The sequence below is a fragment of the Amyelois transitella genome, chromosome 15 (genome assembly GCF_032362555.1).
Source record: "Amyelois transitella isolate CPQ chromosome 15, ilAmyTran1.1, whole genome shotgun sequence".
Classification (NCBI taxonomy): domain Eukaryota; kingdom Metazoa; phylum Arthropoda; class Insecta; order Lepidoptera; family Pyralidae; genus Amyelois; species Amyelois transitella.
Window position 1 is genome coordinate 5597800 of NC_083518.1, and position 144179 is coordinate 5741978.

The 144179-nt window shown below is 33.0% G+C and overlaps 1 protein-coding gene across 3 annotated transcripts; it reads left to right on the forward strand.

The window, feature by feature from the left end:
* Nucleotides 1-23364: 23364 nt before the first annotated feature.
* Nucleotides 23365-115604, forward strand: LOC106138372 (fasciclin-2). Of its 3 annotated transcripts, none has more exons than XM_013339504.2 (16): nucleotides 23365-23797; nucleotides 104285-104447; nucleotides 104700-104860; nucleotides 105181-105305; nucleotides 105513-105653; nucleotides 105813-105947; nucleotides 106142-106449; nucleotides 106569-106690; nucleotides 106868-107018; nucleotides 107255-107447; nucleotides 107628-107902; nucleotides 108011-108158; nucleotides 108335-108527; nucleotides 111659-111854; nucleotides 112076-112180; nucleotides 113349-115604. In XM_013339504.2, the coding sequence occupies exons 1-16, from the start codon at nucleotides 23731-23733 to the stop codon at nucleotides 113473-113475; spliced, it is 2610 nt and encodes an 869-aa protein (XP_013194958.1). In that variant the 5' UTR covers nucleotides 23365-23730; the 3' UTR covers nucleotides 113476-115604. The 3 variants fall into 3 exon arrangements, with proteins under 3 accessions (XP_013194958.1, XP_013194959.1, XP_013194960.1); XM_013339505.2 differs by having other exon boundaries at nucleotides 112112-112180; XM_013339506.2 differs by lacking the exon at nucleotides 112076-112180.
* Nucleotides 115605-144179: the final 28575 nt, after the last annotated feature.

Genomic DNA, 144179 nt, shown 5'->3' on the forward strand with positions numbered 1-144179 from the left:
ATATTGAAGTAAGTTTATTTTTATTTTTTTGAGCCAACCAAAGGGATAAATCGGCTCGGAAGTATACAAGGGATCCTTACAAGCAGAAGCGTGATTTTATGTATGTATTACGTCAGTCAATATGCTGCAAAAACATGTTTACTTGATATTATAATGTAATAATGTTTGTGAATATGTTATTTTACGTAAACTTAGGGTTTTTGAAATACTTGCTGTATTTACTTCTATATGATTTTCAGGAGATATACAAAGCTTTTCTGCAAATTTAATGTAGATTAAATTATGTTAAATATTATGTTAGTAACTTTCTTAAAATAAAGTCAGAATAATTCTAAAATACATTCAGAAGTTAACGTCAAAACTGCGATATGAAACCGTATAAATTTACTTCATTTCTGTTTAATTAATGAACTGGGTAACGGACAGTGAAATATGAAAACAAAACGTGGATACAGAATACGTTCTACAGAAAAAGTACAAATGGATTACTAGATAGAAGTATTTTATGATATGAGATATACACAAGATGTGTTTCAATGTTTATTATATTTTATTATAGGTAAGTATTACTCGTATTTTGATTTGAAGTTCTTTACGTATTTATTATTTTTTAATTAAGTTTTTATCACCTAAAAGAATGACGATTTTCATGGTACACGAACTATATTATTTTTTAATCATTTCATTTATAGCATGGCATATAAGTAGACATTTTCTTATAAAAAAGTCTTATGCGCAGCGTCCATAGAGTATAGTTTTGTTCAACTTACGTGTCAGTGCTTTGGGAATTAAACATCTGTGGTTAGGCTGCAGTCACGTTTAATCTTTTAAAAAAATATTTAAATTTAAATTACTAAAGTTCCTACGGATGCGAACCACTGAGGCATTTTTTTAACAAAGGTTCAGAACCTTCATTCAACAAAATGATTCAAAGACCACTTATTCAGGTTAGTTCCAATATTTCATCTCGTGGGTTCGCTACAAATCGGTGTTAACTTTTTGTCTGTCCTCGATGCGAGAGCTGCCTAATGTACCGGAAATCACATTTTCCGTGACAAAAACTACGAAATGGACTCATGGATTTGTCAGATTGAAGATGTTTTACAATATCACTACATAACGACGTTATTGATATTTGTAGGTATTCTGTTTTGAAATTCTTAATGCCACTTGGGCTATATATAAAAATTTGCTCGTCGATTATGGGGCTGTATGTAAATCTCCTTTTTGCAATGATGCCCAATTATTTATACAATGAGTTTATATTCTTTTAATCTCTTTGAATCTTTGTCATTTGAGGATTGGCTGAACTAGAGAATATCATTGTACAGTTTGATCCACCTATCGATCCCTCCAATGAAGTATTTAAAATCAATATTACCCTTAACATGTTAAGGGTAATATTGAGTTGAATTGTCCATGGACAATTCAAAGGCCAATCCTTTAAATTACAAACTATTTCGTCAGGCATTTTGTTTAAACTGAAAACATCAAAAGGCACATTAAATGAGAAACAACCTAATTGAATCGATACTATAAATACGTCATCCCATTTGAGCTTGTATGTGTGTGTAGTTCATAAACAATTTATACGAACCCGGATTACCTCGAAAGAGTGGTACACTCCAGGAAAATTAAGGACCGTTAGGAGAAAACTGTTCCGTTCACAATTCACAATGCTTTAGTTCAAAACTTTTGTTGGAAAGTGTACCACAGACAAATTTAATACAGCCGCTGTTCCTACCCGTGATTTGTTTAATCAATAACGAACAAACACATGCGAATTGGGTAAATTCGCGAAATGTTTTTAATTTAATTGTTTTGGTAGAATTGGATATAAAGTTGTTTTGATGTGGGAATGTGATTTTGAAGCCTGGTGTACGAAATTTTTATTCGCTATTTGGAAAATGTCGATTTCAAATTAATGTTAGTACATTTATTTCAATTCTGGAAACGTAAAATTATTTATGTCATATTATATGACATAGGTATAGAGGGATCTTAATTATTAAAGGTTAAAGGCATACTTTGAGACTGAAGTCCCGGATTCGAATCTCGGCCAGAGCATAATGACATGCGAAATATTATGATTGGTTCGGGTCTTGGGTGTGACATTTTAGCCCATTACACATGAGATATAGACATAGACGTTAGTCATAAGACTGAAAGGTTACGTTTTGCTGGATGGCGTAATAGCGTTGAGATTCAGAGCTTTTCCCTTGATTGGCTTTAACGAATGCACAGGAAGAGAACCAGTCGGTACATTTTGCTTTTTCTTCGCTACCAGACCAGCGTGAGAGTAATTTTGAATTCAAGCTATAAATAACACAAGTAACCGACTGGAATCTATCGTATTCATGTGAATAGTTACGTATAAGTTTGCTGGTTTGTGGGAGTTCTGGAATTATAACGAATGGGGCTATAGATCAGAGCCCTAAGCTGCCCGGGGCAGGTGTCCCGGTAAGCCATGATGCCCTATAATTTTACTTTGCTCCGGTTTAACATATATTATTCCCATAATTTTAGGTGTCAACAGCGTGGCGTTTTAGGTAAAACTTTGGAATTTATTGGATATATTAAATTGAAAATATCTTACTTGTTGATTCTTTGTTTTTTTTTAAGAAATTAGGTTTCTGATATTTATCTTAAAGTGAATTATTTCATGTAAAAACGGCATTTAGGAATTTATTCACTTGTTTTGTTTCTTTTTTGAACTTAGACCAACTAATAATTATATCAGTAAATATTGGAATACCACATTAAACAAATGAATTGATACTAGTCAAGTTTATATGGAGCAATATAATATGAAGTTCTATCACCGACAAGAGCTAGCCTTTAAATATTGGTCAAAAAGTTTAAAAATTAAAAATTAAAAAAAAATCCATTGCTAAATTAGTAAAATTTCAAATTTTCCTCCAAGCTAGCTGTGGGCGACAACGCTGAGTAAATAATTTCGTCGAAGTGACTCACCAGACCGAAGCGAAGTTCCACGTTTTTCATATGTCGTCGCTTGCTCGCAATAAAACCATGAGAGAATGTGTGGCGAAAACTTCATATTCAATTCAAGGAACTCTAGTGATTCCAGTCTTTGTTAAATTTCATTTGAACGTTATAATTAAAAATTAATTAATATGAACCAATTTAAAAATTTGATAATTAATTTGCCATATAATTTTGTACTTATCCTTGAAATGCTAATATATGTACTCGTACAAGTCGTTCGCGTTTTTGACAGACTTTAAAAAGTAAGAGGTTCTCAATTCGACCGTATTTTTCTGTGATTTTATTTCTGTTTGGTTAAATAAAAATGATTCATTTAACTTTGTTTATACTTGTACAAAGTTTATTCAAAATAAAAATTGTTTATAAATTATTTAAATTTGTTAGTTCTATGTTTCATAAATCTAATGTACTGTTGGATAATTCATTCACCATTTAGTCCATCTCTAGCACCATTCAAATTGTTTTTGTACAATAAATAAGAACAATACGAAGAAACTTAGCAAGACCGCAAGGCGCAACAATATTGAAACGTCCCGAAATCCACTTAGTTTTATGACTTGGAAAATGCGATACGACGCGGGGTACAGCCGCGTGAGATTATGTGCGACATGATTTCCTCACACGTTGCCAAGGAAACCGCTTCGAAATGGACCACAAAATATGAAAAATACAGAATCAACGTTATAAATACTACTTCATTGTAAGCTTTTATCTCCGTACTGTCTTTGTTTCCAATAAGTAATCGCGTAATGTAAAAGGAAACATCTTATTTTAGTATTTCTTATAAAACAGACTCCAGAATTCAGAATTTTATAATTATCCTACTCAATGATAAAAATCATCTTAGACTGAATAGTATTAAGAAAAATTCTAAATATAGAAAAAGATTTTGACATTATTTGAATCACAATCCAGTTGAACGTAGCCTTTCAGTCTCTGTTGGCTCTCTCTACCCGGGAAGGGATAAAGATGTGAAATATGCATGTTTAAATTGTATTAAATGGTGATCAATTATTCCCATCAGGTCAAAAATTTTATAGCATATTTGTTTGCAAGGGATTAAGAAATATGGTTTTTAACTTTCTGTTCTCTCCTTCTTGCGTGTCTGGATGCTGTTATGATTTCGAGTGAATTTACATAATCACTTGCATATTCTGAGCAGGTAATGGATGTTTATTTACTTTGAAGATTATTTGATGCGATTGGCTTATTATTTTACCATAAAAGTCGAGAGTTTCCTGTTGACAGTTTTGAATATTATATAATGATTGTTAATAATATTCAATCAATAGATAAGGTTAGATGAATACATGACACTTAGTGCTTGTAAACCTAGTCCTCAAAAAGTACCACGATTACAAGTCCTTTGTAACATGTACTTACATATCATTTTCGTTTTTTTCTTTTTTTATCTTATTATAATAAATTTTGTAATCTTTGTCAACATATTAATAATATTAATGTTAAATATGGCTATGATGAGATGCATAATACAAAATGAGGATGATTTGAGCTTGCGAGTATGGTAAAGCACAAAGTATAGAAATTATATGCATTCTAGGTTATTATTATATTCTAGTCATAACATATAATTTAAGAATACTCATGCCATATAAGCTACTTACAAAAAACATTTATTATAACAATACCAAGTTGCAACAGCTATTTGGCAAACATTCTGCTCTTCGCAATTAAGTTCTTAAGCAAGACACATATAAGTTAATCAAGTTAAGTACGCCTCAAAGTTCGTACAACACAATTAGAGTTTTATGAAACTTAATTTTATCAAAGAAATCGTATCCTTTTAATTATAAATGTTGAATGTTATAAATGGCAGTCTATCCTATTAGTCCATTATGGATGTTTGTTATTTTTTAATTCTACTACTTATTAGGCATACGATTTGGAAAAAAGTATAAATGACAAGTTTTAGTTGACGTATAGTAACATGCTCCATTTCATCCCAATAGCTATTCAAATGTTTTCATGAAAAGGAAAAATTTAGATGAAAAATTTAGATTTCGTACAATTCAGTACGTAAATCATTCATTGACTACCTACTTCGAATTAAGGTTTAATATTTGAAAACGAAACGCTTTTGAATATCTTCAAGATAAAAAGCAATATTCCTTTTTCAATAATATGCAAATTCAGGTTGAAATCACTAAAGGTATTAAAATTGGTATCAACGTTTGCAAAACTGTAGTAAAATTGATTTTTTTACCGGGCAATTATTGAATTGCACTAACATTATATAATTTCTTTCTAAATGCTCCAGTTTCATACTCCAAGTTAAAGAAATTAAGTAGCAACAGTTAGGTAAATCGTAGCTTAGGTGAGCAGTGGAATTTGACAAGAGTAAAAAAAAAAATCTTTACGAGTTAGGTACCTATGTAGAATCATAGTAGTATCCATTTTGTCTGAAATCTAGCGTTAATGGATTGTTATATGACAAACTGGATATATTATTCAAGTTTAACATTTTACACATACATACATAAGGCAACATTAAAGCTTTAGTGTAAAAATATTTAAGTTTAACTTGACCTATATTTCTCAGCAAATTTCTTGCGTAGGTAGGAGCCTTACCGTTCAAGCCACATGTTCAAAACTTTATGTGGTGCGGAGAAATGCAGAGGCATCTTACCGTGTTCCCGCGTGTTAGTGCAAGCTGCACAGTTCTACAGGTCCGACGTTCTAAATGTTTAATGAAAGGATATTCAGTCTGAGAGATAGAGGTGTGAAAAATTTGTGCATTATGTTAATGTTCATTGTAAAATTTGAAACTATTCGATTTTAGATTTTGTTTATAAACTCTCGGCGAAATTGAATGTGAATAGGCTCGTAGCTCGTAGCAATGCTACGTAAGTGCTACGAGATACGTACGAGTAGTTTCAAATAACAATTAAGCAGTCTGCGGCTGTACTATATGGAGCTATGGACGTTTGTTTCTATGGCTATGAAAGACAATAAATAATAAAATCATTATTTTATTACAATTTATGTAAAATGGTTACCGGTTAGCGGTAAGCGTATAAAAGACAATAACTACATGTATTTTGTTTCCAACCAGTAAAGGTGGAAATCTTAAAGAGGTTTACTCCGGATTTATGTGTCTGCAAAGATTATAAACTGCTAAATCAGCAAAGAAAAAAGATTTAAATGCGGAGCTCTTTTCAAAAGATATTTCACATAGCATATCTTAGCTTTCGCCAATAACTAATAGACATTGAGGTAGGTTCAAAGGTTTCTCTCTATATATATATATGTATATATATACTCCAACACACTATAAACTATAAAACTGATCAGAACAATGGAACTAATCGCCGTCCCCAAACTGCATCAATCCAGCTTAGCAATCCATTAGGATATCGAGACGGCATCAGCAGATTTAATTTGACGACGATAATGGATACAAATGTCCGCGGAGCCCCATGCAAGTGCACATTTGATTTACGGCCATTGTTTTAAAGCGGTTCTACAAATGCCTGTTTCGCCAGACAAGGGTCGTGTTCATGTTCATTTTGCGATGGAATTCTCGTTTGGATATTTCGTAAAGGTTACAATACTATATGTTTGAGGAAATCATAGATAAATATCAAAATAGAAAACTGTTAAATACAACGGCTTTTGAATATATGGGATTCTTGTTCAGTTATTTATTATTGATGTGTATTAAAATAGATAACTTTTAATCATGTATCTGATTGAAGTGGTTCAATAAATGCTTGATTTGTCGTCGTCGGGGGTCATGTTCATATTGCGATGGATTTTTTTTTTGGATATTTCGTAAAGATACTTTCTATGGGTTTGTGGAAATCATTGACATATAAAAATTGATTAATTCATGACTCAGTTCCTTATTGATGTGGCAATTGCTTTTGATTAAGTCCGTAGTCGACAATTGGCTTATGAATTTTGAAATTATCAATGTTCACAATGGTTTAAAAATGCTTGTTTTAATAAAAGAGGCGAATACTTAATTTGCAATGGATTCGTAAAGTAACTATATATTTTTTGGATTGACAAAGATCAAAATAAATAAGTGAACATCACAGATCTTAATTGTAGTGGTTCAACGGATGCCTGTTTCGACAGACGAGGGAAATATTCAATTTGCAATGGAATTCTCGTTTGGATATCATATGACCTGTTTGTGCTTTAAACTCGTGGATACCATAGACAAAGAACATAATATGAAGCAAGAATATACCACAGATGAAAGTTTAGGTAAAAAAATGTTAATATATTTTTATATGTACTAAATAGTACGCGATGTAAGCGTATACCTGTAGTTGTAAGCGTATGTTGTCTATTTTAATTAATGTCTATGGCAGAAACAGAAATTCTGAAATTAATGAAATATTTAAACCTTTGTTTGTATTTGTTGTGTTTACTTTTTAAACTCGTTTTAATTTGTTGCACCCGTCATGTGTATTTTTTATTTGTGCGAGTACGTTTTTATTCATCCCTTCATTAACTTATATTTCTTTATAATATTGTTATACTGTAGTTATTTCATTTAAGATTTATGCTTTTTAAAGAAATCCATTTTTATTTTAGTTTTGAGATAAGCTTGTGTTTTACATACAAAAACAGATTCTACATACAGTCAGTTTTCAAGCTTAGTACCCAGCGGACTGTTTTATTACTTCCTTCTGAAAAAGTTATGTGAGTGTCTGAATAATTTTGTTTCTGTATAATTACGTTTTCATTTTTGGCTGTATAGTTTTATGATGGAAGTGAGCTTTAAGTAGTGGCAGGTTACATACTCACGTATTTATTCCGTAATGGGGTAGACAGAGCGAGAAAAATTTGTCGTAAATTGTAATGACTGAAAATTGGAATGAGATTCAAATAGTGACAGGTTGCTAGCCCATCATCAAGAAACCCAAGTTTATAACTCGGGATTGGCAACAATGTTGACGCGTTTCGCGAATTTTATGCAAATCTACAGAAATTATGTACATCTATGTTTAATTCAAGGACAATGGGACCATTTATATAGGGTATAATAACCGTAATATATCGACAAATGGTAGAATTAGGGCAGAAACTACGAACATTAAGGTTTCATAACTAGATGAGGCATGGCTGGCGCCCGAGGCCCAAGGACGGCGGAATTATTCATTGCTTGCGTTTGCATATCCCACTCACCTGGGGCCTCAAATACTACCTTATACTGTACATGGTATATGTATATATAAATTTGTGTATATATATATAAAACTTTTCCATTTCTGACTGACTGACGGACAACGCACAGCCTAAACCGCTGGGTTTCGACAGGAAATTTATCATGCATGTAGGTTCCTTACTTCGTCATGAGATGGTCTTTATTCGCGATCGGAGCCTCAGGCGTTTTCTAGTCTAAAATATTGCTACTCAGCAATATGATTTGAAGAATTTTAAAAGAAAAGAAAATCCTTAAAATCTTATTGCAATAATGGGATTCCGATGCTCCAGTGTCCTTTTCAGCTAAACCGAAATAAAAACCACTTACTACAACCTCGAACTATGAACATTTTGGCACTAATATCTTATCACGTTAACGAATTAATTTTGGATTATGTGTGTGGGATACCTGTATCACAAAAGGAAATATATTGGGAATGCTTTCTTTCTTTCTTTCTAAGCAGATATACAAGGAGAGTGTGGAGGGAAAGGTCGGAGTGGGAAGACCTAGACGAACGTATCTTGATCAAATTAAGGACGTCCTAGTAAAGGGTCAGGTCAAAAGTACCCGAAACCGCCGAGCTTGTATGAAGAGAGTTATGAATGTGGACGAAGCGAAAGAAGTATGCAGAGATCGTGGCAAGTGGAAAGAGGTAGTCTCTGCCTACCCCTCCGGGAAAGAGGCGTGATTTTATGTATGTATGTATGTATGTATGCTTTCTACAAACGTTAACGCTTATAACGAAAGCACTTGTTAGGCCCCAGTTTTATTTAATAACAGCTAAAGTTCCATTAAACACATAACGACATGAGCCAAACGGCAAGTTATAAACCAATTTCAGAGATTGCGAGTCGGAGCAGTTGACAACTTCGTCTGCTCTCATGAATATGCAGCTACAGCAATACTGGACTTGTTGGGTTCCCACTTGTACCATTCGGTCGGGAGTACCCACTGTTTGATACACAGATAATTTAAAAAGTTTATTCCTTGTGTTTAGTCTTAAGTAATAAATTGGAAAAAAGACTTTGATTTTTATGAGTTTGTTGATTTTCTTATTCATACATGGGTAAACTACTGTAACAAATATCACGTCTAATAACCCTTATGGCCGATAGTCACAATTCATCATAACCCTTTCAATTCTCGTAGGCTGTTTATGATTAAGTCGTGCCAAACAATACATTCTATTGTTGTAAGCTGTTTTCACAGAGCGTCTCGCGCTGAGTTTTCTTATAACTTTAGATAACATTCCCTAGGATCACCAGTTGATTTTTTTTTGTAGCTATTTCATCTTGGCAAATTAAAATAAAAGAAATCTGCTTAACATTGCATTTAATAAAAAAAAACTTTTATAAAATAAATATATTGTAAAAGTTCCTTTTGGATCCATTGACATGAGGTCAAAAGGAACACATTTGACTAGAGCTCTGCAAACTTATATTGCACGTGACAACATACACAAGGGAACTAATGGCTTGCCAGTGTCTTCCACCTTCTACGATTCTGTTCTTATATGCTGTAAAATTGGAACCTATCTTTAAAACAGGCAATTCGTGTTCAAGTGCTTAAGCAAAATATACTGGGGTTTCAATGGTAAAAAAGATAAAAAGGCGAATATTCTTAGCTAACATATTTTGATGATGTTCCATAATTGTATAATAAACACTTTAGAAAACAAAACACAATACTGTTCCTAAGTTCTTTTGTCGAGGCTACATTTAGCTCAAGTTGATATATACAAATATCTATTTCATGGTCAAATTTCTCTGTTAATATGCAGAATCGAACTTACTTATTGGCGTGTGTTATTGTTGTCTATGAGCCACAGTGCATCAAAATATATACCTACCTAAAAGTAATTGAATTCGAGCACACCACAAAGCAAAAAGGTAAATCGCAAAAGTCGTTCAGTGCTCTGTGCGGCACGCTAACTTTCCTGACTCCTAACAATATATCAATCGTGTTACGTAACTTTTTGGGCCGGGAAATATTAAAGATGGAGTAGACCTGGTCCTATTGTATTTTGATCACGGAGATGGTAATAAATCTTACTCTGTCAGTCTTATTTGGAAAGAGCGTGTAGTCTATAAAGTAATTTGACGTTTGGGATAAAGAACCGTACCTTATTCTGTTTTTTTTCTGAGGATAAGGTAGATTAGCAGGCGGTTATGCGAGAAGAGTAAATAAGAAGTAAGCAGGGATTAATGCAAGTGGAAACATGTAGTCTCTATCTATTATTTCAGGAATATATGAAGACGGTTTTACACGATAGCCAAGTAATTTCTAATTCTATTAGAACAGTCAATATAATATGAGTAAAAATATAAATTCAAATGTACAAAATCAGGTCAAAAGGATAATTGACAACATTTGAAAGATATTTCACGTCTCGATTAACAAAGATAATCGATTTCATCTGTCAGTGCCTGTATAGGGGGCATCAAAAGCTAAGGGTGTACTTCCACAGTAGTGAACAAACATTATTTTACATCTACTTGAAAATCTCTGTCTACATTAATAGGCTATTGAAGTGAAAAAATATTCTATTAAGAATGTACAAAATTTAAATATTATATACTTAAATTTTGTACTTATAAATCAATCGTTACAATTTGATCGTGTTAACTCCACAGTAGTAGTTGAAAAAACCCTTAAAATGTGACAGGGTGTTCTGATTCTCCACGCGTATGATACAGCTATCGGATTATTGTACCCGAGGGTTTACTCCCGTTGACACATTTGCTTGATTCCCGTTGAAAGAAGCGATAAACTAAGTGATTGGCTGTTGCAGATTTGAGCTATTGAATTAATTGTAACGATGGTATCACTTTCTTTTTCATTGATCCTGTTAAAACTGGTTTAACTCTTGCCAAATAAGGTATTTTTTAGGTAAAATTATTTGAAATCCGATAAATATGCGTGATGTTTTTCATCTTTTGTGTCTATAAGCTATAGCTTTTTAGCAATACTGTAGTGTTTTGCTGTTGATTCATTGCAAAGAGTTATTCTTTGTAAAATATTTAATGCACATAAATATAAGATATTATAAAACAGTCATTGGATTTAGAAGAATAAGTACAATGGCGAACTTATCCCAATCGGGATGAATCTTCAAATATGTAAATACATATTTTATCAAGTTTATTTTACTCCACTAGATTTATACATACAATGTAACAGGCGCAAAGGGAGCGATACTAACCGATACCCCATACTTGTCTGATATGAAACGGTTATACTATTGTAACTCTCGTTTATATGTTAAAAGCGATGTCACGAATTTGACACGTGTTTAGCATTCGACCTAACTGCCATTGTCCAAAGCCATTTAGGGGGAAACTCCGTTTATTGTGCCATAACAAAAGCGTTACGTTTCCAATGTAGTTGGATTTCCATGCGAAATCATTTCATGGTACGGTTATGGTGTGGATATTAATTTGTCGACAGAAAATTTTTATTTCGTTATAAATAAATTTTAAATATGTAAGAAGACAAATATAGTAAATCTTAATTCATAATTTGGTAAAGTAAGAAGAGTTGTAGTTATAGTATGTTTTCATTCGAATTAGATTAAAATTTGAATTAATTTTGCTTAATTGAAATGACCGCAATAAAGTGTACATTATGTAAAAATTATAGATAAACACATATTAAAGTAAATTATAACTATTTTCATTAGTGGAGAAAAAGTGTAGGGATCATTCCGCTTTATAGAAAACCTGAAGATAAATGGAAAATATATAGAAATAGTAGGTACTTTTATTTTCTTCACGGTGAGTGATCATGGTCATTAGCGGATTCCGGGTTCTATCTATACGCAATCGGGAAAAACTTAATAGGTATAGTATGTTGGACAAATAGTCTTTGTCATATCAAGTACGCATTCTTGTAACTACTCAGCAAATAACTCAAAAAGGGCAATAAGTAGTCGCGGGCGCATTCCCTCATGTTAATCCTTATGTTTTTTATTTAATTCTAAATCCGATATGACAACACCACGTGCTCGCCGTCAGCGGATGTCACATGTTGACATGTGAATGACAACGCAAGCCGGGCGGCGTGCATTGTTCATATTAGGGAAGTTTCGGCATTGTTGCATGAAGGGGGCGTTGAAAAAGAGTTTATCAAATTTTTTGCCTGTTTATTTGAATTATTGAATTGTTTAATTAATTTGCTTAAAACATTCTGGAATTATATTGGCCCACCTCGGGTAGAACGGGTTCACCGGGCCGAGAAGAATAGCATGGAATATATGAGGGTTTTACACAGACATACACCGAAATAATTTTATAGGTATCATGGTTTCACTTCAGCTGATCTTTTGCGATCCTGAGCAAACTGTAATCATGCTACAGTTATAGGGTATGAAGTTAGTAATTTTTTACGATGGGCTATATTTCATGTTATCCGTCCTTTTATCGCACTACCATTTGCAGTTTTCTGTTTTAGTCCTTATTATTCTTAAGTTCGAGAAAATGTAGTCCTACGTAATCAATACTATACATCTAATTCTGTTTGAAGCTAAAACAAGAGCGGTTTGATTGCAGTCTCCATCGGAGCGTTCATGTGTCCTCTATCCTGCAACCCATTTCATTCCTACCCGCTGACTGGGATTAATTCCACTCATCATATCTTCTTTGCAAACGTTTTATCAATGATTCGCTGTCTTTGTTTCAATACGTTGCCATTTATAAATGGTTTATTAATAAACAAAGTGGCCTACATATGCACGTTTGAATTTATAAAAAGGCTTTTGACTTTATTTCATGTTGACTTTATTTCATGTTTTCATGACGATTTGGTAGTGAAGAAAACATATTAAGTGCCGGTTGCAGCGGTTCACAAAAGTCAAGAAACACTAACTTTTATTTTTCTTGAATAAAACATGTGACTATTGGTTCTGCTGTCTAATCTGTAGAATGAAGACGAGATAATTCGTGTGTGGGTGCTTAAAAGGAAGCCGTACGCCTCTTAAAAATTTTGTTTTTAGTTCCTTTAACGATTTAAACTTAAAAGATATACAATCTACATGTTATAGATTGCTACACTACCCACAGATAATATAAAAAAGATCGTCATCGCTACAGCAGTGCAAACATTATTGGCGACAATAACGTTAGTATGCACGATTCTTGATTGCACAGAACACAAAGGCAGATTCAAAGTCTAGTGTAGTCATGACGTTCAGACTGCTAACCAAATTCTTTGGCCTATTCTGAGGAACTAACGATCGAGTACATAGTTTCACAAACGATTGTACGTTCGACAAACGGACATCTTTGAATGCCATTCACGTGGAACGATCGAATTGAAATAAGGGACCATCTGGTGGAATTATATACATATAAGGTATATGTATAGTATATCTGTTATTTGTCGTGTGGTTCCCGGCACTCTAGAGGATGATTCCATCTCATTCTCACTTATATCATAAGAAGCGATAAGGAAATAGGCCGATTTATCGAGTGCAGATTTTACCATAATCCAATATGGGTTAGGTTCCCCTGCACAGGTTGCAGAAGTAAGAAGGGAGTTGATTGGTGTAAGCACCTGACATTACTAATCCTAGATTTGATCTACCTAGGGAGTTGATTCTTGGATCATGGTCAAAAGGCGCATTTGAGGTATTTCTCCTTTGTAGGTTTATAACCACGATCCTGGATTCGGCAAGTCAGGTTTCTCATCTCTCTCTTTGTCTATTATTATATTTAAGTTTGTTAAAAGTTTTATTTATGTATTTGTGACACGGTCGGGGAAACAATCTATTGTATTTAAATTTACAGTGGCGCATGAAAGCACCTGAAACAACCTCTTAGCAATAGCTTTTTTAGCAGTGAACTGTGGATTGCTTGTGTTATTTTTACTACACAGATGAATAGAAATTGGATAAAATAGCTACCTACATTTTTTTAAAGAAGAGATTTTTATTTAATGTCAAAATAACTATAAAATGTACTTACTTGACCATGAATTGTATGCGTTTAATTTTTTATAACAATAAAAAAACTGAGCAAAGACACGTGGTAGTGATTTTGTTAAAGTAGGAGAAAGCCGCAGAGAAGAAAAAAAGAAAATAAACTATTTTTTAGAGGAATAAATGAAATTCGTCCAGGTGTTAACGATACGTTAAGGTGAAAGTCGTATTTCAAAGTTTCAATAAACTAAATTGCCATGCAAAATAATACGTTGCTATGTTCGTTGGGCACTATTTGTCACCAAGTCGGTTTGAGTGATTTACGTTTCTCCAACCCCATTTTCTTAAAGCCGTGAACAAACTCTTGAAATTGTTCGAAAAAAAACAAAATTTTACATTTTGGCAGTCCCGTAGTTTGCAGTCTAACTAGACAACATTACAACGCACATTGGAAGGCTGATCGTAACAAAAGTTTAAAATCGTTTATTTAAGAACATTTATGCTTAAAAAAAAGTATTCTTATAAATGATTTTTTTTTTTAAATTTCAAAATCATAGCTTTGAACTTTACAAATTATTAATGTTCGCAAGCCCAAAGAGAATGTAATCACTACGTTTTATGTCATGTCTGCACGTGGTCTAAGTTGAAAATTAAATGTGAATTATGGAGTGTGAACGCAAGTCTCGTAATCGATAATGTGTTGGTCACGTGGGATATCGAATCATTCTGCTTGCAATGAAAGCGTAACTTATGTATTATATGTTATGATCTTGAGTGTAACTACTACTTTCCTTTTGAATTTACTTGTGATTTTATTCGAAGATAGTACAATAGTTTGCACATAAAGTTTAAAAAAAGAAAAAAATTGATCTTCTATTACGTCCTGTGGGTTGAGGAGGAGAAGGATGGCGCTTAGTGGGTCCTATTAAAAAAACACAAATATAATGTCAAAAGAAGAAATTATTTATTAGTTACACACACACGATTTTGGATATAAAAAAATAAACAAAAGACACGGACCGATCTTAAGGAAGAGTTGCGATTGACTGACAATAGAAAATGGTTTTATATAAATTTAAAATGCTTATGCATCAATAGTTACATACTCGTATTAATTATGAATATAAAAGTCCGTAATACCTAAGTATGTTTTTAGATCCAGTGATTTGGCCTGTGTCTTGATTTAACAGTGAGTAGGTGTCCTATTATTGAGATTCGAAAATATTGAGTAAGACACAAGTGAACGTTGTTTCAATATTTTAAAATAGCTAAGATTTATTATAGAAATAAGGTTTTTAAGAGTCCACAGCAGATGCAGCAAAAATTAGCACGTCAAACTTATGAGACCTCTTTCTGTATCGAAAATGGCAAATCGCTATCTTGTTATTTAAATAAGATATCTAGATCTAAAAATATACCAGAATACCGTTTCAAGTACCTATCGTGTTAAACTTTGCTCAATCTGTCAGCACTTATTCGCTTGTTCGATTCAGTGGAGCGAGCTATATTTAGCTTATCGATTATCCCTAATTTTTAAAATTGAGATGTTTTTCACATAATTCTTGTTTAATTTAAGTAATTTTTACAATGATCTTATGTTTGTTAGAATAAAGCTTGTAGAGCAAGAGCTAGGCTGTTGAAAAGTTTTTGAAGTGTCAGAGCCAACAGTATAGAAAAGACCGAAAGACTACATTTGTACTACTACCACAGCTGTATGACTTATCGATGGAATTGAAATCTTTTTTTTAAATAACAAAACTAATTTTTTTATATGAACTGAACCAATTTGATGATAAGGTTTTTTATTTACTTATTGTAAACCAGCAAAAAAGCAATAATAACCCCAATATGTAATTTTTTGTCCTTGAGATATAGCTGACTCAGAGAAGTTTAAGTTCGTCGCCCTCAAGACAAAGAATAACAAAAAGCCTGTAGGGGTGGTTTTGTAATAAATCAAGGACACGTCATAAATACCATCTCCCCTGAAGAATCGTATTTTCCGTCTCATAGACGTCGTTCACATTTGACGAGTTGGAAGCGAGTCGAGGGCAAGTGCCCGAAAAACCGTTCAATGCGAGTTCATTAAACGTTATCCGCTTAGCTGTTTGACGATAATTTGTGTAAGTATTATTATTGTATTTTTAGTCATAAATGCCAAAGTTTTCAGGTTTTCTAGTTGTTTTATGTGTTTTTTAAGTAGTTTTATACTTTTTATTTTTAAACTTAATTGCTAAAGTTTGCACTTACTGGTAGACAGAGCCAGTAGTCACGAGACTATGAGACTATATTTAGCTGGGTGGCAAATGGAATTGAAATTCTAAGATCCAATTTTTCTATTTTGTCATTAATTTTTTTATCATTTGTTTATTCGCAACTGGTAAATCTATATTTTACAATAAACTAATGGTTCAACATGTCTATATCAGCAAGCTGCCTCGTCAAAAGCAATATATAACAAAATGTATACTTGCATCATATTCCACTTAACTAGCGGGTCACAATCGACCAATGTGAACTAAGAATAATGCATCTCCCCCAGAAAATTGTCGCGTTTTCCGACTCAAGCATAGTTCTCTAAATGTAGTCTTAGGAATGCTGGGGTGGATCTCTTATAGTGCTCAATTAAGTTGGGAAGTCGTATATTCTAATAAATGGAGTTTTTGATTTCAGACTGAATAGATGTGAGTATAATTAAATCTGTTTGTTTATAAATGTTTACTACACAGATTGCGGTCGTAGTTAATGTGTGTGTGTGGACATTTAGAAAAACCTCTTCTCTAACCTAGTACATCTAACTCACCTTGGTGAAATTTCACATCTCTAGATCTGGCGGTTTGTGTTGCACGTTTACAAGTCGGTTTGTCAGTTAATCATTTCCTTTATTTTTTAAATAGACCAAGCCCAAAAAAAAAATCGAAGAAAAATAGAACGACGCCATCATTAGTCACACCGAAGTATCTGCATAAACGAATTTCATGCATCAACAGCGGGCGTATTGCTTTATTTAGAATTTCGTAATAACATTTTGCGCACCTTAGTACGTCGCCAGATAAGTTCGGTGGACTGTACATAATCTGTCGGGACTGAGGCAGGGGCGCAGAATTCATCCCTCGGATGCCATGGAGACCGCCTCAGTATTGGGATAAGTAATCGCTTCATCGATTTTAGGCAGTCAAAATACGATGTAGTACAAAAATATGTTTTTTTATGGAAATTCGCTCGAAGTAACGATTCGAAAGTATTGATTGAAAAACTTGGAGATGACGCAACCGGTAATAATGCGAAGAGACTTAAATATTATGAAAAAAATTTTTTCATTATTGACATAGAGGTCCCTTTTTGATCTTAGGAAAGTGATCAAACTGTGCAATTAAGATACTTATAACAAACAAACAAGCTATAAATTGATTTATCAATTTCTATGATAGTTGTAAGATCTTTGTTTTGATCCTTCAAATTGTCAAATATACTTAAAGTTTTCAAGAAAAAAGATGTGTTTTGCCGATGACCTTATTCAAGTATTTCTGTGGTATGCACTAATAAGACTGTTGAAAAATATTCCACTGAAAACTTTTCAATTTTATCCCGTGTGCTAGGTGGCTGAACTTTTCTTACAAATCTGGATTATTGGAAGGTGACTGCGAACGTTTTCATTTCTGCACTAGTATTTTAAAAGTTGGAAATTGTAAAGTAAACTTTGTTGAAACTAGTAATGTTCTGGATTAACTCGTAATGTATTTTGTTATTTATGTTGTTTCATTGTCGTAAATAATAAAGAAATACGTGCAAGTATTAATAAACTGCAATAACTGAGTAGGTACTATATTAACAACCATGTAATTTTACTATTTAATATCTAGTGGTTTCATTTACTATACATACTACTCGTACTTTTCAATGACCATTTGCGTAGCCGAATAAAACATTCAGCGACCATAAGTAATGTTCATACAATTGATAAATTAATTCGCATGCATATAAAGTTTCCATACGAGTCATTTGGATAAAGTGCTATTGATTTATTTGGCTTGGCTAATAGAGCGTTATTATTGGGATATGGGGAGTTTTAATTCTATTTGTGCAGGCAAAACAAGGGCTGGCCGGTCCCTTTCAATTAATTCAGCCAAAATTCTGTGTTCGCTTTTTACTCTATTTTGCGACTGGTAGGTACATGAGTATTATTAAAAGCATCTTTTTTCGTTATATTGAGTAATTATGTTTTCATATATTTTAACATAAAAAGCTACAAAAGCAAAATTCATGAGATACAAAATAATTTAAAAATTCGTTTTCAGTATTGAAAAATGGAAATTAATAATAAATATAAGGTTATGGCACCGGTAAAGGTGAAACTGAGAACAAATAAAAATAAAGAAAATTTCATTATACTTCAACGGTAATTTTATTGGGACTATAATATCGAAAACTGAAGTAAGTTCAATAAATTGATCGGTAAGTGTAAATTTACACCAATCATAAAATCTATAAAGCTTCTAAGTAAGATTATAATAGTTGAAAGTATAATCTCGAGGAACAATCAAATATAATTGTATAAGAAGCTTTTATTTTAAAGTACTTTCACTCGCATTTAATCGAGTATGGGTTGGTGATATATTAAGTCTCATTTCCTTGCTTCTTTATAAATAATTACGAGTAATTCTGTCTTAGTTGAGAATTGAAAACAGGTATATGTAGCTTTGTCGTGTAGTGCTGTGTGGTTTCCGGTACTTTAGAATAGAACCACTCCATATCTTATTATGGAAGTTGTAAAAGACGATTAAGGGATAGGTATTTAAAATTGGGATTCCTCTTGTAGGCGATTGGCTACCTATTGTTTCTGTCTACGCAAGGGATATAGACGTGACTTTATTTATGTATGTGTATGTATAAGTAGTTTTATTTCTTTGTCGCTTCAAATTATCTTAATTTAGGATAACTGCTAAAGCTTAGTTCCTAAAAACTGTTTCTTTTCCTTCTACTAATCAAACTTTTGTTTTTCTGTGTTATGAATGTAAATGTGTACAATAGATACTTTTGCCAATTTTTGTTCGTCTGCAGAAAGTAAGTCAAAATATCTAAAAATTAAAAATATAATCATATGTCCTTTTTTATTTTATACCTTATTAGCAAATCTTTCAAAACTGTGACTACAATACAATTTAGGTACATAGCAGTTCATACCAAATTCAATACAATTTACATAGCAGTTCATACCAAATTCAATACAATTTACATAGCAGTACGATACAATTTACATTTGTAATCGTATATTAATTTTAAGGTTCATCGGTACAAATCGATTACTTATTACTAACTCACATCGATACCGAACAATCCCAGATCTGTGGGGTTTTGCGTCACGATTCCCATATTTGGCGGCAATCCAGCAGTTTCATAAAACCTAGGCATATGAATAGCCTGGTAAGTGCTTTTTCTGCTCCAAATGAATTCGCCTGAACGAGAAAAGGTTTTATTCTTTTGTTACGTGACGGAAGGATTTACATTCATTGTTTAGTTTTGGTTTATTTACAGTAGCAGAAATTTCCGTAGTGATATTTTATGACATGTTATAAAACATGTTAATTACTAAGAAACTATTAAACGTTTATAAAAACACATAAATCCGCAAAACTTGACTTGCGGGTCTTATGACAATTCTCTCTATCTACCCCAAGGGATAAAGATGGTATGTGTGTATGACTGATAGCTATTTCATCCTTATATTTTTATGACAGCTACTGCAAGATATAATCGGAACACATCCAAATTATGGGCATTTTGAAGCGAGGGTCCAGCCAGCGGGTGGTCTTTGGGAACTCGACCGAGAAGTAATTCTATCAATCCTATTACATACCAATAGTAACAGTGCTGCCCTCTGTGACCTGTTACGGTAGGAAACTTGCTAGATTATCCATGGCGATGTTCGTGCCGGTTGAAAAATGCCTCTTTGAATGTCACGATTACAGAGGAGATGACTATCCTGAGATACCGATATGATATAATCAAGTTTTATTTACAGTAATGTGTATATAGTGAATGTGGAAGAAGTATGAATGAAGTATGTGGGACTCGTGGCACATGAAAAATGTAATCACTGCCTACCCCTCCGGGAGAGAGGTTCGATTTTTGGTTAATGCTACGTTCATGATAGAACACGTGAGGATGTAGGTTTGTGAGACGAAAAATAATATCAAGTTGCAAGCCCATGGTCTTTTATTGAGATTAAATAAAATAGACTAAGATTAAATATTTATTAACAGTGTCTCTCGTTAAGAGCGTCAGTGATCGAATATTGTAGTCGAATCGGTAAGGCGCACAGTTGAAAATCGGATAAAAGATCATCGTCCATGTACCAAGGACTAATTTCGAAGTTATGTAAGTATTAAAACTTATGTTTAAATACCGACCAATGCTCTTACGGTTAGGAAAAACATCGCTGAGGAAACCTGCACATTCAGGCAACTGATGTTCCAATACGCGTTAAGTTTCCACTGCAAAGGTTGCGGGGGTCAGATGGCTCGTGTTGTTTCGTGTAAAAACCTAACTCACCCAATCCAGGATCCATGGTAAAAGGCGTAACCCGAACTCCTCTCCATATAAGTGGTGAGAATGTAACTGGGCTTATAGCCAGGAGGAAGAAGATTTAACAGTGCCTCTGGTATTCTTGGGTCTCTGGATATTTGCTCAAAATGTATTTTTTTTCATAAATTTTTCTGTTTAGTTAATAAAAAAGATACTGCATAATAATTATTAGGTAATACCCCCTAACATATTATTGAAAGAAATTTGGACAACAAGAAATAAATACCTTTTGTAAGTTAGTAATAAAGTGTGTGTTTTATTTTGACTGAGAATTTTCTATTGTTACGTGAATGTCATAAAGGACGAGGGTATTTCGCATTTCTTGCAAAATACCGCACGCAATAAGAGCATTTTCAGACATCGTGGCGTGACCACTTTAGGTAAGCGGGTTAATTTTTTTGCAATCCAATTTCTTGTTCAAAACATGTATTTTTGGGATTTTACTAAGAGTTGTACAAAACAGAATGTATTGCAACTTCTATCAAGAATTGAAACGGTAAAAAGGAATGGTCTCATGCGGAATAGAATAGAATCTTTATTTGCTTATGATTAGGGTTTACAAAAGGCGTAGAATAAAATATATTTCCTCCTGAATAGCCATTAATTATAGCATGCAAATTATTATAAATTTACACATAAGTCACTTAAGTCAAATTAATTAACTTTTAATAAAATGATGATATTATTATGCCAATTAATCTGTAAATAATTTATGTCAATATTTGATTACAATAAAATAAAATAATTATGAATAAATTTAATTATTATCCAAAATTGAGGAATTCATGGACTGTGTAAAAAGAATGTTCAATAAGCCAGCAAAATAATTTATTTTTGAATAATTATAATTCAAATATTTTATGATTTCCGGTATTTTGTTAAGTATGGATATGCACATAAAGTAGCAATTCGGACTACTGCTTATTTCATCTGGTATATCTAAGTACCCTCGCAAATACTTATAAAAACCAGGATTCAATATTAGGTTCTCAATTACCTAATCCAAGATCATGGTCAAAAGACGAGTTTCTCTCCGAGAGGTGAGGATATAACCGGGACAGACGCCGGGAGGAACAAGTATTACAAACGGCTATGATTTATCTAACAGGGCGGGGGTAATTGTGAGTCGTGACGGAGGCCTGCGATATTATCGAGTACCGAATATCCCACCGGCAGATATGAATAATTCATATCGCCAATCACCACGTGATCGTAACTGTCAATTATTCAACGTGGTGCCTTAGAGATCCCGGCATTTAAAATCACTCCATCTCTTTCCGATGGATGTCGTAAAAGGCGAGTAAGGCAATAGGTACATTCATCTTGTGCAGATTTTACTATCGTAAAATATGAGTTAGATTTCTAAGCAAAGGTTGTGGACGTCAGACGGGACGGGAGTCACGTTGTGTAAACCTCGACTTATTCAATCCAGCACCACGATTAAAAACCCTGGGCTCTCCTCTAGAGAGGTGAGGATATACCTAACTAGGATCAATGAGATAGTGATAGCGAAAAATTTAGGCGACGATATCTGCATACTTCCTTCGCTTTATCCACTTTCATAACTCTCGCTATGCAAGCTCAGCGGTTTCGGGTAGGTAGGTACTCTTGACCTGACCCTTTTTGTCCGTTCGTCTAAGCCTTCCCTTGTCGACCTTTCCCTCCACACTCTCCTTGTATATTTGCTTAGTCAACCTGCAAGTTATCAAGTGGATATTTAAGAAGTATCCACTTCATAAAGACTGGAATTAGGTAATGACTTTAAAATATTTAATTAATGAACCCGTGTAATAGTACGATCAGCATTAACTTCGAATTATTTTTAGTCACATTTATATTGTATACTTCTTTTTTAAATTACAATCATATAATGTATGATCATGTGACTATTTTGTTTAATAGGTATTTGCCGTTTGATCAGTTTTACGAGCAACTTCAATTTCAGGCTGTGTGGGAACCATGACATTCATTTGTTATTTCACACAAAGCTACAACTTTGGTCAAATTGTTCATTAAAAAACAATTGACTTTCCTATGAATTAATAAATGTTAAGTAGATAATTTATCTACTTACCATATATACCTACATATCCCTCGTCTTTCCTTGCATGAATTTACTTGTAATTAATTACGGATAAATACAATTTTTTTATGCCGTGCCGTGTGTTTCCCGGCACCAATACAAAAAAGAATAGGACCACTCCATCTCTTTCCTATGAATGTCGTAAAAAGCGACTAAGGGATAGGCTTACAAACTTGGAATTCTCTTTTTTGGCGATGGGCTAGCAACCTGTCACTATTTGAATCTCAATTCTGTCATTAAACCAAATAGCTGAACGTGGCCATTCAGTCTTTTCAAGCCTGTTGGCTCTGTCTACCCCGCAAGGGATATAGACGTGACCATATGTAGGTATATAAAAAAATTCATACAAACATAGGTACTTATGTATGTATGTATTTTTTTTTTATATGTCGATATAATCTTGGTAGTTTTAAAAATGAATATCTTAGCATGGACGATAAAAACTATTTTACTCCATAAATGTATAAAAACAACGCGATACTAATCTTGATCCTTGCATTGCTACTCACAGTACGTAAGTACTTGCAACGCCGACGCTTCCTAGTTCCATCTATGTCCGCTGTGGGATTGTGTCGCGATCATCGCGACAGTACCGCCTTGCGCCTCGTTAGGGTTGGACGTGTGTAGCTCGCGTCGCGCACCGGTGCATACTACACGAAACAAGTTTATTCTTTCACATTCCGGTGATTTCTTTCCAATGAGAATAATATAAACATACATCACAATGTGTCTGGCTGGTTCACTAATAAAAACATTTTTGGTGCAAAATTCTTTGCACTAAGGACAATTCTTGTGCAATTTGTGATTACTTTATTATCTTTATCAGACGATAGAGTACGCGAAGGTGTGACAAATACGCGAGTGAATTTGTTTGTTTTTAAACAAGAGACACGTTCGTTGAAGTAGCTAAGTTTGAAAGGTTGTTTTTATTTCAAAAGGACGCATTGCGTGTTGAACAGAGACAAGATGAGGTCTCAACGGGGAAGAGCGACAGGTGTGGCGGCGTTGGTGGTTTTGTTGGCGACTGTTACAGGTAATAATAACAACTTGTCGTACGAGTACGTTTTATCAAGAAACCTTTTATACATATATTTAAAAGTTAATGAATTTTGTATATTGAAGTAGGTATGGTTTTTGATTTTATTGGCTGTGAAATTCCGTTAGGATTATAAGGTTGGTAACACACATGCCCTTATGATTCATACAAGATCCTTATAGGTTATGTTGATATATTTTAAACGATTATTTTTTCACTGCGAGAAGTATTCGATTACTTAGATTATAAAAACATTTTAAATGTTAAAATTTAACATTTCTTATTTGCTTGTAAAAGTTAATAAGTTTTTTTTAATAAAATTTTTATAAAAAAAATACTTAGATGAATTAATTTTGTATTTCTTTAGATATCATTTTATGTACATAAATGTTAAATACATAGGTATGTTATTATTAGTGCAATACTGTACGTAAAGTATTTTTTTAAAAACTATGTAGCAAAACTGTAATTAGAAAATTAGCAAACACAAAAGATGACCCTCATTGAAACTTCACCTACTTTTACAACTTGAACAATTAAAAGATTAAGCAGATCGCCTCAAACGTGACGACCACAAGCAGAGACCTAGTTGTGCAAAACCGTTGTTAGCCGTTACACAGACAAACAGGTGGTATTGTCTGCCACGGAAACCCGCCTACCTGGAACAATTGCAGATTCTGCCACATTTATTCTAGACTCATCCGTGCGTTACTTTCTCGACTGAATGCCATCGAATTAATCAGTCGGAAATCTGTATCCATTTTCATTATGTTGAAATCTGTAGAAAAATTAATATCCTTTTACATACTCGTGAAAACGTTGCTTTCAAATTATAGAACATGATAATAAAAATGGATGCATATTTTAATTAACAAAAAATGAATTGAAATAAAAGGAAATATGTACTTGCAAAATTAAAAATTATTATTAATAAAAGATGCAGAAAATATAATTTAGGGCAACGTTTTAAAAAATAATTTTATTACATAGGTAGGTAGGTTAACCTACTAATAGAGCGTCGATTTTGCCGAATGGATAAGGTGCAGGCTAAAATGCGCAAGTGATGCATGTAGGAACAGGTTCAAATCCTTTGGCCATGTATCAATGACTCTTTTCTAAGTTATGTTCATTAGTAAGAGTGCAAAACAATGCTCTTACAGTGAGGGAAAATATCACAAGGAACCCTATAAATTCAGGCAACTGAATGTTTCACCGTGATCCGAAGATCCATGAACCCATGATGTGATGTTACCGGGACTAACGCCAGGAGGAAGAAGAATACCATCCTAAATATGTTTACAAATCTGATAAAATCAATGAATATTGTTGATTAATTACGTATAAAATAATTAATGGGATAAGAAGAAGCAAATACCTACTACACAGATGCGATTTATAGTAGACTAGCTGACCCGCGCAACTTCGTTTGCGTGTATCCCGCTACTTCGACAAATACAGTCAACGCACCAACACATATTGGATACTAATTTTCAATTCACAATAACTTCTCTTTCCCTTAACCGCGTTTAAAATACCGCCGCGGCCGGCCCGTACCGTGCCGCAATACTAATATCGTGATATCTCCTAAACTATATGTCTAAATAACACACTGTAACTGCAAAAATAATCTAAATTAAATGCTCGTGATGATGAACTTACTTATTTTGATAAGGATATATGTATTATTGGTTATATCACCAGTTAAACATCACCCAACGAATTAAATGTTTTTTTAATACATAAAAGTAGTTTTTGTGACTTAAATAAAAAAGCTGGATGTATGTCATCGCGGACTTTTTTGTAGAACTAATAAAGACCAATGTTTTTGCTATACATTGTTCTTACTTGTATCCAACGGTATAAGCGGCGCACGCACAAATGCAATCTTCAATTAGATTTTTTTTCTGACTTCTTGGACATAAATCGCTATAACTCAGCTAATATAGTTTCAATGTATTTCAATTATATATAAAAACCTGTCGGAGAAAATACTCTTTCTATTAGTGAAAACCGCATCAAAATCCGTTGCGTAGTTTTAAAGTTTTATGCATACGAAGGGACTACAGACAAAATGGGCGACTTTGTTATATACTATGTATATAGTAGATATAGACATTGACAAGAATCGAACCATGTAGTTCGGTAATGCTGTCATCATAATAATATACGTTAAGCGTATTACATTATTATAATACACTGCTGAACTAAAGCCATTGAAAGCATTATCTCTTGATCTTCATGTGTGCTAAGATACAATTTACATGAATTCGTACCATCTGCCGTGTCATTAACCTTAGTAATTTAAGCCTGTTAACGTTCTGAGACTTCTGTAATAGCATGTTGACGGCTTTCCATGGTCATGTTATGATCATCTGCTGTAGGTAATGACTTTTGCTCAGAAATAGCGCGATCATATTATTAATTTGAAATACACACTTAAGATTTTATCTTAATATCATCGCTTACAAGCTATTGATTGGTGAATTCTTCGATAATCATAATAAATAAACCACATAGTGAATAAGTTTTTACATGCATCGTTAAAATTTTAATTACGATTCCTAGAGCGGTAAATATTAATAAATAGGTACACTAGTATAAATAAAACTGGGTAGATAAATTTTCAGAAATTTGAAATAGGACATGTATTAAGGAAATGTATTCTAGTTCCTGGTAATAATTATTGCTATAGTTCTAGCATCAGAAATTACCAAGAGTATTGGTAACAGTAGCTTCCTGTTCGCAATAAACCGAACGGCGTCAAATGCTTATAAGTCGAATACAAACAGAATTTTAGGGCTAGTGTTGCAAATTTGTTTGTAGTAAATGATTAAAAAAAACGAATTCTTAATGGCTTCGAAATCAAGTTTCCTTTAAATATAATGACAGTTATAAAATTAAATGTATGTATTTTTAAATATAACCTAAATATCAACATATACTTATCAGGGACATTTTACTACCAGACATATTAGTAGGGTTTTTTGATTACTTGCATTGTATGTTTTAACGCTATAACATATATAACACGATATAACATGATCACAGACAGTAATGCACTTTAAATGCGCATCAAAATTAATCAAATTGCTCATTCTTTCCAACAGTATAAAATGATGTTAGTTGTGATGTGGGCAGTGATGAATCACACATGAGCACGTACCTAACTAGTTTTTATTTTACGTGACAGCATAATCTACTGTTAAGTCCGGTAGTTACATGGCCAGTGCAGTGGTTATCTGACTTAAAATAGCAACTTGAACTTAAATGATAAAATATTTATGATGTGAGCTCATTATGTTGTCGTTGGTTGAGATTTTTATCGTATAAGAAAGAACTGGTGATGTTCGTGGAGAAAAACATCACGAAATATAATTATGTATAGAGGAAAGAGGAATTATCTCTTTTGTACTTACGTCGTCAAACTACTACTTTCCTTTTACGGCTCTGACATTTAAAAAGATTCATATTCTACATTAAAAATATATTGAAACTCTAAGAGTTCATTAATTTAGGCGTGATACATAAATATTTGAAATATTACTTGTTATTGATAGTAAGATAACATGATTGAGATTCTTATTATCTAGGCTATGTCATCAATGATAAAACGCTTATCTTATCAAAGGTAGTCCCCAAACACCCACAAAACGTTCAATACATTTTGCTTTTAATCAGTGAAAAATCAATAGGTTTAGATTCGTGTTCTTTTTAATTATTTTAAAAATACGAGATATTTTTGTTCCGCTATTCAAGTATCAAAACGAGTCGCACCAAAATAACAGAAAATAGAGTAACTATAAAATTAAAAAAGTAAAATAACGAATTAAATGTTCGTTTTTCGTTTAAGAATGATGATTGGACAATAAAAATATTCTGAAAAAGTTAATCCGAAATGACTCGGTGAAAGTAGGTATCAGAAATGTAAATTTAATCACAAAAAGAAACTATACAGATGTTAAAATATTCCAAAAGGATATCCTCAGCTCGTGGTAATCTGGACATACTGGTTTCAGTTTTTATGCTCAGTTTTCCAGGAAGCTTGTTTCCTACCAGCCCATCGGCTGTCAATATGGTAGTGAATTACTGATAAACCGCCGGTCGGCCACACAGAGTCATTAAACCGGTTCAGCTATAAGCCACTGTATCGAGGCGAGGGTTTCGTGTAAAAGTGAATTTTCTGCCACATAATATAATATCCTCTTGCCTTTATTAAGTATATAAAAATAAAATTATTAACCATATAAAAGCAAATGCTTTTCTTTTTGTTTATACATCTACAAACTAAAAGTCCTGTCGTACTATTAAAATGAACTTAAAACTTAAACTTCAGTTCGGTGCAAAATTGTCTTCATCTACTAGTATAATGTAGTCCATATAACATTTACTAGTCAAACATTATATTGTAAAATGAAATGCAGTGAACTCAATCGATTTCATTGTTAAATCGTGTCAGGTCACTTAAACTCATTATAAGTTAAGTTCTTTAAGTTATTCCACAAAGTACCGTTACACATCTTCACAGCTCTCACGGAAATTTTAACCCCGTTAACAACTGCGACTTACGAAAAGCCTAATATTAGTCACGAGTCACGGTCTTGACTCCAGAATGAGTAATTTGTAACACTTACGTAATGGTAATAGCGTATAAGAATGGCCATCTACATAATTTAGCGAAAGCTTGATTTTTAAAATAGGTATAGCAGGCCAATCTCGTGGGCATCCATTTTTTTCTTTTTTATGGTACACTGGCTCGCCTTTGACGCCAGCGCCGTAACCGTATCGGCAAATTTAACGTGATAATTATGTTCTTTCCCTGCACAATTGGACAAAGATCCGATTATCTGATCCATTGTTTCACGTTCGTGCAAAATTCTAGCTTTATTGTTACGGGAATCACGATCGTGGACTTTGTGCCTGTGCAGTGCAGCACCAATTAATTTAGATTTATTCGACAATGAAACCTAAATTTAATGGGAAGATATACTATGACTAGACGCTTTGTCAGATATACTACTATCAAGCTGGCTATTGCAATAAATTGGAGCTTAACAATTCTCATTTAGAAATTAGACCAGATTGGATGAATTCATAGAATTTGAAACTCATTCAAACAGTCTATAAATCCCTCTATTTGTCGCAATAACAACAAATTGCAATGATTGGAAAATATTTCGATGACCTATCCGACCCATCACACCATTGCAAAAAGCATCACTTAAAGCGTAAAGAAACTCGGCGAAATAGATTGGCATTGGAAAGTCAATTATATTTCTAGTCTTGCGATTGGATTGGAGTCAGGCACGAGATGCGTGAGCGTAGATTGTTCTCAATGATCAATAGAATTTTGTATACTTTATTATTGGGTCAAAATTTATCAACTGAATCAATCATCAACATTGTAAGTTATCCTATCCATTCGTAAATATCGCGTATTTTTAAAGAAATTATTTAAGACATTCAAAAACAGGTTTATGACCACCTAAAACATACGAAATTCCCGATCAAAATTTTTGTTACAACTTGTTAGATTTTATTAATAAAAATAATTTATCTTTATAATTTTCTTTAGCTATTTGTAAAGGATGAAATAAGCACGTCTGCGTTCTTACTCTCTCATCTTAAGTTTTCCTAGTTTTAAAATCAGCTGTGGAGGTCTACTATGAAAACATCCACTTCTCATCAAAACAGAGAGTAGCATGGACATACAAAAAAACTGAATCGGTTGTGAACTGAGCAGTTGCAGTGAACTGGTGCCCTTAAAAGAGAGCCCTCGATTTGAAACCTAGCCACTTGCAGCTCTTCTTCATAGAATTTATCTTCGTTTTTATATTTGAAGAGTTGATTTCATAGCTAGTATAGCAACAATGCCTCCTGTAATGTAAGCCTATTTATCAATATAGATCCAAATGCATATTTTATTGTTACGTTAGTTTATGACGAATTTGGCCTCTGGCCTCCAAACAAAACTGGACAATTCATGCGTCGGCCATAAAAACGTCACGCACATTTATGTGTTATGGCTCCATAAATTGAAGTGATTGATACAAAGCACGAAATAAAATTTCTCTCTAAATTACGCACAATTCACAAATGAATTTTATTATTCATTTGGGAATTACGGTTAAAACTGGTACGACTTCATGTTTTGGTATTTTTTTCTCATATTGTTAAAAAATTAGTTTAAGTGCAACGTGACATTTTATTGGCGAATAATGTAAGCTTGTATTTGAATCATACCAAGGTGTTTCATATTTAGACAAAGTTGACAAAATTTGATATCTGCAAGGTGATCAACTGAAAATATCATTTCTTGAAATTAGTTAATGTAATAACGTTATATTTGGTGGGCTTAAAGTTTCAATTTGTTGGTGATGGTTTCATTCCTACACTTCGCAGTGAATCCCAAGTTCGAGCGACGTTTCCAACGGGTGTACAGGTCCGGTGTGTGGCAAACAGAGTGTAGCGTCCGACCGGCCGGTCGTCACCAGACCTTGACGACTTTACTCTTTGTGTCGTCCATATTACGGAGTTTTATTAAACTCACTTCAAAACCTTCTTCTTGGCCATTCGGAACTTTTAGACGAATATTATAGTAAGCTTCATCTAGCATCGATTTTAAATTATGTGGCCCTTCAGTCGTCCTTTACTACAAAACTGAAATGGCGATGTAAAACTAATCAAGTTTTGAGATAATAGAACTGAACATTCTTATTATAATGTTTAGTAACTTTTACATTATATCTACAATTAGAAAATGTGCAATTCATCATACGTTTTATATGACCATGAAATCTAACATGATTCATATATCTGCCCATATCTTTTTGAACATCATTAATTCATTAGTAAGATTATGCCAAATCTAAAAGTGAAACTAGTGTCACGAAAATATTAAATAATAGGTACTGTTGGACATTCATTGTAGTGAAAGATCCAAGAGGTTAATTTTTATTTGAATACGTATAAGTACATTTTAATATTGTTTAAAGTAGAATTTCCTCAACTAATGACGTTGTTCCAATTTAGGCTATTACTACCATGTTTGTAACATTTGACGTAGCTGCATTAGAATCAAATGCTAATTTTGCCAATTTTAGCCAATTGTAATGTGACATATTTTTATTGGACTTGCTAGCGTCATGAGCCAAAATTAATTGAACACTAGTAGGTATCTTAAGTGTCTTGTAGATATTAATGGAATTGGTGATAATAGTTTGATTCTAAAAGTAACTGTCTTGTCTCTAAGTTCCTACATTAAAAGCAATTCGTTTGATTTGCTTGCATTGATATTGCAGTGTATTTAAAACATTTTATCAAAACTGTGAAATTAAAAAAAAAAAAAAAAAAAAAAAAAAAAAAAAAAAAAAAAAAAAAAACTTTCCTAAGGCGTTATCGACTTTATTGCTAAAACGTTATCGGGGATCATTTTCTAAGGCGGATTATGTGCGTGTGAAGTATACAAATGTGTAACTGTCGTACTACATGACAAATGGGCTGGTCGGATTTGGCTGAAACAATTCTTGTGTGTTCTCACCATAAATCTCCATAATACATGCCGAAGTTGGGCAAAATTGCGGTGACTTGAAATTTACTATCCATTTCCCATGTCTTCATATGTTGTGTTAGTATCTTGAAACCCTTATATTATATGGGTATAGCTTCTTTGCAGATTTGAATTTCACTTACAAAAAACTATTCAATGTATTAGTCACTAACGTCTGCCCACGGCTTGCATGCCTAAGCTTAAGTTTTTATTTTTCTATTTAAGCTGTATTCCTCATAAATATCATCCAACTACATTCAATCAATATTGTATCAAAACGATATTTACATTTATATACATACATAAAGTATTTATGAGCACTAGAAACAACATAATATATTTTTAACATTATACGGATTCATCAATCATTATTGCATAGGTACTGCAAAGTACATCAGTTAAATTACAGTTACTGCTTAAAAGTTACTACCTGCTTATATTTTTAACTGGAACAGCAGGCAGATTTCTGTTATGATAAACATAACATTTTTTGTCGTAATTTATTTGTCATAACATATTTATATGTCATAATTAAAAAGTAATTTTAAATACGGATACTACCTATAAGCAACTTTATACAGGTTAGGCTGGAGAATATTTAATTCTCCGTTGACATAAAAATGTAAACGATAAATTTTCTGCAAACAGTGATATTTAATTTTACATACATACATACATAAAATCACGCCTCTTTCCCGGAGGGGTAGGCAGAGACTACCTCTTTCCACTTGCCACGATCTCTGCATACTTCTTTCGCTTCGTCCACATTCATAACTCTCTTCATACAAGCTCGGCGGTTTCGGGTACTTTTGACCTGACCCTTTACCAGGACGTCCTTAATTTGATCAAGATACGTTCGTCTAGGTCTTCCCACTCCGACCTTTCCCTCCACACTCTCCTTGTATATCTGCTTAGTCAACCTGCTTTCATTCATCCTCTCCACATGACCGAACCATCTTAACATACCCTTTTCTATTCCTGTAACTACATCTTCTTTCACATCACAACATTCCCTTATCACGCTGTTCCTTATCCTGTCACTCAATTTCACACCCATCATACTCCTTAACGCTCTCATTTCCACTGCATTTATTCTGCTTTCATGCTTCTTTTGCCATACCCAACTTTCACTCCCATACATTAATGTCGGGACCAACACGCCCCTGTGCACAGCCAGTCGAGCCTTTTTGGATAGTTTCTGACTGCTCATAAAGGCATGCAAAGCTCCATTCACCATGTTCCCTGCGTTCACTCTCCTTTCAATATCACTATCATACTTGCCATCTGATGTAAACTTTGATCCTAGATATACAAACTCTTTCACTTGCTCCACTTTTTCTCCTCCAATCAAAATATTACATGCTGTCATTTCTTTCTCCATTTCAAAAACCAGTGTTTTAGTTTTACTTACGTTCACTTTCATTCCTTTCTCTTTTAAAGCTTCATGCATACAGTTTACCATCTCCTGTAACTCCTCCGCTGATGACGCCAGTATAACCTGATCGTCGGCATAGAGCAGACATTTGACGAGTAACTCATTCATCCTTAATCCACTTTTAGACTCTTTCAAATCTGTCAAACAGCTATCCATAAATAGGTTGAACAGCCACGGTGACGCAACACATCCTTGCCTAACGCCTTTCTCAATCTTAAACCACTCAGTGTGCGCTCCGTTTATCCTGACACAAGCACTCGAATCCTCATATAAGGATTTCAGTGCTCGTATTAAGAGACTGCTCACCCCATGCATAGAAAGTGCTGACCACAATTCATTCCTCTCAACTCTGTCATAGGCCTTTTCCAGATCTACGAATGTGCAATAGACTTTTTGACTCTTGGCCAAAAACTTTTCGGCTATGCACCGCAAGGAAAAGACCTGATCAGTACATCCCATTCCCTTTCGAAATCCCGCTTGAGCATCCCATATTTTGTCATCAGTTTCATTCCTGACTCTATTAATCAATACCTTAGCATACAATTTGCCGACGACGCTAAGCAAGCTTATACCACGATAATTTTTGCAGTCCAGCTGTGACCCTTTTCCTTTGTAAAGTGGCACAGCCTTACACCAATCTTTTGGTACTCGGCCGCTTCTCCAACACAAATTGAAAAGGCAGTACAACTGACTAGCTACTACGCCTTTTCCTGCTTTAAGCATCTCGACCGACACTCTATCACACCCAGCAGCCTTTCCCGCTTTCATACTCTTAAGTGCTTCCACAATTTCGAACATTTCAATTTCGCCTTCCATCTCATTCTCTTTTTCTTCGCTATAGCAGAAATCTTTCTTATTTCCTTCCTTTTTTTCAAATAAACTTTCAAAATAGTCCTTCCATATCTTTAGTACACATTCTTCTCCTTTCACAACGCTACCATCCTGGCATCTGATCCTAGTCAGCTCTCTGGTTATAGTATTTCCTCGGGCTGACCTTACGGATTTCCAGAATACTTTCAGATTTGACTGAAAGTCTTCTGATAGCCTTTTATCAAAATCCTCTTTATACTCTTCTTTCTTTCTAATCACAGCTTTCTTAACCAAATCTTTCATTTTCTTATATTCCTTACGTGCTTCATTCACATCTTCATCTATAACCTCTTGCATTCTTAAGTTAGCTTTTGCTGCTAACAAATCCAGCCATGCTTTCTTCTTTAATCGCACAAGTTCTTGCACATCTTTACTCATCCACGCATTTTTGTGATTTTTTCCTTTCCTTCTTCTACTTACACCACACACTTCAACAGCTACTTTCACAATTCTTTCTTTAAATTCCTTCCATCCATCTTCAATATCGCTCATTTCCTCTAAATCTTCAAATTCATCCTTCAGTCTATTAATATACTTCTTACCTACATCCATATCTTGCAAATTTTCTACTTTTACTCTTTCCAAAGCGCTGGTTTGCTCCCTTACCCTGTGCCGCCAGCGATTGAAGATACCCCTTATCCGGGATATCACCAGTAAATGGTCCGAGTCAATGCCAGCACCGCGATATGCACGGGTATCCAGCACTTTGTTCTTCAATCTTTCATCTACAATCACAAAGTCTATCATACTTTTTAAAATACCTTCCACTCTTGTGTAGGTGTGGATCTCTTTATGTTGAAACATTGAGTTCGACACAAAAAGATCCCACTCTAGACAAATTTCTAATACACTTCTTCCATTATCATTCACCTTTTCGTCACCAAACGCACCAAGCACCTTTTCATATCCATCACGCTTTACACCCACCCATCCATTAAAATCACCTAACATAATAATCTTCTCATTTGGCTTGGTAACTTTCAATACTTCTCTTACACTATTCCAGAACTCCTCGTTTTCGCTTTTTGCTGATGTTGTACCCCTCGAACCCACATCCCAAGGTGCATAAACACCTAGAACGAAGATCCGAGTGATTCCAACTTTCAGCCTAATCCATAGAAGACGAGGGCTGACACACTCATACTCATTCACGCACTCAGCCATTCGTGCAGAAAGAATTAGACCGACCCCTTGACAGCCTCGGCTGGTACTGGAAATTCCAGACCAATACGCCGTGTAAGGGCCGTGCTGCGTCGCGTCGCATCCTTTCCGCTTCGTTTCATTCACGCACAACACATCCAAACGTCTTTCATCCATCATCTGGCATACTTCCTCAATCTTATCCTTCATTCCTCCTCTTACATTCATCGTCGCAAAGCGGCTTTCAGCAGACCGCATACCGCTCCCGCCGGGAACGAGACGTGATGGGGTGCGGACACCATCGCCGCCATTTATATGCTTTTTAAGGTTCATAATGCGATTCCCACGAGACGCTAGGGAAAAATTTGGTCCGCCCCAGCAGAGCCCCGCATGCCAGGGTAAGGCTAGCCATTACCTGGGGGTCGCCCAACCCCATGGCGGAAGTGGCACGCTCGAGACTAGGCTCGCCCCTAGCCATGCATCCATCGGCGCGGCAGACCTTAGATTGGCAGGGATTTACATTAAAGAGGAATCCCAAGTCTATCCCTTAGTCGGCTCTTACGACATCCGTGGGAAAGAGATGGAGTGGTCCTATTCTTTTGTAATGGTGCCGGGAACCACACGGCAATTTTGTTATCGGTTAATTCTTTTTCAGACAATATATCCAACTAGATAGCAACACATGTTCGCAAAACACATAACAGGAGAAATGCAATTTGCATTAATTCTCTCACGAAGGCACAAATTTTATTTCTCGAAGCTTCTCACTATTGTTCCCATATAATTGTACTCGGTTAACGTTTTTCTCTGATATTCTATCTAGATTGTTCCGCGATGCGTCCGTTACATCAGATTTTATTATTATTGTTTCTGTATCCTTCTACAAAATTGTAGTTGGTAATTTTTAGTAGATAAGTAAATAAAGTTGTAATAACTTCTTATAAGGACACACTCTAGTGTGTTCTCAGTGTAGACTTCTAAGTCTTCAGATGTGAGTGGTCTTCAAATGTGTTATTAATTTGAATACAATGAAACGCATTAAATGTTTAAAAAAATGATTTAAAATACTTTTCTTATTCGTTACATTCACAGTATATATTTTTTTGACAAACTATGTATTTAAAAAAATACGGATCAAGATTTCTATTGAAATGTGTCTACTATAGACTAATGCTTTATATTTGTTAATTTAAGATGTTTTATCGAAAAATCCGTGAATCAGTTACTATATTAAGTTATGGTTATATAAAATGAAATTCGTTTCGGAGTGGCTCCAATATTGCGGTTTGCCATCTTCAGGTAAGTTATTGTTTAAAATATAGCTTTCAGAATTAAATAATATAACATACCCATATAGCTTATCGAATTATTGCTCTAAATATATCTAATTAAATAATTATGAACGCAATGCAAATCACACAGGTTGAGTTCGATGAATCGTTCCTATCATATCGTAACTTGTGTTACCTACGGATTATTTACTTAACGATATTATATGAAGGTACTGAACTGATTTAAAGATTAATTATGAGTTATTCATGTTAGATTTTTTTAAAATTTTTACCAATTTTCACATAAATACTGGTATACCCATTGAGAAGCAGTAACGTACCTATACAAATATCATAAATACAGTCAAATAATCCCAGACATTATGTGATTAATCGTTAGTGGTCTGATAAATCCATCAAGTACATATACAAATCAAGTAACGCTAACAGCAATTGACTTCAAATTAATTCATCAACGATAAAGAGATTGGTGAACACAGATTGTTTGGTCATTCAAGATTGTAATAATGAAATTTCCGGAAGAAATTTTAATAACATGATAAAACCGTTACGATCTTAAATTAATTTTTTTGGACACGCGTTAAATGTTCACTGAAAAGTAACTGTTTATTACAAAAAGTGAACAAATTTCTTGAGATCGGTGAAATTTCATTTATAATTGGTTAGATTTTGTTGCAAAAAATATCGTTGTCATGGCACAATTGATTAAAATGTTATGCCAGGGACAGCTTAGAGCTAATTTTAGATCTTCAAGCTTATTAAGTGATGGTAAAATAACGAGTTACTCATCTTTCTTATGAATACAAAAGCTGTTTCAATTACTGAAATTCAAATATCAGCCGTACTGCTTTATTCAGCAGTTCAGCAGACACGAAGAGAATCGATAAAACATTCAACACAATCATTTCAACGGGTGGATTAAGGTCAAAGGGACAAGAAAGTATAATGGCTGACTTGTCAAACAATCACATCATCGAGGTCGGCTGATCGTGTCAAAGACTGAACTAAGCAAAACACGCAATACGTCTTATAATTGGCTCACGTGAGAAACAAAAGATGGTCTTTTGTCTGAGGCGTAAAGGTATTTCCAAACAAGTTTCCTCTAGAATAGGTGTCAGGGAGAATAATATGCAAGTTGGGCTGCCAAATTTGGAGCAAAAATGGTCTCAAAAGTTCGTAGATTCAGACGACCATTGTTTGCGTTGGCGATAAGTCTTTAAAATATTGTTGAACATGAAACCTTTAATAGAACCACTCTTCCAGCATTTTCAAGTTTATTTTTGTGTGATTTCCACAAAATCAGAAATATAAAATGACATTTCGATTTAGGTTTTAGTAAAGAATAGCAATATTAGTCCAAGGAAAACGTGGGTAGAGAAAAGTCTAAAAATCAGTTAAGCTTTATGTGGCTTTGATCTTTAGAGACAAAAGCTCTACTAAATTAAATTTATGCATGAACGTGAACGGCTATAAAACTTATCATTTGAATTAACTTAATTTATTTTTAAAACAATAAACTTTACAAGGAATATCTTACATGAGCAATGCAAGTTGGAGTATCAATTTATCTGTCTGAAAATATACATAGTTTTCACTCGGAATCCTAAATCGCTTTTCTACGTCACTGCTTGGCCATCCGCCAGCTGATAGCCACTCAACCCCGGCTTACCCTGGCTTAATGTAAGGCTAATGACCTCCCAAGTTTCCATTATCCAGAAGTTTTGCTTTTAAATTGTTTTCTACCTAAAAGTCTTGTCTATAGTTTATGCGCTTACTGTAAAGCATAAATCTATTTATCTCATTATATTGTTTCCCACTAACTAATTCGCTTTAAGTTTAGAACTATGGAGAAGATGAAAGACAATGGCTCCTGGACTATGGCTGTTCACTTTTTTATCTGCTTCCAGTGAAATAGCGGAATAGCATAAACTCGCATGTTTGGTTTTATTACTCAGAATGATAACACATAAGGAGATATTTTTTCTCAAAGTAACCTTGCTTTCCCACGATAATTCTTTTCATTAGTTTGCCTGAGATCTTATAATTAACTCTTTAGAAATTAAGTTTAATAATGTTATTTTTGTTTTTACATTGTTGGAAGTCTACTCACTCGTGCAAGATTTAACTTTTATAGTGTTTGTTCCGGCAGTAGTTTGTCGTAACGAAGTAACTAGCGATTAAGTAAGAAGATAAAAAGATTCTGACAGTGTTATTTCCCAGATAATGTTACTTGCTTTGGTCAGCCATTGCCATCTTCCTTGTCACCTAAATATTACCAGCCGAATGTTGTAAAAAAGGCGAATCTTCCGAACCTTACGAATTTTCTCCATAATACTTTTTCTTGAAACAAACTACTCGTGTGTAAATTTTACACTATATACATAATACTGCAAATACTCCCTTTTCAGAAAGGATTTTGCGTGATAGCCAAGTAAAAAGGTGCAGTATAACAACAATTAAGGTTATATTCAAAGTAGCAATGTTAAGCCAGTTCCATGGTTGTCAGGTTTTTATAAATATTAATGGGCTCTTTGGTATTAAAATTAATGTGTTCAATTGGACAACCCGCTCCACGTCTCGTTGCAATGAAGTTACGCGTGTATTTTTGTACAGTCATGTCCTCATTTTTCAAAATTGAAAAAGCTTTAGTAAACAGACGGATTTAGTTTCAAACAAATTCGGTATTTTTAATGTTGTTGATTAGTTGTTTTCATGTTTCACCTAAAACGAATGAATACGAGTAAAATCACTCTGGTTAATTTCACATGTGATGATATTCGTATTGCATGATTATTTGACAAAGCTTGTTTCGGGAGGTGCTTGTTTGACTATATATTTTTATAATAATATTCTAACTACTGTGATTATTTTGAAATGACTTGTCTTCTTTAAATAAATAACTTATATTATCTTATTTTTGCATAAATTAAATTCAAAAGTTGCGATATCTTCTTCAAATTGATGAAGTCTATAAAATAATGAACTTGCAAATTTAATAGTTTGCCAATAACATTACAAACGAGAAAAATGTGTCTTCTACTAAACTGTGCGCCTTTACGATTTCATAAAATTTTACAAGGGTTAATTTTATGATAAGGTATAACTTTGTGGCATGAAAAATAAAAAAAAATTAAATGAATTAGAAAAAAATGTATTCTTGTCACCAAAATTGACTAAAAGTATAAAACCAAGCAAACACTCACAAAGGTTTTGCATAAGAATACTTGAGATTTAGAGATTACTAGTTTTACAGTAATTGTGTACTTACATACGGAAAGTGATTGTGCTATTCTTGCTATACTTTTGTTTAAAAATGTTTAACTGAGATCTTTGTCGGGTTCGACATAATTTTAGGTTTCTATTCAATGCGTAAAGAGGGTAACGGGTTTATAATGACTAATGTCGCATTCGCATTTTTTAGTCACTTGTCTTGAATTAATTGTGAAGAAATTTTTGCATTTAATTATATCAATTGGCCGACCTAATTTACAACATTTCAAAAAAGTTCGGAAATATATCGGAAATTAATTAACTGTAATGTAATGAAACAATGATCTGCTAGCTAGATTGTGAAGTACGAAATCCAAATGAAGAAAAATACAGAAGTCATACTTAGAATAGACAAATTAACGAAATTGTACTCCAAGATGCAAACGTTTATTTACCACATTAAAATAACCGATGTGCTGTAATAATGGTAATGTTTCGGCTCGACAAATTTGATCTGTCGACGGGATTAAAAGACGCCGTCTTTAGGCGGCCGTATGCTGAGATCAAAGAAAAGTATTTACGCTAACTGTAAATTGGTGGTAATAAATTCATGATGTCTTGTTTTGGAGTAATACTATTTATTTGAAAAAAATAATTGTTTATTAGTAGCTTTAAAATATAACTTATTTTTAAAATTATTGCTGCATTTCTTTTAAACAAACAAAAATATTGTATTATATATCGACATATAAGTATCTAACTCGTAGAAAATTCACGCCGGCAAATACGGGGCAAAAGCTTGTTGTTGATATCTTAATAACCTTGAAATTAATTGTAATTATGGCGCCCTATCATGTCATTATTTTCTCACGCTGTTCACTAGTAACAGTGTACTATTTCTGATCAACTGATCTCTGATCGTCATTATCATATAATCATCATGTATTGTGTAATTAAAGTTATTAGGTCCCCGAGTGGCTGACAACACCGTTAGACTTCTAAATTAATATTCTAGGCGTAAAAATCCGAAATTTGGCTTGGATGTAGCATGTTTTAAATAATTGTATGAGCGATAATAATTTTTCTTCCGCTAAATGAAATTTATTCACAAAAGCTTTGGGTAAGGCATTAAATAGGTAGTTCTATTAACTGTGAGTATGACAGCAAGTGAAAACAAAACTACTAACTCAAGCTGGAACTAATACTAGATTAAGCACACTAGAGAGATAGTTTCAGTTATGATTTCTAGTCTCGAATTGAGTTGAGAGCTCGAGTTATCTAGTTAATTTTGTGTTTGGCCTCAGATAGTTTTCAATCTTAATGGGTAACTGGAAAGTTTAAACAGAGTTAGAACGAATTGTTGTTCTAAAATTAAATGTTGGTGGTGGAGGATGGTATATCCTACTATCCTACTAATACGAGTATTATAAAAGCGAAAGTTTGTATGTCAGTATGGATATGATAAAATAAATAAATATATACGGGACAAATTACACAGATTGAGTAAGCCTCGAAGTAAGTTCGAAACTTGTGTTACGAGATACTAACTCAACGATACTATATTTTATAATAAATACGTATATAGATAAACATCCAAGACCCAGGCCAATCAGAGAAAGTTCGTTTCGCATCATGCCCTGGCCGGGATTCGAACCCGGGATTTCCGGTGACACAGACAAGCGCACTACCGCTGCGCCACAGAGGCCGTCCAAGATGAATGAAGATCCGATGAAGAGTAACAACTCTTTCACGCAAAAACTTCTGAACCGATTACGATGAAATTTGGTATGTAGGTAGCTGAAGACCCAGAATAACATATAGGCTATTTTTTCTCTCGGAGTTCCCGCGGGATTGATAGGGTTTCCATGCGGACGAAGTCGCGGGCGGCGTTTAGTTAAATATATGTATATCAGCGTCATAATCTCAGGTGTATGGTAGCAATCAAGATCAAGATAAACAACGTTTTAACATTAATTTGCCAAATGTTTTTTTGTTTTTATATTTCTAAAAGCAGAATATCACTTTAACAAATCGCCAATTTTAATTCAGTCATTTTCGCAAACGAACATCCACGCCTCAACTTTAGCGCCGTGTTTTAAATTTCTCTTTGGTTAGCAGTAAACATGCAATTTTTTAAATTGGTCACGAATTTGCCGCAGTAGTATGTTCTATTTTAAGTCGCGCCCCTGACCCGATCTCGGGCGTTAACGTTTCGTTAAACAAAAGGCCACTAGGATACTGACCGGTCTTTGAACATCTAACAGTATTATGAGTAAAAAGGAAGGAAGTTTTCATGTAGTGATTAGTTTGGTAAATGGTGACTCAGCTACTGACGATTTGATAGCGTACCGGAACAAACACCTTGAGATATCAATATATAATATTATGCTTTAAGGTATAATATACATTCTAACATGATTATAGTTACTTATTTTTCTTTTCATAAACATAGTTTTTTATTCTAACATATATTTAAAATTACACCGCTTTCTCGAAGGGATAGTTTAGGGGTAGTTTGTGATAAAAAAGATAAAAACGATAGGTTACAATATTATGATTGGAGACACCAATACAAAATGTATCATGGTCATTGTTGAACATACTTCTGGGGTATCACAAGATAATTTTATAAGGAGATGCCTGTCGCTTTGTAAATAATCTAGTTTAGCTTGGTACCAAATGCAGAAGCTTTTCCACTTTCTAGACACATGCACAGAAGTTTTTATAAGTAGGCTTATACCTTAGGTAAGCTGATTAAGAAGTTTATAATTTGCCTCGTGACGTGACAAGCAATAACTTTGAAGAATAATATTGTTCATTCAAAGTGTAAATTACATCACATCTTTTTATAAAACTAAGTGCTACGTTACAGCATCAGCGTGTCCGTTGACAATTTTCATGCTACTTGTAACATAAAAAGGGCATGGAAACTTTTTAATGACGTAATCGATTTTAGATCGATTTTAGATTTACTTTTAAAATCGATTACATATTTTAATATGTATTCGGATTACACAACTCCATTAAATTACCGTGATCAGTTCCCATAAGCTCATTCACCAACACAGCTGTCTCCATTAAAGTCGGGACAATCAACATTCGACTTCCCGGACCAAGTTCGGTGTCCTAATTGTACCCTTTGTTTATAAGGCAATACGATATGACACCCACACCGGATGCTATACTTGTTAGTGTCAATAATGCCCAAAGTACCCAGTATTATTAACATGAGTCATTGCGTAAGTGTTAAATTGTGAATACATATGTGTACGGCTAGTGACGAAAATTTTCAGGGATATCTGTGTAAGAGATGTTAGTAGAAACTACAATATATGATATGTATGCCTACATTATGTATATATATGATATGTAGGCCTGAAATCGTAACGTTAAAAAGATAGCTTGCCAATCAATGATCCTAAAACTGAGACGCTAAAGACAAGACAAAACAGAAAGAAAAATTTCGGAAAGCAACCACAGATCCGTTGATGATGAAAAATATCTTAACATTGATACCTATCAAGTTGAAGCGCATAAAGAATAAGAAACCACAAATCATATATATAAATATACATATATACATATCATATATAAACACAATACATTATATCAAAAATTTACGTCAGGCCATTGAAATTTATAACCGTACAAATAAATTGCTATGGTTGAAAAAAAAAATAAGTTTAATGCCTGTAGACACAAAAGTAAAATTATACTTCCCATCAACCTAAAAGTTTTCGTAATTAGTAGGCGAGTAAATTTAAAATAAGAACACTTTTTATCTCAAAAGGCGTTCCCATTACGATTCATGAGAACAGATGTGCTAATATATACAAAATAGTCATGAAGCATATAGCGTAATAAAAACACATCAAGTGTTAAATAAAAAATAGTTGTATTTTAACACCGCTCGATTTTAATTACTCTAAGGGCTTCTATAGACTTACTTAACAGTTAAAAAGGAAACGCTCTGTGATATGAAATTATTCAAATTGAATGTTATGGACAAGGAAATAGAAAACTAATATTATATCCTGATTTTTTTTCAGAAAATTCTAAGTACCCAAATGGATAATGTTTAGAAAGAAAGGAAGACCACGGAATTGTGAGATAAAAATCTGTTTTCGGTCTAAACATGAATCTCGTTTTCTATTAACGATTAGCTCCAAAGAGGATTAATCACTACGTTGTGAGCTCTTAGCGACTAGTTGTAAATGTGACGCCGTCCTTATATTACGAGTTTCCCCTCTCCAGGACGCGACTAATTGCGGGATCTTGTTGAAACGTCGTAAACACGTTGACGACACGTTAACGTTCTCAGTTTTACTTAAAAACATATAAACCGCTAATGGAGATATGCCCTTTTATTAGCTACAGTCTTGAAGTCAAGCTGTGAATGGTAAAGTTGGAGACCAAAGTTTTGTTAACGACGACAAAACTGACAAATTAAAGAGGAAGTTTTGAGTTAATCTGTCCGCAGGGTGCAATTGCAAGTCAAAGAGAATAAGATAAACTAAAAATTGTCCAGTGTCTTTATTTGAGAGTTAAATGAATTTGACATACGTAAAACAAAGATTTAAGAAGGAGTCTTACAAGGCATAACATTGTTTCTATCTACATTTTTATTTACATACACAAAATCACGCCTCTTTTCCGGAAGGCCCAGTCAGAGACTTCACCTTATCCAATCTTAAAAAAATGAGAGGCATTTTTATACACAAAATGTTATTATTGCCTTCTAATATCTTAAAAAGATATTATCTTGATTACATATCTTTAAACATCTTTCGAATGAGAGCTCTTCGTTAAATATTTGATAAATGTTGATTATAGTCTACGGACAAAAGTTAATTTGGTTGAACAATTATAATGAGCAACATATTAATGCTTCTTATAAATAGGGAAAGAGGCGTGATTTTATGTATGTATTTATTCTTTTTATATTTCTTTGTAAGTAGCTTATTATGTCTCACTGCTGAGCAAAATCCTTTTCTTTCAATATAAAATATATAAATTTGTCTCAGTAGTTACTAAACAGTTATTTGCTTATTTAAGTTTTATGCTGAGTTACCTTTTCATTTTTCAAAACAGTTATGTTTTGAACTTAATCGAAGGATTTAAGCGCAAAGTTAAAAAATAAAATATTAAAACTGTAAAACGTTTATTATTATATAAAAGTATTTGATCAATCGGCAAACAGTAAATACTCTAATGCAATCTAGTATTAAAAAAGTTTTTGATCAATCTAATATGGCGCGCTCAACGCCAAAGTGAAAAAATAGTGACGTGTCACAATGAGTCAATTAAAGTAAGTTACGGCTGAGCCTCGGGCATATTCTATGATACTATAATAATTACAGGTCCTTTATGTATGTGCCTATCTAACTGTCTAATTATAGGAACAGTTCCTTTAATTGGCGGAATTAGGAATGCGTCACGGCCGCATTCCAGCTTTGTTTAAACTATGTCTAAATGAGAGTTTATCATCTAACTGCAGGCTGAGTATGTGGGGCGGAAATTATTTTGTCTCTTTTGTACTGCACTGCTTCATTGTGGATGTTTGCAAATTGTTGTGCGAATTTTTGGATGGCTTTGTCCAAATTACTTGTTTCTAACGGTTTTTATTTTGTTGTTGTTTTGTTTCAGCATTTTCTATTATAGGGTTGTCATTTTTGCACCTTAATTGGTATTTAAGATTGCTTATTTTTATATGCAACAATATGTTATTACAATATGTATGCAGTTTTTGGGAACTAGAAAAAACTTTTGTTGTTACTGTTACTTTATTGAATAAATCAAAATATAAAATGACACATACAAATAGAAAGTATTGCATCGTAAATCTTATCCCATGAAGAAATTTCTACCAGTCTCCTTTAGGTAATGCAGTAAATTAAAAGCAGTTTCAACGAAACGGAATTTGAAAAACAGTGATTAAACTTATGACACATTTACAAACATTCTTTCCACACAGTTAACTTGATTCACCACAAAAACTTTTCAAACGAGCATTTCAAGTACCCTTTACTGGCCGTATCTTTATTACATAAAGCTTCAGCCGAGACTGGCCCCGGTACAAAGGCTGTAAACAGTGAACCAGCACAATAGACCACCTATCTCTTTTGAGGACAGCAACATTGTGCCAGTAATGGACAGCGTGAAATCTGACGACTCATTTAACTTGATGACATTTTACTTCGTGGTTTTACGATATTTTATTCCGAGGAGACAAAAGATTGATAACTAAGTAGTAAAAAAGGGAGTAGTAAGTGTTTGTTTTTAGTTTTATACAAAAGATCTCTTTAGATTGCAGCAACATTGTGCCAGTAAAGGACAGCTTTAAATGTGATTCGTGGTTTTCCGACCTTTTTTTTAAATTCGACAAATGCTGCTTAGTTAAATGATGCTGAATGATATGTTTTATTCCTGCTATATATTAGGTATACTTTACTTACGTATGAGAATAAGCACCATTATACATCAATATTTGGGATTATTCGATTGTTTGATTACTAAGTTCATATATCAATTCGTTGTTTATATCATGAACTATGTCGCAGCTTCATACATATCCAACTTCGTCTTGTTCTTGTGTTTCTTATCTTAAGATACCATTCATTGCTTTTTTTAAGGCACACGATTTGTTTTTCACAAGGCTTATATATTTTAAATCGTTGATTCATTACGCTATAAAGATACTACTTTAATATAATTGGCTGTATTTACTCTACCTAGTCTTCGGAATCACGAGTCAGTAGTCACGATAGTACAATAACCATATTTTCTATTCCGAAAATAGATTGGAGTCGGATACTCTCACTGTATTATTAGCGAGAAACGAAATCACGCTTAAACCCTTCTATTGCTTTGTTCATTATCTTCAGTATCTTTATATTTTCCAACTAGATATTTTATTTGACATTTGCTGAGTTAGTTAAATTTCTTCATAAAGAAGTCTTGTGAATTACTGTTATCTATATTAGATTTTGTTGTAATTCTGTGTCACTCATATTATCACGCACTTGCAAGATACATTGTTAATATTTTTCTTGTACACTAAATATAGTCATGAAAGTATAGTATTTTGGATGTTTCTTCTGACACTAAAACAGTGACATGAATTTGCTTATGTTTTCTTCCTAAACAGACCTCTAATCTGTAGCCAATTTTTTTTATCTCATCTCTAAAACTTACTGAGATCTTCTGACGAGCAAGTTCCCATTTCATGTTGCATTTTTCTGGATTGAAGGTGTTTGCGTAAGGTGGTACTAATTTTATCAGTCTTTCGAATAGAATCGATTTGTCTTCAGTGCATAACATGCATTACTTTACGCTATCTCGTTTTCCTGCGTGTGAAATTTTTGAGCGAATATCTTGTTTTCGAATTTAAATAACATTTCACATTTTGATGTTATCTTTTAACATTCTATTTAATTGATTAAAGAATTCTAAATAACAACTTCCAAATACTTATGACAATAACTTACTTGGTCTTCGTATCCATGTCATAAACTTCACTTTTTCAGTAATGAATTGTGACTTGGCAGGATTTGCTATAAGTAGTTTGTTCTATTACTAATTGCGGAGCAATTAAAGTTTTGAAAACTACTATAATTCAATTCATATAGATCATAAATTTCAATCAAGTATTTGCAGTGGGATTCATTAATAAAATCAAGTTTAAGATCCACAAAATATTATGAGTAGAGTGCTCCAGAGTTTCAACCAACAAGAATTTTAACATCCATATTCGACAGGTCACAGTGCAATAAAATTGAAATCCCAGCCTTTACCGAGAGATGACAATGAACATTTTTCCATTCGATGCAACCTAAAAAAAAAACCATGTTACCTACTGACGCGTGCTCCATCTTTTTTTTTCAACAAGAAATCACCCTGTTCCGGGTTATTTGCCCTTTTGTGCGTTCACAAATGTTACTCGACTGCTAATGCATCGTGGGGTGCGGTGCATTCAATATTCTTATTACGTGCTTGATATTATCGTGGATGTTATTGTGTCACGTTTTTAAATTAATCACCCGTTGCATAATTTATGTAGGTAGAAAACATATTGAAATAAATATTTTTTTGCAGTATCAGGTGGAGTTGGATTATTAAGATGTTTAACATTCCATAACTTATTAAAGCCATCCATTTAACCATTCCTTGCATTAAAGATTTGGATATATATGTGTTTAACCGTATGGACAATGCGACAGTGTAACAATTGAATTCATCGTTTTGAGCTGAAATAACCGTTCGCAATAGCGTAGCTTTATTTCTGAACATTTCACTTGTACTATTACATAAAATTGCAGCTTTATAAATCCTATTTCAGGGGATAAAGTTAAGAAAATATTGTTCTTTTCGACTTTTGTATTTTCAATGGAACTACACGGATTTTCGAGTTCATGTATCGCAATATTTTCCAAGTTCGCTGCCGTCTGCGGCCGATCTTTGCATGAATACAAAGTGAGAAGTTAGCATAGAGACAGATGCGGTTCGTCTTCAATTCCTTGCTTCAAATATTCAAAAAATTTGACACGATAAATGTTGCAATCTCATGGAAAATCTGAAAGATTATGTTTTTGTTTTATTTAAAAGCTTGTATTGAAATTTATTGTTTGATTGATTGAATTTAAAGTATAGTATAGATATGTCTTTAGGTTGTAGTTATACTATTTTCCTTCATTCGGGTTTTTATACTGGACATATTTAGCACCTAATCCATCATAAATATTCCTCTTCATCTGCATAAAGATCTGCTAAATGAATGCCATTTGTCATAATGAATTGACTATTACATGGTGTTTCGACCCGCACGCAGCCACCAAATTACACCACAAAGAAAAAAAAAACAAAAGATCATAAACAATAGCGCATGATGTAGAGGGAGTCTCGGGAACGATCGACACTCGGGAGAGCATTGTTCTGTCCTCGGTCTGAAGGAAAGTTGAAATTCGGCTCAGCATGGGGTATGGCCGCAGAAATAGCGTAGAAAAAGAAGGGTCTATACGGTGTATACGAGTATTAAACAATGTTCTTATATATTTTAAATAAATTGAAAAAAAAAAACGTTAAGGTAACGTTACAAATTTGATTGGATTCGTTAAAAGGGATGGGAAGCCAAAAAGTTTTATCAATAGAGTGCTTTATGTAACTTGATTAACTCGCCTTTTTTTAATCATGATTTTTTTCCTGACTCGGCTGGATTACATTTTTTAACTCTAAATTTTACTTAGTTTACCTAAGATATACATATAGTATAATTTGTAAAGTGTACAAAAATATTTACGTAAAATGGGCTCCAAATTACTTACCTTGCTATACCTAAAGAGAATTGAATAGTCTGATATAATTGTACCGCTATAAGTGACACCTTAAAGTAAAGAACATCACTTTATTTTTTCCACCGACCGTTTAGAGCGTACGCCATGAATTATGTGCATTAATTTAATCTTTGTTTTTATTTTTATTCCGATCGAGACCACTCGATCACGGGGAGATGCGCCATTGAAATTCATCATTTAGGGCAGGAATAGATGGATGTTTCCTTGAGGAAACATTTTGACTTTAAAAACTGTAGATAATACCTATAAATAAATTCTTAAACTAAGCCAAAAAATATGAATCTATTAAGTAACTTATTAGACATTTTATTTACTTTTGCCCTTTTTAATTCAGATAGCTTGTCTGTAGATTCTTTTTATAAATGCCCAGTGTTAAATTTTAATAACCAAATTTTATCACAGTCACTGTATGCCATTTTTTTTTCATAGTGTATAAAATACTAAACGCCATAAGCATTGCCAACAATTATCAGAAATACACTCTGAAAAACGAAAGAGTAAGAACTATTCACACTTAGTAACCAGTTTTGCAAAAGAGCGAGTACGAAACACTTGCCTTTTCATTTACATAACTTACGTTACTTAAGTTTAAGTATAAATTATTTCATCAGTGAAATTGCACGGCTGCTTGCATTTCAAGACCGCCTTAAAATGTCCAGATTGTTATTGATGCAGTTCATATCTTACAGAATATGCAAGTACTAATGAACGCCTTGATTGTTCTGTTCTTCTGGGAAGACTCAAACGGTCAATTAAGTCGGCAGCGTGCTTGTCTGATTTCATACTCGGGTTTCAATGGTATGTGAAGAATGGCGATCGTACAATCTTAAAGGTTGAAACTTCAGTCTATTTTTAGCGAAGGCGTAGGCTGGCTTCTAGTTGGGAAAAATAAAATGAGATCCTTTAGTCGGTCTTGTCGAGAGAAATATGTGGTGCCCTATTGCATGTACACATATTTGTTAATAATACACTGTTTTTTTAAGGACTCTTAATAGTCTACTTATAAAAGATATTTTAAATTTTTCGTCGCCGTCCATATACAACGAAATATATTCATTATATACGTTTTCATTGCTATTTGTATTTTGTTCAAAGCCTCCTACATGCCTCAGATGAAAGAATCAGTTGAAATAGTTTATAGTGAAAGAATTTGTGACAGGGGGTCGTGCAGCGACCCTGCGCTAATCGGAACGTGAGCAGGAAACAAAGAATGCCCAATTCTCAATTCTTGATGCCGATGAGTCAGCCCGAGGAAACTTGTTTCGATTGGGGAAAAAAGAAAACAAGTATAGCAATGGACCGAAATGGGCACAATGCATTGTTTATCATTGTGCGTGCAAGAGTGCTTGAGATAGAGGCCTATACATAGCAATGTAATAGTAATGTATAGGCTTTTTTAGGTAAAAAATAAAATCAAAGACAGATTATTTGTAAAAGAAATGTTTCGCAAGAACGAACCGCAAAAATGTATGAAACCATCAGATTTTATGAATAAGCAGTGTTTGAATATAGTCTGTCTATTAATTCCTAAAATATGTATTTACGGTGTTGGCGAAATATTTTTTTTTTACTATTATCAAACTGATACTTTTTAGTGTGTTCAAATAAAATGATTTAAATAGGTTTGTATGCTTATTTCACTATCCAACCAACAGACTGTAAAATTCTTACAACAAGATTTGAAGCCACATTACCGTATCGAATTAATTTACAATCGACTTAAGAAACACTGTGTTTTACAATAAAATTAATAATATCAGAAAACAGAAGTTTAAGACTAAAAGATTTTTGTGAATTGAATCCAAAAGATGACTAACTTTTGGAAATCTTGAATTTACGTTCAAAGTTTTATACTAGATCAAATCCTGGGTGATAAACTATGCTAACTAACTAGCTATGATAAAAAATATCCAAAAAGTTATAATACAAAAGAGAAATGTAGCATACCCACAGCAGGTTTGATTTATATTAAAACATAATATTCTACATATTTTAAAATACTCTTGAGTTTAGTTAGGCGTTTATTTCAATGTTTCTCCTAGGGGAGGTTGGCCCTGGGGCATAGTGCGTTTTTGTTTTTGTAGTCATATTCATACTTCACAAAGCCACCCGAGAGACTCAAGTGGCTTTTTTATTTTGGGCTCCTTCCTTGGGTTGATTTTTACTGATTTGATACAAGTATTATGTAATCTATATATATGTATTATGTAATATGTAATCAGATTAAAAACATTTGTATAAGAAAAACAAAATAAAGATATCATCATTTTTTTAAATCTATTTTAGATATTTACATTAAGTTCGTATAGAGTTACAAATATGTTGAGTTGTAAGCAAGGCTATTGCAACTTCTTTAAGCTTATTTAATTGAATTTTTAAAATAGTAATGATAGTTCTGCTATTAGTCTAGTATAGTTTTACTCAACAAACAGCTCTCATTTATTCATTAAAATTAGTTTCTATTGCGTCTTTACGATGTAATGACATAAATTATACTCGTGCATCATCTTTAATTTTAGTATCGCTATATGGACCAGCATCTAAATTTAAATTAACTGTCCCGGTTAACTAAGCGTTAAGTAAGACACCCACAGTGGTCATAAATTAATACAATTACTCGTACAATGTAAGAATATTGTCGTAAAAAGAAATGTTCGAGGGATGCTTTCATATACGAATGTATGAAGTTTAGCCGTCGCGTGACGGGACACGTGTGTGTAGTGGTATAGAATATAATAAAAAGAAATAAAATGCGATCTTTAAAACGATTTACTTGTGTCGTTAATGTCGCACAAATTTAATATATTTCTTAAGTTCCGAAGTAAAAGTAAAATTATTAAACCCACATTTAAATTAATAAAAATGTATAAAACAATATATATGACAGGTTATGGAGTATGTATAGAGCTTAATAAAGAGCGAAACATCCTGGCACATGGATCCATAAGATAATTATTAATATTTTATAAATCAATTATTAATGCGTACCTACTTTTTATAAGTCGAATGGCAGAAAAGTAACATAAAGTCCACCTACTGTAGCTTTAAAATATTTCCAATACGTACATTTTCAAATTGTATATCTTATTAACGAATTTCCACAAATTATGTTAAAAATGTTATTATTATTGGTTATGGTACAGAATTTAACGTAATGTAAAAAAATACCCATGTGAAAGGGCCTTTACTCTTTTAACATCCTTTGCTGTATTAATTAACGTAGCAGCTTCAATAGCTTTTATTTTTAGACTCATTCGGTAACTTATCTTTATGGATGAAGCAATATTGCTTCCGAAAGTTCAGGTGCAGAACCAAAATGCTAAGTAAACTTCTATCATTAAATTAATTTTGAACAAATTGAAGAAATTTTGTTTTTAAAAATTTGTCATTGGCTTTATGTTGAGAAACCTCTGCCTCTCTGAACAAATACTATTAAATAAAAGTTAAGTGTATTTATGGTAATTAAACTAATAGTTTACAAAACACGCTGATCAAACAGGCACACAAGGAGGACACATGTCTAATAAAAGTTTACTTTACTTTTATTAGCCAAATTCTGTAGTATTTTTTATGATTATATCTTCCCTAACATCCTCTAATATGAGTTTGACATAATTTCAGAGTATAATATGATATTTTTTATTTGTTTCAGGTACTTATGTTTTACAATGAGAAAGTCAACAAATTGCTGGATATACTAATGGTATGAAATTTTTTGATGTTATATATTGTCAGTTGTAATCAGCCATGAAAATAAATAATAATCCAGGTTAAGTGACAAAATACCAATAAATTAAACTTGCAACTTATGTTAAACAAATCTTGCATATTTAAATTTTTTGATAGCATTTTTAGTAAGTTGTTTCTTGACATCAAATAGTGTGCTTTCTAAAACAAAACCAATTTTCTAATTAACACAATACTCCGTTTCCTGTTTGCCTGTCCACTTATACTCTTTAGCTTGGGTATGACAGGGATATGTCAACAAATAATTTAACAAAAAGACTGGACACAAGGTGGAAGTAGTGATACGATAAAAGCATTGGACGCAAACTAAATATCAATATCACTCCCCTAGCTGTTAGAGAGTAGGTGTGAACAAAAGGCAACGTTTCTGCTGTTTTGTTATAAAAGGTGGTGCGTGTCTAAGGGCCTTTAGGTGGAAAAACGTCTCGGTAATATAACCGTGTTTATTTACTTCCAATCTTGTATAGAATCTTTACAAAAGCAGTAAAATATTGAATTTCAGTTAGACATAGTATCACCCTGGTCTGATATGAAATGTCTAATCAGTGACCTACTTGTAGACCCAAGTAGAAAAATTTATTTAAAAAGGTGCATACATATGACTATTTTTAACGTTTTCTAGGTAATATTACTAATTTTATACATTAGCGTACAAACTGAATGTCTTCTTTATATTTATATCATGCTATACTATTACTTAGCAAACAGTTCTTACTACTCTAAAATCAACTAGAAATGATCACTTTAAAACTATATGCACTATTTATGCAACAAGTAAAAAAAAACAAACCGCTTTTATGAAGCAAAAAATCATTATCGAACAATAAAAAGGGTTGAAAATAATATAAAACGTACAATGTTGTCTAATAAAAGTCAAATATCCAGATATCGATCTTTACGACTACCCGAAAATATCCGACTTGCCAGTCGAAATGTGAGGAATTTTTATCACGAGCGTCAGTACGCTTTCAGCTATGAATTATGTGCATGAAACATTACACTCGGCATTGTCTTGTTTTGTGGGACAAGGGTCCTTGACGCAGGCATTTTTATGAGACATTTTGGTATAAATCACTTGCGTTGACCAGTTAATATTACGATACGAATATAAGCAGTGACTCCTTGATTCAGAAAAAAAAAAATGTTTTTTAACGTAAAAATTTTACAAAATGAAGCTGAAATTATGTTAAAAAGGTAAAAAGAAAAGAGTTTTCTTTCACCGTTATCACAGAAATATCTTTTTAAATGGCTGATAAATCAGTAATTTATGAAGTATAAAACCAAAGTAGAACAGGTCATTTCGCAGAGAGCATTCTGATTCGACAATACTATGTACCTATTAAGAAAATCCGAATTTCTTGTTCACTTTTTGCCCATTTCATTTTTGCTGGCTTATCTACATTAAATAAGTTTTCTTACAAAGTCATGATATCTTCCGTGTCGGGCTTACCTACATTTTTATTGTTCGTAGAAGGAATATGTATGAGCGTTTTCGGGTTATATTTACGGCTTCGTAGTAGCATTTGTATACGACACCCGATAAAACTTTTATTGGTGGGTTAAAATGTTTTACGATTCGAATCAGATTATATCGGGTTGTTGTTTAACTACATATTTGAGACACTTTTTTTATTTACTTGTTACTCATCAAATATACTTATGTTTTATGTGTTTATTGAAATAAAGGACAAAAATTAAGTAGTTTGAGTATGTTATATTTTAAAGCGATGTGAAAATATTATATAGGATAAAAACATAAAATAAACTAATAGTTCAACATTTTTATGCAACAAACAATTGTCTGTATTCAACAAACTTACCATGTTATTTTTTTTAAAAGGATAACCGTATGCAAATCAATCTAATCGCCAATCCTAAAGCCATTCAACATAAAAATACAATTAGGAAATGAAAAACGCCAGCGGGCCTAAAATTCACCCTTGTGGCGGGCCACCCATCCTAGATCTCATAGCCATTCCCTGTAATGTTTTACAAAGCCGTGCAAACACGCCCAAGCCTTTTAGCGTTTCGCGCCAATCCATTCAGTGATCCCTAATCCAATCCAAGTACTGACCACATCATTAATTTTCTACAATATAGCACCCTCGAAAGCTTTAGATATTTCAGCTAGAACTATTTATATTTCTCGAGGCAACAATAGCGGGTACTATAAATAAAGGTCCTGCACTCTACTCCCCTGGGGTTAGCGCCTTACTGCCTTTGATACAGCCCCTTTCTTATTTTGATGCGGTCTGATGTAACTGACTCCTCGGTATCACTTTCTTTGTGCTTCATAAATCATTACCCGTTTTCTGGAGCTTTGACATAAAAAAATGGTGTTATCATCTTATAAGCAATTTGTCGTTGGTTTTATTTGACAATTGCTTTATGAAATCTTAAATTATATATAATTTATTAATTTTTCATAGAAAAATCTTAATTGACTTAATTATGCATTCCAGACCCAGACTGCGCATTACTATACATGTATATGCTCCTCGTTCCTCGACATGTCTAAGTTCCAGACGTCGGTAACTCAGAGGAACTAATTTAAGTACAATTTGCTGCATGGAACTTGATATTGATGGAAGCCATACTCATGTTTATGGTTGAGAACTCTTACTAGTGCAACTATTAATCTCATTGGATTTATGTCCCATTACATTTTACCTGTGGGTTTTGAATTAGACTTTTTGTCATTAATATAAGCTGTGAATGAAGTTTTTAAAATAGAAGTATACCTAGTGAACTACGCAATAAAATTTGTAAATCAATGTGGTAGAGATATTCAGAGACGGCTATTATAGATTACTTTTCAGAAAACAAATATTCTTCATAGACTTTAAGAAAAAAAAAAACAGCTTACTATCTAAAGATTATTTACTTCTGGGTTTAGTAAACCAGACGCTGTTTGATCCTTCACATTTGGGGCACTTAGCTCTGAAGAAGCAATCCAGATAAGCCGCTTTAAAAATAGGTAGGGCTTAAGTTACTTTCGAGTGTTTCAGTATTACGAGATATATGAATATGAGATTATTTATAAATCTTTATACTGATAATATACCTATCATCAATGTATATGTACGTCAAAAACATGAATTAACTTTTTATTACTTCCAATAATATTTTTTATATTTAACATAATGTAATTTTTGGATTGCATTCACACGATTTTTATTCACCTTCAAAATATACGCGTATACATATTGTATTTTTTACATAACATTTTCCTTCTTCTCTTAATGTTATCCTGAATTCTAAATTAGATGTATTCAGTTTAATAACAATCTAAAAAGAAAGTTCCTACTTCCGAAAATTCTTCGTACAAAGTTAATGAAATGGTTCTTATTCGTTATGAATTTCTAAACACTTGCAATAAATTATTGTTGAGAACTTTGTTCGTAGTCGAATGAACAACGGCAACTTCAGTTAATACATTGTGCTTGGGTCGGCAGCGTTGAAACAAATAGGCGAATCGCTTAACTTTATTTTGTTGCACTATTGGAACTATGTTCATTAGCACTTCATCACAGACTATTGTTCGACTCGCTTAGTTAAGTATTTTGTAATTATTTTTCAAGTTGTAGTTGTATTTAAAATTCGATTATGCCTAGAAGCTATATCAGGTATTTTTTCTCTATTAACTAAATTATGCAGAAATATTATAAATGTGAATTAATCTTTATTGAAAATTGTTAGTTTTTGTTATTTGTTAGTGATGTTATTATTCTCATAACGAAAAGTATATTGTTCTATCTTTACTTAGATATCTCAGCTTGCTTTCATTAACTCAACGAATTTCTCCTTTCATTAGTAAAAGTTGGCTAATCAGTTCAAATTTAAACAATACTAATTCCTTATGGAATTTCCATAATAAGTACTTGAGCCGTGAATCACTGTTTGTTCAAATTATCCCGTGATAGCTCAAATGTAACAACAGTTAATTATGAATTTGGAAGTACTCGAAACTTAATTTATGATTTATCTTAGGAAGTTCGTGTCAGCTCATTTTGATTTAATGCTGAAACATTTGGGTTAATATTGTAAGATGTTTGTTAAACACAGTGTATTGTTTAATTATATTGTGATCGAATTATTTGTACCGTAGTAATAAAATGTGACTTCCAAAATATTTATTTCACAATAGAGGTTAATAGGTACTCTATTAAAATGACATATTATAAGAAAAATAACTAAAAACGTTTTACTTCCGTTAACCATGACGAAAACATAGTAAACTTTTAACGATTTCCATTCAAAAACTTATCTGCCTATTAAAAATTCTGTACACAAAATAGGTCTACAGTAAAATTGTACCTTTTCAAGTGGTCAATTAAGTCTATAATTACAAACCAACGGTTATTCACTTCAAGCAACTTTATTTCCTATTCGACAGCTACTTTGACACTCAGGCATAATTGCATAGAGGAGCCATTTACTGAAAGTAAAGACATGGTATTTCCACTCACGCTCGTTATATCGTTTGTGTGAATACATCAATAGACTGAAAACGTTGCATGTAGGTTTGACGTTTGTTAGCTACATTATTATTATTCTCTTTAATAATTAAAATTGATTAGGTTCATGTCATTAAATTCCGCAAAACATTTAGTTATGTTAAGTGTTTAAAATTTTTGTGACAATTTTGCGCTTAAGTCTAGGATTTAAATTACACGACAATGATTAAAAGATTAAAAAAGATATAACAAAAGTTGAAACAATAATAAGGTATCAACGTTAAATAAACGTACGAGTAGGATAACATTCTGCGAATATGCCGTGAAATTTTTCTGTAAGCTGACCAACGGGTGTTGCAAAAACTTGTAAACGAAGCAATTTGGCATCGAAAAAATGACGTAGCAAAATAAATATCTCCAAAATTATTTTTGAACTTTTTTCTTTTGCACACATAACGGAATTTAAGACCACCCAAAATCGTTTGTCATCAGTGTTACAAAATGCTAAAAGAAACATGGATTACACAAAGTGCATTCTGGTAATGCATACATATGTATTTTTTGGAATTTCAGTTGATTTCAAAAAGTATTTTCTCTTAGTAGATGATAAAGTCACTTTGTTCCTTTATATTTAATTATTAAAGGCTGAATTATCCATCCAGCCAGATTTAAAAATAATAGCCAGCCTTTTTCTGACATTGACTGAAAAGTATTGACCATTTTCTAAGAACAGAAAATATATGCCGATGCTGACTAAACCTTTGAAATTATTATTAAGGAAATTATTAATTTATGTTACTGTGCCGTGTGATTCCCGGCACCAATACAAAAAAGAACAGGACCACTCCATCTCTTTCCCATGGATGTCGTAAAAGGCGACTAAGGGATAGGCTTACAAACTTGAGATTCTTTTTTTAGGCTATGGGCTACCAACCTGTCACTATCAGTCTTTTCAAGATTGTTGGCTCTGTCTACCCCACAAGGGATATAGACGTCGTGACCATATGTATGTATTACTGTTCCGTGCATATTGTAAGCGTCATTTACATCTGCCTTAATTTATATTCAATTAAAAATTGATAACAGGGTTTCAAATGGTGTATCTTATTTATAAATTCCATTTGTTTATGTGTGTTTCAAATAAGGACAATATAATATGAAATCCTTTTTTTTTTTTTTTTTAATCATAAATGACAAATTTAACGAGATTGCAATTTTTTATGACCAGAAATGTGGGGAATAAAGGATGGCATTGGTTTATCATAACATATATTTCTTAAGTATATATTCGTAGAGATTAAGTTGTACTTACAATAGTGTGAACAGTTTCCTACCCTAAGATACGAGTAGATTGGACGAAAAAATGTGAATATCCAAAATAACATTGCCTTTTTTCCTTTGTTCACATCGTTTAATTAAATTGCAGCGTTTCTGTAAATGCTGCCGAGGGAATGTTGAAAAGGGACTTGCTTGGCATGGGTTGTGTATTTTTTTTATTAATTCTTGTGGTGAACTACTTGAGTGGGCTAGTCAAGTAGGCGTAGAGTCAGGTAGATGTTTTTTTGTGCAAATATCTCGACGTTGAGAAACATGTGGTTGTAATAATGGATGTATTCAGTTGAAGTGACTTGGAACATCTGTTTTTGTGACGATAGTTGATGACTGATAAGGGATTGGTTATAGTAATACAAGACAATCCGAAATGTCTTTTATTTTTGGATAATTCTAGACCCATCGAAAACAACAGTATTCTAGTTGTAAAGGACGATAATCTTCCAGTATTAAGTAGATTTTTATATACGAAAAATAAAAAAAAATAACAAAATAATGAATAATATTTAACCCATTGCCTCACGTGTGATTGCGATATGCAACCTGTACTAGAATAGTTTGTTATTATAACAATATTTCCTGAAGCTAATAAACAAACGGCCGATGATAAATGGAAGCATTTCCATCAGCTTTCAACGTGTATACAACCGAAGTAGTACAAATATATTTGTTATAGCAATTATATCACCCCTGGTGTTGTTGTAATGTGCTGCGTCTATAAATATTGATGTTTCTTTCTTTTTGGTGGAGGAATAAGGTTGGGTGGCAAAAATGCTGCGTTACTTATTTTGAAAGTTACGAAAAGAATGAATTAAATAAAAGAAAGATCGTATAATAGCATACCTACTTACTGTAAAGTTAATTTAAAAAAATGTCAAAGTTTTCATAAAATAATATTTTGAGCCAAGCGTATAATTATTAAAAATGAAAAAAATGCCTATTAGGTACACATTTGCTCTGCATATCGAATAACTTCCTTAAAAATACTTAAATCTTGTTTCTCAGTATTGTCATACGTTGTTCATATGAGTTTATATTCCACACCAAACAATCGCCTTCAAAACCTCTATTTCCTATGAAACCAGCAACAATGACCATAAACGTGACAAGCTTTTGCACAATGCTTATTATTTAGTGTACTCACCTCAGGTACCAACGTTCTTACAGGCAATTTATAAATCACAACTTTACGATCCAAAGCAGGTAAATCGCGAATCCAACAATGAGCTCTTAATCCTTATTCAGCTGAACTTGTCACGTCAATACCCAATCAGGGGCCCCCTTACGACGATTGGGCACGTATGAGTTCTCTATATTCCCTGCAACCAGGTCTATACCCTTGTTTGTTATTGTAAGAAATGCCCAAACATTCGTTTGTTTTGGCTCCAAGAACAAAGCAGTCTTTTTGTTCGCACGCGCGACTTTTCTTCTGAAGTTTTAGTACACTTGCTCGAAGTAGTGTTTGGGCATCGAAGGGGTCAGATGATTGACGACCTCTTTGCTGTAATAGATATAACGCCAGTACGCTGCTCTTGTCCCTGTATTAAATTTTCGCAGATGTTGTACTTACATCCTAGTGTAAAATTTAAATTTCATCGGACCGATAGTAAAAGCTAAGAATTTAAAGTTGGTTGTTAAGTTTTGTTAAGAACAGCAATATTTAGTTACCCAAACTCATTGTCAACTACTATTGTAGTTGACAATGAGTTTGGGTAACTAAAAGCTATTGCTTTACCAAGAATCGTGTGGGGTAATTTGATATGCTCTTGTTAGCGCATAATTAATAGCAATATCAGTTTAATGGGGTTTCCTGAATGATAGTGTTGTAATAATACCAATTACATGTTTAGTAATATGGTCTATACTCAGAAGGATGTCTGTAGTACTGCATATTTCTACTACTTTTTTCTGGTATAAATTCGTCTTTAGTTACTATTTCTACTGGTCTAGCTCTACTTCTACTAATACGTTCCATAAGTAAAAAGTACTTTTTCGAGATTTTTGCATAGGCAAGTAGTAGTATTGGATACTTTTTAAATCGAGTATCTAAATGTTTACAACTGAACTAGAACTTAAATAGAAACACTGTATTTTGATCAAACTATCAGAGTAAAAATTTACGACGTTTACAATAGATTGCACTTTTTATCTGAGTGTTTAGTACATAAGCAATCTTTAAGAATTTAAAGATAAGCTTTCTACTATTGGTTAAGGACATCAATTCGAATATAACTAGCAGAAACCTTGTTATTGCAAATAAGTAACGCAAATCGTAATTTTATTTTTTAATTCACTCCAGTAGTTTTCTTAAGGTTTTTGTATGGTTTGCATGACTTTTAATTGGTTTCTTCTAAATAATTAGTGGGAAGAAGATGACAAAAATGCTTTCATACATTGGTACATATCTACATTAGGTAGGTATTTTATAAAATGTTTTTCACAATGCTTTTCATTAATAAGTAAAAACCAGCAATTTATTCCATTGCAATAAACTTGCACACAATACAAGTGAAAGTTTTTTTTTACTTTTCAATTCGATGTAAATATATCATGCGAACTTTATGAATAATGAGCTTGCGTGAGAACGAAGACATTGCCAGTAATGTGTGACTATCAGGGCCACTTCCATTCAACATAATACTAAAGTATTCGTTGTACAAAGTACTTAAATCATATAAACATGTTTCAACTTACTTCAGAAAGGGTAAGTCAATACTATGTTACTGCATAATTGGACACCATTTATAAATCGATTTATTGGTATATATATACAATACAGTATGATACAGTTAATTAATAACAAGAGGAGGGTAAAATATCCAATTATAATCCACTTTTTGATATGGTAAACGATATAGAGTTGTAGAAAAGGAATTAAAAATAGGAGTTTCCTTTATTACCTTTAATTAAAAGGATGATTTCTATAATAATGGATTAATTTGTCTTTAAATGGAATCTATCATTTATGGCTGTTATTGATAAAGTCTAAACTTATAACATTCTTTGTTGACTAACTTTAACAAAAATCTTGGATTCTCGTCTTTTATTTTTTATTTACTTGAATTATCAGTTCAAATATTTAAAAAGCTCAATTTTCCCCTTGTAAAAGTTCATGGCTTTTGCCTTAAGAAAGATTTTTTCTACTCTAACATCCTTCATTATGCATCATTAAACTTTATTCCCTGCGTTTAAAAATATTTGCGGTTGTTTAATATTGGACCTCAAAAATAATGAAGTCATCGATACAAAGAAAACAAAGCAACTTTTGGTAGATTGAAAGCGACATCCTCCCAAACTTGGAATGCTGTCCAAAGTTATGATTTATGCGCATTTTGATTATCCCGTAGCGGTTAAGGGAACCGCGTTTTGTTTAACTTAGCAAATCTATTGAAAAGTGACCTTACGCACTTTGTTCGACAGTTAAATAAATCACACACACATATCCCTTACGAGTCTTTTTAAAAGATATCTTCTAAGGTGACTTCACTTGACTTTAAGGTCAATGATGGATTTGAGTTTCAGATATAGTGACAAGTTGCTAGCCCTTCGCCTAAAATATAGATCTCTAGTTTTATAATCTGAATAGGAAAATCTTGTAAAACTTGCTTAGACCATAGAGGAAGCAAGATAGATCTGTAGCAAGAGGAAATAGTTTCTGTCAATGCCAAAAGGAAACAGACGTAATCAGTACACTGTGTGAATCCGTAGGGCTTCTTTTACATATTCTTTATATGATATATGGTCTATATGATTGACAGTCAATTCTTAAGCCAAAATAAAAAATTTTGTGGTAGAATAAATTTTGGAATACATGTACGTTTTCGAAATGCCTCGTGATTTATGACGTACTTACTCAAACAAAAGTTTTGTATGAGATTAACAAAATTAAAGAAAAATATGTTGTTTGAAACTGGAAGCATTGTATTTAATTAACGTTTCCGTTCACAAATATAATGAAATTCTTGGATCCTTCTCCCTCATTTTACGTAAAACAATTCATTAAATTCAATGAAAAAATTTGTTCACATACGAGTATGATAATACAAATGAAGGACATAATCATTTTTTACCTTTATCTCTTTTTAATTTTAGACCTATAAAACGGTTTTATTTTTTAAGATTTAGCTGGTTTTTAATTTAATAGAAATATACACAAATTGCTAAGTATAATATCTATACACACATATATACACCAAGAACCATAAAATATATAAAAGTAAATAAAACTCGCGTAAAATAAAAAAACTTGTTTATTATACGTGCCTGTGGGCATATCCAAAATCGTATTAATTATGTTCAATGTGCATTTGTTTTCTACAAATTTCTGGAATAATTATTACATCTGGTTGTATCTCTCTATGGCCTTCAAGCCGGTAGTCTGACCACTTGGTATGTTGGTAGGTGGATGTCCTTGTCTGTTCCTATTTGCTTGTTTTCCTGCCCCAGTGCTATTTCTGTTCAGAACGTGGAGCGTGAGAGCTATTTACACAAATCTTGTATTAATATCATATTTTACAACCATAACAATATCGAAATTATTAACATGTAATGTAACAATTTTGCCTACCCATTCGGACGTTTTTCTTCCTATAATAATAAAGGTCGATTATCCATACTAAAATTTTGTATAATCATTGAAAAGCCACTTACTGAATTACGTATGGCGTTTCTTCCAAAAGGTCCTAATTTCAAAATTTTGAAAAGCTATCAGAAAATCTTGGTTTTATTATTAGCGTACCTACGTTTAAAAAAGCTCTTTGATTTTGCTAATCACACCCTTATAGCTTCTTTTACTCAATCAACTTTTGACGCAGGCAGTGAAGCCATATTCTCACCTATTAATCTCATAAACATATGGTTTCCTATTGATGAGTTTGCTCTCATTTCTTGATTGAAAAAGTCACCCTTTTTAATTTAGAAGGAATAAGTATTAATATATTCAATTCTTTTCAGAATATGTATTGGATCATAAGCCGAAAATAATAACTGCTAAAAATCGTAATGAAAGTACTACAGAATCATAAATTGTACAATATATGATTCTGAAAATTTAATTAAAAATAAGAATGTAAAACCCATTTTACAGATGTTTATAAAAATCAATTAAATGTATATGAACATGTTACTGATATTATTTACAAATTAATATTTCAGTATACAGATCCTAAACCTTACACCAGATATAAGTGCCAATATTTTAAACTAAAGCAATGTTTCTCAGTTTGTGGATAAGCTAAACCTTTCACTAAGAAGTTAATGCACTTTCTCTTAAAAAATCAATTTGTTTCGTCCGAGGGGGGCCCAGCAGAGTACAATACAAAATAATAGATTAAAAATGGTACAAGGCTATAACTTCGTGCTGGTGATTTTTTATAAGAACTTAAAATTTTTTATAGGTTTATACTTACCTATGTATACATAACTACTTATGTGGATTAAATAAAAGCACAGACAAATTGATCTTTAACATAAGTATGTAGAAGCAAGTGCTTCTCCTTATTTTGGGAGTCATTTTTAATTATGTCATAATTCTACTGGTATTTTTTTTATTCATTAAGAAAAAATTTCGCATAATATTTAATATTTACATACAAAAAATTCCTATACTTGAATGTTATCTATGTAGTATCCATTCTACACTTTCCTTATTTTCAGGTAAAGGTTTTACTCGATCACGCCGTCCTCTCTTCCATCTAGATAAGTAAATTTATTGAAGACCAAGTTAGAAAGTAGGTGTTTTGTTTTGATGGCGATTGATAGTCATGATTACACTCCCTTTGTTGCACGATTTTAAATTAACAGGAAAAAGTTCGCACAAAGCTTTGGATTTCCCTTTCAGATCTGTTAAAGATTATTTGTAAAGAAATTAGATACAGATAATGTGTTAAATTATTTGTGTATGAAATCATAATATTTGATCTGTTCAATATAAAAATTGAGTAGGTATAATGGACTGTACTTAATTCGTCAAAAAAAAAAAATATACAGATTTATTACAAAAATAAGTAAAGGTGATTTTTGGAACTGGCAATTCCAACAATATTTGTAACAAAATGTTATGAAACCGTTCGACCGCCGATGCTCAATGCTATAATATCGAGCAAATGGTAATTTTATTTCGCATATCCTATCAACTGGGTGCAAGGAGGTAACACGCGACTGATAGTTTCCAAATTGCGCGTAGTTTTGGTCACGAATCCCAATGTCGCATGACAAAAGCGGCGCTGTCAAGAGGAAATTGCATCTCTGGAGCCCTATTTCATTTCGACATTCGGTTTTACTAAAAATATTATGAGCCAATTTAATTCATCATAATATGAGGTTTTCAAAAAAGTCAAACATTTCATTATCTTAATAAAAAATCGTGTCATATTTCTAAAGCGAATTGTATTTGTAAAGTCATCACATCAAATGGAAGCATGCTGCCAGTAGGTGTCTCGTTAGTGTCTTTTGGTTTTCGGTTGCGTAAAATAGCTGATCTCCTTTCTGTGGGTGTGTTAGTATACTAAATACATCTTAAATTCCTAGGGTATTATGGCGTAAAGCGTAGTCGGCCGTGTAACCATTGGAAAATTATCAAAATATATTTCACAGCTTAGTAGTTTATCGCTTTTATTGAATTTATTGCATCTAGATTTATGTTTCAACAGCAAATTCCAATAAGTGAATCGAATATGACAAAGGATGAGAGACAAAGTAAATTTGAAATTGATTTACATGAATTTGACGGCAATAATTGCCTTTTTTATAAATTATTCCGAAACCAATACAATGTTAACAGGTCTGTAAATTTTGGAATCTCTGTAACAATTCTCGATTATTTCCGAAACTGAACGTGATTCACGTAACAATGCTGTCACAAAGGCTGGCTAGGAAATTGCGACTGGGGAATCCTATTCGTTCCACTGTTGTCGTCGACTGGTATAGTTCATTGGAGATTTGGTTAAACTCAGTTAAATTTAAGTGAATAGAAAGCTATGTGTGTGTAAAGGAAGTATTTTAAAGAGTGTATTTCAAAAGTTCACTTCATATGATATAAGGACAATAATGTGTCTATAACTTTTTATTTAAAAAAAAATACCTGCGAAAGGGGTTAGGTACCTTAATTTTACTCTTCGTATGTATATTTATTGATTATCTATGTATTTTATTACCTCTAAAATCAATAAGCATTACCAAATTTAAGCTTTACACTACAACTTTAAGCTTTGCGGCATCTTAAAGAAATATCAACTTGCCTCAATTCGTGCAAATCACTTATTTCTGTTTTATTCACAGAACTAGATAAATCAATTTGAATTCTGATGCACTAATCCATTGAGTTTCTATTGAAATGAAATTAACTTTTATACCGTAATACCAAACAGCTTCTATGTGATATCGTGAGTTGAATAGGTACATAATATCGTAATTAATTAATGAAAAATTTGTAGTTAGTAACTTTTTAGTGTTATATACTAAAATACTAATGATAGATGTATTACTTACACAATATCACGCCTCTCTCCTGGAGAGATAGGCAGAGACATCTTTTTACTTGTCATATAAATTTTATAAATTCTTGTATTTCTTTAACCCCAAAGTAGTATAAAATAATGAAACTTGTACAGACAAGTGCAGTTCTTGGGTGGCGGATCTATTTCGATATGCAGATTGGTTCCGCAAAAGGGTCTTCCTGTCCCCTTTGATGATCCCCTAGGACACACGCGGAATTTTGATCGACAAAGACAACTTGATAAAACCTTATTCAAGTTGAAAAAAAACCGCATTGCTTAGATATGGTGTATTTACCGCACTACGAAACTAATTTATATTTATAGTCTTAAAACTTTTTGAAAGTCTGGAGTTTGAACAAATCCTTTAGAAAATAATAATGACCTTAAATTCTATGCAAACTATATGGAAATATATCCAGTGATGTAGCTGTGCGTAAATATATTGCTAGACTTATCACATTTCTGGATGTCAGGATGGTCTTAATTTAAGTAAAATATTGTTTAGTGTTTGAAAAACCAATAGTAGGTATATCTTTAAAACAATCGATTGTATGTAATAATGTCAACATTTTATTCTAAATGGTTGACAGATCCAAAAGTCTCGAAAAGACTTGAAACCACGTTTAATGACTAAATGGTGGATTTGAGATACGGATAGTGACAGGTAATTTTTTTTACTTTCTAAATTGCCAATTCTAAGTTCAAAGTTTAGCTTCCTACTATAAATACTCCTGACAGCGTGAGAGTCAGTGTAATAGCCGCATGTGTCAAATTGTCAGTCAAGAACGTGTTGATTTCTCCACAGTCACTTTTGAATTACTGAATTTAATCATTAATTCTCAATAAATGATATAAGCATAAGAAAAATATTTCGAATTTAGTTGTAGATCCAGTAAACTCAAAGGCCACATTCAGCTGGAGGGCCTTATGGTAGAATTGAGATTGTGATAATGTCATATTGCCCATCGACTTTAAAAGAATTTTACTTAAGTTGATAATTAATACTTTCTCTTCCATATAATATTAAAGAAACATTGTAATTACAGTTAAAATAAAGGCATAATATGTTTGTGATAAAATTCATTTGTAAATAAATTTGACGTGAAGTTTCAACATAAATTTAAAATTAACTATACTTTCAAAAGTAACAATTATTATGTTAACTCTTGAATGCACGTGTGACGCTAAACCTTCTTACAACCCCGAGAGCCTACTAAATTCTAATTAAATTAACATCAATTTAATTAAAATTGTCGACAAAATATGCAAAATAAAGCTGTGCAAATATGAACGCATACGTGTTATTTATAGGTAAGAGGAATGGTTGTAAATAACAATAACAATATATTGAGGGAGGGTGGAAGAGTGATCTATATGCAAATTTTATAACCCGCTTATTATTATATTTTCCGACCGATAGAATGTTATACAGTTTTTGAGTATGTTACGCTTTAACAAGTGCGATGATATTTTGTTTTTTTTTCGGGACTTCGATCCCTGGTAACTTCAAGGTAAAAGTAGCTTCTGATTGACTTTAAATAAATAAATAAATATATACGGGACAAATTACACAGATTGAGTTAGCCTCGAAGTAAGTTCGAAACTTGTGTTACGAGATACTAACTCAACTATACTATATTTTATAATAAATACGTATATAGATAAACATCCAAGACCCAGGCCAATCGGAGCAAGTTCGTTTCTCATCATGCCCTGGCCGGGATTCGAACCCGGGACCCCCGGTTTCACAGACAAGCGGACTGCCGCTGCGCCACAGAGGCCGTTAAAAGTTCGGATAATTAAATATGCACATAATTTCTAAATTTAATACCACCGCCACACCGAGAAAGAGGCTCGTTTATATGTATGTATGTGTTGTTCACTCATTACAATGATGAAATGTAACTTTGCATAGAAACGCAAATACGAGTATGTTGAGTGGTATGAAATTAATGCAAGTACATTAACTAATTCTAATACTCATTTTGCTAAATTCATGAGCGATTTATTTATTCAAACATACATAAAATCACGCCTCTTTGCCGGAGGGGTAGGCAGAGTCTACCTCTTTCCACTTGCCACGATCTCTGCATAATTAATAACATAATATTACATATTTATTAGTTATTAATTATTATATAACGGTTAAACCGACAAAAATCCTCAAAAGTGAGTACTTACCTTACCTGCTCTGCAAAAAATAGGCAAAACTTTACAACCTCAAACGGAGAGTAAGGACAAAGAAGATTATCAAATTAACGAAGAAACCTGCCTATTTTTATTTCCCTCAGTGAAAGCGTCTTAACGAATTAATTCGGCCATATCCGCTGCGTTCCGATTCACTTTGACTTTTTCCGGCCCTCCCTAGTTCTACCCTCCCGGAATTCCGTATTCGTTTGCGGCATTACATTAGGCGTATTGTCCTTAAATGAGACGTTGAAAGAAAATACAAATGGCTTTTATTGAGTTTGTGGAATGTTAGGCGATAAAATTTATTTTGGATGGAGATTAAAGAATAGAGGTCTTAATAGTTTACGCGCCTCAAATGGAAAAGACAATTGACAACATACATAAAAATTTAGGTTTGGCTTGGATAATTTTAGCGCGTTAAAACAATTTTCAACTTAATAATTATTTAAACTTTTTAGCAGGGAGCAATTTACGGTTTATTTTTTACCAAATAAATTAAAATTGAGGTACACTTCAAACTATTGCTTCAAGATTTTTCATATTTTCCTTTTCAATGGATGTTAACGTAGTTGTTGGAAAGTTTCATTTTCTCAATATCTCCCGTTGATATTGTTCGCTGACGTCTTTTTCCACAATGCGTTCGATTTATCATTTTGTTGCATTGTGCTCGCTCGCTGTTATTGAATTTTATTCCACGTCGGAAAGTTATATTTCTGAATTAAAAACGGGAAATATAAAGTATATTTGAATGACAAATTGTGGTTGATTTGATGTAGCATATCACTATTGTTACAAAAAAATACTATTCTTTGATATATATATATATTATATATATACGATTATATCCATTATAAAAACATGAGAAATTATTTATACGGATATTGATTTATTAAATGCACAGTTTCATATGAAATCATAGTAAATGGTAATGCTTTCACCATAACATGAAAAATACTGATATTTCCGGAAGGTACAGAATTCAATAAGATCATTCATTTCACTTAGAAGGTGGCGTCCAATTTCATAACGTAGATACAATACTCATATTTTACGTTCATCAGGTAAGGCTTTTCCTTTTTTGTCTGATTTATAAACTTTTATTATCATCAGGACAAAAGGCTGAAGTTGATTGCATACTTTTTAAACATGAATTCATTTTCTGATTAAGAGAGGTGACAGACGAATAGAGAATCTGTTTAATGTTTGAAATCACTGAATGATATAATTAAGTAATTTGTTTTACAAATTTATACCAAGATATTGGTTGTTGGCTCAGTCTAACCTGTATGGAATAAAGACGTGATTATATGTATGAATGTGCCAAGAAACAATTAATTAAATCTATAAATGTAAATGATTTTATTATCACAATGAAAATAATTGACTCGGAAAATTGAATCCGTTCTATTATATTGTTCACAATCAGAAAGCCGACCTGATTAATATGTCTTCTGAATGATTTAATAAAATCCTACCCTCGCTCTGATTCCCTCCGAGGAATAGCGAAAACGTTTTGGAAATTCCTGGGTGCTATGAAAGTACGCGTATTTTAGCAATCACATTTTATTTGAACGTCGTATTATATTGTAGAAATATAAATTGACCTAAATAGCGACGATCTGTGACGGTACTATCTCTTGATGTAGGTAGCAACCTTTATGTTAAGGAGAATTTTAACTTGTATAAAATAGAAGTTCATTCAGTTATCACTAAACTAGATGAGACTTATGTCGGTGAGGGTGTAGTGGATAATACCTATTTGTTTCAAAAATTATAATAAACATACTTTGTTATATAGTATTGCCAACCCCACCGGGAAAGAAGCGAGAGTTTATATATGTATGTATACTTTTTACATTGTACGAATTAATTTAATTTTACCATCAGTAAGAGGTCAAGTTTATAATTACGAAAGCGCAATAACATATTCCTACGATATAGCGTGAAATCTGATCGGGTTTCCAAAAGGTATGTTTTGTAAGTTATAATTGGGTTTTGTTGAAAATTTCCACCATTATTTTACGCAACTTGACGAAACTGTATGAACTCGACTGTTGTGAAGAAATATATGTAGGAGATATTTTAAGATTGTGGTCTTTTTTATAATTATGATTTAAAATGATAGATATTAGTTTGGATTGTTATAAAAAATGAATAAATACATAATACATAATAAGATATAAACGGGACATATTACACAGATTGAGTACCTAAGTCTCGACGTAAGTTCGAGACTTGTGTTACGAGACACTAACTCAACGATAGTATATTTTAATTTTTTAATTATAAAATATAGGAGGTAATACATTGAAATATTTTTTGAATGTTTCTTTCACTTCGAAGCAAGCATCTTCTTCTTCTCTTCAAGCATCGTCTTACAATGTCTGTGATGCAGTATAAGAGAGTAAACTAAACAGTTGGTTGGTCAGGTAGAAAGAACAAAGGAACATTGTTAAGGATATTAATTTAGCTTTATATAATGCAATATTTTACATATGAAACACATTTTAAATACTTGTTTGACCGCTATGTGCACTACTCTTACAGTTATATTCGTCAACGTATAGATCTGGATGACCCCAGGACTCTGGTTTAGCCTATAACCAACGTTTTTCTGCAATCTTAATAAGATTTTCTCTGTCTCTCATTTTATCCCCAGTTGCAACCTCAGTCGTTACGTTTTAGAGCCCGAGGTTTGCTATCTGGTCATTAAGAGTTATCGGATGAATTTTTAACAACATAATAAAATTGTAAGATATAAAAATTTCACATTTATAACAAAAAGGTGCCACGTGGTTCTCGGCACTAATAGAATAAAGTCTCTTTACTCTCTTTTCCATGGGTGTGGTAAAAGGCGACTAAGGTATAGGCTTTTATAAACTGAGGATTCTTCTTTTGGGCGATTGGGCGATGGGCTAGCAACCTGCCACTATTTGATCTCAATTCTATCACTAAGCTAAATAGCTGAACGTGGCCTATCAGGCTTTTCAAGACTGTTGGATCTATCTTCCCCGCAGGGGATATAGATGTGTTTAAATGTATGTATGTAAAACAAACTGGTTTTATCAGCACATACAATCCTCATCTCGTTCCTATTTAAATAATCCCCAAATAAATCAAGTGGAAAATTGAAAAGCAACCCCTGGCGGAGGATACCAAAAACCAAGAGCCAAGTTTGATTAACTAGACTCGTTCACCTGATTAAAATTTCGAGCTACAAATAAAATCGAATAGAACATTCCTTACAGAGTTACTTTGTAGCTACGCAATCGGTCTTGCCGGAAGATAAACGAAATCATCGGGCTTGAAATTTAATTATCGATAGGATTTTCGATTGGAAATATAAATTGGATTCGGTTGTTGTATCTTGTTTTGTTTTTTCATCATTATTACGAGATTCGAAGAAAGTTAATGAAATTGGACAATTTTAATATCTCTCGTACGCGATTTCTAATGTATTTTAATAAACTACTTCGTATAGGTTACAAGTGACCCGTGCCCCGGCTTCGCACGGGTATCATTTTCATATATAAACAATCCTCTCGTCTCTCTATCTATTAAAAAAATTCGTTGTAGTTATAAAGCTCGAAGCATAAATAAAAACATAGGGACAACACGGAAAGCGACATTTCCTTATATAATGCTTTGTAGTGGTGATTTAATGATCTACATATATAAACTAGATGGATACACACTAGACTTTTTTTCCCTATTAAATGCTAGACAAAATTACCTACCTTTATAGGTTTATTCTAAAAAAATAACATCACATTTTAATTATTGAAATCTGTGGTCGCCTAAAATAAAAATGGATGATTCATATCTATGTAGGTCTAGAATAAAGTCAATTTACTTCTTAAGGGTCATTACACACGGTGCGACAATCATATCTCTCAATAAATCGCGTTAAGATTGAATAGAAGAATACAATCGTAAATCAGCGTCGTCGACAATAGTCTCACAAGAGAATCTATTCTTAAGATAAAATCTGCCCTATCTTGTTTATAAGCGACGATACGACGATATAAAATCGAATCGTCTCACAAGTGCTCTTTATCTTAATCTTGAAGACTGGGTCTTCTTTTTGATGGAATTTAGATAATGTTACGTGCGTAAGTAATTGGCATGGGCTAGGGTTGCTCTTATCGATACGATGCGACGAGTAATCGAAATAAAATCAAATCGATCTCAATGCATCGTGTCGGGTGGATTAGATTTGTCAGATAATATTTCATGTGGCAATATTGAATTTATGTATTGGGTTTATAATAAGCTGAAAACTCAAGGTACAATTTTTAAGTATTCTCAAAAAAAAAAAAAAAGATAAATTCATTTATTTCTTCATAACAAAGTACCTACTTAGTGCTTTTGATAGAAATAATGTACTTATTTTTTTTCTATTGTTTCAGGTTTGTGTTTGGTTAAGAAGGAATTAAAGATGCAGTGAGTACTATTTATTGTGAATAAAGTGTCTGTTCTAGATTGAAAAATCTAATATAAATTTACTTTTAAATATTTTATTGGAGAAAAAAAAATTCCATGAAGAAAAGAATTTGACGTGTTTTTAAACTCATCATAGCTTTTCATAAAAGTTAGAATGTAGTTAGCATTATTTTTAAATTAAATAACACATCTTTATATATGTATACTACATGCGTTCGTATAAATCACACAAATTTAACAAGCTAATTATAAAGACACCCTAATAAACCCCATAAAGTCGACCGCATACTTGCGATAACTCGACCGATTTAGCTGTACATAAATAAGGAGCAATAAATATGTCGTTACGTGTCTACAGGAAATTGTCGGTTGCTCACACTACGCAATGATGAACATGCAGAAGTGAAACTTACCGTGATTAATTAGCTATGTAATTTTTATTCTTGTAATCATTTTTATTTTTCTCTTAATACACCAGACGTGTATCAAAGAATGGTAAAGATAACATAAATATTAAGTAGTGGTGTACAACATACATAAGAAAATTAACGAATTATAGGTATTATTGTATCCTACTAGAATTACATGAGCGTTAAATTTATGAAACAATGTTAATAATATGAAGATAATGTCATTAAAAAAAGTTAATAGGTTAAAGTAACCTTTCTGTACACTATTTATTTAATACTTGTGGTATCCCTTATATTTTTTTCCAAATTGATTGCTCACTTAAATGAATATTTCCTAATGAAGTCAACTAAAATTAAGTGCGAGTACGGATGTGGGCGGATACTAACTATTTAATGTGTGATTGATGGTCTATCTGTTTGTTTTATCATCCGTATATGATAAATTTTAGTTTTATTTTGTTCTGAATTCATATTTACTATAGTTATATCATTTCTGGAATACATATAATTCGTTTGTTATCATGAAATATTTCAGCCTCGATCAACAAATGTGTTTGTGTAAAACATCTGACGTTTTATTATTTGTATCACTGCCTATAAATGTGTTAATTTTGAATGACATAGTATGTAAGTACAATTATTGATTTCATACACTACACTAAAACACACCAACTTTAAACGACAAAGAGAAAGAAACAAAGAACTACTGTTTCATCCAGTCGATAAAATTTAATTTGACTCCCCTCAAATTATTAGTTACGAGCTTAGTTTAGTTTCGCTCAGCAATTCCAAATCAATCCCTCTTTGTTTCGTACTCATATTCGGAATAGGGAACTATTAACGGCTTTTTTCCAAATTCGAACAAAGACGTTCTATTTTTAATTTTGGGCATTCGATTACGTCACACTCACACAAAGCGTTTTGTTCGGGAGTCGTAATCGTAAATGTATGTAATGAAATACGGGTTTTAACGCATGTGTTTATTTTCATGTCTGGGGATCAATTAGTAGTTTGACGCAATACTCTCTCTCACGGTTCCATTGTGACACTTTAAATTAGCAGCGTTAATTATCTGCTCAAAAATAAGTTGTGTAGACGTTGTAGTATTCACGGCTAGAAATTTGATTAGGCAATCATCACAGTATTTTATTATATTAGGATGAATCTAATTCATGCTCTTTTTATATTTCAGAAAAGTTAAAAACGATTCAAATTAATTTATTATCCATCTATCAAATTGGTGAATATATCCAAATCCATATTTGTTTGTGATTTCTGAAGTGGCAATAATGTTTTAACTCCTTTCCCGTGGAGAAATGACGTGATATCAAACAGATGCATCATTTTATAATAGAGGATTAAGTATTATTAAGCTATAAAGAGGATAACGTTGCCGATGAATAAAAGGGATTGTTAGGAGTTACAATACAATAACTCTTTATTGCACTACAAATAATCGAATAAAATTACGGAGTTATAGGTATTGTGGGTTAAGATTATTGGGAATTTATCAAAAAACATACATAATACTTATTAAAAAACATACATTATACTTGTTTCATATATTTATCAAATGTTGTTATTGATTTTTATAGCCCTTTAATATGTACTAGCTGTGCCCGCGACTTCGTCCGCGTGGAATAGTTATTTTGGGCATCATATTTATTTTTGCAAACATCCTCCTCGGCTTTATCAATTATAGCTGCTAATTGTTATGCGACTTGGCGACGACTTGGCCCACATCATTACCCGCGACCGAACGGAGACCGTATATATGAGTTTAGGGTGAGAGGTTGTGCGTTTGTGTGTTTGTTTGTGCAAACCAATGTTAGCATATATCTCCAAAACTACTGGTCCGATTTTTGACAGGCGGTCACTCGTATTAGAAAGAACGCTGGTTCGCCGTATTAAATGTTTCGCTGCAAATTGCTTATAACGACTATATCTCAAAACCTATTCGTCTGATTTATATACTGTAAATGGCAATTTTAGTCTACATGAAAAGCCGAAAGTAATAAACATATTTATTTGGATAAGGATTAAAGAAAAGTGGTTTTAAAATAACTTATATTTATAATGAAAAAATAATCTTAAAAAATGAACATAAAAGTGGTTATTGTAGGTAAACCTTAAGAGATAGATATATGCTCTCGCGGACTTTTTTGTGGCAAAAAATGAGTACTTCACATCTTTAGTACATTGTTTTACTATATCTTTGTTGGTTTGCGCAGCGTACGCGTGGAAAGCTCGCAGATGGCCGGCTCATTCAACTTTCACCTGCATTGTTGACGTTTCCCGTAGGAAATCCGGGATAAAATGTAGCCTATAGCCTTCTTCGATAAATAGACTATCTAACAGTGAAAGAATTATTCAAATCGGTTCAGTAGTTTCTGATATTAGCGCGTTTAAACAAACAAACAAACAAACAAACAAAACAAACTCTTCAGCTTTATAATATTAGTATAGATGAGAAAGACAGAAAAAATAACTGATCATTAACTATAGTTTCAAATCTAAACGTTACCTAGATAGTTGCTAATTGGATTGGTACTAAAGTATAGAATATTTCATCTACTACATATTAAAAATAATAGTGTAGTTAGTTGATGTACTTACATCTCGGAATATAATAATATCAAAATGATTTATTTATCTCCTGGTTACTGGTGGTGTAGGTAATACGATTTTTTGTTCTCGCAAAACCTACAATTTACATGCAAGCGAAATCGTGGACGGATGGAATATTATTTATAAAAACGAACCTTTGAACATCAAAAACCGCAAAAAATAATTAGCTCGGACGTCCGTTTCGCTGGCTGGCCACCCTGCTATGGCTTGGGGTTGTATTGGGTTGACAAGGGTTGTTAATTTGCAAAATACTAGGTATAAGTGCAGTGATGCGCAGAAATTGTCCCGGCGAGGCAGACATGGGGATATCACATGTTTGCAGGTGGTATTCCAAATGGAACTTGTGATTAGACTGTGGCCACGAGGGATATTTTTCAATCTCTTTTGGAAGCAATATTTGGTATGTGAATTGGTTTTACTGGAATCTGTTCGGTAAATGGAATGTTTGTTATGCTCAGTTTTGAGATATAAAATGAAAGAAATATTATTGAATAATGATCTGCAATCTTGGATCTGAATTGCGAAAAATCGCGCAAACAAAGATTTCACGGATTAATGCATAAATACAACCTCCGACTTAACATCGTCGGAGCCGCGGTTCCCCAGGCATAACACCTAGCCTGGCGCTCCCGCTACGATCAAGGGAACCAAGGACAACTATTAGCTCCAGAGCTCGAGGTTTCAGAAAGCATTATTTTCTGCATGAATTTTTAGGGTAGATTTCAGTCTTAACGAACCCGGTTCGAGAAGCTGGAATTAAAAATGTTATACTGTAATTTAAAATAAAAAACGAATAACACAACATCAACCTGACAAATCTACAAAAAATACCTACAGAGAAAGTATAACACAAAGCCTTATTTACAACCACATTTACGCATAAAGTTCGAATCGGCTGGAATCCGACAACCATTTTTCATAAAAGCCACAAGTAATAAAAAGTCCTTTGACGCATAACGTTTAAGTCTTGCTTTCACATTGTCGCTTTAAAAAGTGGTTTACGCTTTGAATGAAACCACATGATTATATTTAAGCTGTCGGCGTCTCCATTTATGTGATTTATATGAGATATTTAACATGTGTGTTAGAAAAAATAGATTTATTACGTCATGAGTGCAAGAGCATTGTAAGTATAAGTACCTACAACTCACAATATGCAGTCAGTAATGAAGTACCGAATCAATTTGCCATGTCCCATAAGCGGATATTATACAATGTATTAATATTCTTTTTATTTTAAATAATGACAGAAAATATGTATCTAGAGATAAATACCGAAGAACTAAAACAAATCAGCACCGATAAAGTTTTGCTAAGTTTTTGAGGTAAACGTTATTGCAAAAAAAAAGAATATCGTGAAATATTATGACATTTAGTTGTATGTCATAATTATGAGCAGAGACATACTTATGTTTTACATTTTAAAAAAAACCATATTTAGTGCCGTATGGTATGGTGCCTCCACATCTCTTCCATGGATTTTGTATAAGGCTTCTAAGAGGATAGCTAATAAATTTGACATTCTTCTTATTGGCGATATGCTAGCAACCTGTCACTAATTGAATCTCAATTTAACATACAGATAAACGTGGCCTTTTAAAGACTGTTGGCTCTGTCTACCCCGCAAGGGATATACTCTATATTAAATTATGTATGTTTATTTTTTTGGCAAATTAAAATGTGGAAAATATCTCTACTAGGATTCTAGTATTCTAATATAGATATTATGTATGAAAAAAATTAAGGGTACTCTAAAAAAGGGTATTTTTTTGTTATTTAAGTAAGATATTTATGAATTTGGTTTAAAGGCCCAAATATTATATATAAAAAAGCGAACGACAGTAGTTCAGCTTATCCCTTAAAATACAATACTTGGACGAAAATAATAAATAACAATGTGTCACGGAGGCAGCCACCAGGGGGCGTCGTTACTCCACAGGGACCCTACTCATGCAGGGTTAGAGTACTTTTCTATCTCGTGTTAATGCACTTAGTACTCTATGAATTGTTATGTGTCACTCTGAAGGGCTTGGCCGTTTACGAGCAAGAACTTATAGAGGAAAAGGTCGTAAATAAAAATAATGTCAATATTTCATTATATATGAGGAATGAAGAAAAGTGCATGTTGAAAGAAATAAAGCGTAAATTAAAAACAGGCTATAAATTAAAAACTAATGTGAATAAGTCCTAGTTTTGTGAAAAAGACTTTTGGTAATCCCGTAATACAATAAACGTGTGCCTAGAAAGCATATCTATTCAGGAATCAGCTCCTTTTCAAAACTCACTTATTTCCATACGCCGTGCGCATGATGTTATTGAAGAGTGGTTCTTTGAATTGCTAATGGGCTGGTCTGAGCCGGGTCCCATTGAAATGTCAATTTGTTTTCTATTGGGGTTCAATGTTTGGTTACCTCGCGACATATCGCCTTACATTTGTGAGACTTTAAGTATTGTCGAAACTTAAACTTTCCCTCTCGTGAATTCAGGCTTTGTTTTCGCAACATTGCTCTCCTTTCCAGTGTCACAGCCATAATTTTTATAGTCTATTAACGTTCATTTAAACCTTTCTCTTAAGGCGGTGAAAGGTATTGAATCTTTAAGCCGTAAATACGCCTTTATCTGGCTTTAAAAAAAAAGTGTAATTGCGATTTTATCAACCAAATTCTTTTCATGTAATTCATAAAAGTTATGACCACAATAAAAACTCCTTTGGGTGTCTATAGAGAATAGAACGTCAAAATAAAGTCGTTAAGAAGTTTAAATCGCGAACTGTGTTTGACAAAGTGGGCTTGAAATTATGGGGATTCGTTTTTTTTTATCGAGTGGTTTTTTTATAGTAAGGGTGTGGAGTTTGCGGTGATCGCATCCGGGTTGTATCCGGTTTTTATTAGAGCCGGTATCGAGTGGCTTCCGAGGGCTTTTGTGATTTTGGAATTCTGCTCCATTGTGAGCAAGATGTCGCCGGCTGGTGTAATTTATAGCAAAAAAGGTTAGCTCGTGTGTATTGCATAAAGGTTTTTAAATCTTTTGGAGCGTTTGAAGATTAAATGATAGTTTTTTGTTCGACGGTCATGTTTGAGGGAAGTGAAATTTTTGAGTACACATTTTTGATATCAATTTTTTTTTGCTTCAGAAAAAGCATGGCTCTTTTTCCTTAAATCAACGGAGAACTAAAAATAGCTTGTCTATAACAAACACTTAAGTATTACGAACACAAACTAAGAAAAGATGGTTAAGCTTCAAAATTACTTTCGGGGACTGTAAACAAAATAAAGCAGAAAATCTTATCCTTTAAGCGTAACCCGATTACTGCCTTAATCTTTGTTATTCAGATCTGAACATTGACATTCAAGCAATGTTTTGTTGTAGAAGATGAAATAATTGACATTCTTGGCAGAATTTAACGTGAAAATATCTTGCAAAATGGCAGCTGCTATTAGAAGGGATTCGTATTGTGTGGTCTGTGGTTAATTAGAACGAGTAAACACGGCTTTTGATATCTCCATAGAACGTTTATATAAATTAACAAACTCAAGTAAGATTTTGGAAATCGAAATTAAGAGCGGGACACATTTACGACTGAGCACGACTCGACGCGAAGCGATTTATTGTTGAATTATAAGATTGGAATAATACAAAATTATTAATTATAAACGGGGCATTTTTCAATAAGGACTATAATTTAGCGGCAAAACTGATAGAATTTTCTATTCCTCCTTTACAAAACTAGCTATGGACTGTGGATCTTGAAATATCGATTATAAACATCGAAATCTCATTAATATTGGTCCAGTAGTTCAGAAACAGATAGGCAGACATTTATAATTATAACATAATAAATGTGGTTGGATAAATAGGTACTAAACTAAATATTATCAACAATGGCTTTGTAAATATTTTTTCTTATTTTGACCTCACAAGGTTAAGAGGATCCAAAACCAGTATAGCATCAGTATTGTATTTCCTTACTAGCATTACTATTTGTGTAGGTAATATCTGCATAATTCGACAATGGCGTCAAGGTCAATGTTTACATTATCATATTTGTTAAGAAGTTGTTTGTATGTACATACATAGGTGCTTATTGACAACTTTACAATATCGTAAAATGTCAACATATTTTTCAATTATAGCTGTTGAAATTCTTTCAGAGATGGGTTGCTGGCATTAACTTCGTTACTTGTTATATTGGTAAATACGTCCTTCGTATGGCGTTTTTCCAGACCCCCCGTAGCATGGCCCGCGAGATGCTGTTTTAATTGCGCGAATAACTATAGTTGTTCCGCTTTTTATTATGACGTGAAACAGGGCAGCGATTGTTCTGTGCGCGATAAAAACGCTACGGTGGCAGGAAGGATATAAAAATATATGCCTATCATTCCTATTATTGCGTAAAGAAGTTTTATGAAATTAAAAACAGATTGTCTTTCTCGTGGCGTTAATCCCGGTTAAACCGTCACCCCTTCGGGAGAGGAGCTCGGCTGGGCATTAACCATTAAGTAGAAATAAATAGTCTTGCAACAAAATATACTTACAAGTACTAAAATTCTTAAAATGCATCAGGTAAAATTCAGAAAGGGCTTCTTAATTTATGACATATTAAAATGAAGCAACCTACTTTATTTATCTATACATATAATAAATTTATAATATATTTTTTTGTAATAGCTGTATGTTATTAATGCTGCTGTTTATTATTAATATAAACAATCAACTTTTTGAAAATATATTTATCAAAAAAGTTGCTTCCACATATTAAGCCAAATCTCATGTTCCCATATGCGCATACCATAACAGCATCACGGAACGCAGTTTAAAATAACTTAGCACCGAGTTACCGATTCACAAATGTTTGGAGAAACTCAGTGTGTTTACATTCGCAAGCTGCAATCCTGAGTCTATACTATGTGTTTCTGTTTAGACTTTGTTTTGCCAGTATCAAATGGTAAACTGTTGCAAGGTGAATGACCGGATCTGAACACCATCCATTTTCTGAATGTGTCAAAAAATGCGATCCTTTGAATTGTTGTAAGCTACTTTCTTTTTCAATTCCAATATTTCAGCCATACAGTTGAACGTGGTCTTTCAGTCTTTGCGAGACTGTGGCCTCTGTCTAACGGATAAAGACCTTATTATGTATGTTCTTTTTTTTCTTGTTCTGGTTACATCCTCTTCTCTCAAGATAAGAGCCTGGATTTGGCAAGTCAGGTTTTACATGAAGCTACTCCCGTCTGAGCTCCTCTACCTTTGCAATATTACACCTATCCCATATTACATCATGGTTATACACCAACTTGACTGAACGTGCAGGTTCCCTCACAATGTTTTCTCCTGCCGTATGTATCAATATACTACTTCATGTTTCGACTTTCTTGTTTCAAATCGTAAACTGTTGCAAGGTGAATGACCGGATCTAAACACCATCCATTTTCCATTCAGGATGTGTCAAAAAGAATGCGATCCATTATACTGGGGTAAGTTTATGCCCTTAAATCATATTTAGGGTAGAGCAAGAGAAATTGCGGTTTTACCAACCGACGCATATTCTAAGTTTAAACGTTTTATTTGTTTTCAACAAAACAATTTTGTTTTTCATATTTTCGTTCTTTTTTTTATTGATAAATGTAATGATGGAATCTTTTTACAAGTTATCTTTGGTTTTATTCATATGTTCAAATATTTTTAGTATATTTTCAATACGGAATTCTTTTTGAAAAATTTTAAATTGTTATGTCACTTCAATAAGGGTTTTTTAATGTTCACTATGAACAATTTTCGTTAAAACGTTTAAACAGTAAGACGGGCGAGAGCTTAAATAATAATGGATATAACAATCATTCACTTTACCAAATGAACTCGTCAAACTGTAGACAGAAGTGAACCGTGCGATCAACACTTTCTAAACAAATTATTTCCCATAATTTCTCAGCGAAGCGGTCACCTGCGTCCATCAACGATTAATCATATTAGCGTGAGGTCATTCCTAATGGAAGGTTGCGATCTTTAGGGTTGTCAGTATTAAGGATAATTTTTGGGTCAGGTAATTTATTCTATTACTTATAACTACTTGCCTTTTACCAATACCTTTACTTTAAAGACCATTTTTGGGTAGTGTATTGTATAATTTATTTATTGATTTTTGAATCCAAATTCTGTTAATAAGCCATTCAGCTAAATGTGTCAATTAAGTCTCATGACTATACTTGCTTTTACCCGCGGCTTATTAAGAAATAATGAAAAGAAAAAATATCAAAATGGACACATAAATAATAATAATATATTTTTGTGTGCAATTTATTAAAATGACATTTTAATTCATTTTTGTCAGCCCTATATGCGCAATCAGGGGTGAGAGAAACCTTAGTTAGATTGCGGTGTGCTTCTAAGGCAGGCAATTTAAGTTAACCCACGTATATAATAGTTTGGTTCAAACAGCCAAACATATTTGCACCTCGGGGAGGTAAGTTGGACTTCAGTTATTGACTTTGATGTTTGATTTCATAGGTTTCGGTGTGATATAATTATAATACTTATACATCCATCGACTTGGTAATAATTTCAGGAATAACGATGGTTTATACTATGGATGTGATGATTAAAGACTGAATGGCATTAAGTCAATCTAACGTGGCATTCGAGTCTTGCATCAGTGTTTTTCATCATTGATGTCATCTTTCCCTATTTTATAATACAATAAAGAAAACAACATATACTATTATAATTTAATTATACCTTATTATTTTATTGATAATCTGGCTCTTATTAAAATATTTATTTTTAAAAATTATTATAAGTACCTGATTTAGAAGGGAATGCAAAGTGAAACAAATTGTCCTCACAGAGTGGGCTGCTTCAACAGTAGGTATCACAATGGGTATGATTTATAAGATTTCATCTTTATTGCGTTCAAATAAAGTATAATTTAATCCTTTCTGCTTTTGATGTTAGTTCTACCAAAGCTTTCCATCTGATGACAATTGGACGGATGTACCAATTGCTATATTAATAAATCTTTTATCTTAATGAAACTAGCACTTTGGTATAATACAATGCTTTGTTGCATAAAATTTTCTTATTTTCAGGTTTCTCAGAGTAATTTGATAGAGTATTTGTGCGATCTAGTTGAACGTGCCTTTTCTAGTGTCTTTTGACTCTTTCTCCGTAAACTAGATAAAAATGTAATTTTTGTGTGTGTATGTGATAGAGAGAAAATCGCGAAAAGGATCTAAAATTAAAAACTATAACTGATCATAAAAAATATCGAGGATGAAAAGGATTAATTTAATCATAGTATACCTAGTTAAGAGTGCTAACAAAATATTACCGTAGTGATTTAACTTTTATAGTTTTGGAACGGATACTATGCGGATTTAGATAGGTTGTTCCATATTGGTAACCTAACCATAATCTAAAAAATATGTTTTGCCACGGCTAATTACATTTTCATACTATTGATATAGCTATAGTCTAATTTGACCTAAAATATAGCAAAAACTGGCTGTTACACATTCACTTATACAAAGGCTTTGACAGAAGGCTATACATGCATCTCGTGACTCTATTATTCAGTCCATAAATGGCAAAACACAAAAGGCAACTTTTAAAAAATGAAATTCATGCTTCATTCAAATGACCTGTAAGAGAAAACAGAGTAACAATATGCCTAATGTAGTAGAGTGCTTTTGAGTTAAACTCCCCCGACTGACTGACTCACTCGTTCACCCACTTAGTAATGGCGAAGAACGATTGCATATAGGGGATTTTGTCAAATGATTCGGATGCCCCTTCGTGATAAATGGAAATGAGAAATTATTGCTCGTCATCTTGATATTCTCTATACTAAGACACGTCTCATTAGATACTATATAAATATTTTCTTTTAAATACCAAATTAATTTATATTTATATTTTCCATATATTGTTACGTTATTTAGAAAACCCATACATATTGCAAATAAAAAATCTGATATAAAAATAAGTTGGTCTGATGATTCTGCACTCTAGATTGAATATGTTTTTGCATGATGAAAAGAAGTATTGGAACATGTAGCGATTATATGATTATTATTAATTATAGCTTTAAAGAGTGTTTTTTTCTTCTTTTTACCTGCCATGACGCTGGTGCCATGATATAATAGTTTATACATCTTTTGCTTCACTCACATTCTTCAATTCGTCGGTTTAAGGTACTATTCATATCGTCAATCAACATAAATATTTTAAAATAATTATGTATTTAAACATCAGAGAAACTTAAGACTTGTACATTTACAGTACCTACATGAAATAAATTGTGCGTGACTACATAAAATTAGTTTTTGTTCCCCTTGCAATTCGCTGATTGACCTGAAGATTCGTCGATTGCTCTCCGAAGTTGTGTCATTAAAAGATTGAAAGATTACTTGTTCACTCGCTTGGGGTAAAAATTCTCCCCAATAGGGGTATTACCTCGTTAGTTAAATGATGCGACTGTAGCAGAAAGTACGTTATATTCGAATGTTTTTTTCTGTAGAAAATAGTGGCTACAGAAACAATCCTAAATAAAAGAAACCTAAAATAAAAGTTTAACATGTAAACATAATTTTCTATAATACGAGTAAGTAAATTAAAGTTTTCATCAAATGGTTTTCGCCATCTTTAAAGTTACTTAATTACTTAACTTTTGTATTCAAATCTTAATTGGGAAAACTATGTGTAGGAATCCATTATAATTCGAATTTCTGTTACATCTGGCATTCATTGACATAAAGAAATGAATCCAAGAAAATTCGTCACCACATCATCAGTCCAATTACTGTAAATTACCAGCGACATATCTTTTACGACGTATAGTACAGGGCTGCATCAAGGGGAGGCATATTGGGAAAGTTTTAACTGGATTAGATTTGCTTAGAGTCAACTTTGTACGAGCTGCTTTATGGCCAGACTAACTTGGGTGTGTTAATCTAGAGTTTTGATTACACGTTTTTATTAGAAGTTAGGCAATATAAAGTTGAGATATGAATAAAACTTTTGCTTGGTACCTGTACATGAGTATCTTTTTTTTTTCGTTTTATTCACACCATTCGTTTTAATTACACGAGAGAAGTAAATAGCCTTTTTGTATTAGAAGGCAACAAATTATAGCTTATTATCTGTTTTGCAATTTGTAAAAAAACACATAAATATAAATGGTCTATTTAGCTAGCTAGCAATTTTTATATATTATTTATTGCTTAGTAGATACTGGTATACTTATTTCTCACGTTTGGTTTTTATTTATTATAAATAAGGATAAATTATAGTTACCATCTTCGTTCCTATATAAACATATGAAATTAAATAATAATAGTTTAGGTTATAACTTACAACGGATGTGTCATATTAGATATAGTTGAGTAAATATACAAATAGTTAATCAGATTGTCAGTATACTTGACGGACAATATAATGAGGTCTTATAAAAAAATGAACTTAAAAGTCGTCACTTTTATTTTTAGTGAACTTTTAACAGTTCAATTTACTAAAAGGGTAAGTAAAATGAATTATTATGTTTTTATCTTCGAATAATATTTGTCCCCTTAAAGTTTTGAATTTAACATTTCAACGAAACGTTGAAATTGTTGTGTCAAGGAAATATCATGAGACTTAAAGTTTAAGAAAAGCTAGTAAACATGAAACGAAACGAAAATGTGCTTGTAATTTATATTTTTCAGAAGTAGTCAAGGACTGCAAACATTTCTCGTACAAATAACAATAATAGGTAGTAAAAGTGTTTAGTCCACCTCTGCTTTTACTTAGGTTTATGGAGCTGGTATTAAGCAAAAGCGGAATCGAGTACAAACAATACGCACTATGTAAATCGACTGAAACCGGTATTTTTTCTGATCTATTAGAAAAAAACCTTTACAGAAAGGCTTTTAATCATGCATTTTTCCTTAAGCATTAACACAAAAATAATTGCCTCATATTCAAAAACTTGTTCTGGTGGTCGATTCATTTTTTTCTAATGATTCTTTGTTTGTATTGCTTACACTAACTATAAAATATACCTTTAGAAATGAAATGTAACTGTTTTATTCGTTTCCTTTTACTTAGACCACACGTTTACAGTATCCTCACAAACCAAAGTAAACATCGGATTGGTTTGTGTTCACACCGTATCCTACTTAAAGAGTCCAGAGTGTGTTTAGCCTTACTTCAGCTGTGGACTTTGAATTTATACTAACTTTATTCAGTTTCATCCAAAGATAAGATTCATTTTAATTTACATGTTTCCCCGCATTGGTTACAAAGTAGTACTTAATGTGAAAAGGTTTGGCAAAATTATAAGGTATTTTATTGGTCCGAGCGCTTACTTGTAAGTTGTAAGGACTTAGTGAGGTACTTTTCCGTATGCAATAAGGCGAGATAATGTGACAAATTCTATAAATTAGTTAAGTACTTTCGCAGAGTACTTAATAATATGAATCGAATGTTCAAAATATATTTTTTTTTTCAATAAAATAAGCCACGGGAAAATATCACACTATTTTATTTACTGCCATTTTGAAGATTTAACACAATGCCATGAATGCTGCATGCATGAAGTGTAAGGAGATCGTATCTCGTGTTCTTGAATAACTCTACAATGAATAACGATTTAAATAATAAATACTTAAAGGTCATGATCTATTTCAACATCCGAGTAAATGTAAGATGAGAATCAATGTGGTTTGCATTCAATACGGGTCATCCAGCATCCATTGTATTTATTGTAATTTATATGATTCAAAGGTATATTTTACACGAGGATTAAGTTTGCCGTGTAATTCCCGGCGTGTAATAGGACCACTCCATCTCTTTTTTTCATGGTTGTCTTAAAGGCGACTAAGGAATATGCTAATGAATTTGGGACTTCATGTAGGCAAAGGGCCTAGCCCTTTGCCTACAAGAAGTCCCAAATTCATTAGTCCTGCAACCTGTCACAATTTGAATCTCAATTCCATTTTTCATTTCCATATATCTTAACGTGGCCTATTAGTTTTTGCGAGACTGTTAGCTATGTCTATCTCACAAGGGATTAACACTACATTAACACTGCTTATAACAAGGCTAAACGTCAACTTGTTTGACGAAGTGGTACTTTGAATCATGGCATTGGGTTCGATTCCTGGTCAGGTCATGATGAAAAATTAACATTTACTGAGCTGGGTCTCGAATTTATCTTTATTGTATTTATTATTAAATATAGTATCGCCGAGTTATGATCACAATCTAAACTTATTTTGGGGCTAGTTCAATCTGTATAATTTGTCGCGTCTCAATTTCTATTTATTATCAATGTCTTAATTATGTGACACTGTCACTGTGTTCTTGCGTTCTTTCAGATCATTCAGTTATTTTAATACGAGTATGCTACTTGGCTGAACCCAGTATCAGATAATGAATAATATTTATGATTTAATATGTATATTAAATGTTTTACTTATCCAGGAAAGAAAAGTACTTTCGCGTTTGCTGTGTATCTCAGAATTTACTAAGCGACTGTACTCTTTCGTGTAAGTATGGCAAAATTACAAGTAAACGTGAATTAGTGCCTAAATACAAGACCATGTAGCTTTCAGAACAAATTACGTGACTGATTAATCTAATATTGCAAAATTGAAAGTTGAGTTCGCCAAAATTAAGTTCGTTGTCTCATAAACCTAATTAGAAATTAGATAGACTTTCTAAATCGTGAGATGTTTTCATTGTCTATTAATTGTTAGACCATGGTAATTCAATAGTTAATTCTTAACAATAATTATTAAAAAAAAATCAACAAAGCCCTATCCCAATTTAGTTAATGGGTTAATTTCAGAGCGGTATGTTTATGTTAAATTTAATATTCAAGCTATAGTATAATATTATTTTATTATATTGTACGTTCCGCCTCTAGACTTCGGTATTCTCAGTTTGAAGTCCAATTTGTCAGTCTCACAGTGAGTCGTTTTCTGTCCCTTCTTCTTCTTAATGCACAAAATAAAAAAGATAGACTTTATGAGTAAGTATATAAATTTAACATTCACCCAAAATTAAGGCAACATAAAAAAACTCGCTTGAAGTAATAAGGCAGTGCACGTAGCTAAATATCAAAGTACGGTATATCATAAAGTCCCTCCTTATTGAAGACATTTCGTCTCATCTCTGGACCATATTTTAGGCAAATATTACACGCAGGTGCAGAGGTTATCATTAATGGTGGATTACGTTACCCCTCTTCTTTGTCTCTTTTCCGCATTACGAATAACGTGATAGTGACCTTTCACTCGCACAGTTTATATTTCAACGGTAAAAATTTTGCTTCATATAAAAATGTTCAGAATCTATTCTCCAAACTTTAAATAAATAAACTTATTTCTATAGTTATAAAGTGAAATATAATAAACGTATCAATAAAAAAGCATGCGAATTCGCCAAAACTTGGTAAAATGACTAACCCTCCAGAAAGTTAGCCTTTGCTTACTATTGTATTTTATTTCAGGACAAAAATATTTACCAAGCCATGTCACGTACTAACTTTATCTTTTAGACGACGACGGCCGAAAACGCGGGCGACTTTTTTTTAATTTAGGGAGGTAAAATTTGGCAGAGATAATACCGTCCTACTGCTTAATTAAGTTTATTAGAATTTATTTGGCGGAACGTGCTCTCTTAATACAGCTTTTTACCCTTTTCACAGCCGGAAACCGGACAAATCTGGTTTCAGCCGGTTTAGTGCAGTAATGGGCTTAAACAATTTTGTTTAGCGTTTGTCTACGTAATAACTTGTAAATGGAATTTTGGAGTACCTTTTACGTTTTCGACTTGTTGTGACCGTAATTAAATGTTCTTCCTTTGATATTGCAGAAACAACTCGTACTAGCACTTAAATTAATTATGACTTCTTTCTTGTTATTTATGTTAAACTTATAAAAAAAGTTTTAAAATGAACTTTCTTTATCTTACTTTTCTTTACACAGTTTCACCTTAAAAATTTTAATTACCTACCAAGAATAAACAAAATCTTTGGAATTTCCCTGAGTATTGATTTAAATTTTCCCTTTTATTAAAAGCGAATCATTGGGATATTAACTGACTTTCATGTTTTACGTTCTTTGATATTATGATATTGCTGTCTTGATCGTTTAAACATTGTCCCCTTTGCAGTGGTTTTAATAGGGTAGTAAACCCTCTTTCGCAATCAAACTTCATCTGTAATGACTTTGTCCTTGTGTTCTCTTCACACAGCATATCTATAAATTTAATTGAATTTTAGTTCCTAAAAAATCATTAATTTTATAAATTATTGTATGGTTAATGGTAATTTATTATCATTCTAAAACGCTACTATTTCAGAACCTTATCATTATTCAAGGCTTTAATAGTCTCTCCTTCATCAGTTTGGACGAAGTTACAAATTAAAGATATCTACAGATATAAAACCGCACGATCATTATTTGTTTTAAGATTGCACACACTGGACGATGCGTGTGTAACGCATCCATAATAGATAATATGTACCAAATTACGTTAATGCATAACAATTGGGTTGTATTTTTCTTTTAATGTACATTAAGTTAATACATACATCCATACATACATATAATCACGTCTATATCCCTTGCGGAGTAGACAGAGGCAACAGTCTTGAAAAGACTGATAGGCCACGTTCAGCTGTTTGGCTTTATGATGGAATTGAGAATTAATCAAAAGTTAATCATTAAAATTATACACTTTTTAAGAATATAACATTTTACAATTACATTGTATTTATAGAATGAGTGATCTTATCACATAGTGATTATTCTACATAACAATTGATTAAAAGAAAATAAGGGAATACATATGTATTTGCCCGCACTTTAGATATTTTCAAACTTAGGGTTCGAGCGTTTGTTATCCAGACAGCCGAATTATTCGGCTATCATTTCGCATTCAGGACGCATCCTAAGGAAAGCCCGTTGTTTTGTTTTGGTCTGTCTGCACGTTGTTCATTTTTTTCTATAAAAAAGGATACTTTATTGCTACAAGTACTAAGTTTTTTTGTAACATAATTCCTCCCACGAATAGGTACTAAATTTTGCAATTGCTTTAATCAAAATGCGACTTTTTTGTGAAGAATTGCTATAAAGAAATTTATTGCAATAATAAAATTAATATATTATAAATAGAAGTTTATAACATAAAATATATTTTAGTATTTTTCAAAAAATAAAATTTTACTTTTGTTCAAATATTTTTTTTATTCAAACCATAATTTGAAGCGAATCGAATTTTTTTAAGCCTGGGTACTCAACTGCCTTATTTTGTTTCAGGTAATTCTACATTATCTAAGTATATCTCCATCTCCTCACTACTGAGGTGGTGCTAACAACCAAAAGGGTACGTGACAACCAACAGCGTATTTTGATTATTCTCGAATTTTGCTACGTGAATTAATTCCCATTGAAGTACCCTATGTTAAGGGGATATATATCCCACAACACAAGGCGGATTAAGAACACCCAATTTGTTATAGAATTATCTTGAATGTCTTAAACAATGTACCTATAATAATAAACAAGGAATATTCGCACTTGTATCGTGAGTGTGTTATACAAATCATTAATCAGGTTTAACTTTAATAAAACAATTCTTAGAAAGCAAAATATTCAATTTTATGTTAAAAATATAATTGTTTACTTCATACACAAATCAAATTTTAAATAAAATAACCCATGTGTTAAAAAAAATATTTACGTAAGTGACTCACCATACTACCTACTTAATAATAAATTCCATAAGTAAAATTATCGCGTTCAGAAATTTGAAATGTAAGCGCCTTGCGCTTTGTTTGTCAACGAGTGGCATGTGAATCCTCGAGAGATTTCCGGCGGGAAATGACAAAAAATGGCCCGAGAATGACGCCAGATTCTGTCAGGTGGCAATTCGGAAGCAAATGTCGCGATCTGTATGTTGTCAGTCTTGATTTTAAGTTGGTACGAAATTTAGTTATATATTCGATTAGTTTATGCGTTTTGGTTTATCCATTTTTCAATAACTTTGTAATTTCTTACAACTGCAATTTATTAAGAGAAAAAGGCGTGATTTTATGTATGTATGTATGTATGCAATTTATTATTATTATAAAATTTGACATATTTTTTTGTATTATTATTGGACCTGAAAGATTTATTTATTTACAAAACATTGCTACGTAACTTAAACCAACTTTCATTTTGTATATAACTCACCATTTTGACCATCGCCAAAGGTGTTTGCATAACAGCAAGCTACCGTCATTCCATGTCATAGCACCAGTTAACCCTAACAGCGACAAAGCTAAATGCATTTGAAACAACGCACGTAATCTCCACTAATGAATGGGCAGAGCAATGTGATGCATACGAGCCGTCAGTCCCCACGGCCCCATGTGTCCTGGCGGCCCCAGCTCAGGTGCCAGGGTACATTGCCTAATTTGTCATTTGAGAACTCTCTAGAAGGGATGAGGCACTCTAGATAAACAAAGACGTTGTGTGCGTATTACACACTGTAGCTGTATATTAAGTCAATTGTTATTACCTAGTTTTTATAACCCATTATTGTACGAAATTGGCAGTTCGTAGGAATCGTTAATGTGATCTAACTTTGTAGGTATAATGGTAAATAAAAATACCTAAAGCACTGAGGCGAAATCTTTATCGAGCAGCCGGTACATAAAATACTTATTTGAAACATTTTAATTCTCCGGCGTCATTTTAAACATATTTGCTTAGCATTCACGTCATACCTACATTGCACGACTTTTGTGAAGTATGCTTAGTTTTTTTCTGACACGCCTGATACCATTATACCTATATACGTATATATATATATTCATACTTCTGTTGTGACCAGCATGCATATAAACATTCAGTATAATTTTGCTACAAATAAATTACTCTGTATTCAACCGCATCAAGTTTGTACGTGTGGAATAATTATAATTAGCCTTGTTTCGTCGACGCCACATCCCTAGCCGGCTCGTTACCACAAAGTGAGATTCTCGTCTGCATCTTAGACACATACATAACAAGAACATCATCAAAAGCGCCAAAGTTGTTTCAGTCTTTAGAATTAAGGCTTTTGTTTTGTTAAATATTATAATAAAACAATTGGGTTCGACATACTTATAGGAATAATCATTTTCTAGTTAAATTATAAGTTCTACTGTCGTAAAAGTAAAAGAAAAAAATCGAAACTCCTTTTTATTAAAAATTCAAACTATGATTAAGAACAAAATTAAACAATTTAGTTAGTAATTATATTTTTAACTTTTCAAAAAGCAGTAACCCAGTTTACGCAATTTTTTATTTTTATTTTCTGAAGCAAACACGCAATTCCCTACAACTGTAAGTTACAACATCGTTGTTAATAAAAGTGCCTAACAAATGGTCATATTTTCCGAGTTATTTACTACCGCTCAATTAGGCGTCGGTTAGTATGGAGCCGGCGCGCCACTCCAGCGTTCGTTATTGTCTACGTGACAAGACGAGCCCTTTGCTGTTCCTATATCAAGCTTAGATATGCTGGCTGTGGTGTATAGTATACAAGTATACCTACCTATAATTTCATAGAAAATATATAGATCCTTATATGTTTTTGGTAAATTGTCGAATTACTATGAATACTAATTGTGTTGATGATTAATATTTTTATGCAGATGTGTTAGGTAATTCTCGTATAACAACTGTTACTGTCTTTGAATCGTAAAATACCTTGGTCGCTTGATTGATGAATTGTCCCTTAATAAGATACCTTATCATGTTTTATACAAATAAAAGAATCTTGACATGAATGAAATTTATTCTAAATTTTTTTCTTCAAATTTATATATATTTTAACAGTGGTAGTACGCACTGTCTGTGACACCGGAGGTCCCGGGTTCGAATCCCGGCCAGAGCATGAGGAGAAAAGAACTTTTTCTGATTGGCCTGGATCTTGGATATTTATCTATATAAGTATTTATTATAAAATATAGTATCGTTGAGTTAGTATCTCGTAACACAAGTCTCGAACTTACTTCAAGGCTAACTCAGTCTGTGTAATTTGTCCCGTATACGAGATATATACTTAGGTACTGAGGAAGACTAATAATAATACAGAAATATGCGGGTCAGCTACAAAGGCTTAATGAAATTATATCTTAAAATAGTATTTCAATTTAGACATCAAACTGCCTACTGGGAAAGGTTATAAATAGATATGAAAGTCTAATTTTACCCGGACTTTAGCTGACTTAAGTAAATAATCACCAGTATTACCCGTAGCAAAGCCGCTGATTTGCACTTCGTAAAATCACACTTCATCGTTCATTCTAAGATGGATATAAATGACAGTTATTACAGTCCATCAAAGACCCATTGTGTTTATTTATCTATGGAGTCTTAGCCACTTTCCGCGAAACCAATTAATTTCGATGACGACTTAGAAATGATGGCAATCGGAGCATCACAAACTTTCCGTAGCTTCCGGGAAATTAATGAGAGTAATTTTTACTTGGTTACCTTAATATTAATGACTCGCCACGTCGTACCGAATGTTAAGAATTTTACATGCTTATCAAAGTTTTATTAAGTGCAGGTGTTTACTGGAGACCTTAATTAAAATAATTGTCTTTTGAATTTGTTAGGATAAAAATTAAGTACCTATATTAATAAAACTACACTTGAAATGGCATAAATTAATTATTTAATTAATGTAATTTTTGTGTTAATTAAATATATCTGCTTTTTATTTTTACAATATGGTTTTCACATTTCCTGTTACTCAACTCTGGTGTTGGTTTTGAGCTTAATATGTGGAAAATATACAGGTTACCTATTCGATTTAACTCGAAAATAGCAAGCTCCATTTATGTTTCCCCTGCAAGAAAATATCAATACAATTTCTATTCTATAAAAGAAAATGAACTTTACAGATATATAATGGTGTAGCTATATCTACATAGTTCAATTTAGTCTTTATGTCATGACATTGTTGATGCAGGCAGAACGTGCCATATCGCGGGGTTATCGACAAATCGGGTCGGGTGCAGTGGCCACTTTTACTTTCAAGTTTTTCTATTAGTTTCGTGTATGAGGTCTATCTAAAAGGACGTGGAAATATCTTTTGTAAACAAGGTGCGTAAAATAGGAACAGAAGATTTTGCGGAAGGATTTATAAATTTCTTAGTTATACTAAATTGGCAGTTCTGATTGTAAAATCACATTTTTTTAGTACCATTTCTAAAAATTTGTTCCTATTTATTTTAGTCCATGCTTTTTAAAATTATTACGTTCATTTTCACATATGATTTCTTATCTTATTATAAATATAGGTATAGTATTTTCAAATAGAAGGTCTATACAGGTTGTCTGGCATAAAAGTTTACAGCAGTATGTTTAGTAAAATTTTTAACAAATAAATATAACACGGGATAAAGTGGCAATTTAAAATTTTGTGGATTCGTGTTAATTCAACGAAAATGGTTTTAATATACATTGGGAATTTTTGAAGGGTTGCGCACCACTTCAGTGATATAAATTACAGAAGGGGAAGATATAAGGTATTCGAGATAAAATGGCGGAAAGTTGATATAAAGCTGAATTACATTACGATGTTGCCATAAATTCATTTTGGCTTATAACAAGATGCGATATTGGAGCGTACGTATGAAAAGACTTACGACTAAACTTGATAAATTGCGGACTACTCATTTCATATTCCGTTTTGCGTAGCATACCTAGTTATATCTTCTCTATCTCTCTCTGAAAAATAAAAAAATATGTTTAGAAATAATATAACAAATCATTACATAACATTGAATGTCGTGTCATGGTTTCTATGAAGTGTCTAGTGATTAAGTGAACTAAATTATTATGTCATAAGCGAAATGTTAAAAGCCCCTGTGTAACTACTAAAAAAACCATTTAATTTTTCCCCCACCTATGTATAATAAATACAAGACAGGAGTCGGAAAGCAGAACTGTATGTATTTAAGCTTCATTGTACAAACTATGTTGATAGATTGGCGGTGTTATTGTAAAATGCATTCAACAGTCAACTTTTGGGTTATGCAGAAAAATTAAGTTATAGGCATAACGGATATAATTTATCAGTTTAATACCAACCTTTAAAATAATAGTAGGTACACAAAATAACATTATAAATACTTGTTGTGAGAAGACACGCTCGTAAAACTCAAAGCATTCAACCATTAAACGAATAGTACTTATCACACGAAAATGTTTTTCGAAGTTTCCGCAATTGTTTGGCAGTGTCCAATATTTTTCCGCATTTACGCTTATTTGTTATCCGAAGGCCGATCAACGGAAAACAATTTTCGTTACGGTGTCGTGTGCGTTAGTCCGAATGATTCCAATAAAATACTTCACGGAACGTATAAAATGGCCATAGTTCATCCGACAGAGTAATTGTCAAGATTTTGAACACCGTTATAGTGTTACGGTTACTTTCATGTTCAGTAAGCACGGTGTTTTGATGTAGAAAGTTTGCGACTGGGTCAGTATTTGTATGGTTTTTTATTGGGTAGTCTTAATAGTATAGTATATCTCTTAATAGTATAGTAAATGTAAGGTGTTCAAAATTAACAATTCCGACAGTTAACTATATAGATCTCGAATTTAACTCTTTTCATAATTTTGTCTATAACGCGTCACGGTTACCCTTAATGATCAAGTATAATTTTACATAGAAAAGAAGATACTACGATGATTCTTAATTTATTTTACCCTTACTGTGTTCTTCGCCTTTGTGTGGCCAGGCCACTTTTCCTTACCCTCTATGTGACTAGTCGACTTAAAATGTTTACTTTCGGGCGCAAAGCCGTGGCAGTACTATCAAAATTAGTACTAAAGCCACCCCTGTTTATTAAGCGCCCACGGTTGAATGATTGCCACTCTCTGCCAATATTACGCATTTCACATGACACATGGTGGTACAGACTTTATATGAAGCGCTTGTAATGAAAACAGAGACAATTTAGTATAACTTTCATAATACTTGGTACCGTGTGGTTCCGGCACTATAGTGTGCGAAGACTCCTTTTTTCGTCGAAAGTGGTGATCAGTTTAATAATAATTATTTACGCCAAGCCCAATAGTTACGGACCATGTCCTTAGCTAGATATATAAACCACTTTATTGCACCATAAGTTGAGTTACCCGGTTAACAGAGTCATGTAAGTATGTAGGTCAGACGAGAGTACTATTGTATAATGACTTAGCTTACTCATTTTAGTGACGTGGTCATAAACGTATTCCAGACACTTCCTAGTAAGGACGCAACAAGAAGAAATACGTGGATGTTGAGTTTGCTTATGGAAACTGAATATTAGCGAAGTTTTCCTGCGAAGCTTCACCAAGTGTCACACCGGAAAATGAATATTTTCGATATTTTATTTTTCGATACAGATACTTCAATCTGATTATTCTGGCACGTTTTTGGGAAAATAACTTTTAGTCACGTACGTCACAAAAACTATTGAATATCAACAACATGTCGATAATTGGTGTGCACCTGACTTCTGGAGTGAAATAACAAACGAGAGGGTTCCCTGGCCATTATAACTGCGAAGGGCTGCATTTGACGAGTGCCGCGAGCGACACCTTGGAAAATTGGATAGGAAATAATAATTGGAAAATTATGAGGGGTCGCCATTTTCCCGCCACATCATCTATTGGTGCCTCCGAGCGTAGAAAAAAGTTTGAATTAAAAATGATTTCCGCTAACTAGTTTCGAAGTGATTTTCATTGCGTGAAACGTGTCTTTACAATTTTTTTATTCTGAAGTTTTTGTAAAACTACAACTCGGTTCATACTTACAAGCTAATGGCTTTAGATGTACTAACAAGTTCAATAATCTCTTCTTAATGTTGGTGAAGCCATAGGTTGAAAAAATAACAAGTTATCGGCAAAAGTACCTATTAATAATTCTGTACAGCTAGTACCAAGAAGTTTGATGACCCTTTTTTTCTTCGTATAAAAGCAACCGCAAGACGAAGTGACGACAGTGTCACATAATTTACACTTAAAATGCTTTAAAGCTAGAAAGATTTATTTGATGTAGTGTTATATTATAACGCGGACGTTTATGAGGTAACACATAGGGCATTGTACAGATTGTTCTCACGATAAAATAGCAAGGGTATGTTCCGGCAATACCAACACGTAACTCAAATTAAGATTTTGTCCGTTTTCTAGATAAGATTAAAATCTCCTTCTCGGGAAACGTTAACAACGCAGTATCGTTATATTTTGACATGAGTGATGAATGTAAAGTAAGGCAGAGTCTAGTTTAATGTGTGCTCTATGCGCATCTTCTTGTCGTTTTCCACTATCTTCTGAATTATACTTTTCTTGCCTTATCTTCCATTCTTTATATGTTGAAGGAAAAAGGTCTGACTTATCTAATAATGGATAGCCGAAACCACTTTGTAGATTTTGTTGTGACTGTCCTCATGATATATGATACTTATAGCACTAGCGCTTCGAATAGCACTATACTATACACTTTTGTTTGTTGTAATAAAACAAACAATCATAGCGTTAGATTTTTCAAACATTGAACATGTAAAAAAGCACCAATTTAGCCATATAATCTAATTTGATTAATGAAAAGTGAAAATTGTGCAAGACATCAGATATCTTTTCATTAATCAAATAAGGAAAGACTAATTTAAACTATTAATAAATTATAGTAATATTACTAACTAATTGTATCCCTTATTTCTATGCATATCAATGTAATAAAAGTTATACAATAGGTCGCAGCATGACATTTCAATCTCACTGTTGTATTACAAGTTACGACAATTTTACGATATTCTATTCCAGGCCCCTCACGCCCGTCACCGTCAAATGCCGATTTTTCCACTTGTCACACTTTCCAATTTTCTCCTGAGGCCCTGGAGATTTCTGAAGGGTTTCTTGAAATAGTAATTTTGGTACTTTTAGTATTTTTGTTAGTAGATAAACAGGCATTCGAGATACTTGTTTAAAAGTTACAAACGTTTCAATTTTCAATACCAGAAGAAATTATTTCACAAGAATTCAAAGCCTTTTTTTATATTTTTTTTTTATTTTCCTTACAGTTCCATACATTTTCTTCTTAAGTTTTTTTTTATTCTTGTTCAAAGTCATTCAGCAGGGGTCGTATTGGAATGAAACTATGAAGAGCACGTATCTTCCCTCAGAGAAGACTAAAGTAAACAGTGCGTGATCGAAGGCAGCCTGATCAGATTTGCGTGTTTGCATGCTTTGTTTGAGTTCAGATTCGGCGATACTTAGATAAAGGCACTTCTGAAACATAGCAATTCGGGGAAATTTATCGTTTTGTCAATATTTTGTAGTGCCTGTAACATGTCGTGTCTGTTGGTAATCCTTTATAGGACAAAATAGTAATACATAGAAGAAAAATATATTGCGATATGAAAACAAACATGTTTAATGGCGGACTAGATCCAAAGTGTCAACCTTAAATAATGGGATGGTAACTTAACCATTTAATATTCAAAATAAATATTTCTCTTTTTCATTTTGATTTGACCGAGGATCAAGTGCGGAATCTCAAGAGGTAAGACGATGATTGTCAATGCTTTTTAGTTACTTTTCAGAATCGGAGTACAAGCTCATTATATGTCACAGTTCTGTATTTTATTAATGTTCTCATGACTTTTCTATTCCCACCGAATATTTATAGTTGTCTGATGTACAAATTTCATATTTTTCTAACAACTTCTCGTTGCTTTTACATTAATATTTTTTGAAGTAACAAAATCGCATCAAAATTAAATGCATGATTTCACAAAACAGATTGCTTTCAAGGGAATGTCGGAGATTTATACTGAAAAGTCACGGCTTACCTTATTGGCAAACATGGCGGGGTGGCCGATAATTAATCTGGCGACGGATGCCGGTCGGAATACGAAAGCGGAAGGCGATGAGATGTGGATCGTAATGAAATATGAGATCATTTGAATTTAGAAGATGTTTGGAACTCTTTTTGTTTACGTTGAAAGTTGTTTAAGAAAATGTTCAGTCCACGAGCGTCGAAAATTGCCTTTCGGAATATACAAACAGAGTTTTCTTCAATTTTAAATCAAGATTTATATTTATATTGTGGGCAATTTGTTTTTAATTATGCAATTTATTAATAGGAGTACCTAGCCGACTAAGTTCATATTTACATTCCGTTGTTCTTATAATTATAAATAATAGCTACGACACCACAATAAAAGTGTGTGAGATCAATAAAATTTAAAATCTTTTGATATAATTAATACCGTTTGGATAAAATTATCGGCTTCACTATAACTGGCCTCCCGACTAGTAGTGCCTGTATAGACACTACGTAGCGTCGCCTACACGCTTGTTACTCAATTAACGATTAGAATCAGTTGATTATACTGCTAGATCATCCTTTGACTATAAAACTGAGGTCATTAGCTGAAAGAATAACCTTCATTGTACATCTACATCAAAGAATAATCTATGTTTGTGTCCTATGAACATGCTTATATTTTTTGACTGTGTGATTGATAAACATATCAACTACAACTAAAACGACACAAAGGATTTGACGTTAATTTTCGAAATGAAGCTAGCTGTAGAACTATCATGCAGCAAAGTCCTAAGCAAAAATAGTTCTAGTTTTAATTTCACAATAATATTCCTGACACTACACCAGATAGTGACAATATTTTAAGAATGTAACATTGCGGTATAGTACGAGTAATGTAAAGTCACAAAAGGCGTTATAAAAGCTGGTGTAATCAAACTTATTTCCACAAAGCCAGCTAAGGAGATGATCTTAAAGTGAGCAATCTCGACCGAGCCGCAGCTCAAAGCAAAACTCCTTGAAAGAATGCCAATTTCATCTAGGTACGTAGACGAAACTCGATATTATTTTTCAACTGATGGTACTATTGCCAATAATAACTTGAACGGTCTTAAATGGAAATGAAATAAACTTTAACAGTTATCCCTTCTGACAGTTAAACACCCAGTGAAGTTTTTCCTTGACCAAATACCATCATCAAACGTAGTTAATTAGGTGGGAAAGAATTAAGTTTTAATGATGAGCATAAAAATCATTGAACTAATTATAAATTAAACTATTATAGCTTTTTAATTATAGTTAAGAATGTATTAATGCTTTTTTACATATATTTCTATTTAGATGTGAAGATAAGTAATCTGTAATCCAAGTTTTTAACTAAGCTCGACTATGTGAAAATGTTTGCATATTTTTCTATAATCGCAGATATTCGATTTCCAAAAATGATATAAAATCAACTTCTAACACACATACTCATTGTCTTCCAAAGCCAAGCTCAAAGAAAACTGATTAGGCGCATCGTTCCAATTTTGTTGTGACATTTTCGTAATGTAACTTGAAGAATTTACAACTTTCGTCGAAGTCAATTAAAGAGTAGAAAACTTTCCAGGGCAAGGTAATAAACAAAACGCGGGGTGAAATGATGTCGGTTTGTTTGCGGGATATAAAGTGAGGAACATCGGGGCTCGGTAGGCATCAACTGGTAATTAATGGTCCGCCAAGGCGGGGGTGAAATCGGATCAATTTGCCAGCTATTCTTTACTTTAAAGACTCCACAAACATTGATTACAGAATCCAGAAGATCTAAAAAAGAATTATTTGCTACACCCTCACCCTTTTCATCGAATTAAAGAAACAATGTTTTGAATTTCAAAATTTATAGGTCCCTTGGGATGCCGTAAATATTCCGAGCAATAAAAGACTCCCTAAATTTCTCTGAATTCAGCACATATTGAGTGGTCTCGACTTTTAAGTATGGGAAGCGCGTTAAAGGTAGCTTCCTTCCCTCCTATTTAGCTATTGTTTTAAGTGGGCTATACTTCGTTACGCCCCTGCACTCAGCGAATTTCAGACATCGCTTTTTATGTTTTTTAGAAGGGCCCTCGGACTAAACTGATAATGACTCCTGGCTCAAGGGGAATTCGGGCATCCCGCCACGGAGTTTAGCAAGGTTTTAACACTGAAAATTTATTGCAATTGTTGTGCTTCTCTTTGCTGGTAATAGCGACGTTAACGGTAATACCAGGAACTCAAACACCTGGCACAAGTAATTAAAGAAAAATACTATATAATATAACACTTTTTGTTAAATTAAAGCACATAGAGCGCGCGTTAGGTAATTGTGCTTTTTTAGGAAGAAAAAGTAAGTTGTGTTTGACTTATTTTTTAAAAATAACTGACTTCAAGTTAAGGTACCTACTACACTTATTTATAATGGATCAAAAAAAAAGGGATTTTCTTCTCACTAAATACCATATTTGTCGTTGTCTGATTCATACAAATGATCCTCAATCTCTATGACTCATGTCTGTTGTAACCTTAAGTAAAATTTGTTTGCTACAACATAAGTCAATGCACGGGTCTGACTGCCCCAGGGGTTTCTGCCGACATCCCCTTTCACGGCATGAACAATCCACAAGAGTAATTTATCTCATTTCCCTCAATTATAGTCTTTTCAGTACAGATAGAGTCACATGTCAAGTGGGGTTGGCTGATTCCATTTAAATATTGTATGTGAAGAAATGGTAATGTGGTTACAAATGATTCTATTGAACGTAATTGTCACTTATTGGGAGAGGAGCACGCAGAGCTTTTCTAAAAGTATATTCATCAATGATTAGTCTTACTATACGCACTTACCAAATCTTTGCACGTAATGAATAACCGATTTATTATACGTAAATCATCGATTTATTGTCATTATTATGTGTAAAGAATAGATTATGTTAATCATAATTAGAAGTAAATAAATATAATATTTCTTCTAGAAATTCACGTGTTTGTTGTTAACGACATGTTTAATACAATTTTGGTTTAACTACGATGTGGATTTCCACTGTTCCAACTGAAGTAACTTTGTTTTTGTTCCGAGCTCTCCACCATCCCCTCGGATGCCTCTGGCGACGCATCCGTATCAAGGGGAAGGTGGGCTTAATTAGGAAATAATGCCTAAGCGATTAATCACAATACCCTACCACGCCGAGGTTGGGTACACATACCATCTTTTGTTCCTTATTGAACTCGCGTGGTCTTGACTCGAGACTGATTTCCAATGGGACGTGCAAGGGTCTCCGGTAGACCTGAAACTGCTACGGTTCGTTTCACATCGCCGTATTTGCGAATTGTCGTAAAAATGTCAAAGGTTACCTATGCATCGAATTCTGGTTGACCGAATCTTTTCCGCGTCGCAAATATTTTATTTCAATCTTGTTTAAAAGGGTGAATACATAAACGTATCTTTTCAACTTCAATTTCTTTGTGCTATCCCATTGCGTGTTATCACACGGGATAAAAGTCTCATAACAAGAGTATTTGGTTATCTCCCAGTTTATTTACTATCGATGTTCTTAGTTCGATTCTTAGCGCGAATAGATATTAAGGTAGACTTAATATTTTCTTTAAACTTTATTGAAATTATTCAATTTTTTTTTGTGATTAGATAAATACAAGCTTGGACTTTACTAAAGATTCGTAGTGTAAAAAATAAGTTTTGTATTAAAGGCCTTCAGTGTTTTGTCGATGTAAGTATATATTTGCAACAGCGTCACTTTGGAAAGCTTGTTACGCATTAAATGAACATAATTGGTAATACAAAACCGCGTGGGGACTCAGAGCCGTTATGAGGCATACAAATTTTCCGCAAACCCTTTAATCCGCCGCTCGCTTATTTCACTTGTCCCCTCGTTGGCACATTCTCCCCGCTCTCCCCAATGCAGTTGATGAAATTTTGGTGATGCCTCCGAGGTACAGACTGTTTGTAAAATTCATGTTAAGCTTTTGATGCGGTACCGTCTTCGTAATACCGTAAAGGTGTACTCTCTTTTACGAATGGGGCTCGAGGGATCTGTGTACTAACATAGTATTACGATACCTGTTCATAATTTATGGCTTTTGTTTTATCTTCGCTTACATTGTTTCGTAACCATTTCATTTTGAAAATATTTATTAGCTTTACAGACCACTTATGTCATATAAACACTTTTAAACTTTTAGATTCAAATGACTTTGTTTCTCGCCATTTTATATTATTATCATTTAAATGTTTAACCAATTTGTTTTACATTTATACACCACTAAAATTTACCAAGTCAATCATCATTCTTCTTGTTATTTTGAACGGTCTTTAGCAACTTTAGAGCACATTGGTTTCCGTATACTTCTAACAGTCTAAACTGAACAAAATCGTATAGGTAAAATTATAGATAACAACGCTTTCTTGAGGGAATTCAATCCAAATTCCCCCAGCCAATTTGCATGGAAGAAGGTCGAGAAACCTATTTTTTAACATATAAAAATTCTGTTCCGCGCGCCCTGGGGACAACCGCTCTCATCATAATATGATATTGTAAATCAAAATAATCCCGACCCAGAAAATATGTGGATTTTCTTCTGCGGTGTAAAATTACGAATTTAGCTAAAAATATGTACTTATCATGTTTTTTATATATTACATTTCGACACCTTCGTTTATTTCAGGGTGAAAACATTGAGAACCACGAATCCCTTACTCAATATACATAGATATATTTCCAAAATAGGATAAAAGGTATCACTTATCGACGTCGCGATAACTTATGTCTAATTATGTCTACTACTTTTATATACAATCTTCAAAATATTGCTTCATAATGTGATGAACGAAGTACTTAGATGATGCACAGAATGTGGTCTTTTTGTAATGTTGTTTTTATATGCAATAAAGGTAATTTCATTCCTCTGTTTGTCTATAATATAATAACTCTGCCTTAAACTTTTCAAAATTTTGCCTTGCAATCTCATAAGGATAAAGAAAATCTCGGTATTGTGGTACCAAAGCCACATACATGCTGTAACGAGCGTGCCCGCATGAATAGACCGACAACACTTGAGTTGTCGCGCCGAGAGATAATGTTCATCTTGTGTAGATAGACTGAAAGGTTTCTTTTTTCCCAACTTTGAAAATGAGAGATTCCTTACTAAACGTGTTCGTTCAGTTATTAATTGTGTGCAACTTGTCAAAAAAATGATTTTTCTAGAATAACTTTATCAATGTTTCGTTCATTTGAGTCAAAATTTTGACAACTTTGACAAATTGGTTGGTTACAAACTGGCACTATTTTATTTAATTAACAGATATTTTTTATTGTGTTCGATTTTATACATCTGTGTACTATAATAATATGTACATAAAGCTAGTTTATTCTTTAACATGAAAAATTTCTTACAAAATGTATTGACACAATAATACAACTAATTACTAGTAGCTTGAAATGGGCAGTAAACGGTAGAACAAGCACGTTAATAAATACCGTCGTGTCACGTGCCACTGAATAAATTGCGGTAAACTAATTAAAGGCCGAGGCGGGAATGTCGAGGCCTTTGTTTTAAACCCCTTTAATGATCAAAGTAGTTCTTACAGAAACAGTCTTAGATACTACTAAGTGCACATTATAGAATAAGAAAGTGGATTTGTTGTTGGTATTCCCATCACCTTTTCTGATCGAAAGATAAGAAATGTATATCATTTATTACACAATTAATATAACAAAAATGTCAATCTGTACACTTATACCAAGGTGATGTAAGTACAAAAGGCAGCCTAATCGCATTATGCAATCTCTAGATGACATTTTCATTTCTTTTAGTTTAAAATGACTATTGAGCTTAAAAGCTGCAATCAAAATCATTTATACTTTTTACATGTACTTGTTTAAAAAAATTATAAAAGGCTTTTAGACTTTCCTTATATTATGAAGATGTTAAATAGACCTTAAATCATGTTATTATCATTATTTTTTACGAAGTTCTCATAACTTACCAAGTTTCTACTGTAAGCGGGTATTTAAAAATATCGTTGATGTTTATGATGTTAAGTAGTTAATCTGTTTTTTCTTGTTTCAGGATGCGCAGCACAGAACCTTCGAATATTTCCTATGCAGAAGGTGCAAACTGTGGCTATCGGGAAATCTGTAGTGCTGACTTGTCAGGTAGATGGCACAGATCCGGCACTTAGCACGCAGCCACAGTGGAAAGACCCTAAGGGACTGGTTATCAATGAGGCATCGTAAGTAATCAAAACCACTTTATTGTATCTTTTCTTAGTTTTAGTTGTCTTGGTTTTTCCAAAATTTTAATTCTGCCCGCTCTTTCGAGAAAGAGGCGTAAACGTACATAACGTTTGAATTAAGCAGATATCTGAAAACCTTAAATTTTAATGTGCTTACAGACAGGTTGCAAAAAGATTATGTAAGAGATCATGTTTTATTTTGTGACAATGTTAACAGTCATATTAACAGTCCAATATACATTTAAACAGGCCCGGAACTAGGCCAGAGATCTACACGGAGTCGATGCCAGCGAGACAGCAGCAACTGCTGTACATCTCCTCCATCACGCCAGCGATGGCCGGCAACTACACCTGCGTCTCCAGCTATACCAACATCGCTCTCAGCGCCAGCGTCATTTTGGAAACTTACGGTACCTACATTAAAACATTTCAAAAGTAAAATGAAAAGAAATATTTAACTTTATCCCGATCTCACATCTGTTCCAAAAGTTCCCGCAATACTGGTATTGCCTCGCTACCTAAATTATCTATTTATAATAACATAGAATGTTGCGTGTTTTCTCATGGGCAGAAAATTTTCAACAGAAAAGAGATTATGCTCGTACAAAGATTTTGCATTCTGAAGATAATGTTACTAAATCATATTTGACCTTTGTATGGAAAATCCAAAATGCAGCCTGTGAATTCTTGGTCACATTCGGAATCCGGACTCATAATAATTCATTTTCAGTCGCTATCACTTGGACCAACGCCAACGAGAACCAGTTTGCGACAAAAGGAAAGGATTTCAAAGTAATGTGCGAAGTAACCGCCGAACCCTCCCCGTCTATAGATTGGTTCAAAGAGGGAACTCCTGTAAGTTAAAGTTTTTGTTTTACTTCAGATATTTATATCATCACTCTACAAAACTTCAAATACTCGTATTATCAAGTTTTATTCAATTTAAATTGAAATTTGTTGACATAGTTTATTCGTTACAATAAATTGTGTATCAAACCAAATCACGGTCAAAATTTGAATAATGCTTTCTTCACTTCAATGTATTCTTGTTTTTTGTTTCAGATTTCAACTGATGACAGATATGTAATTCATACAAACGGCCTACAAATCAAAAACGTTCAGGAAAGCGATGATGGCACTTACACATGCCGAGCGGTCGTCATCAAAACTGGTGAACTCGCTGAGAGACACATCAAACTTGAGGTAAAATAACAAGCACTTGTTAAAAAAATATAATTAGGAGTATCGACATAAATATCCATGTAAAATGGATCAGAATTAACTTAATCTCTTACAACTACTACTATGTAATTTCACGTCAATCAATGTGATCGTTTATATTATACTATTTTTGTCTCCTAGGTCTATACTGCACCAGAAATGGAAGATCGCGATCCACGAGTAGTATTAAAGGAAGGCGAATCAGCTTCTATCAGTTGCAAAGCGAGAGGGAAACCTCCACCAACATATACTTGGATTAAGGCCAGTACTCGAGAGGTAATTATTTTTAAATAATTTCAATAATTTATGTTATAGAAGTTATTAAAGTATGTGACGAAGTTTAATAATGACTGAAGATGACATTTTTTAAGTCTTGTTCTACTTATGCTCATGACATCTTGCTTTTGTATAACCTAGCTTGACAAAGTCTCTATTCTTCAAATAATATACGGTACCTTTTGAAATTTTAGAATTTGGCGTCAACGTCAAGGTTCAGCGTGAATGAAATTAAAGGTCTTCTAACATTCGACCGCGTCGAAGCTGGTGACTACGGAAAGTACATTTGTAGTGCCGTCAACCAAGCGGGTCAGAACGAGACAGAAATAGAAGTAGAGGTTCTTGTCCCTCCTAAAATCTTCGAGTTCTTCAACATCACTGCTCCTGAAAAGTCGGAAACGAGATTAGAGTGTAAGGCGACAGGAAGACCGGCGCCAAGATTGAGTTTCAGGAAGCTTTCTAATCAAGATAGGTTCTTAAGTGGAGCTAATGATGATGGAAGGTAACTAAAAATTAATTTTTCTGTACATTGAATATATAAGACGCAAGAAAGCTCTTTAAAGTCTTCCTAATTTTTGTCTGTCAATGTATAGAGTTATTTAAAAAGTCGATTTTTTACAGAATCACAGTTGAAACAAGCAGTCGACAAACTGGAGATCAGATGCAATCAAGTGCAGTTATCACCATATCCAATCTGAATAGGACAGATGATGGCTTGTATGAGTGTATCGCTGAAAATGACGGTAAGATAATACAAAAAAAGGCAAACATTTATAACTGCAACTTAGGTTTATCATAAGCATACTTAGCTTATTTTTTAAATAATTGCTCGAACTTTAAATATATTTAAATTCTAAATGGCCTCAACATCTAAGTTGTTCCTTGGAAAGCGGAAGAATTAATTATTTTACCCTATCTAGGAGGTGAAGCTAGAAAGAATGGACATCTGACGGTACAATTCCAACCGACATTCGAAAACATGCCAAATTCACCGATATGGAGTTGGAACGGTCTGCCTGTGAACATAAGCTGTGTCGCTGAAAGTATTCCGAATGCAACCATCAAATGGAGGTATATATTTTATTTACAGACAGAATCAGTTTGTACACTGGTAAAAAATATAAATATATAGTAGTATTAGTATTTGATTTCAAGCAAGCTTTTATTTAAAGTTTCGCTGACGTGACGCTTTCAATTCCAATGCACAGCCAAAACTACTTATTGCACTAATAGTAGATACAATGGATTGTCATTACTTACAGTTCTGTTTTGTGCCTTATATATATTTTATGATTATTATTTTACAGGTTCCTTGACAGAGATTTAGTGGAGTCACCTCAAGTCAAAATTTATGGTTCAGGTCCTTACAGTTATGTCACCATTCAGCCCACAGACCGAGCTCTCTATGGTGTCTATAAATGCATTGCTACTAACACACTCGGTGAAGCTGAACACATTATTCAGCTTAGAGAAGCTTTTCCTCCACGGCAAATTGATCAGGTTTGTATGAAGTTTTGAGATTTTAAAAGAATCATTATTGCACTAAAACTTTTCATGTCCTTAATTATACCCAGCATGAGACTCACCTAGATCAGATTTCATTATTTAACATTTATATCTCACAAAAAAACCTAATGTGTCTGTATTTATTTTAATATTTTATTTCTGATATATTATTAGGTACGGCAAGAAACAATAACTGCTACTTCTGTATCTTTTAATATCATTGGACCGGCAGAAGATATGGGCCCACCGATCCTAGCATATACTGCCCAATACAAGGAAAATACTAATTTTGATTGGAATCTTGCAATGAATAGAACATGGTCTGTGAACTCCCCATATATTGTGGAAAATTTGAGACCTATGTTTACTTACGACTTTAGATTCGCTGCAGTTAATCAGGTTGGGGCTGGAGTTTGGGGAGCTCCTTTGACTGTCATTATGCCTAGGAGGTAAGAATAATTACATAGAAAACTCTCCACTTTCTTCTACATATGTCGATTCAATGAATTTATTAGGTGTGAGTATTTTTAAAATAACCTTTATCAATATATTTTTAGATCAGCACCTGAACAGCCTAAATGGAGAGAGAATATCAGTTCAGAATCTCTTATTCGGGGCATGTATGCCGACAAGTACGAACTGAAATGGAAAGTACCTGCTAACAATGGTGAACCCATCGATATGTATGAAATCAGTTACTGCCCTGTAAGTGTAACTTAATTGAAAAAAATCAATACCATAATTAATTTAATTTTTTTTTTCTTTACCTTATTTCCTTTTTTATTTTACCATCCTTCGTTTGTGTCGATGCACATTGTTTTTTTTTTGTATAAAGTAGCCATTGTTTAACTTATAAACCGTAATGAATGTAACTTTTTCAGGTCTTAAAAGTTAGCGGAGAATGGAGAGTCGCTTCTGAATCTCAATGTGTGGTGGAAAAACTAACCTCTTTCGAAGATATTAGCTACGAAGTGAGGGGACTCATGCCCGATACCCGCTATCGTATCTCAGTCAGGGCTCACAACATTCTCGGGTACTCCATACCAGCGCAGTTGTACGTCCATACCGCTCTTGGTGAGTACAATCAAGAAAGCAATGACGTCCCATTACGCGCTGGTTTTTACGACATATACACCGCGCCAGACCCATTGTCTACCTCTGCGGCAACTATCACCACTTACTGTTTGAGTTTCATCATCCTTGAATTTCTGTATTTATGTTTGTGAAGTTACACTTTTTTTTTACTAGTAGCTTTTCTAATTTCAACATTTCTCAGTGCAGTGTGTGCATCGTTAGTTTTTAGTCCATCATCATTTTTTTCATCTTTGCTTCTTTATGTAAGTACAATTTAGTTTTAGAATATCAGTTAACCAGTTATTTCGCATTTCAATTTTCTTTATAACTTATGTAATGTCGATATCTTCTTTCCTTAATTGTCATTGTTCATCATGCTTGTAGAAGAAAGTACATTATGTCATTTGTGGTATAAATTTTAAAGAGTGTGCAGACTGTCGTCTAACTATTTGTATTGTAAAATTTGCATTTACTTTTAGAGTTTGCTTTTTATAATTTAGATTTTAGTCGTCATTATATTTTGTTAGTGTTAATTTATTATTGATGGTAAGTTATTTCAATTTTAGTTATACTATCATTTCTTTTAAAATTTTTGAGCCAGGAAATTTAATATGTTTTGACTTATCGGTATTTATTAATTAAAATTATGTGTATTTATCAATACAATATTTTCTAGGTAATCCAAATGGAAGCGCAACCCATTTCACATGGACTCTTATAATACTGGATATACTTGCAACGATAGTAGCTATATTTTACTTTAAATAAGCACTAGTGAGATACTAGATATTATGGGTTTTAAACTTAAAAGACGTGAGACGACTGTTGTTATGTTAGAAATAATACTTGTGATAAAAAAAATATTATTAAGAATTTTGTTGATTCTACATCACACTATAATTTCTTATCAGATTTTTTAAGGGAATATAAACCTTTTCATCGAATTTAATTCGTAATTTAAGGGTTTTATGAAATTCACAGTATATAATTAAATGTTTTGATGGATATAATAATTTTATTAAGGTAGCTCATAAATAGATAGTTACAAGGCTAATAAGTTAACACTGCCAAAATATAATATAAATAGTTATCTCAAAGCCAAACCGATCGGCTTAGATAATGACATTAGTCATTAAGGATTTTCAAAAATGTGTAAGGTTTTTTGATGCGTATTTTAGCTTTTTGATATAGTTAACTTAATTTTAGAATAACTTCAAAAAGTATCTCGTCCAACTAAAAGATTGTATACATCAGATCATGTTAGTAAGAATACGCAATTTTGAAATATTAATTAGGGTAATCATTTGCAATATACGGTTTCAGATATTATTCCTATTTTTTCCAAAGAATGCAGCTCAATAATTAAAAACGAAATCGTACTATGCAAATGATATGAAAAATTTATTGTAAATACTTTGAAAGGAGATCAAAAACGAGAAGGGATTTAAGTATAATGTGAGATCACGTATGAAAAATCGACCAATGTGAAAAAGAAAATAAATGTTTAAAAAATTTAAGTCTGTTTCTGGTATTGAATCCTGGAAAATGAATGAAGTACCTAAAATGATGTGTTTTGTTCATTTTATCTCTTACCTCTTCCAAACTAGACATTAGTTATGAACCTGTACCTTTCCGTTATAAAAAAACGAGCTGACAAATTTATTAAAAAATTGAAAAGAAAGCTGTCAAGATGCCAATCAAGACATCAGTAATTCCCTTACATTGTTACCTTCCACGTTACGAGTCATTTGTGTCGCCCTCACAAGAGATTGGTAAATATATTTTGTATTAATAATCTATATCCATTAATAAATTCGCTGCATAGTTTCCTTTAGAATGATCTTATTAACTTTTGCATGACATGACCGTATTTGTTCACCTTTTCAAAACAGCGGTAATTTCACAATTCCCACTAAGCATGGTCGGTATTAACCAAATGTTCAGAGATTCTTAAATTTAAATAACCATTTAGTATTGGTCATAGATGTTTTCTTTATTTATTTATTCGTGTCCCTAGTTGTTTCCCGATTTATTTCATCCAAGCATGTAATATCTTGGAATTCAGAACAGCCGTTACCGGTTCAAATTATGATGCTTAATTTTCAGAACTATTTGTAATCTTTTCGTGCTTCTTTTATCTGGTAGGTCCTATATAGGTTTTAATGTAGTGATTAACTACTTGATGTACTGAGATGTTATTTGAAATGTGGCTTTTCAGTTTGGAATTTAAAATGTCATCAATATCAAATGTCATTTGCTTTCCTCAAATGTTAAGATCTAGTTTGTTATTTGTACAAGTTTGTATAACAATTCTTGTCATACCATCAAATTAAACATAAATAACTGCCATAACTTCAAATAACTTAATAAACTTATATTTTGAAATTCAAGATTCTGGTTCACGATATATTACTTATCTAATGGTGTTGGATATTATGAATTTTATCTGGTCTTTAGTATATGTAATCAAGGAAAAGTTGTAAGGAGACGAAATAAGTTCTCCGTACCGCTTTAAATAAATCAAAAATTTTGTTATGGGGTTTGAACATTTATTTTTGCGTTGGACAATGTTACTTGGAATGTTTGCATCTTGACAACTTTTTTTACTCCTTACTTTAAGATTTATAATTTACTATGCATTATCTCCATCTTTCATTTCATCAGTGTCATTTCTTCATTTCATTCAAACCCCATTTCATTTTAGAGGAGAGCTTTCTACACACATCAACATGTTTACGACGTTGTCTTAGACAATATTCAATGCGAATTGGTGATTGGGTGCACGTGTTCTTGAATTGAAAGCACTCTCTAATTATCACCATCACTTGATTGTAATGAATGTCAATATTAACTTCTACGAACTCTTTATCTTTCTATAGCATAAATTACTGCTACCCTGCACAAATCTTAAAAGATATGCATTTATTACAATCACCGCCATGTCATCTAATTTCTTTAGCTTTTATGACATGATGCATACAACTAACAAAATCAAGAGCAGTAGACATTTTAGCATTTCATTTTAAAATAAATAGATTGTATTACTTTAGTGATAGAGTACTGTGCTTCTTCTACTGCTCTTTAATTTTTAATTATTGATTCGATATATGAAATAACATAATTTTTCACAGGAGTACAAACTTCAGGATTCGCTCCACCTCAACTCCTATCGAGCGGTGCCATCATAGGAATTGCCTTAACTGGTGTATTCATCTGCTTGCTCATAGTAGACTTGCTCCTGTTATGCTTCAGGCGTCAGGGCGTCATTGCCACGATTTGTGGTAAAAGGTCTAAGAAACACGAAGAGGATGAAGCAAAACTTGGCAGGTAAAAATGCATTTTATTATCTCTAAAATATAAAAATTCAATATTGATGACGTGAATAACATTTAACCTAATGTCACTTGAATATTTAGCACAGATATCATCGACTTTGTTTTCTTCTTTTTTTTTTTGTAATCCATGCATTTGTGTTGTCGTCCAGTCCTTCCCTTTAGAGTTCCTATATTTAAGTGTTAGTGTCGATGAGAGATGTTTCTGCCCGCTAGTCTGTACGGTTGGCGCTTCCCGCTCCCTTATTGCAGCACGAAGCCGCGCGCGCCGCCTTCCCCCGCGCCCCTGCCGCCACCCGTGAAGCTCGTGCCAACACCAACGTAAGGCATACAGACCTTGAGGTTGAGATTGCCTGCATGCTTGTTTGTGCGGTTGCTACGCCTTCGTAAGAAGATTTATTTAAAAATGCAGCATCCTTTTCAGTTCCAAGTTCGACTGAATTTGTAAATACACAGTAGGAAACGGGCGTAAGCTTCGCAATTTGCCTTTGTGTATATATAGCTAGATGAATAGTTTGTTTTTGAGATTGGCAAAATATTTGCTTTATTGTAAAAAATACGAGTAACTTTCTTAGTTTGACACACGTAATTGTTTTAATAGCGATATCTAAATGGTATCAAATATTAATAATCTGTAAGTTCAATAGACGCACGGGTGTTAGTTCTGTTTTACTATTTTATACATTCTTACTTGATTTTCAGTTCTTGTCCGGAACATCTCTTACGACAGTAATAAAAAAATATTTTAAATATTATTTTTATCCTAAGTCCTTTTTACGGTTTGTTCTTAATATATGCATTATGAATTTCATTATATTTTGCACAACAATATCTAATTGTTAAATTTTTTCTCCACGCTGCCTCCCTTCGGTAACACGTAGTTATGTTCCAACTACACCTGTGTAAGAAAGTTTTTTTAATCACCATTTACTAACATTTTGCGTGAAACATTTGATTACTCGTCTTTCATCCGCTTTATATTGTGCATTATGAAATGCTTTTTCATGTAAATAGTGATTCTCTTTACCTATTATTGATTTTTTGTTAGCATTGTTTTTGCATTTACCATTAAATGTACAGTCAACTACCTACATGATTTGTTCATACATCTTAAAATCATACGGATCTGGTTTCTCTGCGGTTGACTGTTTTATTTGATTTTTTTTTTCTTGTTAGAACTTACGTTATCGTTATATAGAAATTGTAGTTTAGTAAATATGGTGTTTGAAAGTGTAAATATTTGCTGTACATATTTGCCATTCGTTTTTCACTGCAGTCTACAGCATTAAACAGTCAAACTAACAGATCAGAAAATTATAAAATATATTTAATTATTAAAAAGGTTTTCATAAAGATCAAAACGCCACCGGTGCGAAAATCTCTATGATAACGGTGACTGATAACAATACCATAATATGACAGTTTGACTTTTATCTGTTGACTGTACTGTGTATAAGTGATGTATTAACGTCTTGTCATCTCCTTCTAGGGATGAAAAGGAGCCTTTGAGAGACGGGGACGATGCTATCAAGAGAAATTCTTCGGTAGAATTCGATGGACACCGCGTTTATGCCACGAGCGGAGGAACTATTATAGGCAAAAATTCTGCGGTATAAGATGGATCAAAAGGAAAAGCTTAGGGAAGACACGCTCTCATTTTAGAAATAATCAATGGAGACATGACAAATGACAAAAATGTTAAACATCAGTCCAGTAGTTAATGAAGGTATGGGCTTAATTTGGAAACAGGGCAGGGATAACAGAACAATTTTGGATCAGATTTGTTACAGGTATCAATATTTGTTTGTACTTTTGTAAGATTAACTCAAACTATATGTACTTTCTTTAGTCTTGCAAATAGATTAATATGGACTGATGAATCTCGACCTGTTTTGTACTAATAAGACTTGTATCCGAATGTGTCTTTTATAGCTTATGTGTGTGTGGATGGCGCGACCAGTATTTTAAACTGCCAAAAGAAGAATGATGTAACTATGTAGTACTTTATCAGCTTTACTTACTGTTGTTAGTTTTATTTAATTATCATATTTCTTAAGATTTGTATTTTGAATAGGGGCTAAATGAAATATATAAGATTACTTGTAAGTAATTAAATATAATCTTGAAATACAAAAAAAATAAAAGATTAATAGTTATGTTTTTAATTTATTGTAGTATACACGCTGGCCGTGTGAATGAGTCTCAATTCAAAGACGTACATTTATAAAAAAAATAATAATTAAAAACATATTTCCTGTACCCCCTATTGAAACTTACAATTTAAGCGCTTCTTGAATTTTATGGGTATCGCATTAATATTACTTAATAGTTTTAAGATATACAAATGTATTATTGCTAGCTTCGAGAGGTACAAAATGTGCCTTCAAATGAATGTACCTACTTCTAATGAGGGTATATAGGATAAGGTTTTTGTATATACATATATAATAGTTATTCCTATTCACGCTCATGTCACAATAACCAATTAGATTTACCACCACGATGATATAAAATACAATAATCATAAAAAAGTTTTGATACTACAGATTTATTATAGGTACTCAATCGCTCATGTTAAGTGATCGAGTTTTAGATATATTTAGTTAGACTTGAAACTTTAAATATTTTATTCTTATACACCGACCGCAATTTTATAGTTATTTCAAAAAGATCCATCTTTAGTTTAGATTTGTCACATTTAGGATAATATTCGTTATATAGTATCCATTATGCTTAGGGTCTGTAAATAGTATATTAGGGCTTTGTAAATATTAATTTTCACTGAAATAAAATATTATGTGTTTCGCCCGGGATCTTGTCATCTTCATTGACATAAATAATATTTCTTTACTCGTTCTGAAAACGGCAAAAAAGAATAGATTTTCTAAGTTTCCACGTCAAGTATACCTATGAATTTGCTGACTTTTTGTACTTATATTCACGACTATATTTCTTCTCATTATTATACTTTTATATGTTGTTATTTGTAAGTAAAACATAAATTACTTGCTGCTCTAAATGAGTAGTATAAGGTAAATTATTTCATAATTCGACATACATTATGATGTAACCGATTAGTTTAATAATCTGAATGTGTAATGTATGCAGAAGTCAAACGAAACGTTTCTATGAAATATGTTATATAAATAATCTGCTTCATTTCATGCTATATAAAGGAAAAAAAAACCTATTATACATTTACCGCATAAATTCATTTTGAAACTGCTTCCTAAAACGACTTAATGAGGTATTTAAATTTCTAAGAATTCCATGAGGAGTAATTCTACAATTAAGCTGTTTTATGAATCTGACAGTCAGTAAATTAGGTTTTAGGGACCGATATGTTTAGGACTTACCCTATATTTTATTGAAATATAAGCCATTACTGATTTAAATGCCTATTGTTATTTATTTTTAAACATAATTCGTCAATAGATTAGTTAATTTGAGTGTAGCACCTGGGACATATTTTTGTAAATGATTGAGTGAACAGATCATTTTTTTTTATATATTTAAATAAGTATCATATTTTTTGTACCATGTTTTTATTATTATTCAGTTTTTTTAAATCCATCATGAGTTGGACCAGTGTATTTACGTTTACACATGCACAAAACACGCCCATGTAGCGACGAGGCTTCTGATCTTGATGTGAACGCTTGTGTTGTGGCATGTATTGTGTCAATATACGATGTTGGAGGAATATAACAGCGCATTTTTTACAAAATAAATGTCTCGGAAAATATTATTTTGTTTTATTTTCATCTTCTTTTGTCTAGTCGTAATTTTGCTTCTTTTTACACTACAACCGAGGTGTTCAAATTACACATTTTTGTGTCCTGAAATCACTTAATGGCAAATTACCTGGGAGTTAAAAATCAACACATAAATACACCAAGTTTATAAAAGTTTAGTTTATTTTTTTAGTGCATTTGCTATTTTTTATTGCTATTTGCTTCACGCATACAAATGGCAATTGTTTTTATATTTTTTTTATAACGGAAATAAGAAAACGGAATAGGGTGTTGTTATTGTAACACAGTTAAACATTAATTTGATTTTTATTTACAAAATATTTAGAATTCACGCATCATTAATTACAATTTGATCGCCAAATGAACATAAATAGTGACGCCCAAAAAATTTGTCGACAAAGACTTGATTTATATTCGATGTATAACAAATGCAAGTTATGCTTTTTAGTAGTCATTCTTATTACAATGTAATCTTTTGTAGGGGATGCGCTGAACAGACGGGGCCCGCAGTTTTGTGAACAATAGAGCAAATGTTGTGCAACAACACTTACTAACTTATTAGAACTAGGGGTGTAGTGTTGTAAATCTTGATATATTTTATCGATGTTTCAATATTTGGAAAACCCCTTCTTTAGCATTCAGTCTTATGTCTTTATTATATTAGTCACCTGTTGACAACTGTTACACTTGCTAATCAAATCATAGTTCATTATTTGTAGCGTTGACGTTAAAAATTAAGCAACATTCTATAGTCAGTTATCGCATGAATCAACGCCGATCCCAGGCGACTATGTCTATATCGAAATTAGAGTATGTTAGTTAACACAGTCAGCTCCGAATAGTACGTACACACAGAATTGTGTCCATTTGAACTGTATATCGTCGAACACGTTGTGGGTATTAAATGAAATGAAATTTAATGTTAGGCTGAACATTCCTAAAATACATTGGACTTTTAAAATAACATTTGATAAGTATCGTTTATTAACTAATATTGTTTCTCTGATAAGAAGTATAGTACCATTAATACAAGATCGTATAGATGCAATTGTAAAGTAAATACGCTGTGAACTGTACAAATTATCACACCAAATTTAGAGCTGTCGAAAAAACCGTTGTTTTTGGTTACTTTTTAATCTTAAATCTGGCACTATCGATAAAAAGCACATCACTATTTGCTAAAGTTATGCGTCACGGTCCCAGTCAATCGGTGCGGTTTAATACATTTTGAGGTATGGTCACAATGACACTCCCTGTATTTGGTAATTTATGAACTAGCCCCCTGATAGGGTGACGTTTCGTGCGCTATCTTTGGGACGTGATAGATGAATTGAGCGTAATCGTTTGGTGATATTGGAGTAGGTCCAAATAACAATTTATTTGGTCAAGGGAACTACCATTCGTGGCAAATGAATAAATTAAGACTCTTCTGAATGGAAAATCAAGAAATTAGGCCTTAAAAGTATAAGCGAGAATTATTCAAAGGACATCTAATTTGACACGTAATGAAAAATCTTACGAAATTGATGATGGACGTATCGTTATTAATTTATTAAATATATATATATATGGTCACCCCACATAAGCCCTTATTGGTTATTGGACGCTACAATTACTTCGCCACGCGTATAGGCTTATGTGTGGTTCATTTTGCTCCCTTTAAATAATTACCCCCGTTACCCTAGTAGCAGATGATACGGATTATCCCAAATAGCATGGTCTCCATAGCATTCGGAATATAATAGTCGACAGAGGTGGTAACGATGAAAGGAGAAAAACCTCTAGTCTGAAGAATCTAAGAGATTGATATTCCTTGGTACTTATCGGATGCTATTTCGTGCAGTAGCTTAGAAGTAAATAAAGCCATGTATGTCACATGGCTTTATTTACTTCTGAAGCTACTAACTAAACTAAGGGTACTTACACCATCATCGGTTCCCAAGCCCTTTTCTTTGACATCCTCACAACTGCACAGAAAACTGCGTACATTCCAAGACAAAAGTGCATTATTCCTTTAGTTTAAAATACCGACCCATTTCTATTGCCTTTTATTATTCCAATTTCTACGGTGGTCGTATGGTTCGCCCTTTTTTAATACATGAAAACTAAAAACATGGGCTGTATTTTTGATAGCGATACTCTTTCATTATAGAAACCCCTATAAAAAGTTAATTGGATGACATTAATATCGTAGCGTTTTTTATTAGTAGATTGATATGTCAATATGTTAAAACTATTAATTACAGAATTTAGTTTTAATTAAGACATTAATAATTGTGGAAATAAACTAATCATGTAATTATTTTAAATTTTGAATTTTTCATCAGTGTAAAACTTTTGTAAAATCGTCAGGCTGATTTCATTACCTAGTTAGTAGTTTGTACCTAGATATAAACCATCCTCAGAAAGGCTATATATACATATATATATATATATATATATATATATATATATATATATATACTTTACTACCTATACATACTTATATATATAAGTATATAAGTAATAATAAATATATAAGTATGTATTATAAAATATAGTATTGTTGAGTTCAGCATCTCGTAACACAAGTTTTAAACTTACTTCGAGGCTAACTCAATCTGTGTCATTTGTCCCGTATTTATTTATTCGTCCTCCTGAAAATCCTCTTTACAATATTTTAAATAGAAACAAAATCCGTCCACAACTTTCCGCGATTAACGCATACATACAGACAGAGAAATTAGGGGGAAAGAAAAACTTTTCAATACTATTGGCTCTGCTACACGTAATAATTATTTATGTTCAAACAATGAAAACAGTTCTAAACAATCACTCTATACGTCAAATCAGCAGCATATTATACCAAGCAAACTGTAATCAAATTTCGACATAGAACTAACCGGGGCGATACCTATAATTACATCACAGGAGCCGGCAAATGACTGCTCTATTAATTAAGTTCAGTGATTGACTAGGCAATTAGTTGTTTATAAGCAGTGTTCAGACACTGATCGTGATTCGACGTCAAAATAAGAATGATAGGAGAGTTTAGATGCATTTATTTGTTTCATACCATGACGTCTACTGTAATGATATTTTATAGGGTAGCCTCATAACATGTTCGTTTTTTCTTGTTATCTATTACTAGCTGTGCCCGTTGACTGACTCCGTTCGCGAAGAATAGTTATTTTGGGCATCATTGAAGCCCTCAAGGGTGAATAACTTTCCCCGTTTTTTTTTTCACATTTTCCAATATTTCTTCGCTCCTAATAGTTGCAACGTGATGTTATATAGCCTAAAGCCTTTCTCGATAAGTAGTCTATTCAACACAAAAATATTTTTTCAATTCGAACCAGTAGTTTCTGAGATTAGCGCGTTCAAACAAACAAAGAAACTTCAACAATTATTAGTCTATGGGTGGCTTTCATTTCACATGAGCATTCTTTAGTAATTTTAATATTTTTTATTTATATTAAAGTATATTCTCTTGTGTTAAAACTAGGTCTAGTTTTCGCACGCGTGAAAAAATTCGAATTCGAACTCCACACTATCAACTTGCAAAATTTTATTGAGATCAGTTTAGTGGTATTTACGTGAAAGGCCAAAAAACAAAAACACTTTTATATATAGTATTTATTAGTGTGGATAACTTGGCTATAGCGCATATCAATTCATCATAGACTTTAACTGTAAACTGTTAACTATAACTGTTACTAAACTATACTAACACCCTGTGCTCTATCAATTTAACTCGGTATTGGCAACACACAGTTACAGCAATCCATCAAAGTGACGTCACATCCCTACGTTATATTTCAGTATAGCCAACACTAACCATACGAACTGTTCTTATAGTATGAAGTTTGAAAATATAATTTTTGTATTTTTCTTTCTTTTACTTTTGTGACTTCATTTCGTTCGTTCCAAATATGCTAAGAGGAAGCAATGGAAAACATAGTCTCCGCTAATCTTACGGTGTTATGTCATATAAAGCTCATGTAATATCATTGCATTCTTGACTCAATGGGTATCTATAAACAAAGGCGTAATTTTCCGATTTATAAAAAAACGGTGATTTCCGGCACTTTGGAAAAGGAGCCCTCCATATCTTTCTCACAGTTGTCTTAAAAGATGACTAAGGGTAAGGCTTATAAACATGGGATTCTTTAGTTGGGGGATGGGCTAGTTATCTGTTTGAATTTGAATCTAAATTCCAATCATTGATCCATATGAACGTTCCAGTCTTTTCAAGACTTTTGGCTCTGTCTACCCCACAAGTGAATGAAAGAAAGTGCGACTATTTGTGTGCTACTAATACTGTAGAATAAAGGAAAAACTACTTCTGCCATGGTTATACTGTTAAAGTCTAGCTTTCAGAGCTACAGTGATACAGTTACAGAGCCTTTTACAAAGTGCAGGAAATGTATAGAAATGGCAACTCATTTCTTTTGAAGCGTAAGGCTCCTTGCTTACATGGAGCTTTACATAACTCTATTTAGATTTCATGCCGTTTGCGAGACAAACTTGCAGCGTGTGGCTTCCGTAAGGCTGTGCTTTCAATTTGTTCGCGCATCTGTCACTCTTTCTCTTTGAGTTTGTAGAAAATTTCATTATGTTCTTGTGTTGGTCTTGGATTCATATAAATAATTAGACTTTAATCAGGTAACTTGAGTTTATGGAATGAACATAAGAAATACAAGTCTACCGCGAGTAATGGCTAGCCCTCAACCCGGTTAGGACGCCATCTTCATTCGACTAGTGATGTTACACAACAATAGTGACGTGACATAAACATATTCATAACAGTTCTTAGTATTTAATTGTGTATTTGGTATAGATAAATATAACTTCCGTTCCTCTAACAACTCTTCTCAACTGAAGGTGTGGATGCGATTAGTAAATAAAAAATTCTTTTCAAAGATATACTTAAATTAGGAAATTCAATTGCTTGCTAACATTTTAGAATTAATAATTTATTTATTCGGATAATTTTAATCATACTTCGAATCTTTCTTTCGCAAAGGTTCCACCCACACACAGGATTCTTCAACAAGCATTCATGTCAAACAGTAGTGGCGCACTCATCACTCAGAGGAGATTAGTTTTTTTTATCAGCAATAATACAGCGTTCGATGGCTGGGGGCTGTCAAAATACAATTTATAGTTATTCTTCAATATTGTGGAGAAAACCTACGATGTTTGCAGTGAAAAAATATTTGATCTATTTCAAAATTAGATTTTTTTTTTATATTATAAGATTGTGATTTTGAATTTTAAACTTATATGCTATGTTTATGCTACCCCTAGTTTGTACCATTTGCTTCTCTTCCGGTGTAACAGTCAAATGAAAGGTTTATTTCTAAAAAAAATACATGTTTAAGTAAAACATCTGCCTCAAACCATGAGAAGGGTCTGTCGTGATTATACTCGCAAAGATACTAACACTGAATCTCAATTCCATTTTAAGACATCTAACTATAAACTTGGCCTTAGAGACTTGTGACGATTGACTCTGTCTACCTCGTAAAAGATAGAGACGTGATATTTGTACGTATATACAATTTTTTTTAAGTTAATAGAATATGAAAACAATTATGATAGATACTATTTCACTAAAACGCAATTAACAAATTAACCAAAATTAATTATCTCCGAATAACGTCATGACAAACAAAATGAAGCTATTATTAAAACATTGAAATATCCTCTATAATCTAATCGTAAAGCGTGTTTGTATATCCTGACCAGTCGGGGCGGGCAAACAAGGGGGATTATGTCGTATTGCTAATTGACGCCGTGCCGCCGAAACAACGTGCTGATGCATTTTGATTAGAAGTATCGGTAAGCCTGGATTATATAATTCAGAGAAATATTTTCATTCGCAGGCTATAAATAAACATTTCTAGCTAGATTAAGATAGAATGATTTCTATCTTAGATTATTTTAAAATTATGAAATTATTCATAAGGTTTTTTTTTTTTTAATATGCTTAAGCATTATGTTGGTAATATGTTATACGATTGGGTTTTTCAGGTTTATTGAAAACACAAGTCGCGCCGATGGGCACCTGCTATTTGATACAGGTTTACATCTTTGCTATTATGCGTGGAGTTAAATATGTTACATATATTATACTATTTTTGCTTAAATGAGAGAATATATTTGGAATTATTGCATGCTCTGTGAAATATTTTATGGTTGGTTAATTGGGTGCCATTTATCTGCATTAAACTACTATGTAAACTACTATATGATATTTGATCTATGATCTGTGATATATCTTGCTGCATCTTTGAAATTTCGGAAGACAAGTTTACGTTAAAAGTCTGTTTTGTGTTTATGCACATCATTGTTGTTGTTGTAAATCTTTTCCGGCTATTGTGGTAGGAACTGATAAATATTATGCTTGAAGAGGTTTAATCACTAAAGAGGCACCAACGTATGATTAGTACCCATAGTCGGTGCTCTCTTGTAAAGATCTGATTGCATTTACGATCCTGGGGCATAATTGGTTGTCAGTGGCGGAGTGGTTGGTGTTGGTGCCTCGCAAAGCTTTACAATTGTAGCAGCACTTTTTGTTGGGGTCTGCACGGTCGGGGCACGAGCTGATATTATGTGCGGTGGAGCCACAGTGGGCACACGGTTGACATTCAGCGGTGCACTTGTTATTGGTGTGCCCGAATTGCAGGCATTTATAGCACTGCACAAATCGGCTGAAGTCCGCCACATGCACCCTCTGGTGGTCCACATTAACGCGCTCCCCATCCACCAGCCTGCGCCGGATCGACGGGGCGACCTCCAACACCGCGTTGAAGTACCGCTCATTACGGTTCTTAAGGAGAAAACAGAGTTTGTACAAAAGTTTTGAGTAACTTTTCCAAATGTAATAGTTTCTAAAGTGCGAGCGGTTGAACGATGTTTAAAAGATGCAGGCATAGCAATACCTAAATAGTACAATATTGAAAACCGACAAATATGAAAAAGTAGCTGTTTGGTTCCCAGTACTTTAGAATAGGACCACTATCTACATGTCTTTCCCATGGATGTCGTAAAAGTCGACTAAGGAAGGGGCTAATTAAGCTTGGGATTGGGTTTCAGTCTTTTCAAAATTGGCTCCGTTTACCCCGCAAAGGATATAGAAGTAAGTAAGTACTACATGAAAATATTAGGGTTACGATTATTTTTCATCAAATTTAAACCTTAGAACAATTGAAATCTTAGAAATATAAAGCATTGTAAATAAAAGCCCATAACTAATATAAGGCTTTTATAATCATAATTTTTTTGACTTATCTGGGACTAAGGAAATAAAGAAAGAACAAAGCAAATCAAAATGACTGATATCACCACATATGGCCAATCAATTGACCGGATCGGTTCCATGAAATCTCACCTAATACAGAAATATGGTGGCCGACAGATGGCAAAGGTCCACGGTAAAGTTTGTTTGTTGTTTTTACGACTCTGATTTGGGGTTATATCGGGTATTCGATACAAAAGTATTAACAAAGCTTAATTTCACTGGCTGCTCAGGCAATTTTGGTTATTGTGACGCGAGTGAAGATTAATGTATTCGGTAAACTAAATAAAAGTTTGTTAACTAAAAACCTAACTATAAGATAATGATCGATTTGCCTGGTGAAAGCAATTATTTTACATTATTATGAAGTGAATTAAACCTGTTTACTTATCAGTGGTTTTGGAGATAAATCGTAACATTGATTTATCACTAACATAGAGACAAATACACTCTCACCTAAATCTCTTACTAAACACATAAAACATCTCCGTTATGTCGTCAATAAAAAGGATTACCTACAAAAAATTATATTCTCAAGTAATAATATACACAACCTCAATTTGCTAAGGGCTAATAAATTTCCCGAATGTTTTTCTTGAGGTACATAAAACGTATTCTTTAAATAAAGGCCGTAATAAAACACGGACCACATATTCGGGATAAAAACGGGAAAAAGGAAACCCGAGGCCCTCTGGGATTGTAGTTTGATGGGGTCACGTATTCAAACTTTTTCGGTATTTAGCGAGAGGGCAGCACTGCAAGAATTTTACACAAACTGAATTATATCGGTCAGTAAGAGCTGTCTGAGGACAGTAATGGAGATTAAATAATGAAAATATACACTCGAAATTTATTAATATATCGTTGATAATTTGTTACGGGTATTATACGAAAATATAGCTTTAAGGGAGACAAATATTTTGTCTCCCTTAAACTGCACCTGCACCTGTACAAGTATTACTCTCACCTAACGTTATTTTTCCTCCTTGCTTTAGTCCCGGTTGCATCCTCACCACTCTGGAGAGAGCCCGGGGTATGCTTTTGACCATAGATCCTGGTTTCGACTGACTCTCATTTGACCTCCGTAACCTTTTGCAGGGGAACCTAACCCGTATAGGATCCATCATGATTAGGTACACATCCAGTTGCCTGAATGTGCAGGTTTCCTGACGATGTTTTCCCTCACCAGAAGAGCATCGGTTCGTATTCAAACCAACGTTGTGTACATACTTTGAATACAAGCCGATTCTCTTACTGTGAGGGAAATCTTCGAAAATAGTCATTAATATATGGCCGGGGTAAGATTCGAACCTGCGAATCAGTGCCTTTTTGCGCCATACGCATTTTAACCGTGCTTTAAACCTTACCGTTTCGAACTCCAAGGCTCTTTCACTTTTCACTCTCGCCTAAAGTTGTGTCTACATACCTAAATAACAATAAAAAATTACTTATCTGAGAACAAATAATGTACGATGAAAGGAGTAAAAAAACAGTAATATGTTGATTGGTCATTTAAAAATGAGACAAACAGAGTCGAATGAACATTTCACATTGAAGAAGCACCAATGGAAATAAAAGATGATTTACTCCGCATTACATTTCGCTTGGAGTTTAGTTCACGTTAGTTAACTTTATGGACAACTACGATAGACATAAAAATTTATGAGCGTCTGCACTTTATTGGGTGAAAATAATAAAGCTTTTATGTTAAACGTAATCAGTACATTGTCTCTGTTTTTAGCTCATTAGAATGAAAAGAACGCATGATGGATAAGGCCCTAACACGAGCGATATTTTTCGATAAAAACGACGTCGCGCTTTATATGCTGGATTGACGGATTGGATGGACTGAGGCTGGATTATGTTCTGGTTGAATTCCCCTGAAATGCTGTGGAGGTCAAGCGGGAGCCGTCTAGTATAAAACTTTGACTGACTTGACGTGAATCCAGTATCGTGCTTATATAAAGGCCGCGGGCTCCACTCTAGAGAGTAGCAAACGCATCCAGGCCTAACACCTGAAAGATGATGATAAATACATAGCTCAAAATATCATATGGATTTGGGTGAATGTCATAGGCTTTCTTCGTACTTTAGTAGTCAAAAGCGCTTAGACGGCTTGTGTGGTTCAATATTCGGTCTCAATTTATACTAGAGGTATTATTCAGATTTATATAAAGTTTCAACAGAAAAAAAATATAAATAAGTATTTACAGTACCTATATACTTAATACATAAGAGCAATAGCTTTAGAGCTATTAATATTTTAAATGGTGTTTTCAGTAACATTTCATTTACCTATTCATCTTGTCAGATATTTATTTTACAAGATAATTCATGGCAGGCTAAACAACAATTGTAAAGATAAGAGAGAACATCCCAATTAGAAATTCACCGCAGGTCAGACAATGGCCGCGAGGATGCTCCAGGGTAATTTGTATCAACATTACTTTTACAATCTTACCGCTATACGAATGTAAAAGTTTACAACCCCTTTATTTGGCACGTAATAAAGTTTTACGATATGGCATTTACTTAACGCGCAAGTTGACCCTTTGTAGGGCGAGTTGGGCTACAAAAGTTTATAATTTAATTATAACACCCCAGAGTAACGTTATCTGCTTCGTTTTCGCGTTTGTGTGTAACAGCCCTAAACGGGAAAAGATGAGTATCACTTGCATAACTCAAGTTAGAAATGTGTAAAAGATATTTTATTATAGGTTTCCTAAATGCTATTAAATAAACCATAGGAAAAGTACCTACCTCAAGTTTGGGTCCATTATTTTTCAGACAGGATAAATTTAATAGTAGTGATATCGGAGTAGAAAGAATAAACTCGTTTTTTCCGTGGTTTAATTAAAATATAAAAATACATACAAAAGTTGCATATTGTCATAGTGTAAAGCTCATAATGTTTCGGTGCGGGCTTGAATAAAAAGTTATCAAAAAAACTGATTAAAAAGCTTTCAGATTAACAGCTGCAGTTGGCTGTTGTTTTAAAAAAATATTGTATTTCATTTTTCGTTAACAATAAAACGATTGTCTTTGTATACAAAAACCTAGCTATGTGGTGTTGCATTTTACTATATAAAAATTCAATTAAATTAAATGAAAAATAAGATATTAAATCTACAAATATGGGTATGCCTTTCGACGGTGGCCTGGCTTTTTACTTACTTTACTTTTAATTTATCTTTATTAGAAACCCGGCATTTTATTTATTTATCTTTATAAGACTTAGTACTACTTTAGAACAATAGTAACTCTCCAAGTGTAAAAGGCGACTAAGATAAAACGCATTATGTGATGGCCTAGCAACCTGTCACTACTTGAATCTCTATGATGAAGTTCCACCATTACTGAACTGAACTTGGCTTTTCAGTCTTTTTGATACTGTAGACTCTGTCTATCCCATAAGGGATAAAAACGTGATCGAGATCGCCGTGATACACATGTATGCAGGAAATAAAAAAAAATTCATTGACATTTTGGTTTATAATTTTAGCTCTTTTTGAATGAAAAGGTACTCTCATAAATGATGTCCAGTCGTAGAATAGCGATGACATTTTGGAAGGCAGAAATATATTCCCGTTTCAAGCACCCACTTCTCATTTTTATTACCCTGAAATTATTAAGCCCCCATTTTACTCCATCATAAAGTGGACCAGTATTTAAGCATGCAACATCCCAGACTCTTAGGGTAAGTATGACTCATCTATAGAACGCTCTTCAGGCTTAAAGTTACCTACACAATTTTTTCTGAATGCCGTGATGGAAATAAATGTTTGCTTTACTGTATTGTTATTCAAAGTGTGCCTTTCATTTGAATCATATACATAAATACTTATTTAAAATTTCGATTCATCTAATTCATGGTTTAATGTAATTCATTTGTTGTATATAGCTTCATAATATTATATGTCAGTAAATATATGTCACTCTTTAAAAATATATAATAGGAAGCGTGTTGAGTAATTCAATGTTAATAAAATGTTCATTTAGAATTTTCTACATTAAATATCAACAGTTCATCGAAGGCGATCTAGTTCTGGTAACGTAGCTATATGCACTCTAAGCAACACCCCGTTAGGCAAGGTGCACACTAGATGTTAGGCTAGTTTACCCGAGTGTTCAGGAGAGGAGTAAATAGCCGCTTTTACTCTGATCCCGAACTTGCAGATGGGACTCAGGGGGAGAAATGTGAGAAAGGTATGTACGATGTTTTGACTGCAAGCGTCTGCTCACTATATGTTTTTTTGGTATTGTATTTGTAACAACTTTTATAAACTCAGGTTCTAAGATGCCGTGATTATGAACGTGTTATGCAATTTCTGGCAGTCGAATGGTATACAATTAAGAAATCTGTTGCCAGATTTAAAAAAGGTAATAAATAATATGTTCTCAATGTTTATCGATAATATTTGATGAGTACTAAATAAATAAATACGTATATACCTACGGACAATCACTTTAATTGAACTAGCCTCAAAGTAAGTTCGAGAAATTTCCATATCAACGTTATTAATTAATTTAGTTTGCATGGCCAATCAGCAAATGGCCGCTCAAGTGTACGACCTAACTTCAGAAATTTTACTGTGAACTTCTATCTCAATCACACAAAACGTAGATAAAATCATCCTATTCCCAAGAAAATAGGACCATTTAATTTCTTTCCGGCCTAGATTGTAAGAATAAGAGATTAACCAACAGAGGTTCTGAGTATGGAAACAACCAACAGAGTTCATATATACCAGTTCAGTTAATTGTTTTGTAAAATAATTATCCGTACCCACACACAGATCGTGGTCACATACTACGAAGTCTCCAAAGAGGACGCAATGAGGTCATATGCCAGAAATGAAGTTAAAGGCAGGTAGGTATGTCTAACTCAGCATGGACTTAAAGAAGATAAAAAACTTTAAGTTATAATAAACAGTACTACGTAAACAGTAGTAATAAGTTAAAACGTCCCAAGGGTAAAATACCTACACAAGATGTCAATAGTTTTGACTTCGAACTGCGAACAAAAAGGAAAATGGACCGACAAAAATACGGTAGTTGAGCTAAAACTTTGAGAATACAGTGTTGAGGGCATACTTAGTTGTACTCGTAAATATAGAAGAAACTGTTTTAAACGTGCGAAAAATAGTCGCCGTTTCCTCGTTTACCACGAGTATTCGGTATGGAAAAGGCAAAGAAATCGATATAATAAAAGGCGACTAAGGGATAGGCTTATAAACTTGGGATTCTTCTTTTAGGCGGTGGGCTAGCAACCTGTTTGAATCTCAATTCTATCACTAAGCCAAACAGCTGAGCGTGGCCTATCAGTCTTTTCGAGACTGGCTCTGTCTACCCCACTAGGGATATAGACGAGATTATATGTATGTATGTATCTTTTTGAGAGGTAAGTTCATTGCTTTTTTCACTATGGAAATATCTATTTATTACAAATTTTGCTGCCTTCTTCATGTTTAGTTGATAATGTTTAGTATATTTGAAAATATCATTAAATATTTTTTTGCCTTACATATAAACAAAAAAATATAAATAGGACGAATAACTAAGAAATAAATTATATGCATCAGTAGTGTTTTCTGATATTATTACAAGTTCCTAGACGATTAAAGTGACAAGTAGGTAAGTATATCTTTAGTATTTCGATGTCATTGCTGCCAATTCTGACAAGGCGCAAAAAAATTGTAAATGTTTGCATTTAATTTCATAGATAATTGTTGGCGGTTTTGAATGTGCAAGCAATGTGTAGGAATATAGGAATGAAAATAAATATTCTCAAATTATACTATTATAACATAACAAAACTTGGGATTCTTTAAGACGATGGCTGGCAACCTGTCACCATTTGAATCTCTATTCTATCATCAAAAAAAGCTGTTGGCTCTGTCTACCCAGCAAGGGATATGGACGAGACTTTATGAATGTATGTACATGTACATAACAAAACCACAAAAAAGCTAGAAATAGACAATAGGAACGAACAACCTAACATAAATTGTAATAATAAGAGAATACTTCATTAACGATAATGCAATATGAAATTATCATAAATAATTTTAATGAAATAAAAAGAATTGTCAGCCAGACGATCTCTAAAATGGAAATTTTTATAGATGATATCTCAGCGTAACAAATCATACCATTGTCCTTCCGAGACCCCTCGTTGAGCGGAGTTTTCCACTCCATAAAATTAAATATTGCCTAAGAAAAGAATAATTTTATTACAAGCATTCCATTTAGAATATAAACTGCTTTGCTTATTATGGAATCGTATTAGATGCTTTTGATAAACTCCATTTTGTGTAGGAATAAAGAATCCACAATTATTTGTGTAAGCTTACAATGCGAACTCTTTTGATAATATTATAATCCGCCGCTGATAACAAAAATGGGAACGGTGAACTAATAAAATTATTACCAAAGGTGTTAATTATCCAAAACAAAAAATGACAGTGTTTTATAGCAGAAGGCTTGAACCACAAAATATAAGGAAAACACCTTTTCAGTTGATTAATAAAAAATAACTTTGTCTTATTAATTAATTATTAATGGATATTCATAAAAATTACATATTATCCTAGCTCCAAAATTGGTAAATGACAAAGTTAAAAGTCTCTATGATTTTCGTAGTATGATATTCGTACAAAACAAAATATAATTCAAACCAAAATAATAATTTTGTTATTAATTAGCGGCCCTGGATGGAAGCCCTTTTAAGCCCTGAAAGTAGCCAGTTGTCCCAAGGACATACCTGAATTTACTAGCATTGTTTATCTCACTCGAAGTCATAAACTTAAAGCCATAAATATCAACGCACATGTGCCGATTGGCCACGCAAACTAAACTAATATCGAAATGACCCCACCTTACCCGACCCTAGCCCTTGCATTGTGTCAATTAATTAATTATCTACGCTGAATGGACGAACCGACAGACCGACAGATTTCCTATGAAGCCGATATTCATTACTGAAATTAATGACCGGGTCTGATATGAAGGTGATATTGACTTTTATGATTTTCTACCAATGTTTATTTGGATAGTTGCCTAACTTATATGGAGTCCTTAATTTTTTTTTTCAAATAAGATGCTTATAATGATTAAAGGGCTTTTTAGAAAATTGTAATTTTATCACAATTGACTTTTTGATGATTAATTTTGATTTAGTCGCCTCTTACAGCTTCTACAGGAAACGACGGAGCAGACGGACTCTTCAAGAATTGCTGAGTTCTTCCTACTTCAAGGGAAAGTAATAACAGCACATAGTTTAAGTTTTGATTTACCAACAACATAATTTTAATAAATCTAGGTTGCAGTACCTTTATTATAAAAACATATACATAATATCAAAAGTACTATAATATTTATTTACTACATTGTGAAATATTTTCAATACAGCAAATTTTAATAATTTAATATTCAATATTTGTATTGCTTGCGCTTTTTGGGTTAAATATATGATATATAAATATATAAATAACAAAATATGTATCATTATTACTTAAATCAATCTTTTCGACAAAATATTGGCAATGCAGTGAACTTGATTTCCTTAAAAAACTATCAGAAAAGCTAAATGATAAAGACCCAAATAAAATGAATTCATGAAAATTGAATTTTACTTTTTTAAAACCGGATAATACCAGACAATACACTAAACCACAGAAACCATATACAATGTAATTACTTGGCTGCCGAATGCAGGGGCCACCTATGGATTCCCATCGATAATACAAACCGACTCATTTTTGTAAAATAATAAGTATTCTACTTCTATTCATTTGAAAAAATTAAACAATAGGCAAAACAAATTAATTAACGAACATTAATATTTCGCTTAAATATTACACTTAGGTAAGTATCAACCAATTTATACTGTCGTATTAGAGGTAGAAGGTGTTTCCCCTGACATTAATAATGGCACATATTGCTAATACACGTATTTAGAAAAATTGTTTAAGTATAATGATATTATAATATATGATATTGAATTAAGATGCTTCCCAACATATAACATAATAATATAAAATTTCATTGTATTATGTTTAAATTTAACAAACTTAAATTTGGTACTATGAGTTAAAGTTCCAAGAGAATCGTTGCAATATTATGTTTTTTACGCCCGAGCTACGGCGATTACGAGTTTCTTTTATTGGTTAAGTAGTATTTGGTACTTAATACCTCAATTAACTCTTATTATCTTCTGATAAGAACGGTTTAATGTAATCGCTTGAAATTTAAATGTTTTATTATACTTCAAATTTACTTTTTTAAAATTCATAGTCAATGAGAAGTTGCGTTGAATATCCATACAGAAAAATCCTTAATACCTACTAACAGTTTACATTCACTACTCATCAGCATCATATATTACCATTTTATAAATAAGTGTGCTTTTACAAATGTGAATTGTGTACAAACATACATAAAATCACGCCCCTTTCCCGGAGGGGTAGGCAGAGACTACATCTTTCCACTTTTGTACTAATAATAATAAAATATAATTTTCCTCCAAAGGCATAAACATACGAAAATACCTTATGACGATACGTTTTCATATCACATACTCGTATGATTCAATTCGGTCATACTAAAACTAATCTACAAAGACTCCAATCTTTTCAGTTTACTGCCTCCTAAAGAGAGTATAAAAGAGATGTATCCGTGCGGAGGAAATAAAGAATTTGTTAGGGGACAACGGTCAGTCCCAGAGGGCTTTGTACTGTGTTTTTGTAGTGTAAAAGGCAATGTTTCAATATGTGCCTAATTTAATTATATCGATATCTATGTAACATATTTCTTTTTTAGTATTAAATGCTGACCTAAAAATATGTTAATTTTTATAAACACCATATATTACAAGTAAGTATGTCTGTGTATATGTTTTTTGTTTACCTATGGAAATATGTAAAGGATAAGGCTAATAAATAAAGAGGATTTTCCTCTTAACAATGAGCTACAATTTAACGCTATTTATATATGTGAATTCTATTATAATCTCATTCACCTAATCGTGGCCTACGAGTCTTGTAAATCTATGTCATAAGCGACAACAACATGAAATTGAAAATAATTTGAAAAACGAGGAAATATTTTATTTATTCTGATACTCCCAGCTGAAGTTATGTTAACTATTTTTGGTTGCTTCATCCACAATACAGCCTAAAAATCCCATAGCAAATGAAGACCACTACTTAGAACGTCCCATAACTTACACTTAACCCCTAACCAGTGGTCTAATAAACCCGGGCGGGGTGAATGACCTGATCCCTCAGGACACCTGCTGATGTTATTGACAACTCTTGTTTCTTTTATTTCGTGGGGATGAGTGAAATTGTTACCTCTGCAACTTGCGTCCTGCCAGGGACAGAAGCGGAATATTACGTGGAATTAAAGTTTTTTTTTCTTGTAACGTATTATTTCTATCTTTTATTAAATTAAAATAAAATAAACTCGAAACTGAAAATGAAACATTTATTTTACTTTACAAAGTAATATAATACCTAAATTTCTGTTTGACAAGTGCTTTACTATTTTTAATATAATAATCTCAATAACAGTATTTTATTTTTCAGTGTGTAGGTACCTACTTTATTTTATTTTTCTATATGTAAATATGAAAAAGTTTTGAAAATCTTATTAACTATTCTTAATGTGAAAAGGCGTATCGCGTGATTTATTTGTATCAGAATATGTCACATGAACATTATGAGTTATTTATGTTAAAATAAATGGACTGAAATCCGAGGACGCCGAATACTGGACCACGTGGAGAGAGAAAAGTCGGAAGGCGGACTCCGGGCCCCGAAAAACCACTGTGGAGGGTGCAACCGGGAACACGCAGAGATGAGAGAGGTATGAAATCATATAAAGGTAAATTAACAAAAAAGATCCTTTAATTCCTTATTCTTGGAAAAGATTTGTAGAAATGTACTCGTATATGGCAACATTAAGTTGTAACAAGTTCTAAATATACTTTTCCTCGAGTATCTCAAGTAAGTCGTTTGCAATATTCATCCATCATTCACTTATTCAAACCATCCTTTATCCAATATGTCTTTTATGCCAAGTTATATTCGTTTTCCTTTTATGTTATAGTAAGAGAATATTAGTCGTTCATAATGTGATATTAGTATACATAATGATTAATGCGACAAGTCACTCGGGAAATTATGTTGTTTCGGGTATTTTTTGGACTTTGTTACCACACATACATAGAATCACGTCTTAATCTCCCACGGGGTAGACTGAGCCCACAGTCTTGAAAATACTAAAAATAAGAAATAGTTCTAATAGTGACAGGTTACTAGCTCATCGCCTTAAAGAAGAACTTTGTAAACATACATATATAATCAAGTCTATACCTATCCCTTGCGGGGGTAGCCTGAATCGATTGTTTCGAAAAGACTGAAAGGCCATTTTGTATACGTTAAAGATAATCAATGTTTTTAGTTTAGTGTTAATAGTGTTTCATAAATGTGAATGTAATGTAAAATTTTAACGTGTAAAATTAGCACTGACAAAGTTGCATACTTATAATGTAGAAACGAGTTTGAACTATTGAAGAGATTTAGCCTTGCAAACAGAACAAAGTACAAGTGATTCGCATAGACACATTGATTTGGCATTGGCAATATGAATGCAAATATTTTCTCAATACTAAGTAATGTTGTATAAGTAAATCGAATGTGGAGTGTTTGTTTAAGTCTAATATCATAAAAAGCAATACTTACGTATTTTCTCATTTCTTTTGTATCTAATATCTCATTTCTTTATTATGATTTGTAAGATAAACAACCGACTCAAATCGTGGGGTTTGTTTTTCACATGATATTTGCTGGAGATAATCTCAGCAAGATAAAGACCATTTTTATTGTTTGGTTATATACACTAATAGATTTTGACATAATACACGAAATTTGCACGTACACACATCTAAGTGTAATCCTAGATAAAACCCATTCAGACCTTTTCTATTTTTCGTTAACATGATTTTGCTTGCTTACCACATTTTCACACTTCATCTTTTTGACCAATCTGAATAAAATGTCGCAGACAAGATAATGTCATATCTGTCGGTGAAAACTACTGCTTCCACGGAATTAGCGTTAAACTAAAAGTATTTTTTATGATGTTCAACTTTGTTTAGCATTCCAGAAAGCACACTACAGACACAATAAAATCAGTCCCCATCTTATTTTGTTCTTCAATTTTATTTTATGCTGATCCGTGCACTCAGGAACGACTGTTGAGGGAACGGTAAAGCTGAGGCTTACACCAAAACATGTTTCACTAACTCGGCTCCGAACATAAAGAATTCATATCAAAGGGAATATTCGGCCAAAACACCACTTGTCTGTTGTTTGCGCTTGTTTTTTTTTATTATATTTTTATTTAAGACTTTTGTTTGTTGTGGTCTTTCATGTTTGTGAGATGTTTAACAACCCCATGTGCGTGATACATACGCAATGATACGTAAACGCAACATTAAATATTATGAAATTTATTTAAAGTGCTTTAAAAATGTATTTCCCAAGATGATTTTTCAAACACCCGTTCCAGGAAAAATACTGTTAAAATATTTCAGAAAATAAAGCAAAACCTATTCTGAAACAAACCCTTTCTGCAAATAAACAAGGGTGATTCTTTCTGTCCGTTTAATTTAAATCCGCTTCCACATTAAAATGCTCATAGCGGTTTAACAAATCAACATAGGATTACAATTCTGGTCATGATTCGCAACCCTTTTTTCAGTTCATTTCTTCCTAAAGAGACGTGATTTAGTTCCCTCATGTCAAACTTTAGTTAGATAAAATACGGCAAATCTCAATAAAATTCTACAGAAAACTGTGTAGGTAACTTGCTTCGTAGTGGTTCAGAATTTTGCTGATAATACAGATTTATGTCCGCAAAAATCCGTTTTCTCTTCATTCCAGGAATATTCTTGTTTCGAAGTCAATACAAAATTATTCACACAATCACGTCTACATCCCTTGCGGGGTAGACAGAGCCAACAATCTTGAAAGACTGATAAGCCATGCTCAGCTGTTAGACTCAATGGTAGAATTGAGATTAGAAATAGTGACAAGTTACCAATTTATAAGCCTATTTATACAAAAGAATATAATGTATAAAATTTTCTTTTATTTTGAACAGCCAAATATGTCAGATGAAATCGACGGATTACCAGAAAAATAAAATAGATACATTCGGATATTTTATTTTTCTGGTAACCCGTCAATTTCATCTGACATACTTTTTTTATAGAAACACCGATTTGAAAGGTACCACCAAAAACCACGGGAACTAAATTAGATTCTATGTAACTATGGTCGGACCCTTATAATACAATGTGAAAATACAAATATCTCTCCCATTTTCAAGTAAATGTAAAGGGATCCATGGGGTTAATTTAAAACGTCGACCAAAAAAACAGCATGAAAATGCTTCTCGTTTAATTTTAACATTAACAAAAAGTAGATAAACTCCATTGTTTTTCCAACTGTCCCTTTTTACCTTTAGCGAGGCCTATAAAGGTCTAAGCACACAGTTCGGTATTATTTATTTCTTTTTAAGCTTCATGTTTTTATATTCCTAGCAGACTCCCGGTCTTGTATAAGAGTAGAGGTTCCAAGTTATGTACTTAGTAAACAATGATCCAAAATAAAAAAAAAATACATTGATTGATTGATATATCAATCATTCTAAACCAAGTGTCTAGAGATTTGAAATTTAGCGTTTATAGGTTTTTTATGTCTTTTTCAGGTGAACTTGGAGAAGATTCCAGAAATTGCCACGAGAAAGAAAATTACATTAGTTTAACGCTAGAGAAGCCGACTGTGAATTCTATCTTCTATAAACAATAAATCACACTTAGTCTGTAGGTATAATTCATCCAAATACATGTCTGTTATGGCACTAAAAGGGGTTTTCTGAACACGGACTTTCAACTGAACATCCGTGTCCCGTCGTGTTCTGTCTCTGAAATTAATTACGTGCGGAACCCTAGCGTCAGCTGCAGCCGCCATTTTGATTGTTGTTATACTTGAATGTCTATCATGTCATGTTCATTTATTGATATTTGCATTATAAAATTAATGGTTGTTATGATATATTGAATGATGGCATTATGAAGAACTAGCTTTCGCTTGTGGCTTCACCCGCGTGAAAGTACCCTATGTCTTTCTCTGTACTTCATACTACTTATATGTAATTAAAAATTTTATCACGATCGGATTAGTGGTTTTAACGTAAAAGACTGTCAAACAAATAAACAAACATACTTTCACATTTATAATAGTAGTATAGATGACGATTATTTTTAATAAAACTAGTATTGATCCATGATAATTATTGAGGAATACCTACATACTGCAACGCCGTGTGGTTCCCGGCACCAATACAAAAAAGAATTGGACCACTCCATCTCTTTCCCATGGATGTAGTAAAAGGCGACTAAGGGATAGGCTTACAAACTTGGGATTCTTTTTTGGGCGATGGGCTAGCGACCTGTCACTATTTGAATCTCAATTCTATCATTAAGCCAAATAGCTGAACGTGGCCATTCAGTCTTTTCAAGGCTGTTGACTCTGTCTACCCCGCAAGGGATATAGACGTGACCATATGAATGTATGTATCTTGATATTAATAAAAAGTGATGTTAATTTCAACTTGCAGTTTTATTTATTCGCACAACATATTTTACTGACATAGACAAAAAAGCAACCATTTTGAAGAAGTAAAAAATTATATCTCAACTTAAATGTTACCAACTTAATACAGATAATAATAACATTGCAATATTGCCAACACCCCCTCTCAATGTATTATTAGTTATAAACTTTACTCTTTTAAATTACACATACACATATTAACAAATTTTAACAACATATTATTATTCAAAGGTTTAGTTAATGCATCTGCTAACTGGTCCTCAGTTTTAACATATTTAACAATAATCTTTCCGTTCTTAATTAATTCTCTAACATAGTGGTAACGTATATCAATATGTTTCAGTCTTTTTATACATTCAGTGCTGGCTACCTTAATAGCAGATTGATTATCACACAACATCATTACTGGACACATATTTTCATTTGTATAGAAATCTTTCAATATATTTATTAGCCAACATGCCTCACTTGCGGCCATACTCAGTGAAATGTATTCAGATTCTGTTGAAGAGAGACTAACTGAACATTGCTTCTTAGAGCACCAAGCAATAAGACAATTTTTAAACATGAAACAAAACCCTGTGGTGGATTTCCTGTCAACTAAATCCCCACCCCAATTAGCATCACAATACCCAATTAAATTTTTGTTATAGTCACATTTATAAACAAGTTTGTAGTCTAATGTACCTTTGATATATCGTAACACTCTCTTCAATGCTGACAATAAAGTATGATTAGCTTTGTTCTGATACCTGCTTAGAATGGACACCGATACAGACAAATCTGGCCTAGTGCCACACACTGCATACATAAGACAACCTATTATTTGTCTACACACATTTTCTGTGCTTTTATCTGACTTTACATTACAATCTAGATTAAATTCAAAATTTTGATCAATAGGGGTTAGTACAGGTTTACAATTATCCATATGAAATCTTTTCAAAACATTTTCTAAATAATCTTTCTGTGATAATTCAGTTACACCTGTCTGTAAATTTTGTTTAACATTAATACCAATAAAGTCTGATATGAAACCTAAATTCTTCATTTTAAATTCTCTACATAACATATCTTTAAAATCAATTACACTACTCTCTTTTGTTCCAAAAGTTAAAATATCGTCAACATATAACAATACATATATTTTATCTTTACCATTACACTTTACAAAAAGACACGAATCTGCTTTCGATTTTACAAAGTTTTCCCTAATCATTAATGATGTGAACTTGTCATTCCAATTTTTAGGAGACATTTTTAGACCATATAAGGACTTGCATAGTTTAACAACATTTTTATTATCACTAACGGCTCCTTCTGGTAATTGTAGGTATACATCATCATTAATGTCGCCATAAAGAAATGCTCCAGTGACATCCATCTGATGGATGAGTAAATTAAACATAGTTGCAATACATACAAACAATCTAAAAGTAGTTAGCTTTGCCACTGGTGCATAAATGTCATTATAATTAATATCATTATCTTGCTCGAAGCCTCTTGCTACTAATCTGGCCTTAAAATGCTTAACCCCATTAATGTACTTAATTTTAAACACCCATTTACTAGAAATTACCTTACAATCATTCGGCTTTTCACAATGTTTCCATGTCCTGTTCTCTCGTAAGGTGTTCAACTCAGTTTTGATTGCCTGTTCCCATTCTGTTGCATTTTCATCATTCATAGCTTCCTGGTATGTCTTTGGTTCATTCTCATCTAACAGCACTACATTGTTGCATCTATAAAATGATGTCTGCTTTCTTGTACGCTGACTTGGCTCCCTCACCTGTGGTTGCATTGTGATGTCAGCATCATCATCACTGTACTCTTCACTTGTACATGGCTCATAAAGACTACCTATATCTGAATCTTGGGAACTGATGTTACTTGGTTCTTCCTCTGACTTTATATTCACCTCTTGGCTTGACATTTGACTTTCTTCTTGTTCATCTTCCAATATTATTATATCATGTTTCTTTTCTGTTGTGTTCTTCAAGAATATTACATCTCTTTCTATCTGAACAGTGTTACTTTTCTCGAAATAAATCCTGTATCCTTTTGTATCTTCTCCATAGCCCACCATGAGCCCCTTTTCGCCTTTCGAGTCCCATTTCTTTCTCTTTTCATCTGGTAAATGTACAAATACTGGTGTACCAAAAATTTTTAAGTCCTTTATATTGAAATTTCTACCTGTCCAAACCTCATATGGAGTATTGACTTTATTTGAGCTTAATCCTGTTCTGTTTAGTACATAACAAGCTGTATTGACAGCCTCAGCCCAAAATTTCTTTGGTAATCCTTTGGCATATAATAAAGATCGAGCTGCTTCAACCAATGTTCTATTTTCACGTTCTGCTTTTCCATTTTGCTCTGGAGTATATGTAACTGTTGTCTGATGTACAATTCCACAGTGAGCAAGCTTTTCCTTCATGTCCTTGTTTACAAACTCTGACCCGTTATCACTACGGAAATATCTTATCTTATTTCCTGTCATATTTTCACTCATCTTTATAAACTGCTCAACATAGGTCTTGACTTCATGCTTTCCTTTCAAGAAGTAAATAGTTCTATAGTTAGAAAAATCATCTTTCAAAAGAAGAAAGTACTTGGCTCCTCCAATGGACTTTTCCTCCATTGGGCCACACACATCGGCATGAATTAACTCGCATGTTTTCATGGTTGTTGTTTGACTTGTAGTGAAGGGCAAGCGATGTACTTTGCCCTCTAAACATCCTTTACAATCACCAACAAAATCATCATTTACCTCAATATTATTGTTTGCAAGCACCTTTTTCACATGTTGTATATTTTGGTGTGCTAGTTTTTCATGCCACTCACTAAGATTATGTTTTATTTGAGTTGTATTTGCAGCACTACATTTTAGGCGCAAGTCCATTATGTACATATTTCCACGGCGATTAGCAACTGCACAAACTTTTTCCTTCTTGTAAAACATGCATTTGTTCTCATCTGTCTTCATAATATAGCCTTTATCTGTCACACAGTTCACAGATAATAAATTTGTATTAAGGTCAGGCACAAACAATACGTTTTCAAATGTAGTGTCAATCCACTCATGTCCATTAAATAACTGTGCGGCCACCTGTCCGCATCCCAATGCACTAATTGCCGTTCCATTTCCCACTATTACAGACTTTTTGTTTATGGAGGAGTATGATGTAAATAATTGTCTTTCACGGCACATATGTTCACTTGCACCAGTGTCTACCACCCACAATGAATGTGAATAATGTTCATCTATTAAATTATTAACCATGCTTGACACAACAAATGCATTGCTTTCTTTATTTAACCGATATCTACACTCATGCTTGAAATGTCCGATCTTGTTACAGTAAAAACACCTTCTACCAGTTTTATTCACTGTATCAGTCTTCTTATTGTCTTTCACATTGCTCTTACACTCCGACTGATAATGACCAAGTCTATTACATTTAAAGCACTTTACACTTTTCTTATTCACTGTATTCTTTGCAACAAAAGCTGATGTTTGCGGTGTATCGTCAGCTTTCTCCTTCATACGTTCTTCTTCAACCAGAAGTCTAGCCACCAGGTTGTTATAGGTTTGTTTGTCATCAGGCGCCGACTCCCAGGCCGATACAAAATGCTTATAGCAATCAGGCAACGACATCAGTACTTTGGTTACGACAAATTTATCAGATATTTCTTCGCCTAATTGCCGCAATTGATTTTGCATTTCTTTAATTTTTGATAAAAATAGGGACATCTGAATTCCCTCTTCATACTTGAATTGAAAGAAACGCTGCTGTATTATATGTATGTTCGTTTCACTTTTTTGTTCATAAACAGCGATCAACTTGTTCCACATATCGGCAGCCGTAACACACGAAATTATATGTATCATGACTTCTTCACAAATACGTGTGACTATTATGGTTTGAGCTTTGGCATCTTTCGTAGCCCACGCCTTCTGAGACTCTTCTGTCTTTTCTAATTTTCCTTCGACCACACTTAGCAAATCCTGGCCTCTTAATACGACTGTCGTTTGGAACTTCCAGATGTTCCAGTTCTTGGGTCCTTCTAACTTAATGATGCTGAGATTTCCGTCCATTTTTGCTTTTTGCCTTCCTTCCTGCTTGTGATAACGCCTTCCCGCCCGATTGCAATTATTTTTCTTAACCACAAAATAGTGCCGCCGGGTGCCGGTATTTGTACACGCAGTAATCTTCCCACTTCTTATTAAATATCTGTTTAATTACGAGCTTGGGCCCATAACCTCTTGATATTAATAAAAAGTGATGTTAATTTCAACTTGCAGTTTTATTTATTCGCACAACATATTTTACTGACATAGACAAAAAAGCAACCATTTTGAAGAAGTAAAAAATTATATCTCAACTTAAATGTTACCAACTTAATACAGATAATAATAACATTGCAATATTGCCAACAATGTATATATACAAAACTCCTCTTGAATCACTATCTATTAAAAAAAAACTGCATCAAATTCCGTCATGTAGTTTTAAAGATATAAGCATACATACATAAAGAGGGACAGAAAGAAGACAGCGGAAAGTGACTTGCTTCATAGTAGGTATGTAGTGATAGGTACGTTTCAAAATACCTATGTTTACAACATTATCTTAAAGGTATTAAGAGCAGAGTGGGTTTCACAAATAATATCCACAGAAAGAGATATAGTGAGAGGTCTTATTCTACTTTGAAAGGTATCTTTCAAAGTAGAAAAACAGAGAAATTACAGTAACTTAGTATTAAGTTACTGTAATTTCTCTGGCAACAACACTGATTAAGTTATAAGGTTGTATGTAAAAGAGCATTGTGACGAAAGAAATGAATAACTCAGTGGTAGTGTAACATTACTTTCGCAAGATAAATAAACAAGATGAATAAACAAAATCAAAATCATGATATAAATGTTTACATTTCTCTATACACATGAGGACGCCCAGCTTCTAGTGAGATTAAACATTAAATATTCAGAATATTCATTTACTAACAACACGATTTATTCAAAAGAGTTAGTTGCATTAAATATCCATAGAGATTTACTCGCGTCGGTCTGTTTTATAGAATTACGCATTTTGCTGAAATTTACATAAATGCATGTCTCACTTCAGTTATACGAGAAGCAAAATTAAAGGAAGCTGACTGACTGAGATGTTATACTAGGTGTGTGTGTTTGTATTTGACTACCATATTTCTACTATTATCAAAATGATAAAGATTTATTTACGAACATGCAGTAATAATATGTACATATTTTGAATTTCCCATTACCTACGGAATGTTCTCTTTTATTTATCTTACGTATTACTTTAGAAATATTACAGCTCAAATATTACTTTCATAACTTACAGGAAATTTATACGTTGAGTACAAGGAAAAAATATGAAATTGAAGTTGGTAAAAATATTTGGATGTTACTCTTATAAACATACCTACTAAAAGATTTTTAATAAAACACCAAAATTGTAACGCTTTCACTTTTAATCGCTTGACCGATTTTAATGAATTTTTGTATGAAGCGAATAGATAAAAACTGAACATTCATTCGGGAATGCGAAATACAGAAATTTCAGGTACAATACTGATCAATAAAGTTGTTCTTGCTGTTGTTGTTGATACCTACTCAATTTGGCTCAGAATCAGATGAAATTCGATGGATATTAGGTGAGATTTTCATTAAAGTCTGTATAAATAGGATGATATCGTATGACGTTCTCCTCATGTATTCATATCCTCCATCTCAAGTTATAAGTGAAGGCTGAATGGAAAAGCAATACGTGACACCATGTGCCTTTTATGTTCAAATTCAAAGCGCACCTCTTTTGTACGAATATATCTTTTCATGTCATTTAGGTTAACCATTGAAGTGTTAATTTCATAAGAATTTAAGAACGACTAAAATATTCTTCTATTACTTTCATATCTGTGGGTTTCAAAAGTTTGAAGGAAAGTCTTTTTTCACTTAGTGTGTATTCCGGTTACTTCTTCAACTCTCTGGTGAAGAGCTTAACCATTAATTATGTAAAAACTGCTCAAGAGATATGATAATCAAAGACAAAGATAGAGGGATCTTCTACGCCTCAAACTTTATGGATATTATGTTGTTACAGAAATAAAAAGGCAACGTGTATAAATAATCAACGATTTAATTTAAATTAAATAGCAAAAATGTATCAGTCACGATAAAAATCACGTCACATCACGATAAAAATCAATCACGATAAAATAGTCGTTATTACTTTTCAATCTTTGACATAATTATTCTCAAATAATTTAAAAATTATTCGAGCTCTCTTTACTTAATGTAACTATAAACTAAACAAACTGAACTAGAAATAGAAAAGTAAATGAAATAAAATCGTCGGCCAGTCTTACATGATTCATAGTTGGCCCTCAAATCTCGATACCTCCTGGGCAGCCCCTCGTAAACACAGATTGGGTAGATGACCAAATTTACTTAGACACGAGCACTGCACAAATTTCGCACTTCGGTACAGTCATGAAGAAAAACGGTAGTACAAAAATAAAAAAAGGAAAACTTGGGGTAAATAAAGAGAGAGAGAGAGAGTAAGAGAGAGAGAGAGTACCTATTGTTAACATAGTTTTTTTATTAAAAAACTTCCAAAACTTGATTTTTACAGAATACATAATATGAAAAATTATAATAATGCATCTTTATCCCTACGTAGTAAGCAGAGTCACTAGTTACAGACTCGAAATGTTGGAATTATTATTACAAAAAGAAATAATAATGGTACAAGATTTTTTTTAAATCTTGAGATAAAATATATACATTTATTTCGACGATATGTGCGGACGATGTACAATTATGAAATATTTTGTATAAGACATATTTAATTCAAACAACAACAACAATAGATAGAGCCAACAGTCTTTCCAAAACTGTTGGCTTTGCCTGCACCGTAAAGGATAAAGACGTGATTATATGTATGTATATTTAATTGAAAATACACCTATTTTATTGGTTAAACAAAAATAAAATATTGGAACGCTTTATCTATTCCACAGTACGTAGTCCCTAGAGGGCTTCGGCAAACATCCGAGATGAATCATAAAAACGCACAATAGTTTACGAGTACGGAGACTTTTATGACTCTAACGCACTACAAAATCCAATTACCAACCTGAATCCTTATTGCATCCCGGCAAAGTTGAAAATAAGACGAATTTTCGCCACAACTGTACGAAATGGAGCGATCGCGTGACGAATTTTAGTCAAATGGTACTCCATGAATACTATACCTACTCTTAGTGCGTGTTCCGTTGAAAATGTGCAATCTATTCGTAATTTAAATTAGATAAATACTTACTATGCTTTTCTATGTTTACACATAGATGTCTTTACAGACAATTTCATTTTTTAAGTATGAATAAAATTTTACCATATTTACACTTTATTATATCTAAGGTAGACTCTCCATTTATTCTTAATTAAATATAGCCGCTGTATAAATCAATCAAAACTCATTAGTAATCGACATATTTTATTTATTTACATACACGTTAAATCTTCGTCAAAATATAATTTACTGAAATATATGTTAATCCTAATTTTAATAACA

Coding starts and splice junctions, on each gene's coding strand:
- LOC106138372 (XM_013339504.2), top strand. CDS start 23,731: ATGAGGTCTCAACGGGGAAGAGCGACAGGTGTGGCGGCGTTGGTGGTT. Junction 23,798..104,284: donor TTTGTTGGCGACTGTTACAG/GTAATAATAACA, acceptor TTCTTGTTTCAG/GATGCGCAGCACAGAACCTT. Junction 106,691..106,867: donor GTGTATCGCTGAAAATGACG/GTAAGATAATAC, acceptor TACCCTATCTAG/GAGGTGAAGCTAGAAAGAAT.